Genomic DNA, 144,179 nt, shown 5'->3' with positions numbered 1-144,179 from the left:
ATCTCACATGCAAGGATACACAAAGGCTCAAAATAAAGGGATGGAGGAAGATTTACCAAGCAAATGGAGAGCAAAAAAAAAGCAGAAGTTGCAATTCTCATCTCTGATAAAATAGACTTTAAAGCAACAAAGATCAAAAGAGACAAAGAAGGCCATTACATAATGGTAAAAGGATCGATACAACAAGAAGAGCTAACGATCCTAAACATATATGGACCCAATGCAGGAACACCCAGATACATAAGGCAAGTTCTTAATGACTTACAAAGAGACTTAGACTCCCCCACGATAATAGGGGGAGACTTTAACACTCCACTGTCAATATTAGACAGATCAACCAGACAGAAAATCAACAAGGATATCCAGGGCTTGAACTCAGACCTGGAGCAAGCAAACCTGATAGACATTTACAGAACTCTCCACCCCAAATCCACAGAATACACATTCTTCTCAGCACCACATCACACCTACTCTAAAATTGACCACATAATTGGAAGTAAAGCACTGCTCAACAAATGCAAAACAACTGAAATCATAACAAACAGCCTCTCAGACCATAGTGCAATCAAGTTAGAACTCAGAATACAGAAACCAATCCAGAACCGCACAGCTTCATGGAAACTGAACAACTGGCTCCTGAATGTTGACTGGGTAAACAATGAAATGAAGTCAGAAATAAAGAAGTTCTTTGAAACCAATGAGAACGAAGACACAAGATGCCAGAACCTCTGGGACACATTTAAAGCAGTCTCTAGAGGAAAGTATATAGCAATAAGTGCCCATCTGAGGAGAATGGAGAGATCCAAAATTGACACCCTATCGTCAAAATTGAAAGCGCTAGAGGAGCAAGATCAAAAAAACTCAAAACCCAGCAGAAGACAAGAAATAACTAAGATCAGAGCTGAACTGAAGGAGATTGAGACACGAAAAACCCTTCAAAAAATCAATAAATCCAAGAGCTGGTTTTTTGAAAAGATCAACAAAATACACAGACCACTAGCCAGACTGATAAAAAAGAAAAGAGAGAACAACCAAAGAGATGCGATAAAAAATGATAAAGGGGAAATCACCACAGATTCCACAGAAATTCAAACCATCATCAGAGAATATTACAAACAACTCTATTCACATAAACTAGTAAACCTGGAAGAAATGGATAAATTCCTGGACTCCTGTGTCCTCCCAAGCCTAAACCAGGAGGAAGCTGAAACTATGAATAGACCAATAACAAGGTCAGAAGTCGAGGCAGCAATTAAGAGCCTACCACACAAAAAAAGTCCAGGTCAAGACGGGTTCACAGCCGAATTCTACCAGACACACAAAGAGGAGCTGGTACCATTCCTTCTAAAACTATTTCAAACAATCCAAAAAGAGGGAATACTTCCCAAATCATTTTACGAGACCAACATCATTCTGATACCAAAACCCAGCAGAGACCCAACAAGAAAAGAAAACTTCAGGCCAATATCCATGATGAATATAGATGCAAAAATCTTCAATAAAATATTGGCAAGCCGAATGCAACAGCAAATCTAAAAACTTATTCACCATGATCAAGTAGGATTCATTCCGGGGATGCAAGGCTGTTTCAACATACACAAGTCTATAAACGTAATTCACCACATAAACAGAACCAAAAAGAAAAACCACATGATTATCTCAATTGACGCAGAGAAGGCATTTGACAAAATTCAACAGCCCTTTATGCTAAAAACCCTCAATAAACTCGGTATCGATGGAACGTGTCTCAAAGTAATAAAAGCTATTTATGACAAACCAACAGCCAATATCATACTGAATGGGCAAAAATTGGAAGCATTCCCTTTGAAATCTGGCACTAGACAAGGATGCCCTCTCTCACCACTCCTATTCAATATAGTTCTGGAAGTTCTAGCCAGAGCAATGAGGCAAGAAAAAGAAATAAAGCGTATTCAAATAGGAAAGGTGGAAGCCAAATTATCTCTATTTGCAGACGACATGATAGTATACCTAGAACACCCCATCACCTCAGCCCAAAAACTCCTGAAACTGATAAGCAACTTCAGCAAAGTCTCAGGATATAAAATCAATGTGCAAAAATCACAAGCATTCGTCTACACCAATAACAGACTTAAAGAAAGCCAAATCAAGAACGAACTGCCATTCACAATTGCTACAAAAAGAATAAAATACCTTGGAATACAACTCACAAGGAACGTAAGGGACCTCTTCAAGGAGAACTACAAACCACTGCTCAACGAAATCAGAGAGGACACAAACAGATGGAGAAACATTCCATGTTCGTGGTTAGGAAGAATTAATATCGCGAAAATGGCTATACTGCCCAAAGTAATTTACAGAATCAACGCTATCCCCATCAAGCTACCATTGACTTTCTTCACAGAACTGGAAAAAAACACCAAGAATTTCATATGGAACCAAAAGAGAGCCCGCATAGCCAAGTCAATTCTAAGCAAAAAGAACACAGCGAGGGGCATCACACTACCGGATTTCAAACTATACTACAAGGCTACAATAATCAAAACAGCATGGTACTGGTACCAAAACAGAGATATAGACCAATGGAACAAAACAGAGGCACCGGAGGCAACACAACATATCTACAACTCTACAATCTTTGATAAACCTGACAAAAACAAGCAAGGGGGTAAGGATTCCCTGTTTAACAAATGGTGTTGGGAAAACTGGCTAGCCATGTGCAGAAATCAGAAACTGGACCCCTTCCTGACACCTTACACTAAAATTAACTCCAGATGGATTAAAGACTTAAACGTAAGACCTGGCACGATAACAACCCTAGAAGGAAATCTAGGCAAGACTATCCAGGACATAGGAGTAGGCAAGGACTTCATGAACAAAACACCAAAAGCATTGGCAACAAAAGCCAAAATAGACAAATGGGACCTAATGAAACTCCACAGCTTCTGCACGGCAAAAGAAACCATCACTAGAGTGGATCGGCAACCAACAGAATGGGAAAAAATTTTTTCAGTTTACCCATCTGACAAAGGGCTGATATCCAGAATTTACAAAGAACTCAAATGGATTTACAGGAAAAAAACAAACAAGCCCACTCAAAAGTGGGCAAAGTATATGAACAGACACTTGATGAAAGAAGACATATATGAGGCCAACAATCATATGAAAAAATGCTCATCGTCACTGGTCATCAGAGAGATGCAAATCAAAACCACATTGAGATACCATCTCACGCCAGTTAGAATGGCGATCATTAAAAAATCTGCAGACAACAGATGCTGGAGAGGATGTGGAGTAAAAGGAACACTTTTACACTGTTGGTGAGAGTGTAAATTAGTTCAACCATTGTGGAAGACAGTGTGGTGATTCCTCAAGGCCTTAGAAATAGAAATTCCATTTGACCCAGCAATCCCATTACTGGGTATATATCCAAAAGACTATAAATTATTCTACTATAAGGACACATGTACACGAATGTTCATTGCAGCACTGTTTACAATAGCAAAGACCTGGAATCAACCAAAATGCCCATTGATAATAGACTGGATTGGAAAAATGTGGCACATATACACCATGGAATATTATGCAGCAATCAGAAATGATGAGTTTGTGTCGTTTGTAGGGACATGGATGAATCTGGAGAACATCATCCTCAGCAAACTGACACAAGAACAGAAAATGAAACACCGCATATTCTCACTCATAGGTGGGTGATGAAAAATGAGAACACATGGACACAGAAAGGGGAGTACTAAACACTGGGGTCTATTGGGGGGAAAAGGGGAGGGCCAGTGGGAGGGGGAGGTGGGGACGGATAGCCTGGGGAGAGATGCCAAATGTGGGTGAAGGGGAGAAGGAAAGAAAAGCACACTGCCGTGTGTGTTCCTACGCAACTGTCTTGCATGCTCTGCTCATGTACCCCAAAACCTAAAATCCAATAAAAAATTAAAAAAAAAAAAGAAGGCATTGTTATCATAGAGGATGACAGCTCCATGTATGTCATTGTCCTTGAAGATCTTTCAGCAGGATGAGATGTGGACATGGAAGACAGAGATATTAATAGTCTTAATCCTATTTAGGCTTAGGCTACCATGTGTGTTTTTGTCTTAGTTTTTAACAAAAAAGTTTGAAGAGTAAAAATAAATTTAAAGCTTACTGAGCCCGGATGAGGTGGCTCACGCTTGTAATCCCAGCACATTGGGAGGCCAAGGTGGGCAGATCACCTAAGGCCAGGAGTTAGAGACCAGCCTGAGCAACTAAAGAAACTCTGTCTCTACTAAAAATACAAAATTAGCCAGGTGTAGTGGTGTGCACCTCTAATCCCAGCTACTCGGGAAGCTGAGGGAGGAGAATCACTTGAACCTGGGAGGCGGAGGTTGTGGTGAGCTGAGATTGCACCATTGCACTGAAGACTGGGTACAAGAGCAAAACTCTGCCTCAAAAAGATAAAAGAACTTTTGGGATCCAAAGATAATATAAGCTACAGACAAAGTCTTTCTGTTCTATAAAAAGTTTTTGATTTATAAATAAATAACTCTGAGGATATCATACTAATACCTATTTACCTTAAAGATTCTTTTAATTTCTGCAAAATATTCCATGGTGTATATGTGCCACATATTCCCAATCCATTCTTGGGAGGGATAGCCTGGGGAGAAATGCCAAATGTGGGTGAAGGGGCGGAAGGCAGCAAAACACACTGCCATGTGTGTACCTATGCAACTGTCTTGCATGTTCTGCACATGTACCCCAAAACCTAATATGCAATAAAAAAGATTCTTTTAAAATATATATATACTCATATATATCTGAAAGTTAGTGATTTTTGGTAGAACTTTTAATAAATTCATCTTCTTAAAGTATTGACATATTTCAAGATTCTTTTAGGAAGTGATTTTACTCACTTTTCATCTTTTTTTAATTTTGGAATTCTTTAAAACTCTTAATTCACTTGTAAAACATTTGTTAGGACAAACATATGGTAAGACATTGACTTAACCAAGTGAGAGATGTTTCTTTTTTGTAAAATTAACCATGGATCAAGACTTGTCTAACTGAACACTTACGATGTGCCAGTTACTATCCTAAGTTGTTTACACACCTTAACTCATCTAATTTTAACAGCGTCTGGGTAGGTGATATCCTCATTTTTCTTTTACAGATGATGTAACTAATGCACAGGAAGATTAAGTAACTAGCCCAGGGGGACACAGCTGGTAAGTGGTAGAGCTGGGATGTAAATTCAAGCAACTTCTGCTGCAACATACTTGCTCCTAATCACTACACTCCACTATCTCTCAAGATAGTTCAAAAACACTCTCTCCTGAACTTTGAAAATCTGAACACATTTTTCCTTTTATACTTAAGAGCATAAAATGGTAACAAAAAATGTGCATCAATTCAATAAAATGCACTATTCAAGATTTGCGTTCTGTTATTTTAATGTTTCATTAAAATATTGCTATATTTACTATTCAGAAGACTTAAGATTCAGAAGTAGCTTAGGTGCTAAAATAATTTTATAACTTTATCATATTTAAACACAATTATGCATAAGTGAAGGACAATGCACCATCTGTGCTTTGGAGATACTTAATCTGTAATAGAGTAATGTTGCAGGAAAAGCCTCAGGGATGCCTTATGCAGTTCCTTTACAGTCATGGAAACAGAGAGTTTGCATTAGTCCAGACAGGGGATAAACCAATTTTTATAACTGTTTAATTGACAGCTAGAAATTACTGAACAAATGATACACTACTTCTTAATTCTATACCAGTAGGCATCTCCAAAGTACTCTAACAAGAGCTTAAAGGAAAATAAGCTTCAAGCACAGCTCTATTTAGTGTATATTAGCTAGCATATTAACTATGTCCTTAGCTAGTATATTAACCAGTAGGGCTTCTCTCCTCTTTCCAGCTACCATTTATTGAGAGCTGTGTGCCAGCACTAATTTATACATAAAAATTGTATGGATTAGGCATTGTTATGTCCTCATTTTAGAAGTGTAAAAATAGAAAAAAGAAAAGGAAGTCTGGAGGGGTAAAATAATTTCCTATCATTTGCCTAAAGTTTCCCTGTTACATGTTGTAGAGGCTTTGTAGAGTAGGATATGAGACACATTCATCCTTGTGTCGAGGTCAGCCTGTTTGCAGTAGCAAGCCCCAGATCTGTGGTGTTATCAACTGCATGAATTATGCCATTGGGTAACTTTAAAGACCTTGCACAACTTTGAAGAACTTGCGTATTACTCCTAATCTGAGGATGAAGTTTTTCTGTTCCAACTCCAGTGTTAGAATCATGGAAAGTAGAATTTAAGAACTGTCTTAGGTTAAATAAGCAGGATCTAGGATGTCTTTATAGACTATCTATGATAGGTTACCAGGTGAGCGTTTGTTTTCTAACTGTCTAAAGAAGGGGTAGGGGACAGAAACAGAGGTAAGGATGATTGGCAGAGACCTTATAGAAAGGTCCTCTGGTATTATGCCTCATATATTCTCAGATTTCCACAGGAGCTTAAAGCTTCTCTATACTCTACAACCATTTTTAGTGGTGAGATTTTCTTTACTATCAATTTCCAAGTGCTTATCACAATAAACTATCAAAATAAACTATCTAGGCAGAGCTTTCTGTTTTCCTCAAGGTACCTCTAAGGGATGGGCAGGGAAACTGACAGTAAGCAAATATCTGCTATACTTCAGGGCCTTCATATGTATTCTTATTAAAAACTCATAAAACCTATGAGGTAGGTTTTGCTGTACCAGCTTCATAAAAGAGGAAGCCTCAGTCTAGAAGTCACACACCTAGAAAGTGATCGATTTGGGGTTAAAATCCAATTCTGTCAGTTTCTTAGTCAAAAATTCTTGTTACAAGTAAAAGATATGAGAAGAGGAGACTTATCATCACATAGAAGTATTTGGTGGAATTCTAGAGTAGAACTACCAGGAACTGGAACATGAATGGAAGAAGGGTAAGTAACTAAAGTCACTATTTCTTCCAATGTTCTGAGGTCACAGGCCTCTTATTTGTACTTCTTTCTTGTCCCATTCCTGTAGCTACATCACTTTAGTTTAAGGGACCAGCAGAACTTGACCAGCGTTTATGAACCCCAAATTTCAAATTTCCTGGAGGGAGGATATGATTGGTTAGGTAAATCCAGGACCCCAAAGATTCAGGGCCCTTTCTGTAGTGGAATTATAGATCTCATCCTCTGCCACCTCTTCAGGGCCTTTGCTCTCTCAGTTACTCCCTCCCCCTTCTATGTTTTTAAATCATTCTTTCCCTTGGTTTCTTTATATCAGTATTCAAATATGGCCATATCTCTTCTTAGCATAAAAACATAAAGCAAACAAATATAGTCTCTTTCTTGAATCCACTTTACTTCTAATGATAGATTAATCTCTGTATTTGTTTCCTAAGGCTGTCATAATGAATTAGCATGAATGTGATGGCTTAAAAATATGTTCATACCCAGTGCCCATCAACAGTGGGTTAGCTAAAGAAAATGTGGTGTATGTACACCATGGGATACTATGAAGCCATAAAATGGACAAAATCATGTTCTTTGCAGCAACATAGATGCGGCCGGAAGCCATTATCCTAAGTGAACAAATGCAGAAGCAAAAAAACAAATATCGCATGTTCCCAATTGTAAGTGGGAGCTAAACATTGGGTACAACATTGTTATAATAATGGGAACAATGAGACTGGGTGAGGTGGCTCACGCTTGTAATCCCAGCACTTTGGGAGGCTGAGGTAGGTGAAGGTCAAGAATTCAAGACCAGCCTAACTGACATGGTGAAACCCAATCTCTACTAAAAATACAAAAATTATGTGGGCATGGTGGCACACACCTGTAATCCCAGCTACTTCAGAAGCAGAGGCAGGAGAATCTCTTGAACCTGGGAGGCAGAAGTTGCAGTGAGTTGAGATTATGCCATTGATTTCACTCCAGCCTGATTGATAGAGTCTCCATCTCAAAAGGAAACAAAGAAAAAGAACAATAGCCACTGAGAAATGCAAGAGTGGGAATGGAAGGAGAAGGGTAAGGGCTGAAAAAACTTACCTATTGGGTACAATGCTTACCATCTGAGTGACAGATTCATTTGTACTCCAAACCTCAGCACCATGCGATATACCTATGTAACAAACTGCACAAGTACCCCTTATTTTATGTTTTTTTAAAATTATACTTAAAGTTCTGGGGTACATGTGTATAATGTGCGGATGGTTACCTAGGTATACACGTGCCATGGTGGTTTGCTCCATCCCCCCATCATCTACTTTAGGTATTTCTCCTAATTTCCCCATTCCATGCTATCCCACCTCTAGCCCCTCCAACCTCTGACAGGCCCCTGTGTGATGTCCCCCCCTGCCCCGTGTCAATGTGTTCTCATTGTTCAACACCCACTTATAAGTGACAATATGTGTTTGGTTTTCTGTTCTTCTGTTTGTTTGCTGAGAATGATGGTTTCTAGCTTCATCCATGTCCCTGCAAAGGACATAAACTCATCCTTTTTTATGGCTGCATAATAATCTATGGTGTATATATACCACATTTTCTTTATCCAATCTATCATTGATGGGCATTTGGGTTGGTTCCAAGTCTTTGCTATTGTGAACAGTGCTGCAATAAACATACAAATGCATATATCTTTATAATAGAATGATTTATAATCCTTTGGGTATATACCCAGTAAAGGAATTGCTGGGTCAAGTGGTATTTCTCTTTCTAGATCTTTGAGGAAGATCACTGTCTTCCACAACAGTTGAACTTACACTCCCCACCAACAATGTAAAAGGGTTGTTTGTTTTTTTCTTATAAATTTAAGTTCTTTGTAGATTCTGAATATTGCCCTTTTGTCAGATGGGTAGATTGCAAAAAAAAATTTCCCATTCTCTTGGTTGCTGATTTACTCTAATGATAGTTAATTTTGCTGTGCAGAAGCTCTGGAGTTTAATTAGGTCTCATTTGTCTATTTTGGCTTTTGTTGCCATTGCTTTTGGTGTTTTAGTCATTAAGTCCTTGCCTATGCCTATATCCTGAATGGTATTGCCTAGGTTTTCTTCTAGGGTTTTTATGGTATTAGTCTTATATTTAAATCTTTAATCTGTCTGGAGTTAATTTTTGTTTAAGGTGTAAGAAGCTTTCTGTGTATGGCTAGCCAGTTTTCCCAAAGACTACTTATTAAGTAGGGATTCCTTTCCCCATTGCCTGTTATTTTCAGGTTTGTCAAAGATCAGGGGGTTGTAGATGTGTGATATTACTTCTGAGGCCTCCTTTCTGTTCCATTGGTCTATATGTCTGTTTTGATACCAGTACCATGCTGTTTTGATTACTGTAGCCTTGTAGTATAGTTTGAAGTCAGGTAGTATTATGTCCCAGCTTTTCTTTGCTTAGATTGTCTGGGCTTTGTGAGCTCTTTTTTGGTTCCATATGAGGTTTAAGGTGGTTTTTTTCCCCAATTCTGTGAAGAAATTCAATGGTGGCTTGATAGGGATAGTATTAAGTCTATAAATTACTTTTGGCAGTATGGCCATTTTCACAATATTGATTTTTTCTAGCCATGATCAGGGAATGCTTTTCCATTTGTTTGTGCCCTCTCTTATTTCCTTGATCAGTGGTTTGTAGTTCTCCTTGAAAAGGTCCTTTACATCCTTGTTAGTTGTATTCCTAGGTATTTTATTTTCTTTGTAGCAACTGTGGATGGAAGTTCACTCAGGATTTTGCTCTCCATTTGTCTGTGTTTGGTGTATAGGAATGCTTGTGATTTCTGCGCATTGATTTTATATCCTGAGACTTTGCTTAAGTTGCTTATTATCTTAAGGAGATTTTGAGCTGAGATGATGGGGTCCTCTAAATATACAATCATGTCATCTGCAAATAGAGACAATTTGACTTCCTCTTTTTCTAATTAAATACAGTTTATTACTTTTTCTTGCCTGATTGTCCTGGCCAGAAATTCCAATACTATGTTGAATAGGAGTGGTGAGAGAGGGCATCCTTGTCTTGTGCCAGTTTTCAAAGGGAATTCTTCCAGTTTTTGCACATTCAGTATGATATTGGCTGTGGGTTTGTCATAAATAGTTCTTATTATTTTGAGACACATTCCATCAATATCTAGTTTATTGAGAGTTATTAGTATAAAGCACTGTTGAATTTTGTCAAAGGCCTTCTCTGCATCTATTGAGATAATCATGTGGTTTTTGTCTTTGGTTCTGTTTTTGTGATGGATTACCTTTGTAGATTTGTGAATGTTGAACCAGTCTTGCATCCCATGGATGTAGCCGACTTGATCATGATAAATAAGGTTTTTGATGTTCTGTTGAATTCTGTTTGCCAGTTTTTTATTGAGGGTTTTCACATCAATGTTCATGATGGGTATTGGCCTGAAATTTTTTTTTAGTTGTGTCTCCACCAGATTTTGATATCCAAATGATATTGATCTCTTTAAATGAGTTAGGGAGGATTCCCTCTTTTCGTATTGTTTGAAATAGTTTTGAAGGAATGGTACCAGCTCCTCTTTGTACCTCTGGTAGAATTCGGCTGTGCTGTCTGATCCTGTACTGATTTTGGTAGGCTAATTCTGCCTCAATTTCAGACCTTGTTATTGGTCTACTCAGGGATTTAACTTCTTCCTGATTTAGTTGTTGGAGGATGTAATTGTCCAGGAATTTATCCAGTTATCCTAGATTTACTGGTTTATTTGCACAGAGAGGTTGGTAGTAATCTCTGATGGTAGTTTGCATTTCTGTGGGATGGGTGGTGATATCCTGTTTATCATTTATTATTGCATCTACTTGATTCTTCTATCTTTTCTTGTTCATTAGTCTGGATAGTGGTCTATTTTCTTGATCTTTGCAAAACACCTAGATTTATTTATTTATTTAGATTTATTTATTTTATGCTAGATTTATTTATTTTTTGAAGGATTTTTTGTGTGTCTATGTCTCCTTCATTTCTGCTCTGATCTTAGTTATATCTTGTCTTTTGCTAGATTTTGAATTTGTTTGATCTTTGTCCTCTAGCTCTTTTAATTGTGACATTAAAGTTTCAATTTTAGATCTTTCCTCGCTTCTCATATTGACATTTAGTGCTATAAATTTCCCTTTAGACACCAGGCCTTGCTGCTTAGTCTGGCCTATTCTGCTAGATATCTTTTGCTTTTGTAATGATTTTATTTGACATGCATCAGACTGCCCTCCTTTGGACAACTCAGGTTCATCAAATCATTCTATATATACCTGATCTCATTTGTTGATGGTGAAAAGTTTTTTTTTTACAGGGCCCCTAGACTTCCCATAAAATAGTGTGACTGTGCCTCTACCTCTACCTCAGTGTTCCTGAACCTTCATTGACAAGCAGGAGGTTGGACTGTCCTTGGTGCTAAAGTCTTTGGAAGGTCATGTGACTTAACTGAGTTTTGTATCAGGATATAAATTCATTAAGAAAATAACAATAAAAATTACTTATTACAAATCTGTTGAATCTAAGACAAAACTAGGGGTGGGAGAGAGCTGATGTTCCTTTGAGTTAGTCAAAGTTGGAGTAATAGCACCTTCGAACCCTGGATAGGTCATGTATCAAGTGCCTATATTAAAAATATTTCTAAATGAGACTTAGTCAATCAATACAACTCAAAATGGTTAGTTATGGAGTATCTAGTGGATTAAAAAGCATGGCTACCATATTTTGTAGCTCCTCCTGTAAAGAGGTGGAGTCTGTTTCCCCACCTTCAATCTGGTTTGGAGTTATGCTTGCTTTGATGAGTGAAATGTGGCAAAATTTATGTTGCATGAGTTCCAGAACTTAGGCATAGGATTCTTTGCAGTTTCTCCCTTTGCCTTCTCATAGAACCTCCCACCACAATTAAGGAAGCTTGGGCAAGACTAATAAATAACAAAAGACCCCGTGAGAGGGAGACCCAGCCCTATAGCCAGCATTAAGCTTCAGACAGGCAAGTAATGCCATGATAGACCCTCCAACCCCAGTCAAGCTGCCAGATAACTAACATCTCATGAGAAAGCTTAGGAGAGACAAGCAGAAGATCTGCCAAGCTGAGCTTAGCCTGAATTGCAGACACATGAGCAAGTAAAATATTATTGATTTCAGCTACTTTGTTATGCAGCAATAGATAACTGATATAGTATAGTCTATATAATTAAAGATTCTCAGTGGCCCTTTCATTGACCCTGCATATTTTTGACATAAAGAAATAAAATATATTTTTGGGAGGATCCAAGATAGCTGAATAGGAACAGCTCCAGTGTGCAGTTCCCAGCAAGAACAATGCAGAGGGTGAGTGCTCACTGAATTTCCAAACAAGTTTTCACTCCCCACAGACCAGGAGATCCCAGGCCAAAAAGTGCCAAGAGTTTTCAGCACAGTGGTTTCAGCTGGTGCTGTCTTGGCACATAGAAACTCACACAAATCTGGGCAGCCATTTCAACTGGTGCCTGGAATGCCTGGGAGACAAAGCAGCCCATTCAACTGAAAGGGATGGGGCTGAGACAGGGAGTCAGGCAATCTGGTTCAGTGGGTACCATCCTCACAAAATGAGCAATCTAAAACACTCTGGATTTTAACAGCAAGTGAAGCTGGACCTGGGATGGTCCAGCTCAGTGGGGAAAAGGGTGTCCGCCACTACCAAGGCAGTCCACCAATACTGAGGCAGTTCACACAGCAGCAGGGCAGAGCCTGCAGCAGCTCAGCAACACCTCTGCTGGCAAACTGTGACTAGACTACTCTGTGTGGGGCAGGGCATCTCTGAAAAAAGGCAGCAGCACATCAGGAACTTATAAATAAAGCTGATCTTCCTGGGACAGAGCACCTGGGAAACGCAGTTATGAATTCTGCTGCAGCACATTTAAAGGTACCTGTCCAGCAGCTCTTCATGGAAGAATAAAGTTCCCCGCAGAGCACTTGAGCTCCTATAAGGGACAGACTGTCTCCTGCAGAGCACTTGAGCTCCTATAAGGGACAGACTCTCCTTAAGCAGCTCACTGACCCCATATACCAAAGAAACACCTCATAAATGAGAGCTCAGGCAAAAACCTGGCGGGCACTCTTCTGGGATGAAGATAACAAAAGAAGAAACCAGCAGCAACTGTTATTGTTCTGCAGCCCCCCCCGGGTGATCCTCAGGCAAGTGGGGTCTGGAGTGGACCTCCAGCAGTCCTGAAGCAGAGGGGTCTGTTAGAAGGAAGAATAAGAAACAGAAAGAAAATGCTTCAACATCAACAAAAAGGACATTCACTCAGAGACCCCATCTGAAAGTCACCAACTACAAAGACCACAGGTAGATAAAGCCACTAAGATTGGAAGAAACCAGTGTGAAAGGTTGAAAAGCAAAAACCAGAATGCTTCGCCTCCACCAAGGGATCATAACTCCTCACCAGCTAGGGATCAAAGATGGATGGAGAATGAATCCGATGAATTGACAGAAACAGGCTTCAGAAGGTGGATAATAACAAACTTATTGGAGCTAAAAGAACATGTGCCAACCCAATGCAAAGAAACTAAGAACCTTGAGAAAAGGTTAGATGAGATGCTAATTAGAATAAAAAGCTTAGAGAAAAATATAAACAACTTGATGGAGCAGAAAAACACAGCATGAGAACTTCGCAAAACATACACAAATTTCAATAGCCAAATTGACCAAGCAGAAGAAAGACTATCAGAGATAGAAGATCAACTCAATGAAATAAAATGAGAAGGCAAGAATAGAGAAAAAATAGTGAAAAGAAATAAACAAGGCCTCCAAGACATATGAGATTATGTGAAAAGACCTAATATACATTGGACAGGTGTACCTGAATGCGACAGGGAGAATTAATCAAAGCTGGAAAACACTCTTCAGGATATTATCCAGGAGAACTTCCCCAACCTAGCAAGGCAGGCCAACATTCAAATGCATAAAATACAGAGGATACCACAAAGATATTTCTCAAGAAGAGCAACCCCAAGGCACATAAATCATCATCTCACCAGGGTTGAAATGAAGGAAGAAATGCTAAAGGCAGCCAGTGAGAAATATGGGATTACTCACAAAGGGAAGCCCATCAGACCTTCAGCAGATCTCCTGGCAGAAACCCTACAAGCCAGAAGAGAGTGGGGGCTAATATTCATTGTCCTTAAAGAAAAGAACTTTCAACCTAGAATTTCATATCCAGCCAAACTAAGTTTCATAAGTGGAGAAATAAAATCTTTATGGATAAGCAATTGCTGAGAGATTTTGTCACCACCAGGGCTGCCTTACAAGAGCTCCTGAAAAAAGCACTAAACAAGGAAAGGAACAACCAGTACCAGCCACTCCAAAAACATACCAAATGGAAAGATCATTGACACAATGAAGAAAATGCATCAACTAATGGGCAAAACATCCAGCCAGCGTCAAAATGACAGGAACAAATTCACACATAACAATATCAACCTTAAATGTAAATGGGCTAAATGCCTCAATCAAAAGACACAGACTGGCAAATTGGATAAAAAATCAGGACCTATTGGTGTGCAGTATTCAGAAAACCCCTCTCATGTGCAAGGACACACATAGGCTCAAAATAAAGAAATGGAAGAAGATTTATCAAGCAAACGGAGAGCAAAAAAAAAAAAGCATGAGTTGCAGTTCTCATCTCTGATAAAAATGGACTTTAAACAAAGATCAAAAGAGAAAAAGAAGGTCATTACATAATCGTAAAAGGATCAATGCAACGAGAAGAACTAACAACCCTAAATATATACAAAACCAATACAGGAGCACCCAGGTACATAAAGCAAGTTCTTAACAGCATACAAAAAGACTTAGGCTCCTACACAATAATAGTGGGAAACTTTAACATTCCACTGTCAATATTAGACAAATCAACAAGACAAAAAATTCACAAGGTATCCAGAACTTAAACTCAGACCTGGAAAAAGTGGAATTAATACACGTCTACAGAAATCTCCTCCCCAAATCCACAGAATATACATTCTTCTCAGCATTACATTGCACCTACGCTAAAATGGACCACATAATTGGAAGTAAATCACTCCTCAGCAGATGCAAAAGAATGGAAATTATTTTTTTTTATTTTTTTATTGCATTTTAGGTTTTAAGGTACATGAGCAGAACATGCAAGAGAGTTGCATAGGTACACACATGGCAGTGTGTTTTTCTTCCTTTCTCCCCTTCACCCACATTTGGCATTTCTCCCCAGGCAATCCCTCCCCACCTCCCCCTCTCACTGGCCCTCCCCTTTTCCCCCAATAGACCCCAGTGTTTAGTACTCCCCTCCCTGTGTCCATGTGTTCTCATTTTTCATCACCCGCCTATGAGTGAGAATATGCAGTGTTTCATTTTCTGTTCTTGTGTCAGTTTGCTGAGGATGATGTTCTCCAGATTCATCCATGTCCCTACAAACGACACAAATTCATCATTTCTGATTGCCACATAATATTCCATGGTGTATATGTGCCACATTTTTCCAATCCAGTCTATTATCAATGGGCATTTGGGTTAATTCCAGGCCTTTGCTATTGTAAACAGTGCTGCAATGAACATTCGTGTACATGTGTCCTTATAGTAGAACGATTTATAGTCTTTTGGATATATACACAGTAATGAGATTGCTGGGTCAAATGGAATTTCTATTTCTAAGGCCTTGAGGAATCACCACACTGTCTTCCACAATGGTTGGACTAATTTACACTCCCACCAACAGTGTAAAAGTGTTCCTTTTTCTCCACATCCTCTCCAGCATCTGTTGTCTCCAGATTTTGTAATGATCGCCATTCTAACTGGCGTGAGATGGTATCTCAATGTGGTTTTGATTTGCATCTCTCTGATGACCAGTGACAATGAGCATTTTTTCATATGATTGTTGGCCTAATATATGTCTTCTTTTTTTTTTTTTAATTTTTTATTGGATTATACGTTTTGGGGTACCTGAGCAGAGCATGCAAGACAGTTGCGTAGGTACACACATGGCAGTGTGCTTTGCTTTTCTTCTCCCCTTCACCCACATTTGGCATTTCTCCCCAGGCTATCCCTCCCCACCTCCCCCTCCCACTGGCCCTCCCCTTTTCCCCCCAATAGACCCCAGTGTTTAGTACTCCCCTTTCTGTGTCCATGTGTTCTCATTTTTCATCACCCACCTATGAGTGAGAATATGCGGTGTTTCATTTTCTGTTCTTGTGTCAGTTTGCTGAGGATGATGTTCTCCAGATTCATCCATGTCCCTACAAACGACACAAAATCATCATTTCTGATTGCTGCATAATATTCCATGGTGTATATGTGCCATATTTTTCCAATCCAGTCTATTATCAATGGGCATATGGGTTGATTCCAGGTCTTTGGTATTGGAAACAGTGCTGCAATGAACATTCGTGTACATGTGTCCTTATAGTAGAACGATTTATAGTCTTTTGGATATATACCCAGTAATGGGATTGCTGGGTCAAATGGAATTTCTATTTCTAAGGCCTTGAGGAATCACCACACTGTCTTCCACAATGGTTAAACTAATTTACACTCCCACCAACAGTGTAAAAGTGTTCCTTTTTCTCCACATCCTCTCCAGCATCTGTTGTCTGCAGATTTTTTAATGATCGCCATTCTAACTGGCATGAGATGGTATCTCAACGTGGTTTTGATTTGCATCTCTCTGATGACCAGTGACGATGAGCATTTTTTCATATGATTGTTGGCCTCATATATGTCTTCTTTCGTAAAGTATCTGTTCATATCCTTTGCCCACTTTTGAATGGGCTTGTTTGTTTTATCCTGTAAATCCATTTGAGTTCTTTGTAAATTCTGGATATCAGCCCTTTGTCAGATGGGTAAACTGCAAAAATTTTTTCCCATTCTGTTGGTTGCCAATCCACTCTAGTGACTGTTTCTTTTGCCGTGCAGAAGCTGTGGAGTTTCATTAGGTCCCATTTGTCTATTTTGGCTTTTGTTGCCAATGCTTTTGGTGTTTTGTTCATGAAATCCTTGCCTACTCCTATGTCCTGGATAGTTTTGCCTAGATTTCCTTCTAGGGTTTTTATGGTGCCAGGTCTTATGTTTAAGTCTTTAATCCATCTGGAGTTAATTTTAGTGTAAGGTGTCAGGAAGGGGTCCAGTTTCTGCTTTCTGCACATGGCTAGCCAGTTTTCCCAACACCATTTGTTAAACATGGAATCCTGTCCCCATTGCTTGTTTTTGTCAGGTTTATCAAAGATTGTATAGTTGTATGTATGTTGTGTTGCCTCCGGTGCCTCTGTTTTGTTCCATTGGTCTATATCTCTGTTTTGGTACCAGTACCATGCTGTTTTGATTACTGTAGCCTTGTAGTATAGTTGGAAATCCGGTAGTGTGATGCCCCCCGCTGTGTTCTTTTTGCTTAGAATTGACTTGGCTATGCGGGCTCTCTTTTGGTTCCATATGAAGTTCATGGTGGTTTTTTCCAGTTCTGTGAAGAAAGTCAATGGTAGCTTGATGGGGATAGCGTTGATTCTGTAAATTACTTTGGGCTGTATAGCCATTTTCACGATATTAATTCTTCCTAACCATGAACATGGAATGTTTCTCCATCTGTTTGTGTCCTCTCTGATTTCGTTGAGCAGTGGTTTGTAGTTCTCCTTGAAGAGGTCCCTTATGTTCCTTGTGAGTTGTATTCCAAGGTATTTTATTCTTTTTGTAGCAATTGCGAATGGCAGTTCGCTCTTGATTTGGCTTTCTTTAAGTCTGTTATTGGTGTAGACGAATGTTTGTGATTTTTTCACATTGATTTTATATCCTGAGACTTTGCTGAAGTTGTTTATCAGTTTCAGGAGTTTTTGGGCTGAGGCAATGGGGTCTTCTAGGTATACTATCATGTCGTCTGCAAATAGAGACAATTTGGCTTCCACCTTTCCTATTTGAATACCCTTTATTTCTTTTTCTTGCCTGATTGCTCTGGCTAGAACTTCCAGTACTATATTGAATAGGAGTGGTGAGAGAGGGCATCCTTGTCTAGTGCCAGATTTCAAAGGGAATGCTTCCAGTTTTTGCCCATTCAGTATGATATTGGCTGTTGGTTTGTCATAAATAGCTTTTATTACTTTGAGATACGTTCCATCGATACCGAGTTTATTGAGGGTTTTTAGCATAAAGGACTGTTGAATTTTGTCAAATGTCTTCTCTGCGTCAATTAAGATAATCATGTGGTTTTTGTTTTTGGTTCTGTTTATGTGGTGAATTACGTTGATAGACTTGCGTATGTTGAACCAGCCTTGCATCCCCGGGATGAATCCTACTTGATCTTGATGAATAAGTTTTTTGATTTGCTGTTGCAATCGGCTTGCCAATATTTTATTGAAGATTTTTGCATCTATGTTCATCATGGATATTGGCCTGAAGTTTTCTTTTCTCGTTGGGTCTCTGCCGGGTTTTGGTATCAGGATGATGTTGGTCTCATAAAATGATTTGGGAAGGATTCCCTGTTTTTGGATTGCTTGAAATAGTTTTAGAAGGAATGGCACCAGCTCCTCCTTGTGTGTCTGGTAGAATTCGGCTGTGAAAACGTCTGGACCTGGGCTTTTTTTGTGAGGTAGGCTCTTAATTGCTGCCTCGACTTCAGACCTTGTTATTGGTCTATTCATAGTTTCAGCTTCCTCCTGGTTTAGGCTTGGGAGGACACAGGAGTTCAGGAATTTATCCATATCTTCCTGGTTTACTAGTTTAGGTGCCTAGAGTTGTTTGTAATATTCTCTGATGATGGTTTGAATTTCTGTGGAATCTGTGGTGATTTCCCCTTTATCATTTTTTATTGCATCTATTTGGTTGTTCTCTCTTTTCTTTTTAATCAGTCTGGCTAGTGTTCTGTCTATTTTGTTGATCTTTTCAGAAAACCAGCTCTTGGATTTATTGATTTTTTGAAGGGTTTTTCATGTCTCAATCTCCTTCAGTTCAGCTCTGACCTTAGTTATTTCTTGTCTTCTGCTGGGTTTTGAGGTTTTTTTTGATCTTGCTCCTCTAGCTCTTTCAATTTTGACGATACAGTGTCAATTTTGGATATGTCTATTCTCCTCATATGGGCACTTATTGCTATATACTTTCCTCTAGAGACTGCTTTAAATGTGTCCCAGAGGTTCTGGCACGTTGTGTCTTCGTTCTCATTGGTTTCGAAGAACTTCTTTATTTCTGCCTTCATTTCATTGTTTACCCAGTCAACATTCAAGAGCCAGTTGTTCAGTTTCCATGAAACTGTGCGGTTCTTAGTTTGTTTCTGAATTCTGAGTTCTAACTTGATTGCACTATGGTCTGAGAGGCTGTTTGTTATGATTTCGATTGTTTTGCATTTGCTGAGCAGTGCCTTACTTCCAATTATGTGGTCTATTTTTGAGTAGATGTGATGTGGTGCTGAGAAGAATGTATATTCTGTGGATTTGGAGTGGTGAGTTCTGTAAATGTCTATCAGGTTTGCTTGGTCCAGGTCTGAGTTCAAGCCCTGGATATCCTTGTTGATTTTCTGTCTGGTTGATCTGTCTAATATTGACAGTGGAGTGTTAATGTCTCCCACTATTATTGTGTGGGCGTCTAATTCTCTTTATAAGTCATTAAGAACTTGCCTTATGTATCTGGGTGCTCCTGCCTTGGGCCCGTATATGTTTAGGATCATTAGCTCTTTTTGTTGTATCGATCCTTTTACCATTATGTATAGGCCTTCTTTGTCTCTTTTGATCTTTGTTGCTTTAAAGTCTATTTTATCAGAGACGAGGATTGCCACTCCTGCTTTTTTTTTGCTCTCCATTTGCTTTTTAAATCTTCCTTCATCCCTTTATTTTGAGCCTTTGTGTATCCTTGCATGTGAGATGGGTTTCCTGGATACAGCACACTGATGGGTTTTGGATTTTTATCCAATTTGCCAGTCTGTGTCTTTTGATTGGCACATTTAGTCCATTTACATTTAGGATTAATATTGTTATGTGTGAATTTGATACTGCCATTTTGATGCTAAGTGGCTGTTTTGCCCTTTAGTTGTAGATTCTTCATTATGTTTATGCTCTTTAGCATTTAGTGTGATTTTGGAATGGCTGGTACTGGTTGTTCCTTTCTATGTGTAGTGCCTCTTTCAGGAGCTCTAGTAAAGCAGGCCTGGTGGTGACAAAATCTCTGAGTACTTGCTTGTTCGCAAAGGATTTTATTCTTCCTTCACTTCTGAAGCTCAGTTTGGCTGGATATGAAATTCTGGGTTGAAAGTTCTTTTCTTTAAGAATGTTGAATACTGGCCCCCACTCTCTTCTGGCTTGTAGTGTTTCTGCCGAGAGATCTGCTGTGAGTCTGATGGGCTTCCCTTTGTGCGTGATCCGCCCTTTCTCTCTGGCTGCCCTTAGTATTTTCTTCTTTTTTTCAACCTTGTTGAATCTGACGATTATGTGCCTTGGGGTTGCTCTTCTTGCAGAATATCTTTGTGGTGTTCTTTGTATTTCCTGCATTTGAGTGTTGGCCTGTCTTACTAGGTGGCAGAAATTTTCCTGGATGATGTCCTTAAGAGTATTTTCCAGGTTGGATTTATTCTCTACGTCTTCTTCTGGTACACTTATCAAACGTAGGTTAGATCTTTTCCCATAGTCCCACATTTCTTGGAGACTTTGTTTATTTCTTTTTTTTTTTTTTGCACTTTTTCCTATGATCTTGGTTTCTCATTTTATTTCATTGAGTTCGTCTTCGACTTCAGATATTCTTTCTTCTGCTTGGTCAATTCGGGTTTTGAAACTTGTGCATGCTTCACAAAGTTCTCGTATTGTGTGTTTCAGCTCCTTTAATTCATTCATATTCCTCTCTAAGTTATCCATTCTTGTTATCATTTCCTCAAATCTTTTTTCATATCTTTTTTCAAGGTTCTTAGTTTTTTTTCATTGATTTAATACATGTTCTTTTAGCTCACAAAAGTTTCTCATTATCCACCTTCTGAAGTCTAATTCCGTCATTTCATCACAGTCATTCTCCGTCCAGCTTTGTTCCCTTGCTGGTGAGGTGTTTTGGTTCTTTCTAGGAGGCGAGGTGTTCTGGTTTCGGGTGTTTTTTTTTTTTTTTAGCTGGTTTCTTCCCATCTTTGTGGATTTATCCACTTGTCGTCTGCGTAGTTGCTGACTTTTCAGTTTGGTCTCTGAGTAGACACCCAGATTGTTGGTGATGAAGTATTTCTGTTACTTGGTTTTTCTTCTACCAGTTTAGCCCCTTCGCTGTATGACTGCTGAGGTCCCCTCCAGGCCCTGCTTTTCTGGGTGCACCTATAGCAGCTGTGGGAAAGTGAGGGATGCTACCAGTTTCTTTTTGTGCTATCTTTGTTTCAGAATGATGCCTGCCAAATGTCAGTTTTTTGGATATAGAGGGGTCATGGAGCTGCTTGAGGAGACAGTCTGTACTTTGTAAGAGCTCAATTGCTGAGCTGTGAGCTCTGTTATTCATTCAGGGCTGATAGGCTGAAAAAAACCCTTTTTTCTCAGAGGCTCTGTCTGGGGGGGGTCGAGGCTTTCCTTGTGAGTGTCTGCCTCACTGTCTTGCCCAGCTAGGAGGCAGTCAAATCACTATTTGCCTGCCGAGGCTCCGCCCTGCTGGTGTGAGGTTTGCCCGGTTGCTGCAGGCTCTGCCCTTCTGCTGAGGCCTCCGCCCTGTTGCCACGGTCTGCACCCTGTTGCCACGGGCTACGCCCTGTAGCGAAGTCTCTCTGTTGTACCGGGTTGCTTCGGCAAAGGCAGGCTACGTCAGCAATGGGCGTGTACCTCAGTGGGGGCTGATTGCCTCGGTAATGGTGGACGCCCCTCCCCCGCGGAGCTGCACTTTAAGAAAACCTTCTCACAGGGAGGGTTTGGAATCACCATTTTGTTTGTCACACTGCGCTAGCCCAAATGCTCTGTCCCTGGGATTTCCTGGGCTGGCTCACTGCCCAAGTCCCATTCAGTCTTAAGTTGAGCCCTCCCAGGTCTCAGTTTGCCTGTTCAGCCAGGCACCCATAACAGTGCGCTTTTGCATGGAGTGCTGTGGGGCGCCTCTGTGTTCCAGCATGGGCCGGAGCTGCACCGGCTGCCAGCTACACCAGACACACCAGCCGAGACCTCTGCCTGGCCTCCCACCTCTCTTTATACCTGGAAATTTCCCCATTCTACAGGCAACGAAGATCCATCTGGAAATGCGTCCCTGACTCACCCTCTCTGCACATCCAGCGAGAACTTCAATCCTGGGTTGTTCTCACAGCTCCATCTTGAGTCCTCCCCCAAGAATGGAAATTATAACAAACAGTCTTTCGGACCACAGGGCAATCTAATTAGAATTCAGAATTCAGAGAGTAACTCAGAACTGCACAACTTCATGAAAACTGAACAACCTGCTCCTGAATGTCAACTGCATAAACAATGAAATGACAGCAGAAATAAAAATGTCTTTGAAACCAAAGAGAATGAACACACAAAGTACCAGAACCTCTGGAACCCATTTAAAGCAGTGTATAGAGGGAAATTTATAAAAATAAATGCCCACCGGAGAAGCCAGGAAAGATCTAAAATTGATACTTTATCATCCAAAGTGAAAGAAATAGAGGAGCAAGATCAAAAACACTCAAAAGCTAGCAGAATACAAGAAGTAACTAAGACCAGAGCAAAACTGAAGGAGATAGAGACACAAAAAAAAACCTTCAAAAAATCAATATATCCAGGAGCTGGTGTTTTGAAAAGATCAACACAATAGACCACTAGCCAGATTAATAAAAAAGAAAAGGGAGAAGAATCAAATAGATGCAATGAAAAATGAAAAAGGGGATATCACCATCAATTCCACAGAAATACAAACTACCATCAGAGATTACTACAAACAACTCTATGCACATAAACCAGTAAACCTGGAAGAAATGGATAAATTTCTGGATACTTGCACCCTCCCAAGCCTGAACCAAGAAGAAGTCGAAACCTTGAGCAGACCAATAGCAAGGGCTGAAGTTGAGGCAGCAATTAATAGCCTATCAATCAAAAAAAGTCCAGGTCTAGATGGGTTTACAGCTGAATTCTAACCAATAGCAAGGGCTGAAGTTGAGGCAGCAATTAATAGCCTATCAATCAAAAAAAGTCCAGGTCTAGATGGGTTTACAGCTGAATTCTATCAGATGTACAAAAAGGAGCTGGTACCATTTCTTTTAGAACTATTCCAAACAATACAAAAAGAGGGAATCCTTCCCAAATCATTTTATGAGACTAACATCATACTGATACCTAAACTTGGCAGAGACTCAACAAAAAGCCAAAAACTTCAGGCCAATATCCATGATGAACAGAGATGAAAAAATCTTCAAGAAAATGCTGGCAAACTGATTGCAACAGCACATCAAAAACCTTATCCATCACGATCAAGTAGGCTTCATCCCAGGGATGCAAGCCTGGTTCAACATACACAAATCAATAAATGTAATCCACCACATAAACAGAACCAAAGACAAAAACTACATAATTATCTCAATAGATGCAGAGAATGCCCTCGACAAAAGAGACAAAATTCAACAGCCCCTTATGCTAAAAACTCTCAATAAACTAGGTATCAAAGGAACATATCTCAAACTAATAAGAGCTATTTATGACAAACCCACAGCCAATATCATATTGAATGGGCAAAAACTGGAAGTATTCTCTTTGAAATCCAGCACTAGACAAAGATGCCCTCTCTCACCACTCCTATTCAATACAGTATTGGAAGTTCTATCCAGGGCAAATAGGCAAGAAAATAAAATAAAGGGTATTCAATTAGGAAAGAAAAAAGTCAAATTGTCTCTATTTGGCAGATAATATGATTGTATATTTAGAAGACCCTGTCATCACAGCCCAAAATCTCCTGAAATGAAAGCAACTTCAGCAAACTCTCAGGATACAACATCAATATGCAGAAATTACAAGCATTCCTGTACACAAATAACAGACTAAAAGAGAGCCAAATCAAGCATGAACTTCCATTCACAATTGCTACAAAGAGAATAAAATACCTAGGAATAAAACTAACAAAATATGTAAAAGACCTCTTCAAGGAGAACTACAAACCACTGATCAAGGAAATAAGAGAGAACACAAACAGATGGAGAAACATTCCATACATATGGTTAGGAAGAATCAATATCAGGAAAATGGACATACTACCCAAACTAATGTATAGATTCAATGCTGTCCCCATCAAGCTACTAATGGCCTTCTTCACAGAACTGGAAAAAAACAACTTAAACTTCATATGGAACCAAAAGAGAGCCCGCATAGCCAAGACAATCCTAATAAAAAAGAACAAAGCCGGAAGCATCACACTACCTGATTTCAAACTATACTACAAGGCTACAGTAATCAAAACAGCATGGTACTGGTACAAAAACAGAGATATAGACCAATGGAACAGAACAGAGGCCTCAGAGACAATGCCACACATTTACAACCATCTGATCTTTGACAAAACTGACAAAATCAAGCAATGGGGAAAGGATTCCCTGTTTAATGAATGGTGTTGCGAAAATTGGGTAGCCATGTGCCAAAAGCTGAAACTGGACCCCTTTGTGACACCTTTCACTAAAATTAACTCCAGATGAATTAAAGACTTAAAAATAAGACCTAACACCATAAAAAGCCTAAACCATTGAGGACATAGGCATAGGCAAGGACTTCATGACTAAACCACCAAAAGTACTGGCAACAAAAGCCAAAACAGAGAAATGGGACCTAATTAAACTCCAGAGCTTCTGCACAGCAAAAGCAACAATCATTAGAGTGAACCAGCAATGAACAGAATGGGAAAAAATTTTTGCAATCTACCCATCTGACAAAGGGCTAATATCCAGAATCTACAAAGAACTAAAGCAGATATCCAAGAAAAAAAACGAACAATCCCATTCAAAAATGGGCAAGGCATATGAACAGTTTACAAAGAAGACATATATGAGGCCAACAGATATATGAAAAAATGCTCATCATCATTGATTATTAGAGAAATGCAAATCAAAACCACATTGAGATACCATCTCATGCCGGTTAGAATGGTGATCATTAAAAAATCTGGAGACAACAGATGCTGGAGAGGATGTGGAGAAATAGGAACTCTTTTACCCTGTTGGTGGAAGTGTAAACTAGTTCAAACATTGTGGAAGACAGTGTGGTGATTCCTCAAGGACCTAGAAACAGAAATTCCATTTGATCCAGCAATCCCATTTCTGGGTATATACCCAAAGAATTATAAATTGTTCTATTATAAAGACACATGCACATGTATGTTTATATTGGCTCTGTTTCCAATAACAAAGACCTGTAACCAACCCAAATGCCCATCGATGATAGACTGGACAAGGAAAATGTGGCACATATACATCATGGAATACTATGCAGCCATAAAAAAATGATGAGTTCGTGTCCTTTGCAGGGAAATGGATGAATCTGGAAACCATAATTCTCAGCAAACTAACACAAGAACAGAAAATCAAACACTGCATGTTGTCACTCCTAGATGGATGTTTAACAATGAGAACACAGGGACACAGGGAAGGGAACATCACACACTGGGGTCTTTTGCAAGGGTCCAAGGGAGGGAGAGTGGGGTGGCAGGGAGGTCAGGAAGGGATAACACATGGAGAAATGCCAGATGTAGGTGACGGGGATGGAGGCAGCAAACCATATTGCCATGTGTGTACCTATGCAACAATCCTGCATGATCTGCACATGTACCCTAGAACCTAAAGTACAAATTTAAAAAAGAAATAAAATATAACCAGAAATATTCTGTCTTGTTGATTTTTAAAAAAAATAAAACGTCTTGATCTATGAGAGCGTAAATCCATTACTGATTTTCCTTTTTTCAGCTGCACTAGCATTTTGAATTAATCCTCATGTGCTGCTTTTATAGCACTTTATTTATCTCTCCATTTCACACACACAATTAAGAACTAACCAAATGTTGACTACGCAACTGTTCATATTATTACCTCTAATTTAGTTATCCTTTCTAGTGGGGCATAAATTACATTTTCTATGCCACATTGGAGACCTCTTTTTCTCCCTTTTCCCCTCCCTCCCTCCCTCCCTCCCTTCCTTCCTTCTTTCCTTCCTTCCTTCCTTCCTTCTGCAATGATAAACTTGATTTCACTTTTTAGAAAGTATATATTTTCATCCTTATAGAGTTTCTTCCCTCACAAATAAGGAAAACAAGCAGGTATAAAGATTTTTTAAAATCTGTGATTTTTACACACAAAAGGTCCCTACTTTCTCTTCTTTTCCCTCAACTGACCCATTAGCTTTTTCCTTTAATTGCTGTGGCCAAATTTCTGTGGTCCCAGGAAACAACTCCCTTGGCCAAGGATGGCAATCCAGGTCTCCACAGCAACATTTGAGTAACTTTTCTGTGCTGCCAATAAGCTTCCTTTTCCATATGGAGGTATTACACCTGACGTTTTTTACCAAGTGATGGTAACATCAATGAGCTCTGCATTTTGTGATCCTCTGTTTCAACATTAGTCCAGGCAGGTTAGATGGATAGAAAGTGGACGGATAGAGATCAGAACTTTAAGTAGAAACACACAGAGCAGTGAGAGGGAGAATTTAATCAAGCAGGAGTGATGAATTAACTGTTATTCAACAGGAAAATTGCAGCAGATTAACTAACGATCGAAATATAGAAGGCAACAGAATGAGTGGAGTCAAGTCATGATTTCGTGTTCAATATTGGAAAGCTTATTCCAGTGACATTTGCACAGATGTGTTGTGTGCAAAGAATAAAGTCAGAGTAGAAGATTTGGGTCCAGTGCAAGTAAAATGTGAAGCATTTTAGACAATGCTAAAGAAACTAGTTTTGGTATGTTATAGTTTCCTAAACCACAGACAGAACACAAAGATAATCACAGCAGAAGAAACACGATGTAGTGGAAATAAGATGGATTAAGGAAACCAAAAGTCAAACACATTCTGGATTTGCCACCAATTTGTTCTGTAGCTTTAGCAGAGTCATTTACCCTCATTGTTCCTTGGTTTTCTCAACTCTAAAATGAAAGAATTTTACAATGACTAACAAAGTTTGATTCAGGCCATAACTACTGACTTCTGTGAGGCTTGCTGTATTGTTGACAGCATTAATAACAATTTTGGGAGCCTGAGCTCCAGTGTCCATTCCTGTCCATCTTTCTCATATTTCGAGTGGTATCCTGAGGTCTTTCTATCCATCTTTATCTGAGTGACTTCAAACATTGATCTACTTTAAAAAAACAACCTAGAATTATCATCCTTATTTGGATTGGTGATAAGCTCACGTGACTTTAATTCATTTCCTATTTATGTTGGTCAGCACAGGGATGAGTAAACTGAGCAGAGGAGAGAGTAAGTTGATCAGTAGAAATCTCTGAAGTATTTTTCTTTTCTTACATTCTAGGCTTTGTGGTAGGAGTGTAGGCAGAGGTTGGTGGTCTGTGCTAAACACAATTATGAGATTCAGAACACTACAAAGGCAGACTGAGATTTAGTTGCTTATCACAACTAATAATGTATTTTTCTTTTGTAGGAGTGAACTAAGTGGAGAGCTCAACTCTGTCTTTATGAAAAAGATCAGATTTAAACAACTATTCCGGCTCAAGCCTGTAATCCCAGCATTTTGGGAGGCCGAGGTGGGTGGATCACAAGGTCAAGAGATCAAGACCATCCTGTTCAACATGGTGAAACCCCGTCTCTACTAAAAATACAAAAAATTAGCTGGGCAAGGTGGCGCCTACCTGTAATCCCAGCTACTCGGGAGGCTGAGGCAGGAGAATTGCCTGAACCCAGGAGGCGGTGGTCCCGGTGAGCCAAGATCGCGCCATTGCACTCCAGCCTGGGTAACAAGAGTGAAACTCCATGTCAAATAAATAAATAAATAAATAAACAACTATTCCCTGTTTTCCAAATTTTTAGCAACACTAGGAATTATTGAATATAAATCTTTGCTAACCTTACATATAAAAATCAACAAGTATCGTTTTAAAGATCAAACAAAAGTCTTATGTAGGCCAGGCACGGTGGCTCACGCCTGTAATCCCAGCACTTTGGGAGGCCGAGGCGAGTGGATCACGAGGTCAAGAGATCGAGACCATCCTGGTCAACATGCTGAAACCCTGTCTCTACTAAAAATACAAAAAATTAGCTGGGCATGGTGGTGTGTGCCTGTAATCCCAGCTACTCAGGAGGCTGAGGCAGGAGAATTGCCTGAACCCAGGAGGTGGAGGTTGCAGTGAGCCGACATCGTGCCGTTGCACTCCAGCCTGGGTAACAAATGCGAAACTCCATCTCAAAAAAAAAAAATCTTATGTAAAAATTAAAAATGTTTTAGGAGTGAGTGGAAATTGGAGACATTGATAGAATAACTTACAGTTTCTAGGGGAGCAATTTAGAATTTAAACATTCACTTAAATAAATTGCTTTAGTGGGAAGGTTGCTGATGATAATCACTGTGAAAGAAACTTAATTTATTCCAAGCTGAGTTGCCCTTTATAAGTGTAAATGCTATTTATACTATTGTGATGCAAAAGTCTAAACAGGATAATTTGAAGACATGTTGAAGAAACATGATTTACAATGTCGGGAAATTCTATAGTGTTCATTGTTAGATCACTCTTAGAACACTATTAGTATGAAGGTTTTCAGTTTGGTTACCACAGTATAAATAAAATTTGTTTTCATTTAGTGTAAAGAGGACTTCATTGAGAAAGGAATTAGACAGAGTGGGTACTGACCAAAATAGGAAGAATTAGATGTAATGAGTACAAGGACAGGTAGGCCAATTGAAGAATGTGGAGGGAAGACATGAGCTAAAGTGCATGCATACATGTGTGTGTGTGCATGTGCGTGTATGTGTGAAGAGTAAATGCCTTTTGGGAACATGTCCAGAAAAAAAAATAGTATAGCTTAGAGTATAAGGTGTAGGGAGAAGTGAAGTAACAACGGTAGTGAATATTTTGGGAGTAGCTTTGATTCTTAATTTGAGAGTTACATTTTGATAATATTCTTAATTTGAGAGTTACATTTGATAAAATTAGTCTGAAGACACCAATTGTGTAATTTTCTGAAAACATTTACCTTATCGTAAGATTAAAATTGATATGTGCTCACTGAAAAAAACCTAAGATAGTAAGAGCACAAAGTGAAACATAAAAGTTCTTTTCCTTCATTACTTTCTCAATTCCAGCCCTTGGAGATCATTATTAACAGGCTTTTGTGTATCAATTTAGACATTTTCTATCTACTTTTTATTTTATTTGACTAATTTTATTTTTAAACCCAGACGGAATGATATAGTGCAGGCAACTGACAACCTCTCCTCTATCCTAAGTACATTTAGATCTACCTGAGTAGATCTAAATAGTATTTCACGCAAATGATCTAAGACAAGTCTTTTAACTAGCCTCTTATTCTATGCATTGAACTTTTAACTAGCTTCTTATTCTATGCATTGAAGTTATTGTCAGGATTTTGCTCTTAGAACAATGCTTTAGCAAAAAAGAGCAAATGAATGCTATTTCTTTGTTCACTTAGTCCATATGCACACATAGGTATATTCAGGAGTTCCCCTCCCTACCTCAAATGTAGAACTGAGTCAAAGTATGTGATGACATAAAAATTCAGAAGTTATTTCCAAACTGGCAAATGTTTTCTCAGTTTACGTTCCCACCACCAGTTATGAGACAGCCTTTTTTTCCGTTTTCTACCAAGCTCTGACTTTTCTTAAATGTTTACATATCTGCCAAACTGGTAAAACAACTGGTATCTTGCTATTTTCGTATGTGTTCATTATGAACGAGGTTAAATATCTCATTTAAAGGTACACAGAGACTTTAACAGGCAGACTTTAAAGTAGAAAGAAAATTTCTAAATTTTCTGGTATTTTTACTCTTTCTTGTTCCCCTTAAGGTTTACAATTCATCACTTTCAATCTGGTTGCCTTTTTTAATGTTTCGCATTCTTTCCTCCCTTAGGAAATAATCTCTCTTAGTCAGAATCTCCTTAACAACACCCATAATTGTGTCACTTTTTCTAACACTCATGGTGAGTGCCATGATCTGGCATCCTGTACTCCTGTAGTTCTTGTCTTCTTCTGGATAACTCACCTTATCTTCCCCAAATCCATTAAAGTAAGCAAATGAGTTCTTATTCTGTGCAATGTATTTTTTTGGTGACAAAACATACAACAGAGGAATATGAGTTGCTTTGTAACCGAAATTGTTTCCAACTGCTTATATTAGCCCTTGTCTAGTTTTCTGATATTTGAATTGCTTGTGATTTTGCCAACATCAGCGCTTTTTGTCCTAAGTAAAAGTTCCCCTTTCAGGTAGCATGAAAGCTATCATAGCTGACAGAGGCAATGGATGAAGCCAATCACTGTGGTCTCTGAGTTTGTGTTCCTCAGACTGTCTGATTCATGGAAGATCCAACTCCTCCTCTTCCTCTTTTCCTCAGTGTTCTATGTGTCAAGACCTATGGGAAACCTGTTCATTGTGCTAACCGTGACCTCTGACCCTCGTTTACAGTCCCCTATGTACTTCTTGCTGCCCAATATTCCATCATTGATTTGGTATTTTGCTCCTCCACAGTTCCCAAGATGATTTATGACCTTTTCAGGAAGAACAAAACCATCTCTTTTTGGGGCTGTGTAACTCAGATCTTCTTTATCCACTCAGCAGGGGGCACTGAGATTGTGCTGCTCATAGCCCTGGCTTTTGACCGATATGTGGCTATATGTAAGCCTCTCCACTACCTGACCATCATGAGCCCACAAAGGTGCATTTTGTTTTTAGTCATTTCCTGGATTATAGGTACTATTCACTCAGTGATTCAGTTGGCTTTTGTTGTAGACCTGCCTTTCTGTGGCCCTAATAAATTAGATAGTTTCTTTTGTAATCTTCCTCGATTTATCAAACTGGCTTGCATAGAGACCTACACATTGGGATTCATGGTTACGGCCAATAGTGGATTTATTTCTCTGGCTTCCTTTTTAATTCTCATAATCTCTTACATCTTTATTTTGGTGACTGTTCAGAAAAAATCTTCAGGTGGTATATTCAAGGCTCTCTCTACACTGTCAGCTCATGTCATTGTGGTGATTTTGTTCTCTGGGCCATTAATCTTTTTCTATATTTTTCCATTTTCCACATCACATCTGGATAAATTTCTTGCCATCTTTGATGCAATTATCACTCCTGTTTTGAATCCAGTTATCTATACTTTTAGGAATAAAGAGATGAAGGTGGCAATGAGAAGACTATGCTCTCAATTTAAATATATTTATATTATAAATATATAAATATATTATATTTATAATATTAATATATTTATATTATACAAAAAGGCAGATTATACTAGGATTTTAGACAGAAATGTGCTAAGTAAGCTATATTTACTTTAACTGGAATATCACCTTCTACTAACATTTGTTGTGTCTTTTTTTTCTTCCCAAATTGAATCGTGATACCAATCTCTCGACTACTTACATAAGAAATTTAAACATTAAAGAGTGCGGCTACTTTATCTCACCAACATCTTACCATATATAGGCAAGAATTAACCCATGTGTTAAGGGAAGAACCTGATGGGAGGTGATTGGATTATGAGAACAACCTGTTTTCCCCCTTGCTGTTCTCGTGATCGTGAGTGAGTCTCACGAGGTCTGATGGTTTTATAAGCTACTGGCGTTTCCCCTGCTTGTGCTTACTCCTTCCTGCTGTCTCATGAAGGAAGTGCTTGCTTCTGCTTTGTCTTCCATCATGATTGTAAGTTTCCTGAGGCCTTGCCAGCCATGCAGAACTGTGAGTCAATTAAATCTCTTTCCTTTATAAATTATCCAGTCATGGGTATTTCTTTATAGCAGTGTAGAACAAACTAATACAGCAGGCAAACCAGAATAGAGTCACTTGTGCTAGATGCCATGTAATCAAATTGAACTTCAAAATGAGTCACTTTTAAAACCCACCCCCAAAACCAACATTACAATTAGCCTGAGTCAGTAAAATATTAAAATCTCTTCTGTTTTAAGTTTATAAGGGAAGTATCTTTGAAAAGGCCAATCCATTTTTTGTCTCTGATTCTGCTTTCTTTGGCCTTTTTCTGCCTGCAAGTCCAAGCTCTTCTGCTCAGCTCATTGGGAACACTTGCTCTATTTGATAGACTGAAGTATTGCCCAATTATAGAATCACCAATAAAAGCCAATTAGATCTTCAAATTGTAACTTTGTAATTTTGACAGTTATTAACTAGTTGTTTGGGGGGGAAAAGAACTTTAAGATAAAAATGTAGCATTTGTAAGAAGCAGCTTTCACTCCTAGAAAAGAGGAAATAAAGGAAAGAGGTTAGAACTACTAAGACTTAAATTAAAACAAAAAACTATTAAAGCTTAAAGAAAAACCTGTGCAGGAGAAACTCAAATACCTGAGTGGGGTGGATGCTGCCTGGCTGGTGCTAGTGTTTCTGAGCTTAGATGAGGGCCTATGGGTCAAAACACACCCTTGAGGAAGAGGCACCACTGGCTGGTGCAGGTGTTCCTGAGGAGGGTGTGATGAGCAGAGCTCCTGTAGCATCATAAAAACTAACTGGATTCAGCTGCTGCTTTGGAAAACAACCAAAGTTGCTGAGTTGATGAGTGTGTTTGGGTAATGCTGATAGGCACAGTAAGCAGAGAGAGGGGAAACAGGAAGAAGCAAGTCCCTTTTTCCACATCCAGTCTTGCAACTTCCCTCTAGTATCCCTAATGGTGAGTCAAAGCAAGGAAAAGCTAAAAAGAAAAAGTTGGCAGAGCCCCAGCTCCTGCATCATACAGAGTGTAGACAGATATGTTGGCACTGCAAGCACATGCAGTTACTTAGTAGGATCATAGAGTTTTTGAACTTTAAATTATAAATAATTTCAGCCCTTCCTCATTTTAAACTCTCAGCTACTAGAAAAGAAAATAAGCCCATGATGATAAAATGTGAAAGATCCAAATCTAGAACCTAGAACCCAGGCTGACAGACTCCTGGTCTTCTGCTGTTTTCTATCATTTTAGGTCACATTTCCTGAGTTGATAAATCTGGTATTCCATTGGACTGTTAATGTTTCACTTACATAAGATATTCACCTTGTATCTTGAGTGACTGTCAAATAGAGTTTCAACAAATGTTCAGACATAATTTTCACCTAATCTATTCAGTCCTTTACATTTCTTTTTCTAATCCTGTGGGTTATTTTAAAATAAGGTTTTTATTTTGGAATAACTTTAGTATTACAGAAAAGTTAAAGAGCTAGTCCAGACAGTGACCATATGCCCCTTACCAAGTTTCAGTTTCCCCTAATGTTATTACCTTACATTTCCATGGTGCATTTTCCAAAACTGAGAAGTCATCACTGGTATAATATGTTACTATGACCTAAACTCTAGATTTTATTCAAGTTTCACCGTTTTTTTCCATTAATGACTTATGTTTCAGAATCCAATCCTAGATGTCACATTACATTATGTCTCTTTTATTTTTAATGTTTTTTAATATCCTCTAAGATTTGTGACAATTTCTCAGTCTTACCTTGCTTTCATGGTGTCACAGCTTTGAGGAATACTGGTCAGATATTTTGTAGAATGTCCCTCAATTTGAGTTTGACATTTTTTATTATAGTTATACATGGGTTCTGTATTTTTTAAAATAATATCCAAAAGATGAAAAGATCTAATCACATGGTATTAGGGAATACATAATATCCACACAGCATCACTAGTGATGTTAAATTTGCTCATGGTTTATTATTTGATCTTGATAAAACAGAAGTGACTTCTTAGATATTACATATGGCATCTGCATTCTTTCTACTTAAGCCCCCTAGTTATCTATGGGATTGATTATGGTTCAATATAATTTTTCAATATATAACAGATTTTTCTTGGGGATATGATTGGGGTATAGATTTTCTTGGCATATAGATTTTCCTTGGGGTTTAGTTCAAATCCATCCCACCATGGTTGGATTGTAAAGGCAAGCTGTGTCATGATTGCTCCATGTTGTCTCTCTTGATCTTACTTTGATTCAGTTGCTTTTTCCTTCTATGCAGATGGAATTATTGGCCTCTCTTTTTGAGTTTCCTAGTCTTATGACTTCAGAACTGATTTCGTGTTTCATATCTCTAGTTATGGATAGTTTTCCCTAGGAGTTCTTACTGGAGTGTCTTTGGCAGTATAACTACCTTAGCCAACTTCTAGTGCTGCTATATCTCACCCTCTGGCCTAATTTTGTATGAGTGGGCATTTGAATATTTTGTCATGAATCTTTGATGTATAATAAGCGAAGGAGAAATAATTGCTAGCATAGCAACATGGATGAATTAATGACTGGTCTTTAAACCCAAAGCCTAGGGTTCAAGACTATGGAGAAGAACATGATCTTCGCGCCTACCTCTTGGATATTATTTCCAGGGTGGGAAATATTAATTAGATCAGTCATTTGCTTTATTTGTATTTTTTCTATGCCATGAAACAGTGATGAATAAAATAATGCTGACAAGTTCAAAGGGCTGATGCCTCATAATGCTTTAAAAGACATGATCATTGTCATTATTGATCTTCAGGGATACAATGTAGAGGATGTCTATGGCAGTGTTGGTTTTAGTATAGGGAAGGTATAATCTTCAAAATATGAAACTGCATTGATAAGAACAGATGCTGGCCACAGAGTTGGAGAAAGATCCCGGAGACTCCTGCTGTTCCAGGAATTAACTTTTAGTAGCTGATTCATAAGTAGTTCTGGGGAAGCAACTCGGAAGCAGATGGAACCTCAAAAGCCTTGTGACAGTGGCTATATTCTAACCAATGTGAAAGTATTTACAATTTTTAACAACTGGTATTACACCTGTGTCTCCTAGGTAAATATTAACAATATCAGTATGTGAGGGTTGGAGAAATTAAAAGCAAGGTCCAATACTTACATAATCCAGTCAGCAACCCTGAAAAACTTGGGGGTAATCTGCCTACTCAAAGGCAGAAAGCGGTGCATAGCCACCATGGAATGCTCTGCAGTATTTATTTATTTATTTATTTATTTTAATTTTTTATTGGATTATAGGTTTTGGGGTACATGAGCAGAGCATGCACGACAGTTGCGTAGGTACACACATGGCAGTGTGCTTTGCTTTTCTTCTCCCCTTCACCCACATTTGGCATTTCTCCCCAGGCTATCCCTCCCCACCTCCCCCTCCCACTGGCCCTCCCCTTTTCCCGCCAATAGACCCCAATGTTTAGTACTCCCCTTTCTGTGTCCATGTGTTCTCATTTTTCATCACCCACCTATGAGTGAGAATATGCGGTGTTTCATTTTCTGTTCTTGTGTCAGTTTGCTGAGGATGATGTTTTCCAGATTCATCCATGTCCCTACAAACGACACGAACTCATCATTTCTGATTGCTGCATAATATTCCATGGTGTATATGTGCCACATTTTTCCAATCCAGTCTATTATCAATGGGCATTTGGGTTGATTCCAGGTCTTTGCTATTGTAAACAGTGCTGCAATGAACATTCGTGTACATGTGTCCTTATAGTAGAACGATTTATAGTCTTTTGGATATATACCCAGTAATGGGATTGCTGGGTCGAATGGAATTTCTATTTCTAAGGCCTTGAGGAATCGCCACACTGTCTTCCACAATGGTTGAACTAATTTACACTCCCACCAACAGTGTAAAAGTGTTCCTTTTTCTCCACATCCTCTCCAGCATCTGTTGTCTCCAGATTTTTTAATGATCGCCATTCTAACTGGCGTGAGATGGTATCTCAATGTGGTTTTGATTTGCATCTCTCTGATGACAAGTGACGATGAGCATTTTTTCATATGATTGTTGGCCTCATATATGTCTTCTTTCGTAAAGTATCTGTTCATATCCTTTGCCCACTTTTGAATGGGCTTGTTTGTTTTTTTTCTGTAAATCTGCTTGAGTTGTTTGTAAATTCTGGATATCAGCCCTTTGTCAAACGGGTAGACTGCGAAAATTTTTTCCCATTCTGTTGGTTGCCGATCCACTCTAGTGACTGTTTCTTTTGCCGTGCAGAAGCTGTGGAGTTTCATTAGGTCCCATTTGTCTATTTTGGCTTTTGTTGCCAATGCTCTTGGTGTTTTGTTCATGAAGTCCTTGCCTACTCCTATGTCCTGGATAGTTTTGCCTAGATTTCCTTCTAGGGTTTTTATGGTGCCAGGTCTTATGTTTAAGTCTTTTATCCATCTGGAGTTAATTTTAGTGTAAGGTGTCAGGAAGGGGTCCAGTTTCTGCTTTCTGCACATGGCTATCCAGTTTTCCCAACACCATTTGTTAAACATGGAATCCTTTCCCCATTGCTTGTTTTTGTCAGGTTTATCAAAGATTGTATAGTTGTATGTATGTTGTGTTGCCTCCGGTGCCTCTGTTTTGTTCCATTGGTCTATATCTCTGTTTTGGTACCAGTACCATGCTGTTTTGATTACTGTAGCCTTGTAGTATAGTTTGAAATCCGGTAGTGTGATGCCCCCCGCTGTGTTCTTTTTGCTTAGAATTGACTTGGCTATGCGGGCTCTCTTTTGGTTCCATATGAAGTTCATGGTGGTTTTTTCCAGTTCTGTGAAGAAAGTCAATGGTAGCTTGATGGGGATAGCGTTGATTCTGTAAATTACTTTGGGCAGTATAGCCATTTTCACGATATTAATTCTTCCTAACCATGACCATGGAATGTTTCTCCATCTGTTTGTGTCCTCTCTGATTTCGTTGAGCAGTGGTTTGTAGTTCTCCTTGAAGAGGTCCCTTGCGTTCCTTGTGAGTTGTATTCCAAGGTATTTTATTCTTTTTGTAGCAATTGCGAATGGCAGTTCGCTCTTGATTTGGCTTTCTTTAAGTCTGTTATTGGTGTAGACGAATTTCTGTGATTTTTGCACATTGATTTTATATCCTGAGACTTTGCTGAAGTTGTTTATCAGTTTCAGGAGTTTTTGGGCTGAGGCGATGGGGTCTTCTAGGTATACTATCATGTCGTCTGCAAATAGAGACAATTTGGCTTCCACCTTTCCTATTTGAATACCCTTTATTTCTTTTTCTTGCCTGATTGCTCTGGCTAGAACTTCCAGTACTATATTGAATAGGAGTGGTGAGAGAGGGCATCCTTGTCTAGTACCAGATTTCAAAGGGAATGCTTCCAGTTTTTGCCCATTCAGTATGATATTGGCTGTTGGTTTGTCATAAATAGCTTTTATTACTTTGAGATACGTTCCATCGATACCGAGTTTATTGAGGGTTTTTAGCATAAAGGGCTGTTGAATTTTGTCAAATGCCTTCTCTGCATCAATTGAGATAATCATGTGGTTTTTGTTTTTGGTTCTGTTTCTGTGGTGAATTACGTTGATAGACTTGCGTATGTTGAACCAGCCTTGCATCCCTGGGATGAATCCTACTTGATCATGATGAATAAGTTTTTTGATTTGCTGTTGCAATCAGCTTGCCAATATTTTATTGAAGATTTTTGCATCTATGTTCATCATGGATATTGGCCTGAAGTTTTCTTTTCTCGTTGGGTCTCTGCCGGGTTTTGGTATCAGGATGATGTTGGTCTCATAAAATGATTTGGGAAGGATTCCCTCTTTTTGGATAGTTTGAAATAGTTTTAGAAGGAATGGTACCAGCTCCTCCTTGTGTGTCTGGTAGAATTCGGCTGTGAACCCCTCTGGACCTGGGCTTTTTTTGTGAGGTAGGCTCTTAATTGCTGCCTCAACTTCAGACCTTGTTATTGGTCTATTCATAGTTTCAGCTTCCTCCTGGTTTAGGCTTGGGAGGACACAGGAGTCCAGGAATTTATCCATTTCTTCCAGGTTTACTAGTTTATGTGCATAGAGTTGTTTGTAATATTCTCTGATGATGGTTTGAATTTCTGTGGAATCTGTGGTGATTTCCCCTTTATCATTTTTTATTGCATCTATTTGGTTGTTCTCTCTTTTCTTTTTAATCAATCTGGCTAGTGGTCTGTCTATTTTGTTGATCTTTTCAAAAAACCAGCTCTTGGATTTATTGATTTTTTGAAGGGTTTTTCGTGTCTCAATCTCCTTCAGCTCAGCTCTGATCTTAATAATTTCTTGTCTTCTGCTGGGTTTTGAGTTTTTTTGATCTTGCTCCTCTAGCTCTTTCAATTTTGACGATAGGGTGTCAATTTTGGATCTCTCCATTCTCCTCATATGGGCACTTATTGCTATATACTTTCCTCTAGAGACTGCTTTAAATGTGTCCCAGAGGTTCTGGCACGTTGTGTCTTCATTCTCATTGGTTTCGAAGAACTTCTTTATTTCTGCCTTCATTTCGTTGTTTACCCAGTCAACATTCAAGAGCCAGTTGTTCAGTTTCCATGAAGCTGTGCGGTTCTGGGTCGGTTTCTGAATTCTGAGTTCTAACTTGATTGCACTATGGTCTGAGAGGCTGTTTGTTATGATTTCAGTTGTTTTGCATTTGTTGAGCAGTGCTTTACTTCCAATTATGTGGTCAATTTTAGAGTAGGTGTGATGTGGTGCTGAGAAGAATGTGTATTCTGTGGATTTGGGCTGGAGAGTTCTGTAAATGTCCACCAGGTTTGCTTGCTCCAGGTCTGAGTTCAAGCCCTGGGTATCCTTGTTGATTTTCTGTCTGGTTGATCTGTCTAGTATTGACAGTGGAGTGTTAAAGTCTCCCACTATTATTGTGTGGGAGTCTAAGTCCTTCTGTAAGTCATTAAGAACTTGCCTTATGTATCTGGGTGCTCCTGTGTTGGGTCCATATATGTTTAGGATCGTTAGCTCTTCTTGTTGTATCGATCCTTTTACCTTTATGTAATGGCCTTCTTTGTCTCTTTTGATCTTTGTTGCTTTAAAGTCTATTTTATCAGAGATGAGAATTGCCACTCCTGCTTTTTTTTGCTTTCCATTAGCTTGGTAAATCTTCCTCCATCCCTTTATTTTGAGCCTTTGTGTATCCTTGCATGTGAGATGGGTTTCCTGGATACAGCACACTGATGGGTTTTGGATTTTTATCCAATTTGCCAGTCTGTGTCTTTTGATTGGTGCATTTAGTCCATTTACATTTAGGGTTAATATTGTTATGTGTGAATTTGATACTGCCATTTTGATTCTAAGTGGCTGTTTTGCCTGTTAGTTGTTGTAGATTCTTCATTATGTTGAAGCTCTTTAGCATTCAGTGTGATTTTGGAATGGCTGGTACTGATTGATCCTTTCTATGTGTAGTGCCTCTTTCAGGAGCTCTTGTAAAGCAGGCCTGGTGGTGACAAAATCTCTGAGTACTTGCTTGTTCGCAAAGGATTTTATTTTTCCTTCACTTCTGAAGCTCAGTTTGGCTGGATATGAAATTCTGGGTTGAAAGTTCTTTTCTTTAAGAATGTTGAATATTGGCCCCCACTCTCTTCTGGCTTGTAGTGTTTCTGCCGAGAGATCTGCTGTGAGTCTGATGGGCTTCCCTTTGTGGGTGACCCGACCTTTCTCTCTGGCTGCTCTTAGTATTCTCTCCTTTATTTCAACCCTGTTGAATCTGACGATTATGTGCCTTGGGGTTGCTCTTCTTGCGGAATATCTTTGTGGTGTTCTCTGTATTTCCTGCATTTGAGTGTTGGCTTGTCTTGCTAGGTGGGCGAAATTTTCCTGGATGATGTCCTGAAGAGTATTTTCCAGCTGGGATTCATTCTCTTCGTCCCCTTCTGGTACACCTATCAAACGTAGGTTAGGTCTTTTCACATAGTCCCACATTTCTTGGAGACTTTGTTCATTCCTTTTTGCGCTTTTTTCTCTGATCTTGGTTTCTCGTTTTATTTCATTGAGTTGGTCTTCGACTTCAGATATTCTTTCTTCTGCTTGGTCAATTCGGCTATTGAAACTTGCGTTTGCTTCGCGAAGTTCTCGTATTGTGTTTTTCAGCTCCTTTAATTCTTTCATATTCCTCTCTAAGGTATCCATTCTTGTTATCATTTCCTCGAATCTTTTTTCAAATCTTTTTTTAAGGTTCTTAGTTTCTTTGCATTGATTTAATACATGATCTTTTAGCTCACAAAAGTTTCTCATTATCCATCTTCTGAAGTCTAATTCCGTCATTTCGTCACAGTCATTCTCCATCCAGCTTTGTTCCCTTGCTGGTGAGGAGTTTTGGTCCTTTCTAGGAGGCGATGTGTTCTGGTTTCGGGTGTTTTCCTTCTTTTTGCGCTGGTTTCTTCCCATCTTTGTGGATTTGTCCGCTGGTCGTCTGCGTAGTTGCTGACTTTTTGTTTGGGTCTCTGAGTGGACACCCAGAATGTTGATGATGAAGTATTTCTGTTACTTGGTTTTCCTTCTACCAGTCTAGCCCCTTCGCTGTATAACTGTTGAGGTCCGCTCCAGACCCTGCTTGTCTGGGGTGCACCTCTAGTAGCCGTGGCACAGCAAGGGATGCTACCAGTTTCTTTTTCTGCTCTCTTTGTCCCAGGATGATGCCTGCCTAATGACAGTCTTTTGGATATAGAGGGGTCAGGGAGCTGCTTGAGGAGACAGTTTGTACTTTATAGGGGTTTAATTGCTGAGCTGTGCACTCTGTTGTTCATTCAGGGCTGTTAGGCTGCTATGTTTGATTCTGCTGCAACACAGCTCATTAAACAACCCTTTTTTTTTCTCAAATGCTCTGTGTTGAGGGGTTTGGGCTTTATTTTTGGATGTCCGATCAGGTGTCCTGCCCAGCTCAAAGGCAGACTAGCCACTGTTTGGCTGCTGAGGCTCCGCCCTGCTGTTGTGTGATTAGCCCTTTTCCTGCCGGCTCTGCTGTGGTCTCCGCCACGCCCTGCGGTGGAGTCTCTTTGTTGTAGCGTGTTGCCTCAGCAACGGCAGGCTGCGTCAGCAGTGGGCATGTATCTCAGTAGGGACGGGTTGCCTCGGCAACGGCTGGCTGTGTCAGCAGTGGGCGTGTATCTCAGTTGGGGCGGGTTGCCTCGGCAACGGCTGGCTGCCTCAGCAGTGGGCGTGTATATCAGTTGGGGTAGGTTGCCTCTGTAGTGGTGGACGCCCCTCCCCCACAGAGCGTCTCGGACCGTCTGCCCGGGATAGTTTGAAATCGCGGTTTTGTTCGTCCCACTGGGTATCCCAAGCGATCTGTCCCTGCAATCCCCTGGGCTGGGCTACTGTGCAAGTCTCGTTCAGTCTCAAGTCCAGCCCTCTCAAGTCTCAGGTTGCCGGTTCAACAAGGCACCCGGACAAGCGCACCCTGTGGGGATTGCTGGGTAGGGCCGGCCGCCGACGCCCCGGCTGCCGGCTTCACCAGGCAGACCTACTGCCTGGCGTCCTGTGTCTTTTTATACTTGGGAGTTTCCCCGTTCTGTGGGCAACAAAGATCAGTCTGGAAATGCAGCACTGACTCACCGTTTGCGAATTCAACGCGGGCTCCAATCCTGGGTTGTTCTCACAGCGCCATCTTGAGTCCCCTCCCGCTCTGCAGTATTTAGAAGTGATACACTAGATGTACATATAGCAACATGTACTAAGTGGAAAAAAATAGAATTAGATGTAGAATACTATTTTATATGTATACACATACAAACAATCCTACATGTTTCATAATAACACACAAAATGGCAAGACACACTTCAAAACACCAGAATGGTGGTCTTTGAAGGAAAGGGATTGGGAATGGGGAATGGGGAATGGAAATTAAAGGGGATAAGCAAGTAAAACAAGAGTGCCTGTTGTAAGCCAATGATCATTGCTTGTTGGTCAATTGATAAACACTTGCTATAAACCAATCATTAAGCACCATGGACAGAGACATGATTACACTGAAGGTTGCAAAACCACATAAGTCCTGTTCCTTCTTCTTAATATTTTCAAATCAACTTGTATTCATATTATTCCTGCTTCCTAATGACAGACTCAGTAAAAATAATAGAATTACTTCAACAACTGAATTCTTTTATTAAAGTCAGTGAATATAAGTTAAGCTTCTTTTATTATAGGAAACTGGAAAAGTTGCTTTAAAAAAAAGGTGAATTAAATAAAGCCTATATCTTCAAAGTGCTTGGTACGATATATTAAATTTATAACTCGTAAAAGTCACATGAAATATTAAAAACATTTTGTACTCTTTTACTTAGTTTATTCATGTATAAATGAAATCAGTATTTATAAGGATTTGCATTATTTTTATGAATCTCTTGGGAAATGGATATTATTAGATTATCTAGAGATACTTTTATTTATCATGATAGGATTTAAATTGTCAAAGATTGTGTCCTCTGCAGAGACATGGATGGAGCCGAGGCCATTATCTTTAGCAACCTAACTCAGGAATAGAAAACCAAAAACCACATGTTCTCACTTCCAAGTGAGAGCTAAATGATAACACATGGAGACATAGAGGGAAAAAACACACACTGGAGCTTATTGGAGGGTGGATGGGGGTGGAAGGAGGAAGAGGGTCAGGAAAAATAACTAATGGGTACTAGGCTTAATACCTGGATGATTAAATCTGTGCAACAAACTCACATTTGTTACATTTACCTATGTAACAAACTGCACATGCCCTGACCTTAAAATAAAACTTGGAAAAATAATCCAAAAAAATATAAAGTTGTAGAGATTTATTTTTCTTAAAGTTTCCAGAGTCATTCCTCTCTCCTGTGACTCATTATCAACATTTCTCCTTTGTTGCTTTGAATATATTTCTAAGAGACAATTTCTTGGCTCATTGATTTTAGAGTTGCAATCCCAGGTCACTATAGCTTTATTTGGCCACTGTTTTTCAGTGCAGTTAATTAGCCATTTTTTCCACTTATATAAATATTTTAAGTATGTGTGTGCTTGAGATAATAGTCTGTAAATAGCTACAAGGGGAAGATGGCATGAAATTCACAATAGGAGCAAGATAAACTAGATAAACTTCAGCTGCAAGAAAGACTCAGGTAATAGTTTGCTAGCCTGGGGCAGAAAGAAACATGGTTGTGGTGGGGAAATGATCACAGCAAAAGAGTAAATATGAATTATGGATATGGAGAGCAAGAATTAACCTTAGTTTTTAACTAAAACTTAGAAATGACTTGGAGATCCAAAGGTGCAACAGAGTACACTAGAGTCTGGAGTCTGCACTGTGGCTTGGTTCAGGGCAGAACTAAGATGCACATAAAGTTGTTTATGGTACCCAGAGACCTTTGGGGAAATCTATTAGCCTTGAAAAGGAAGACGAATGTGCTTGTTGTTTTCCTAACAAGCTTGTTGTTTGCTTTACTTCTATTTCTAAAGAAGGCCCAAGATATAGAAAGGAGAAAATTCATTGGTTACTAGTCATAAGTAAAGTTTTAAAAAAATAAAATCCCAGTTTCATGGAATCAAGATGTTGAAAGAATAATTGAAAACTTACTGGGAAGAAAACACCTAGAGTTCTAACTCATCCTGAATGGAAATAAAAATGTAGTGTCTGTTAAAATTAGTTGATTGAAGAATGGAGGGGAAAAAGTAAGAAACTAAATGTATAGAGTTTACAGTGGCTGCAATAAATCCTCCTATACTTGTTATGTTTTCAAAACATTTATGATAATTTTCAGGTCTATACAATGAAAAGTTTAGGTAGTGAAGTTGAGTGATTAGACAAAGAATGACAAAGATAAAGGGATAGAAGATGGATCCTTTGAGGAAGACTAAAGAAATTGAGGTGAATAAAACTAGAGGGTACAGATGAGTGATCTTTATTTGCTTTTACTATCATCAAGGATATTAAGCACTTATCTGGCAGAGTAGCTGACACCTTCATATCCACAGAGGATGAATTAAGTGGCTATAAGCTTAATTAAAAGGATGAGAGATTTCCTTTTTGCAAAAGAACATTTGGACTTTTATGTTAATGGAAAGCAGGACACAGCCAAGCATGGTGGCCTACACCTGTAATCCCAGCACTTTGGGAGGTGGAGGTGGATGGATTACTTGAGTCCAAGAGTTCAAGATAAGCCTGGTCAACATGGTGAAACCTCTTCTCTATTAAAAATACAAAAATTAGCTGGATGTGGTGGTGAATGACTGTAATACCAGCTACTCGGGAGGCTGAGGATAAAGAATCACTCAAACCTGGGAGGCTGAGGTTGCAGTGAACTGAGATTGGGCCACTGCACTCCGGCCTAGGAGACAGAGTGAGAATCTGTCTCAAAAAAAAAAATGACAAGATACCTTTTCACAATAGCTAAGAAATATATTTTTAAACCTGAAAAACTGACATTTCCTGGATGGGTAAATAAAAGAAAAGCCAGATACAGGTGATGGGGAGGAAGGCAGCAAACCACATTGCCATGTATGTACCTATGCAACAATCTTGCATGTTCTTCACATGTACCCCAAAACCTAAAAACACAATCATATATATATATGTGTGTGTATACATATATATATATAATGGAACTGGTTTAGATCATATTTTCAGTTTTTTCTAGGTCATTAGATTTATTAAATGAGAATAATGAATATCTTTTATTTTCAAAATTTTAAAATGCAGTGATTATAAATCTAAGAAGTTGCCCAATTCCAATCCCATGCAATTCCATGTAGGTGAATTTAAATTTAAATTATTCCATCAAATGCTAGAGTATCTGTATTTGTCACATTACCGTAAGTTGTTTAAGTAGTATAAATAGATAATGATTATAATTTGTGTCATTATAAGTATTGAGAGCAGTAGCCAGGCAAGAACTAGGAAACTCAAAACAGAGTATCTCCTAATGGCAATGGTCTTAGGACATGGAGGGTCTTGGATGCATCAAAACAATCAAGCACTTATAACCCAGCCAGTCATCCTGGAAGCTATTCGGCGACCCAAAGATGAATAGATACTCAAAAAATGTGAAGACAAGAAAACGAGAGCTGAGTAAGTTTTTAGATCTGCTATTTGCTCTTTGTATTATTTTCTCATCTTTGCTTCTTAAGGGATTCCGAAGTAGGAAAATTTAGCGTTTAGCTCAATTTCTTCCTTTACTCAGTTCTAACTTTCATACCTGTCACTGTTATTCTCCTACCCAGCCTTTCTGCCCTTACTGTCTCCTGAAGCAACCCATTTTTTGTCATCCCTCTTGTGTAATGACAGCTTAAAAATGGATCACTTATTTCTTCATTATTAAAACTATCATGTTTTGCATGCATAAGATCTCCACTAAGGAAAGCCAGCTGGTAATTTTTTGTTTGCCTGCAACAGCCTAGTGAAGTATCCTTCCTGTAGCCACATAAGCAAAACTAGGGACCTCAGTATGTTAAGCTGAAAGAAACAACTCCAATGCTGAAGTATCTTAACCCGAAAGAAAGCAACTCTAGTGCTAAAAGAAAATATTTTGGGGCACTGGAGCTTTTAATATTGCACACCTAGACAAACTCCTACTCTGCCATCTCTTCCCCTTTATCATAATTTTCCACTTAATAAACCATCTTGGTTTCCTGTTGAATTCAATAATTCAATTTCCCCTTTTCTTTTTTCTCATCTATTTCCTTTCTGATTTTAAAAATGTATTTAAATTAGTGTGTAGGCTCTGTCTTTGAGTAAACTTTACACAGAATCTCATATTTTTTGAATGATGTAACAAATCATCTTTTAGTTTTGTTCTTTTCCTTGTAAAGTTATAAGTGAAGTTTACCATTATTTCTTTTGCTCTTCTGAGTTGTCAGGTTTTGCTATTCAAATTTCAGTTTGGAGGAAGTACCACATATATTTCCAGTTCATAACATATTCTTATTCCTACTTCCTGGAAGTCTTAATAGCATTTTTGCTAGAAGGAAATTTTTTCTCTTAGTGATCAGAAGGATTTATTTTTGTCTTTGTTGCCCATTTCTAGACACGTTTTGGTTAGTGTATAGTTCAGGTCATTAGAATTTAGATGTAAATCATAAAATGGTTTGTACAACTCTTAAAATTGTTCTGATAACCTTAGATTCTCATTTATGTTCAATTTCTTAATTTATTTGACATAATTAATGATTATTTCACATTTACATCATCTCTAAGGTATAGCATATTGTTAGGCACTTGATAGTTACAGCATATATACTTGTTGAATGAATGAGTGAATAAGCCAAAAAATCTTACCAGCATTGTTTTTGAGTTGCTTTACAGTCAGTACAAAGAATCACGGTATGTGAAACCTGACCCCATGTGTTATATCTATTTGTTTGTGGAGATAAAGACCAATGCACATTTACTGGATAAAATCCACTGGAAAATTAAATAGTACAAAAGACATTATAATTGTAAGAGTTCAGATAAAAGAAGAAGCCAGAAAACTGACACCTCCTGAAAGTGGAAATTGAATTAGAAATAAACAGAGTGGTTGAGACTCCCAGGTAGTTGATAAATTATAGACTTTCTTCAAATGTTCTTATGCTTTCTGTGGAATGAAAATCTGTATGTGACACCAAAATTGCATTTACTTTGGTGAATATGGATTCCACAAAACCAAGAATTCTTGTCAATGGTATAGTCTCAACCTCTGGAATCATGTCTGGAATCCTGAGCACTCAAGATACTTTTTGGAATTAGTGAACAAAAATCATTCAGAGAACCATTCAGGAGTTAATTGTATACCTAGCATAACTATTTTTCTAAGAAAACACTGCTTGACTAGTGATCATCGTTTTCTTATCATTGATAGTCATTAGTGGTCCATGCTTGGTCCTACATGTAACTGGAGTCAGAAGTCACTAATGTGTAGTTACAGGGCAAAAGTCAGGATGTCCTATCTCTCCCTGTGACCTCAATATCTCTTCCACCTTCCTGACAGACTACTTGAAATCCCTCTGTCAGATTCATTGATTTGTTAAGATTTTCCTTTTTCTCCTAAAACACTTGTTTACAGCAAAAAACAAAAAGCCCTGTTTTGTATAGAATAATGGCTTTGAAAAATGTTTATGTCCTAGTTCCTAGATCTGGCAAAAAGGTACATGTATGATTCATCTAAGAATCTTGATTTACTTGGATTATCGAGACCTTCCCAATGTAATTACAAGGGTCCTTGTAAGAGGAAGAGTCTGGGAGGAGATATAATGACAGAAATACAGGTTGGAGTGATGCGCTTCTAAGAGGCAGAAAGTCATGCGCCAAGGAATGTAGGCAACCTCTAGAAGCTTGAAAGGGCAAGGAAATGAATTATTTTCCAGAACCTCTAGGAGGAATGCAGCTCTGTTGACACCTTGATTTTTAGCTCTGAAAACTCCTTTTAGGCTTCTTTCCTTTAGAACAGTAAGAATATAACCAGTGTGTATGTGTGTTGTAAGCCACTAGATTTGTAGTAGCTTGTTACAACAGCAATAGTAAACTAATGTAACAAGTATTTACTGTAAAGAACTTTGAATGGGAGTCCAAAGTTCTTGGTCCCATTATACATTTTCCCACCAATTACCCTTGTGAGGCTGAGTAGATCACTCCCTGTATTTCTTCCTTTATGAATTATTTATGAAATGTAAATGTTGGACTAAACAAGAAACACTCCAGTGAACAGTGAAACTCTAATGGTTTATTTCTGGCAGTTCTTCATCCTTAAATAACTGTAATATTGTCACATCTCCCCATGCTAGGAGCTGGCCACCATTCTTTAGTTTATTTTCTGGACTTAATTTAAATCATCATCTTCTTTCAGAGTGCAGATATAGACACTATCTGGCTCTTTTCACTCAGTGTTTTATTTCTGTCACTTTTATTCACTCCAAGTGTATTTTGATAAAGAGACTGCCTTTATGTGACATGGTTTTTGTCTTAGGATATCCACTGGGTGTGTATATCTACAGTAGAGGAGATTATTTGTTTCAGATCATATATTTTATATAAAAATTGAGATTAAAAAATCACTTATGATTTCTTCTGTTTTGAACCATATTAGAAGGCTTTTATTTATGATTTAAAATGAATAATAAGACCCCATATTTATTTTTATGATATCTTATGTAAATGTTCCTTGATTAAATAAGTATAGGATTGAAATAGGGATACTGTGATAATTTCTGATGGGCAAACTGTTAATATACTATTAATAAAAACGTTACTGAATTCGGATGTCCTCTCCTGACTCCAGTGTCATTCTTCAGTCCCTTTAATTTATGCCTTCATTCAACAAGTGTGATACACTTATTATGTGCCTGATTATGTTGGTCAAAATTGGTGAATGTGATGGTGGTGGGAGCTACTCTTATGGATCAGTCAAGGCTTCTATAACCAAGAGTCTACATTTTAATTGGAGAAATGGACATTTACATAACCATAAGAAGCAGAGAACAATAAATGCTGATGGTGCAATGAGAATATAGAAACTTGAGCAGATTGGGAAGATTTCACACATAAGAGATATGTTGGCTGGGATTTTGAGAATTAGATTTTGTGTATTGGAGAATAGGAGAAATTTTGAAATTTTAAAACAGAATTGAAACTTCTAAAATCTAATCAAGCAATATAAATAACAGAAAAGAGACTTTGAAAGCTGTATTCTGTGCACAAGTAATTGTTAAGTAGCTCACATGACTGGCTGAAATCATATCCATTCATAAAAACATCATAGTGAAAAGTATTAAAGGTGTCCTTATATCTCACCCAAATAGAACATCTTGGGAAGGGTCAAATCAAAACTATTTATCTAACACAAGAGCAGAGGAGAAATAGGTCCAAGGATGGAAGTAATTTAGTAGTAGTTTTGAAATGCCAAATAGCAGCCAGCTCACCCCTTTAAGTAGAAGTCCAGCATGCATGTGATGAGGATTATTTGGCTGTGTGAGATGTTAATATGATGATACTTATTTTCATGGCTAGAGGCTTTATTGAACATGAATACCTGCCTAGGTAATTCTTTCTCATTTTCTTTCTTCCTTTAGGTAAATAAATGAAAACTGATCCTGGAGTCTGAGGCAATGAATGTAATGAATCACTCTGTAGTATCAGAATTTGTGTTCACAGGACTCACCAACTCATGGGCGATTCAGCTTCTACTTTTTGTTTTCTCTTTGTTGTTTTACTTTGCAAGCATGATGGGAAACCTTGTCATTGTATTCACTGTAACCACGGATGCTCATCTGCACTCCCCCATGTATTTCCTCCTGGCTAACCTCTCAGTCATTGATATGGCATTTTGCTCAATTACAGCCCCTAAGATGATTTGTGATATTTTCCAGAAGCACAAAGCCATCTCCTTTTGTGGATGTATTACTCAGATCTTCTTTAGCCATGCTGTTGGGGGCACTGAGATGGTGCTGCTCATTGCCATGGCCTTTGACAGATACATGGCCATATGTAAGCCTCTTCACTACCTAACTGTCATGAGCCCAAGAACATGTCTATACTTTTTAGCCACTTCCTTGATCATTGGCCTTATTCACTCATTGGTCCAGTTAGTTTTTGTGGTAGATTTACCTTTCTGTGGCCCTAATATCTTCGACAGTTTTTACTGTGATCTCCCTCGGCTCCTCAGACTTGCCTGCACAAATACCCAAGAGTTGGAGTTCATGGTCACTGTCAATAGTGGACTCATTTCTGTGGGCTCCTTTGTCTTGCTGATAATTTCCTACATCATCCTGTTCACTGTTTGGAAACATTCTTCAGGTGGTTTATCCAAGGCCATCTCCACCCTGTCAGCTCACGTCACTGTGGTCATCTTGTTCTTTGGACCACTGATGTTTTTCTACACATGGCCTTCTCCCACATCACACCTGGATAAATATCTTGCTATTTTTGATGCATTTGTTACTCCTTTTCTGAATCCAGTCATCTACACATTCAGGAACAAGGACATGAAAGTGGCAATGAGGAGACTCTGCAATCGTCTTGTGCATTTTACAAAGATTTTGTAAATGGGTTGACTGTGAAGATGTGTAACTAAGGATTATTTCCCATGCTTGTTGCATAAAAGATACTCTGCAATTTCAGACAAATACTGAAGAAGACTCAGGCCATATTATATGCCTGAAAATCTACTAAATTATGGTAACAATTTCACCACTAAATTAGAAGTGATGTTACTGGGCACAGTGTGCATCAAAGTGCTAAATATTAAATCTTACATCTTTTGTAACCAGTACTTTGAAAGACCTTGTTCTAGGAGTGCCACATAATTGAACAAATAACAATACTACATCTTTTTTTCTATTAGATTATTCTATTGATAAACTACACATTCAATTAATCTGTTTACTATCTCTATTCCCCATCTCGCTCTTTTTTTTTTTGAGACAGGGTCTCACTATGTTGCCCAGGCTAGAGGGCAATGGCACCATTGTGGTTCACTGCAATCTCTGCTCTCTGGCTCAGGGATTCAACCAATTCTCCTGCCTCAGCTTCCTGAGGGCTGGGATTACAGGTGCCCATCACAATGACTGGCTAATTTTTATATTTTTAGTAGAGATGGAGTTTAACCATGTTGGCCAAGCTGATCTTGAACTCCTGACCTCAAGTGATCCACCTGCCTAAGCCACCAAAAATGCTGGTATTACAGGCATAAGCCACTGCAACTGGCCTGTTTAGTACCTAACACTCTCTATTTTAATTACTTTTGTTCCTAAACTGTTTGCTTTCTATTGCTCCAGTCTCTATATATTTTGCCTCCTTATCAGGCTTCTCTCTCTGGCCATCTGGAAAATTGTTAGTCCTATATTTAGAATATTCAAATTTAAAGCTAGAGTGTATTACCAACACTGTTCGTTCTAATCCCCTGAAATTACACATCGTAAAATCTAAGAACCGAGCAGTGACTAGTCTGCCCAAAGGCACACAGCTGGAAATCATCAAAGAGAACCAGGCATCAGAAACCATAACTCTGGTTCCTAGTTCAGTGCCCTTTCACTTTCAGATTAATTGTGTTTTTGATTTGATGCTCATTTTCCAATCTTCCAGCTTTTCCTGTAGGCCTAATTTTGAGTCTATTTGAAAAGAGAGCATTAAAATGATCATTTGTATTCCTTCCTACCAGTAAATCATCAGCATTTAGTATTTTATCATTTCTGAATCCTCCTCTAATGTCTACCACCACCACACATTTCCTTGTTCAAGTCCTACCAAAGCTGAATTTTTAAATCATTCCTCTAATTATGAAAAAAAGCTTGAACTTATAACAGTATTCTTTTGTCTGTGGTAGTAGTCACAGAGACCCTTGATTCAATTTTATAGGTTTGAAGTTCATTCCATTACTTATAGTTGATGATGTTTCTTCTTTTGGGAAACAAAAATGCAATTGGTGAATTACATAAGTTACACTAAGATATTTATGCCTCTTTTTTAGGAGGATAAACTTCAAATATTTCAGCAAAAATTAAAATATTTATAAAATACGTATGAAAATTCTTTACTCCAAAATTCTGTGGCTTTCAATCTAATATTGTTACTAAAATATAGAAACAAAACTATTAATTGATGTTTCCATCATGAGGTAATGACACTCTGATTATCTTTCAGCATTTGTGTCCTAGGGGAGCTGATAACTGATTTTACTCATAGAGTGCTTCTAATGGTCCAGGTACTGTTCTAAGTGCTTTATTTGAATCCTATGAAGTGGCTTCTCTCATTCCCATTTTAGAGAGGAGGTGTCTGAGGCACAAAGTTGCTAAATATCCTCAAGGTTATGAAGTAGTAAGTCTTGATTCAAAGTCTGCTAGTTTGAATTCAGAGTTTGTTCTCACAACCTGTGTGGTATAATGTGTCTCTGGGAATAAAATGTATCAAAATATCTCTTTTACTTAAAAGCAATCTCTATTTGTGGGCCCTCCACTGGTTGACTCCATCATCACCACCAAACCCAGCATTTATGGGGTTAATTAATTTTCAAAATTTTATTATATATATATATACCCATTTAGCTGTTTCATTGTAGGTGCTCACTAAAATCAGGGAAGTTGAAATGCCAGAATTTCTCTGATACAGAAGAAAATGTCTAAAGTCTCCAGAAGATATTAAATAACTCCTAACCCTACCTTTCTGGGAGGGGTGGGGAGGACATAGCATCACCATGGCTGCTTTAATAAATGATACAAGGGAGGACTGTGCAACAACTCTAAGTGCTCACGCACATGGTAATGATCTACCAATACTTTGCTCAAACTTACCTTTGACCATTTAATTCCACAAACACCAGGAAAAAGGAATATCACAGTATTTAAAGTACTGTTGGATACAGAGTTGGCATTTACTCCCAGATTCCTGAAGGGTCGTCCCTGCTCTTTTGAGTGAAGACATTTGGAAGGTGGGTAGTATGTGGAGTCCTAGTTCAGATCAGGTGCATGTTGGGTTCACCAAATGACAACCTCCCAGTGACTATTACATCACTTCCTGAATGAATAATTGGAAAAGATATACTTGGTAGTTGGTACAACTCCATACTTGTTCCTTGTCCTGTGGGTTACAGCTATTATAGTAAGGAGTAAATGTCCTATCCCCCAGTATAAAATAGTATTTTTTTTGAGACAGGGTCTCACTGTGTTGCCCAGGCTGGAGTGCAAGGGCACGACCTCCAACCTTCACCTCCTGTGTTCAAGCAATTCTCCTGCCTCAGCCCCACACCCCCACCCCACCAGTAGCTGGAATTATAGGTGCATATCACCACGCCAAGCTAATTTTTGTATTTTATTAGAGACAGGGTTTCACCATGTTGGGGAGGCTGGTCTTGAACCCCTGGCCCCAAATGATCCACCTGCCTTGGCCTCCCAAAGTGTGGTGATTACAATTGTGAACTACCACACTTGATCTAAAATAGTATTTCAAAAATTATACTGCATTATGTAGGATAAAAAATACCCCAAAGAGGGAGGACTCAAGATGGCGCTGTGAGAACAACCCAGGATTGGAGTTCTCGTTGTGTCTGCGGAGAGGTGAGTCTGAGCTGCATTTCCAGACTGATCTTTGTTGCTCACGGAACGGGGAAATTCCCAAGTGAAGAGGAGACGTGGGACGCCAGGCAGATATTCCGCCTGGCGAAGCCGGCAGCCGGGTTGGCGGCGGCCGGCCCTACCCAGCGCTCCCCACAGGGCGCACTTGTCCGGGTGCCCTGTTGAACCGGCAACTGGAGATGTGAGAGGGCTGGACTTGAGACTGATCTAGACTTGAACAGTGGGCCAGCCCAGGGGATTGCAGGAACAGAGCGTTAGGATTGGCCCAGTGGGACGAACAAAACCGCGATTTCAAACAAGCCCTGTGCAGATGGCCCGAGACGCTCTGAGGGGGAGGGGCGGCCACCATTACTGAGGCAACCCGCCCCAACTGAGATACACGCCCATTGCTGACGCAGCCAGCCGTTGCCGAGGCAACCCGCCCCAACTGAGATACACGCCCATTGCTGACGCAGCCAGCAATTGCCCAGGCAACCCGTCCCTACTGAGATACACGCCCACTGCTGACACAGCCTGCTGTCGCCGAGGCAACCCGCTACAACAGAGAGACTCCGCCACAGGGCGTGGCGAAGAACAGCAGAACAGCGGAGCCAGGGTGAGCCTCACAACAGCAGGGCGGAGCCTCGGCAGGCAAACAGTGGCTAGTCTGCATCCTAGCTGGGCAGGACCTCAACGGACATCCAAAAATAAAGCCCAAACCCCTCAACACAGAGCATTTGAGAAAAAAAAGGGTTTTTTTAATGAGCTCTGTTGCAGCAGAATCAAACATAGCAGCCTAACAGCCCTGAATGAACAACACAGCTCACAGCTCAGCAATTAAACCCCTATAAAGTACAAACTGTCTCCTCAAGCAGCTCCCTGACCCCTCTATATCCAAAAGACTGACATTAGGCAGGCACCATCCTGGGACAAAGATAGCAGAAAAAGAAACTGGTAGCATCCCTCGCTGTGCCACAGCTGCTAGAGGTGCACCCCAGACAAGCAGGGTCTGGAGCGGACCTCAGCACTCGTACAGCGAAGGGGCTAGACTGATAGAAGGAAAACCAAGCAACAGAAATACTTCATCATCAACATTCAGGGTGTCCACTCAGAGACCCAATCGAAAAGTCAGCAACTACGCAGACGACCAGCGGACAAATCCACAAAGATGGGAAGAAACCAGCGCAAAAAGGAGAAAAACACCCGAAACCAGAACACCTCGCCTCCTAGAAAGGACCAAAACTCCTCACCAGCAACGGAACAAAGCTGGATGGAGAATGACTGTGACGAAATGACGGAATTAGACTTCAGAAGATGGATAATGAGAAACTTGTGTGAGCTAAAAGATCATGTATTAAATCAATGCAAAGAAACTAAGAACCTTGAGAAAAGATTTGAAAAAAGATTTGAGGAAATGATAACAAGAATGGATAACTTAGAGAGGAATATGAATGAATTAAAGGAGCTGAGAAACACAATACGAGAACTTCACGAAGCATGCACAAGTTTCAATAGCCGAATTGACCAAGCAGAAGAAAGAATATCTGAAGTCGAAGACCAACTCAATGAAATAAAACGAGAAACCAAGATCAGAGAAAAAAGCGCAAAAAGGAATGAACAAAGTCTCCAAGAAATGTGGGACTATGTGAAAAGACCTAACCTACGTTTGATAGGTGTACCAGAAGGGGACGAAGAGAATGAATCCCAGCTGGAAAATACTCTTCAGGACATCATCCAGGAAAATTTCCCCCACCTAGCAAGACAGGCCAACACTCAATTGCAGGAAATTCAGAGAACACCACAAAGATATTGCGCAAGAAGAGCAACCCCAAGGCACATAATCGTCAGATTCAATAGGGTTGAAATAAAGGAGAGAATACTAAGGGCAGCCAGAGAGAAAGGTCAGGTCACCCACAAAGGGAAGCCCATCAGACTCACAGCAGATCTCTCGGCAGAAACACTGCAAGCCAGAAGAGAGTGGGGGCCAATATTCAACATTCTTAAAGAAAAGAACTTTCAACCCAGAATTTCATATCCAGCCAAACTGAGCTTCAGAAGTTAAGGAAAAATAAAATCCTTTGCGAACAAGGAAGTACTCAGAGATTTTGTCACCACCAGGCCTGCTTTACAAGAGCTCCTAAAAGAGGCACTACACATAGAAAGGATCAACCAGTACCAGCCATTCCAAAATCACACTGAATGCTAAAGAGCATCAATATAATGAAGAATCTACAACAACTAACAGGCAAAACAGCCACTTAGCATCAAAATGGCAGTATCAAATTCACACATAACAATATTAACCCTAAATGTAAATGGACTAAATGCACCAATCAAAAGACACAGACTGGCAAATTGGATAAAAAGCCAAAACCCATCAGTGTGCTGTATCCAGGAAACCCATCTCACATGCAAGGATACACAAAGGCTCAAAATAAAGGGATGGAGGAAGATTTACCAAGCAAATGGAAAGCAAAAAACAGCAGGAGTTGCAATTCTCATCTCTGATAAAATAGACTTTAAAGCAACAAAGATCAAAAGAGACAAAGAAGGCCATTACATAATGGTAAAAGGATCGATACAACAAGAAGAGCTAACGATCCTAAACATATATGGACCCAATGCAGGAGCACCCAGATACATAAGGCAAGTTCTTAAGGACTTACAAAAGGACTTAGAATCCCACACAATAATAGTGGGAGACTTTAACACTCCACTGTCAATACTAGACAGATCTACCGGACAGAAAATCAACAAGGATATCCAGGGCTTGAACTCAGACCTGGAGCAAGCAAACCTGATAGACATTTACAGAACTCTCCACCCCAAATCCACAGAATACACATTCTTCTCAGCACCACATCACACCTGCTCTAAAATTGACCACATAATTGGAAGTAAAGCACTGCTCAACAAATGCAAAACAACTGAAATCATAACAAACAGCCTCTCAGACCATAGTGCAATCAAGTTAGAACTCAGAATTCAGAAACAGACCCAGAACCGCACAGCTTCATGGAAACTGAACAACTGGCTCTTGAATGTTGACTGGGTAAACAACGAAATGAAGGCAGAAATAAAGAAGTTCTTCGAAACCAATGAGAACGAAGACACAACGTGCCAGAACCTCTGGGACACATTTAAAGCAGTCTCTAGAGGAAAGTATATAGCAATAAGTGCCCATATGAGGAGAATGGAGAGATCCAAAATTGACACCCTATCGTCAAAATTGAAAGAGCTAGAGGAACAAGACCAAAAAAACTCAAAACCCAGCAGAAGACAAGAAATAACTAAGATCAGAGCTGAGCTGAAGGAGATTGAGACACGAAAAACCCTTCAAAAAACCAATAAATCCAAGAGCTGGTTTTCTGAAAAGATCAACAAAATAGACAGACCACTAGCCAGATTGATTAAAAATAAAAGAGAGAACAACCAAATAGATGCAATAAAAAATGATAAAGGGGAAATCACCACAGATTCCACAGAAATTCAAACCATCATCAGAGAATATTACAAACAACTCTATGCGCATAAACTAGTAAACCTGGAAGACATGGACAAATTCCTGGATTCCTGTGTCCTCCCAAGCCTAAACCAGGAGGAAGCTGAAACTATGAATAGACCAATAACAAGGTCTGAAGTTGAGGCAGCAATTAAGAGCCTACCTCACAAAAAAAGCCCAGGTCCAGACGGGTTCACAGCCGAATTCTACCAGACACACAAGGAAGAGCTGGCACCATTCCTTCTAAAACTATTTCAAACAATCCAAAAAGAGGGAATCCTTCCCAAATCATTTTATGAGACCAACATCATTCTGATACCAAAACCCGGCAGAGACCCAACAAGAAAAGAAAACTTCAGGCCAATATCCATGATGAACATAGGTGCAAAAATCTTCAATAAAATATTGACAAGCCGATTGCAACAGCAAATCAAAAAACTTATTCATCATGATCAAGTAGGATTGATCCCGGGGATGCAAGGCTGGTTCAACATACGCAAGTCTATAAATGTAATTCACCACATAAACAGAACCAAAAACAAAAACCACATGATTATCTCAATTGACGCAGAGAAGGCATTTGACAAAATTCAACAGCCCTTTATGCTAAAAACCCTCAATAAACTCGGTATTGATGGAACGTATCTCAAAGTAATAAAAGCTATTTATGACAAACCAACAGCCAATATCATACTGAATGGGCAAAAACTGGAAGCATTCCCTTTGAATTCTGGCACTAGACAAGGATGCCCTCTCTCACCACTCCTATTCAATATAGTACTGGAAGTTCTAGCCAGAGCAATCAGGCAAGAAAAAGAAATAAATGGTATTCAAATAGGAAAGGTGGAAGCCAAATTGTCTCTATTTGCAGACGACATGATCGTATACCTAGAAGACCCAATTGCCTCAGCCCCAAAACTCCTGAAACTGATAAGCAACTTCAGCAAAGTCTCAGGATATAAAATCAATGTGAAAAAATCACAAGCATTCGTCTACACCAATAACAGACTTAAAGAAAGCCAAATCAAGAGCGAACTGCCATTCGCAATTGCTACAAAAAGAATAAATACCTTGGAATACAACTCACAAGGAACGTAAGAGACCTCTTCAAGGAGAACTACAAACCACTGCTCAACGAAATCAGAGAGGACACAAACAGATGGAGAAACATTCCATGTTCATGGTTAGGAAGAATTAATATCGTGAAAATGGCTATACAGCCCAAAGTAATTTACAGAATCAACGCTATCCCCATCAAGCTACCATTGACTTTCTTCACAGAACTGGAAAAAACCACCATGAACTTCATATGGAACCAAAAGAGAGCCCGCATAGCCAAGTCAATTCTAAGCAAAAAGAACACAGCGGGGGGCATCACACTACCAGATTTCAAACTATACTACAAGGCTACAGTAATCAAAACAGCATGGTACTGGTACCAAAACAGAGATATAGACCAATGGAACAAAACAGAGGCACCGGAGGCAACACAACATACATACAACTATACAATCTTTGATAAACCTGACAAAAACAAGCAATGGGGAAAGGATTCCATGTTTAACAAATGGTGTTGGGAAAACTGGCTAGCCATGTGCAGAAAGCAGAAACTGGACCCCTTCCTGACACCTTACACTAAAATTAACTCCAGATGGATTAAAGACTTAAACATAAGACCTGGCACCATAAAAACCCTAGAAGAAAATCTAGGCAAAACTATCCAGGACATAGGTGTAGGCAAGGACTTCATGAACAAAACACCAAAAGCATTGGCAACAAAAGCCAAAATAGACAAATGGGACCTAATGAAACTCCACAGCTTCTGCACGGCAAAAGAAACAGTCACTAGAGTGGATCGGCAACCAACAGAATGGGAAAAAATGTTTGCAGTTTACCCATCTGACAAAGGGCTGATATCCAGAATTTACAAAGAACTCAAACAGATTTACAGGAAAAAAACAAACAAGCCCATTCAAAAGTGGGCAAAGGATATGAACAGATACTTTACGAAAGAAGACATATATGAGGCCAACAATCATATGAAGAAATGCTCATCGTCACTGATCATCAGAGAGATGCAAATCAAAACCACATTGAGATACCATCTCACGCCAGTTAGAATGGCGATCATTAAAAAATCTGGAGACAAGAGATGCTGGAGAGGATGTGGAGAAAAAGGAACACTTTTACACTGTTGGTGGGAGTGTAAATTAGTTCAACCATTGTGGAAGACAGTGTGGCGATTCCTCAAGGCCTTAGAAATAGAAATTCCATTTTACCCAGCAATCCCATTACTCGGTATATATCCAAAAGACTATAAATCCTTCTACTATAAGGACACATGTACACGAATGTTCATTGCAGCACTGTTTACAATAGCAAAGACCTGGAATCAACCCAAATGCCCATTGATAATAGACTGGATTGGAAAAATGTGGCACATATACACCATGGAATATTATGCAGCAATCAGAAATGATGAGTTTGTGTCGTTTGTAGGGACATGGATGAATCTGGAGAACATCATCCTCAGCAAACTGACACAAGAACAGAAAATGAAACACCGCATATTCTCACTCATAGGTGGGTGATGAAAAATGAGAACACATGGACACAGAAAGGGGAGTACTAAACACTGGGGTCTATTGGGGGGAAAAGGGGAGTGCCAGTGGGAGGGGGAGGTGGGGAGGGATAGCCTGGGGAGAAAAGCCAAATGTGGGTGAAGGGGAGAAGAAAAGAAAGCACACTGCCATGTGTGTACCTACGCAACTGTCTTGCATGCTCTGCTCATGTACCCCAAGACCTATAATCCAATAAAAAATTAAAAAAAAAATACCCCAAAGATACAGAAGTAGTTCCCATTCTATGTCCATTTAAGTGACCAGTGTATCACCTGTAAAATCTAGTCACTTCATGGAGAATGCCAATGGACTATTGTAAACTTATCCCAGTAGTAGTCTATATTGCAGCTGTTTTGCCAAAGGTGGTATCTTTGCTAGAGCAGATTAATATAGACATGGGTATATAATATGTGATCATTGATATTTCCTTTTCCATCTTTTTCAGAAAGGAGAATTAGGAACAGCTAGCATTCACCTGGAATGGACATTGTATAAATTTGTTGTGTTACTCTTTGTCATAATATAGCCGGAAGAGGCCTGGACCACTTGGACATTTTATAGATGGTCTTAATGGTCTATTAATAATACTATGCTGTCAAACCAGATGAAGAAGTGGCAAGCATTACTTTATTAGTACACATATGCTCTCAAGAAAAGGAATAGACACTATAGAGAACCATGAGATTGTCACATAATTAAAATTTTGAGAGTTCAATGGTCCAGTCTATGCTAGGAAGTCCTTTTAAAAGCAAAGAAAAATGTTTTTTCTTCTTTAAAAATTTTTTATTTCAGTAGTTTTTGTGGTACAAATGTTTTTTGTTGTTGTTGTTGTTGTTACATGGATGAATCCTACAGTGGTGTATTCTGAGATCGTGGTGTACCTGTCACCTGAGTAGTGTGCATTGTACCTAATGTGTACTTTTTGTTACCCCTAGCCTCCCTCCCACCCTCCCACTTCTGATTCTCTAAAGTCTGTTATATCACTCTGTCTGACTTTTACTCACAGCTTAGTTCCCACTTATAAGTGAGAACATAGAGATTTTGATTTCTCACTCCTGTGTTACTTCACTTGGAATAATGACCTCTAGCTTCATCCAAGTTGCTGCAAAAGACATAATTTCATTCCTTTTAATGGCTCAGTACCATTCCATGGTATATGTTTTCCTTATCCACTCATTAGTTGATGGGAACTTAGGTTGGTTTTCTACATCTTTGAAATTACAAACTGTGCTGCTATAAATTTATGTGTGCAACTCTCTTTTTCATGTAATGACTTCTTTTCCTGTGGGTAGATACCCAGTAACAGGATTGCTGGATCAAATGTTACTTTTAGCTTTTCAAGGGATCTCCATACTGTTTTCCATAGAGGTTGTATTGATTTACGTTCCCACCAGCAGTGTACAAGTGTTCCCTTTCCTCCACATCCATGCCAACATCTTTTGTTTTTTGACTTTTTAATAAAGGCCATTCTTGCAGGAGTAAGGTGGTGTCTCATAGTTTTGATTTTCATTCCCCTCATGATTAGTAGTGTTGAGCATTTTTTCGTATTTTTTGTCCATTTGTATATTTTTTTGAGAAATGTCTATTCATATGATTTGCCCACTTTTTGATGGGATTATTTATGATTTTTCTTTCTTACTGATTTGAGTTCCTTGTAGATTTTGGATACTAGTCCTTTGTTGGATGCATAGATTGCAAATACTTTCTCCCATTCTGTAGGTTGTCAGTTTTCTCTGATTATTATTATTTTTGCTGTGCAGAAACTTTTTAGTTTAATTAGGTTCGATTTATTTTTGTTCTTGTTGCATTAGATTTTGAGGTCTGAGTCATGAATTCTTTGCCTAGGCTGATGTCTAGAAGAGTTTTTCTGATGTTGTCTTCTAGAATTTTTGTAGCTGCAGGTCTTATATTTTAGTCTTTGATTCACCTTGAGTTGATTTTTATATAAGGTGAGAGACACTAATCCAGTTTCATTCACCTACATGTGGCTTGCAGTTTTCTCAGCACTGTTTATTGAATAGGGTGTCCACTCCCTAATTTATATTTTTGTATGGTTTGTCAAAGATGAGTTGGCTATATGTATCTGACTTCATTTCTGGGTTCTTTATTCAGTTTCATTGGTCTATGTGCCTCCTTTTATACAAGCACTATACTGTTTTGGTAACTACTGCCTTGTAATATAATTTGAAGTCCTATAATATGATACCTCCAGGTTTGTTCTTTAATCAAAGAAAAATTATCACATCTTTTACCTTCTGTCACTAATAGGAAAGAACTATACCTGGTAGATTTCTTCCATTTCTGGAGGAAGCATAGGCTATAACAGGGAATACTACTACAACCCATATACTGAAAGACATGAAAGTCTGTCATCTTTGATTAAGGGGAAAATCTGGGAAAGATTTTTCTGCAAAAGATACACACTTTGTGCAAATAGCCCTACTTCTTGGGCCATACTCCTGGCATAACCAGGTAGTAGAAAAATTGGTGGTGAAAAGAGAAAACTTGAGTTTTACAGCAATCACTAGTTGGATAATTACAACACAAACCTTTATGGGCTTAAGCAATCATTTTTCTAAAAATTACAGAGTAATTAACACATAGACAAGTAATTCCACAAGATGTTACATTATACCACATTAAAGATATGGAGGTATGAGAGTTAGCACATAACAATTAGATCTAGTGGCCCTGTCACATACTGCACCACCCAGAATCCACTCATCTAATGGAACAATGAAATGGCCATTATCAAAATAGTCCTCATGGTGAGCTACAAGAAAGAGGATTTCAACAGCGATGTTTTATATTAATTAACTTTTGCTTCCCCTCCTTTCCCACTAACTAATGAAAAACACTGGCAGAGGCTACCATTTGGGGTTTAGATTGCTCTGAAAAGACATAACTTATTTCTTCTATTTTACCAACTTTCTTCTGCCCTGATATTATTTGCCCTGCTCCGTTTGTCCCCTGGAGAAAAAAAGACTAGATTAAGAGAATAACAGCACAGCTTCCATTTGTCTATCCAATTTCACTCTTAACCCTTCTCCACCCAGTTTTGTGCCTTTATTCAGCTCTTCAGTTATCTGAGTGTGCCATCTCTTGTCCTGGCAGGATCCTGATTGACACAAGTGTACAAAATCAAAAGTAAAAATACCTTGTTTTCCTGCACAATAAATCTCATTGTCAGAAGTACTTATTGCAAAAAGTTTGTCTATTTATTCAGCTGTATGTATTTATATGCACAGCAGTAGTATGTGCTGTATTTGCTATCTACTGTTTCACTCAGTGGTGTGTTGTGATTGTCTGTAACTGTATAGATATCAAACTTACTTTACAGTGGCTTTAGAGAATTTGATTATATGGATATAGCATACGTTTTAAAATTTATCATCAACTGGTGGATATTGTAGTTGTTTTATTTACTATTAACCTCTAAACATTGGAATAAATTTCTGTACAGCTAAATCTTGGTAATCCTGGTACATATCCATAAGTACTCGGTATATGATATAAAAATATAGTGTTACATACATTCTTCTGCCATTTAAACTGTACTAAATATTTGGCACAGTGGCTTTTCTGGAGATAATAAAATAATTAAAGTTAATGTTTTGAGTTAACATTTTCAGGAATTAAACAATGAGTGGTTATCACTATTACCAGAAAAATAGAACAAATATATTAAAAACAATGTTTTGTTTAATAACACTAGAAAAAACACTTTAGTGTCATCTTATGAACTTTTCTATCTTTTGGTTGCACTGGTCAAAGCAAATAGTTCTTTAGTGGCAAAGCCCATGACCCATAAGCTCCTTTAAACTATCATGTTTTTGCATTATCACTTAGTCACTGTCCTCCTGAGGTATATGTAATTAGCTTTATATTTCTTATGGCAGGATATTGTATGGCACTTTATGTGAGAAGAACACAGGCAACTCTCAGAGTGCCGGAACCTGTTCTCTCTATACAGGTAAAGTGGAGGATGCAAATAAATTTAACAACAGGGATATTGGCTTTAGTTTCAGATAAGGTTCTGTTGTTGGAATTACTATCCACATGAGTCATATTCTAAAGTGCATGAGTGTTATTCTAAAGCAAAGTAGATAGGGTCCAGGATAAGGAATAACACGCGAGAATAATTGTGAAAAAGGTTGTTGGCATATTGGAAGAAGCTAACTGGCATTGGCTTTGAGCTAGGATATTGTGCCTAGGGAAAGGTGAAAGGCATTAGAAAAAGTCTGATTTTTCAGTATTTTAAATTGAGCATAGGTTGCAATTAATCACTCTCTTCTCAGTGATTATAGGAATGGTTCTCATCCATTGTCCTGTGATCAACAGGCAAGAAAAATTGACACATGAAAATAGGAAAAAATAGTTATTATATTTTTCTATCAATTTTCTTTTCAAAAGAGATGGGTATAAACTGATCAATTTCCATAACAAGGGAAGCAAATTTCTTATGAATTTGTCAAGTTTGCAAGATAGAATAGTCTCATAGACACTTTATTAGAAATAAAAGATATATAAACCAATAGACCCAAAGCTTAGTAAATTTCAATGTAATGTCATTTAAAAATGTGATTTGAAAATTTTTAAAATAAAATAATACATAAATCACCAGGAGCTTGATTTAGTTTTCCTGGTCTCTTACATGATTTAGAATTACACTGTCTGTTCTACTTGTATCTTTGAACTGTACATAGAATGAAGAAGGATTTAGAGAATACTTATGAATAAAACATTTTTAAGGGATCAGGGCAAGTGAGAAAGCATTCTGAAAGCAAATATAAAAGGTATTGAGTTGGTTGATATTGGGAACAGAAAGGGTAACTTTGTTGTATTTATGTATAGAAATTTAATTTGACTGAATAAGTGATTATAAAACTTTATTTAATCCTTACAATTTACCCTATAAAGTTAGTATTATTAATTGCAATTTGGTAGACAAACTGAGACTCAGAAATTTCAATAACTTGCCCACTACCAACTTGTAAGTGGCTGAAAATTGTATAAATCTTGGTTCCTGAAGCCCATATTCTTTCTAACATGCTATGTCACTTCTCTAAATAAAACTGAAATTACAATAAAATGTGATACATCTTTGCATAGAGGTTTGACCAAAAAGCTTTCCACTGCACCAAAATACTCTTTATAGGTTAACTTTTCAGTTTATGTACTAAATAGTCTAGAGCAGTGATTCTCAACTTATCTTCTCAAATTATTTTAGTTACACTTTAGTAGAATACAAAATTAAACACTTGGATTTTGCTGTCTTGTCAAATTATTAGAGATGTTTCTAAACATTCTCAATTTCAGTATCTAACACAATGCAAACCAGTACAGTTCGTGTACTTCCTCTTTTCTGTGGACCACTTTTTTGTTGCTTCAGAGAATCCAAATGTGAGTAAGTACTAATCCCTGCCTATGAGACACTTAGGTCAACTTGGTGAGTTGTACCAAGTTTACTACAATATAAGGGGTAGTAAAATAAGTGCTAGTAATATAAAGCAAGACCTTACAGCTATGATAAACATTTTTTCTTTATTATAACACTTTAAGTTCTGGAGTACATGTGCAGATCATGCAGGATTGTTACATAGGTATATACATGTCATGGTGGTTTGCTGCATCCATCCCCCCAACATCTACATGGGGTATTTCTCCTAATGTTACCCCTCTCCAATCACTCCAACCCCTGCTATCCCTCCCCTAGCCCCCCATCCCAACAGGCCTTGGTGTGTGATGTTCTCCCTGTGTCCATGTGTTCTCATTGTTCAACACCCACTTAAGAGTGAGAACACATGGTGTTTGGTTTTCTGGTAAACATTTCTTAAACCTTGAAATACTTTCCAGATGTGGGGAGTGGGGAAGAATGGTTTTGCCAGAATATGGCTGTAGTCTTATGGATACGATAGTTGAAATGGATACAATAGTTGACAAAATGTCAATAGTTATGTGACACTAGATACAGGCTATATTAGTCTTGAAGCAAAAATTAAAAGAATTTGCAACCAAATTCCTGTTAACCATGTTGACTAGTCTTGTATTTCAAGAGGAACATCACAGCCACTACTTTGGGAGAGTAGAGGAGTGTTAAAGCAGAGAAGGTTTTCTCTTTCACACTTGGTTATCACACTGTGTTAACACAGTTTCATCACCTGTGAGCATATTATATTCTTCTCTCAACTCCCTGCAAGTTTTACTAAAGTGTAGTTAACAAATAAAAATTATATATATTTATGGTGAACAATGTGATGCTTTGACACATGTATACATATGAAATCATTAAATCAAGCTAATTAACATATCAACTGTACTTATTTCTTTGGGGTGAAAACATTGAATATCTATTCTAGAAATTTTAAGTATGAAGTACATTATTATTACCTATAAGTTACCATGCTTCACAACAAACCTCCAGAATGTATATGTCTTGTTTAGCTGAAACACTGTACTGACACACCACATCTCATTCTCTACCCACTTCACCAACCCTTGTCAGCTGCTAATTCTAATCTCTAGTTCTATGAGTTTGATTTACTTAGATTCCACATATAAGTGAGATTTTACAGCATTTGTCTTTCTATCTTATTTCACTTAGCATAATGTCCTCAGGTTCATCCATGTTGTTTGCAAATGACAGAATTTCCCTATTTTTTATAAGGCTGAAGAGTGTTTTTATAGTACACACACACACACTCTTTTTCATCCACTTATGTGTCATTGAACACTATTTTTTGGCTATTGTGAATAATACTGTGATGAACATAGCAGTACAGATATTTCCTGGAGGTATGTATTTCCATTCCTTTGAATATATACCTAGAATGGGATTTCTAGATTATATGGTAGTCCTTTTTTTTTTTTTTTTTTGAGGAAACTCCATAGTGTGTTTCATAATAGCTATCCAAATTACATTCCCACCAACAATGAACAAGGATTGTACATTGTAACAGCCTTGTCAAGACTTGTTACCTATTGCCTTTTTGGTAATAGCTATTCTGACAAGTCTGAAATAATATCTCATTGTCATTTTAATCTGTATCCTTAATGATTAGTGAAAATAGACTTTTATAACTTTTATAAATTGAAAATAGACTTTTATAACTTTGACTTCTTTCCCTCTAGTTTATTAAGATAATTATTATAACTTACATCTTCTGCTATTGTACTATTCTCTTCAGGAACCACTGCTAACAAAGCCAATGGTTGGGGCAAATCTGTGGTGTCAGAGTTTGTGTTCCTGGGACTCACCAATTCCTGGAAGGTTCGACTTCTCCTCCTTGTGTTCTCCTCCATGTTTTAAATGGCCAGTATGATGGGAAACTGTCTCATTTTGCTCACTATGTCGTCTGACCCTCGCTTGCCCTCTTCCATGTATTTTCTGTTGGCCAACTTCTCCTTCATTGACCTGGGTGTTTCCTCTGTCACTTCTCCCAAAATGATTTATGACCTATTCAGAAAGCACAAAGTCATCTCCTTTGGAGGCTGCATTGCTCAGATTTTCTTCATCCATGTCGGTCATGGTGTGGAGATGGTGTTGCTCATAGCTGTGGCCTTTGACAGATATGTGGACATATGTAAGCCCCTCTACTACCTGACCATTATGAGCCCGAAAATGTGCATGTTCTTCTCAGCGGCTGCCTGGATGATGAACCTTATTCACTCTGTAGTTCAACTGGTTTTTGTAGTAAACTTGCCCGTCTGTAGTCCTAATGTATAGGATCACTTTTACTGTGAACTTCTGCGTTCATCAAACCTGCCTGCACAGACACCTACTGACTGGAGTTCGTGGTTACAGCCAACAGTGGATTCATCTCCTTGGGCTCCTCCTTCATACTGATCATTTCCTATGTTGTCTTCATTCTCACTGTTCAGAAATGCTCCTCAGTTGGTTTATCTAAGGCTCTGTCCACACTTTCAGCTCACATAAGTGCAGTAGTTTTGTTCTTTGGTCCTCTGATTTACGTCTATACATGGCCATCTCCCTCTACACACCTGGATAAGTTTCTGGTCGTCTTTGATGCAGTTCTCACTCCCATTTTAAATCCTATTATCTACACATTCAGGAATCAAGAAATGAGAATGACAATGAGGAAAGTATGCATATGGCTAGTAAATTACAGGAAAAGCTCCAAAGTGATTGTGTTTTCATTGACAACTGAAGTTTATTGCTGATAGTCAGACTCAGAAACTGCATTTTGTCCTAACTGGATTGATTATCCACACTGATATTGGGCCTATTTTGTATTTTACTTAGCTGGAAACACATAAACTAGTAAAAATAGAGGAGTTACATAAAATATTCATAAATCAAAGATTGTGACTTTGACCCACAATTCCTCAATAATATTTATATAAAACAATTCTTAGAAATATAAGAGGGTAGGCTTCTTTTTTTCTCTTTTTTTATTGCATTTTAGGTTTTGGGGTACATGTGCAGAACATGCAAGACAGTTGCATAGGTACACACATGGCAGTGTGTTCTGCTGCCTTCCTCCCCTTCACCCACATTTGGCAGTTCTCCCCAGGCTATCCCTCCCCAGCTCCCCCCGTGGCTGTCCCTCCACTATTACCTCCAATAGACCCCAGTGTGTAGTAACCCCTTCCCTGTGTCCATGTGTTCTCATTGTTCATCACCCACCTATGAGTGAGAATATGCGGTATTTCATTTTCTGTTCCTGTGTCAGTTTGCTGAGAATGATGTTCTCCAGATTCATCCATGTCACTACAAATAACAAGAACTCATCATTTTTGATTGCTGCATAATATTCCAGGGTGTATATGTGTCACATTTTCCCAGTCCAGTCTGTCATCGACGGGCATTTGGGTTGGTTCCAGGACTTTGCTATTGTAAACAGTGCTGCAATGAACATTCGTGTGCATGTGTCCTTATAGTAGAATGATTTATAGTCCTTTGAATATATATACCCAGTAATGGGATTGCTGGGTCAAATGGAATTTCTATTTCTAGGTCTTGAGGAATTGCCACAGTCTTCCACAATGGTTGAACTAATTTACACTCCCACCAACAGTGTAAAAGTGTTCCTTTTTCTCCACATCCTCTCCAGCATCTGTTGTCTCCAGATTTTGTAATGATCGCCATTCTAACTGGCGTGAGATGGTATCTCAATGTGGTTTTGATTTGCATCTCTCTGATGACCAGTGACGATGAGTATTTTTTCATATGATTGTTGGCCTTATATATGTCTTCTTTCGTAAAGTGTCTGTTATATCCTTCGCCCACTTTTGAATGGGCTTGTTTTTTTCCTGTAAATCTGTTCAAAGAACTTCTTTATTTCTGCTTTCATTTCATTGTTTATCCAATAAACATTCAAGAGTCCGTTGTTCAGTTTCCATAAAGCTGTGCAGTTCTGAGTTAGTTTCTGAATTCTGAGTTCTAACTTGATTGCAATATGGTCTGAAAGACTGTTATGATTTCAGTTGTTTTGCATTTGCTGAGGAGTGCTTTACTTTCAATTATGTGGTCAATTTTAGAGTAGCTGTCATGTAGTGCTGAGAGGAATGTATATCCTGTGGATTTGGGGTGGAGAGTTCTGTAAATGTCTATCAGGTTTGCTTGTTCCAGGTCTGAGTTCAAGCCCTGAATATCCTTGTTGATTTTCTGTCTGGTTGATCTGTCTAATATTGACAGTGGAGTGTTAAAGTCCCCACAATTATTGTGTGGGAGTCTAAGTCTCTTTGTAAGTCATTAAGAACTTGTATTATATATCTGGGTACTCATGTATTGGGTTCATATATATTTAGGATCATTAGCTCTTTTTGTTGTATTGATCCTTTTACCATTATGTAATGACTTTCTTTGTCTCTTTTGATCTTTATTGCTTTAATGTCTATTTTATCAGAGATGAGAATTGCAACTCCTGCTTTTTTTTGCTCTCCATTTGCTTGATAAATCTTCCTCCATCCCTTTATTTTGAGGCCTTGTGTATCCTTGCATGTGAGATGGGTTTCCTGGATACAGCACACCGATGGGTTTTGGCTTTTTATCCAATTTGCCAGTCAGTGTCTTTTGATTGGTACATTTAGCCCATTTACATTTAGGGTTAATATTGTTATGTGTGAATTTGATGCTACCATTTTTATGCTAGCTGGCTGCTTTGCCCATTAGTTGATGCAGATTCTTCATTTGGTTGATGCTCTTTAGCATTTGGTATGTTTTTGGCGAGGCTGGTACTGGTTGTTCCTTTCTATGTGTAGTGCCTTAGGAGCTCTTGTAAAGGAGGCCTGGTGGTGACAAAATCTCTGAGTACTTGCTTGTTTGCAAAGGATTTTATTTTTCCTTCACTTCTGAAGCTCAGTTTGGCTGGATATGAAATTCTGGGTTGAAATTTCTTTTCTTTAAGAATGTTGAATATTGGCCCCCACTCTCTTCTGGCTTGTTGAGTTTCTGCCGAGAGATCTGCTGTGAGTCTGATGGGCTTCCCTTTGTGGGTGACCTGACCTTTCTCTCTGGCTGTCCTTAGTATTTTCTCCTTCATTTTATCCCTGGCGAATCTGATGATTATGTGCCTTGGCGTTGCTCTTCTTGCAGAATATCTTTGTGGTGTTCTCTGTATTTCCTGGACTTGAATATTGGTTGAGGAAATTTTCCTGGATAATATCCTGAAGAGTATTTTCCAGCTTGGATTCATTCTCTTCGTCACATTCTTGTACACCTATCACACGTAGTGTAGGTCTCTTGACACAGTCCCACATTTCTTGGAGACTTTGTTCATTCTTTTTTGCGCTTTTTTCTCTAATCTTGGTTTCTCATTTTATTCCATTGAGCTCATCTTCGACTTCTGATATTCTTTCTTCTGCTTGGTCAATTCAGCTGTTGAAACTTGTGCATGCTTCATGAAGTTCTCTTGTTGTGTTTTTCAGCTCCTTCAATTCATTCATATTCCTCTCTTTGTTATCAATTTTTGTTATCATTTCCTTGAATCTTTTTTTCAAATCTTTTTCCAAGGTTCTTGGTTTCTTTGCATTGATTTAGAACATGTTCTTTTAGCTCACAGAAGTTTCTCATTACCCACCTTCTGAAGTCTGATTCTGTCATTTTGTCACACTCATTCTCTGTCCAGTTTTGTTCCCTTGCTGGGAGGAGTTTTGCTTCTTTGTAGGAGGTGAGATGTTCTGGTTTCGGGTGTTTTCCTCCTTTTTGTGCTGGTTTCTTCCCATCTTTGTGGATTTATCCACCTGTTGTCTGAGTAGTTGCTGACTTTTCGATTGTATCTCTGAGTGGACATCCAGATTGTTGATGAAGTATTTCTGTTTCTTATTTTTTCTTCTAACAGTCTAACACCTCTGTTGTAGGACTGCTGAGGTCCATTTCAGGCCCTGCTTGTCTGGGGTACAACTGTAGCAACTGCAGAACAGCGAGGGATGCTACCAGTTTCTTTTTCTGCTCTCTTTGTCCCAGAGTAATGCCTGCCAAATGTCAGTCTGATCAGTCCTTTTTGAGGTGACTCTTTGGATATACGGGGGTCACGGAGCTACTTGAGGAGACAGTCTGTACTTTATAGGAGCTCAAGTGTGGAGCTGTGAGCTCCATTGTTCATTCAGGGCTGTTAGGCAGATGCGTTTAAGTCTCCTGCAGCAGAACTCATAAACCCCCTTTTTTCCTCAGATGCTCTGTCTTGGGGAGTTAAGGCTTTATTTATGAGTATCCATTGCACTGTCCTGCCCAGGTAGGAGGCAGCCTAGTCACTATTTGCCTGCTGAGGCTCCACTCTGCTGCCATGGGGTTCACCCTGTTGCTGTGGACTCCACCCTGCGGCCATGGACTCTACCTTGCAGCCATGGGCTCCACCCTGGTGTCATGGGCTCTGCCCTGTTTTTGTGGGCTCTGCCCTGCTGTCGTGGGCTCCACCCTTTTGCTGTGGGCTCTGCTCTGCTGCTGTGGGCTTACCCTGTTGCCATGGGCTCCACCTTTCTGTCATAAGCTCTGCCCTGTTGCTGTGGGCTCCACCCTGCTGTGGAGTATAATTCCCTGTAGTCCTGTTTATATGGTTGTGGTTAAAACTGCTGTTGTGATGGTGGCCTGCCTTTGTATTGGTGGACTCTCTGTTATGGAGGGTTGCCTCGGCAACGGCAGGCTGCATCAGCTATGGGATTGTACCTCAGTAAGGGCTGTATGCCTCGGTAATGGCGGACACCCCTCCCCCACTGAGCTGTACCATCCTCGGTTCAGCTGTGCCCACAGTGAAACTCTCAACCCTGAATGTTTTGAATTGCCATTTTGTTTGTTCCTGTTGGGGTGGGACCCGCCGAGCCTGATCACCTGTCTCCCTGTCTCAGAGCCCTCTTTTTTTTTTTAAGTTGAACAGTTGACTCGCTCCCAGGTATTTCAGTCACCTGCTGATAGGGCACTGGGATCTGTGTGATTTCCTGTGCAGTGACCCACTGCGCCGGCTCAAACATTGCTTCTTGGGAATCTCCTGGCCTGGCTCACTGTTCAAGTCGTTTAATCAGACGGATATGCTAATCTGCCCTCCCAAATCTCAAATTGCTGGTTTAACAGGGCACCCAGACCATTGCGTTTTGTGTGGAGTGCCGCTGTGCTGCAACGCCGGCCAAAACAGCCTCGCCAGTTGAAACAGCTGCGCTGGCATTCTGTGTCTCTCCTACACCTGAGAAATTCCCCGTTCTGTGGGCAACAAAGATCCGTCTGGAAATGCAGCTTACACTCACCATCTGCACCTTCAGTGAGAGTTGCAATCCTGAGTTGCTCCTACTGCGCCATCTTCCCCCGCTCCCCCCATATAAATTTTAATGTAGTTTTTTCCAATTTTGTGAAGAATGTCAGTGGTAATTTGATGGGAATAGTGTTAAATTAATAAATCACTTTGGCCAGTATGGCCATTTTCATGATACTGTGTTTTTCTATCCACAAAAATGGAATATTTTTCCATTTGTTTGTGCCCTTTTTTCTTTCCCTGAGCAGTGGTTTGTAGTTCTCCATGAAGAGAATTATACTTCCTTTGTTAGCTGTATTTCTAGGTATTTTATTTTCTTGGTAGTAATTGTAAATGGAAGTATATTCATGAATTGGCTCTCTGTTAGTCTATTATTGCTGTATAGAAATGCAAGGAGCTTTTTCACACTGATTTTGTATCCTGAGACTTTGCTGAGGTTACTTATCAGCTTAAGGAGATTTTGGGCTGAGATGATCGGGTTTTCTAGATATAGGGTCATTTTATCTGCAAACAGACAATTTGACTTCTCTTTCTATTTGAATACTTTTATTTCTTTCTCTTGCCTGGTTGTCCTTGTAAGACTGTTGAATAGGGGTGGTGAGAGAGGACATCCTTAATTTGTGCCAGTTTTCAAACTTGTGCCAGTTTCAAATGCTTCCATCTTTTGCCCATTCAGTATAATTTCAGCTGTGGATTTGTGATAAATAGCTCTTGTTATTTTGAGATATGTTCTATCAGTACCTAGTTTATTGAGAGTTTTTAACTTGAAAAGATGTTGAATTTTATTGAAGGCCTATTCTGCATCTGTTGAGATAATCATGTAATTTTGTCATTGGTTCTGCTTATGTGATCGATTACCTTTATTGATTTGTGTATTGGACTAGCCTTGCATCCTAGTAATGAAGCTGACTTGATTGTGGTGGATAAATTTTTTGATGTGCTGCTGGATTCTGTTTGGCAGTATTTTATTGAGTATTTTCCCATTAACATTTATCAAGAATATTGGCCTGAAATTTTCTTTTTTTGTTTTATGTCTGTCGGGTTTTGGTATCAGGATGATGCTGGCTTCATAAAATGAGTTAGAGAGGCATCCCCCTTTTTCAATTGTTTGGAATAATTTCAGAAGGAATGGTACCAGCTTTTCTTTGTACCTCTGGTAGAATTTGGCTGCAAATCTGTCTGGTCCTGGACTTTTTTGGTTGGTAGGATATTTATTAGTGCTTCAATATCAGAACTTGTTATTGGTTTATTTAAGGATTCAACCATTTCCTGGTTTAGTCTTGGAAGGTTGTATGTGTCCAAGAATTGATCCATTTCTTTTAGATTTTTAGTTTATTTGCATAGAGGTATTTATAGTATTATCTGATATTAGTTTGTATTTCCGTGAGGTTAGTGGTGATATCCCCTTTATCGCTTTTATTGTGTCTATTTGATTCTCTTTTCTTCTTTATTAGTGGAGCTAGTGGCATCTATTTTATTAATTCAAAAAAGAACAGCTCCTGGATTCATTGACTTTTTGAAGGATTTTTCATGCCTCTATCTTCTTGACCTCTACTCTTATCTTAGTTTTTTTGTTGTCTTCTGCTATTCTTTGTATTCATTTGCTCTTGCTTCTCTAGTTCTTTAAGTTGTAGTGTTAGGGTGTGGATTTGAGATTCTAGCTTTCTGATTTTTAACATTTTGTGCTATCAACTTCCCTCTTAGTACTGCTTTAGCTGTGTCCCACTGTCTCTTTATTCTCAATGGTTTCAAAAAACTTTTTTCTACCTTAATTTCATTATTTACCCAGGTATCATTCAGGAACAGGTTGTTCAGTTTCCATGTAGTGTGCAGTTGTGAGCAAGTTTCTTAATTTTGAGTTCTAACTTGATTGCACTATGGTCTGAAAGACTGTTATGGTTTTAGTTATTTTGCGTTTGCTGAGGAGTGTTTTACTTTCAGTTATGTGATCAAATTTAGAGGAAGTGCCATGTGGCACTGAGAAGAATGTATATTGTGTTGCTTTGGGGTGGAGAGTTATATAGATATTTATCAGGTCCACTGATCCAGAGCTGAGTTCAAGTACTGAATATCCTTGTTAAATTTCTACCTCAATGATTTGTCTAACACTGAAAGTGAAGTGTTAATATCTCCCACTATTGTTGTGTTTGCATCTAAGTCTCTTTGTAGGTCTCTAAGTACTTGTTTTATGAATGTGGGTTTCCCTGTATTGGTGCATATATATTTAGGATCGTTAGCTCTTCTTGTTAACTTTGATCCCTTTACCATCATGTAATACCCTTCTTTGTCTTTTTTTATCTTTGTTGGTTTAAAGTCTGTTTTTTAAGGGACTAGGATTACAACCCCTGCTTTTTTCTGCTTTCCATTTGCTTGGTAAATTTTTCTCCATCTTTTTATTTTGGGCTTATGTGTGTCTTTGCACGTGAGATGGATCTCTTGAATACAGCACACTGATGTGTGTCAACTCTATCCCATTTGGCAGACTGTGTCTTTTAATTGGGGCATTTAGCCCACTTGCATTTAAGGTGAATATTGTTAAGTATGAATTTGATTCTGTCAGCATGATGCTATCTGGTTATTTTGCACAGTCGTTGATGCAGATTCTTCATAATGTCATTGGTCACTGTACTTCAGTGTGCTTTTGCAGTGACTGGTACCAGTTTTTTGTTTTTTATTTTTCCCCAATATTTAGTGCTTCCTTCAGAAGCTCTTGCAAGGTAGGCCTGGTGGTGACAAATTTTGTCAGCATTTGCTTATTCGAAAAGAATTCTATTTCTCCTTAACTTATAAAGCTTAGTTTGGTCAAATATGAAATTCTGGGTTGAAAATTATTTTCTTTAAGAATGTTGAATACTACTTCCCATTGTCTTCTGGTTTGTAGGTTTTCCATTTAGAAGTCTGCTGTTAGTATGATGTGCTTCCCTGTGTAGATAACCTGACATTCCTCTCTGGCTGCCCTTAACATTTTTTACTTCATTTAGACCTTGGAGAATCTGATGATTACATATCTTGGGGTTGACCTTCTCATGGAGTATCTTATTGGAGTTGTCTGTATTTTCTGAATTTGAATCTTGGCTGTCTTGTTAGGTTGTGGAAGTTCTCCTGAATGATATCCTAAAGTGTGTTTTCCAACTTTGTTTCATTCTTCACATCTCTTTCACCTACTCTTAGTCATAGGCTTGATCTTTTTACATAGTCCCATAGTTCTCAGAGGTTTTGTTTGCTTCTCTTTATTCTTTTTCTCTAATCTTCTCTGCCTGCTATGAATCAGTCAGATAGTCTTCAAACTCTGATATTCTTTCTTCCACTTGATTGATTCAGCTGTTGGTACTTACATATGCATCACAATGTTCTAATGCTGTGTTGTTCAGCTCCATCAGGTCATTTACCTTCCTCTCTAAACTGACTGTTCTAGTTAGCTGCTCCTGTAACCTTTTATCATGGTTCTTAGTTTTATTGCATTGCATAAGAACATGCTTCTTTAGCACAGAGAAGTTTGTTGTTACCCACCTTCTGCAGCCTGTTTCTATCATTTTGTCCAGCTCATCCACTATCCAGTTCTGTGCCCTTCCTGGAGAGGTGTTGTAATAATTTGGAGGTGAAGAGGCACTCTGGCCTCTTAAGTTTTCAGCATTTTTTAGTTGATTCTTTCTCATCTTTATGAGTTTGTATAGTTTTGATCTTTGAGGCTGCTGACCCTTGGATGAGGTTTTTGTGGAAACATTTTGTTGATGCTGTTGTTGTTGCTTTCTGCTTCTTTCTTTTGTTTTTCAGCAGTCACGTTTCTCTTCTGCAGGGCTGCTGCAGTTTGGTGGGGGTTCACTTCAGACCCTATTTATCTGGGGCACTCTGTACCAGGAGATGGCACCTGAGGAGGCTAGAGAACAGCAAAAATGGGTGGATGCACTTTACACTGGGATATCTGACCTCAAGGAACACTGACCTAATGTCAATAGGAATGTTCCTCTATAGGGTATCTGGTGACCCCTGTTGTGATGTCTCACCCTGTTTTGGGGTATGGGAACCAGGATGCTCTTAACAAAGCACTTTAGCTGTTCTTTGGTAGAGGGGGTATGCATTGCTTGGGGGAAACCCACTTGTCTGGGCTGCCTAGATTCCTCAGCTCTAGCAGAGAGAAAGACTAAACCTACTGGTCTACAAAGACTGTGGCCACCCCTCTCCCTAGGTGCTTAGGCCCATGGAGATCAGAATTCTGTCCCTAAGATCCTGGCTGGAGTTGCTCGAGTTCCTGCAAGAGGCCTCCCCCAGTAAGGAGGAATAGGTCAGGGTCCATCACAAAAAGGCAGTCTGGCCACTGTCTGCCACAGCCCTGGGCTGTGAGAAATACCTCTATGGACCAAGATGGCTGGAAATTCTTTTCTTTAAGAATGTTTAATATTGGCCCCTACTATCTTCTGTCTTGTATGTAGGGTTTCCACTGAGAATTCCTCTATTACTCTGATTGGTTTCCCATTGTAGATGGTGTACCTGGCCTTTCTCTCTGGCTTCCCATAAAATCTTTTCTTTTATTTTGACCTTGGAAAATCTGATAATTATGTGTCATGGGGTTAATGTTCTCATGCAGTATCTCATTTATGTTCTCTGCATTTTTTTAATTTGAGAGTTGGCCTGTCTTGCTAGGTTGGGGAATTTCTCCTCGATAATATTCTGAAGTATGCTTTCCAACTTGGTTCCATTCTTCCATTTGTTTCAGGTACCCCTGTCAGTAGTTGGTTTGGTTTCTGTCTTTTTTTAAATTTTTTATTGCATTTTAGGTTCTGGGGTACATGTGCAGAACATGCAAGACAGTTGCATAGGTACACACATGGCAGTGTGTTTTGCTTCCTTTCTCCCCTTCATCCACATTTGACATTTCTCCCCAGGCTATCCCTCCCCACCTCTCCCCCCGCTGACCCTCCCCTTTTCCCCCAATTGACCCCAGTGTTTAGTACTCCCCTCCCTGTGTCCTTGTGTTCTCATTTTTCATCACCCACCTATGAGTGAGAATATGCGGTATTTCATTTTCTGTTCTTGTGTCAGTTTGCTGAGAATGATGTTGTCCAGATTCATCCATGTCCCTACAAACAACACGAACTCATCATTTCTGATTGCTGCATAATATTTCATGGTGTATATGTGCCACATTTTCCCAATCCAGTCTATCATCGATGGGCATTTGGGTCGATTCCAGGTCTTTGCTATTGTAAACAGTGCTGCAATGAACATTCGTGTACATGTGTCCTTATAGTAGAACAATTTATAGTCCTTTGGATATATACCCAGTAATGGGATTGCTGGGTCAAATGGAATTTCTATTTCTAAGGCCTTGAGGAATCGCCACACTGTCTTCCACAATGGTTGAACTAGTTTACACTTCCACCAACAGTGTAAAAGTGTTCCTTTTTCTCCACATCCTCTCCAGCATCTGTTGTCTCCAGATTTTTTAATGATCACCATTCTAACTGGTGTGAGATGGTATCCCAATGTGGTTTTGATTTGCATCTCTCTGATGACCAGTGATGATGAGCATTTTTTCATATGACTGTTGGCCTCATATATGTCTTCTTTTATAAAGTGTCTGTTCATATCCTTTGCCCATTTTTGAATGGGCTTGTTTGTTTTTTTTCTGTAAATCTGTTTGAGTTCTTTGTAAATTCTGGATATCAACCCTTTGTCAGACGGGTAGACTGCAAAAATTTTTTCCCATTCTGTTGGTTGCCGATTCACTCTAGTGACTGTTTTTTTTGCAGTGCAGAAGCTGTGGAGTTTGATTAGGTCCCATTTGTCTATTTTGACTTTTGTTGCCAATGCTTTTGGTGTTTTGTTCATGAAGTCCTTGCCTACTCCTATGTCCTGGATAGTTTTGCCTAGATTTCCTTCTAGGGTTTTTATGGTGCCGGGTCCTACATTTAAGTCTTTAATCCATCTGGAGTTAATTTTAGTGTAAGGTGTCAGGAAGGGGTCCAGTTTCTGCTTTCTGCACGTAGCTAGCCAGTTTTCCCAACACCATTTATTAAACAGGAAATCCTTTCCCCATGCTTGTTTTTGTCAGGTTTATCAAAGATTGTATGCTTGTAGATATGTTGTGTTGCCTCCGATGCCTTTGTTTTGTTCCATTGGTCTATATCTCTGTTTTGGTACCAGTACCATGCTGTTTTGATTACTGTAGCCTTGTAGTATAGTTTGAAATTTGTTAGTGTAAGCCCCCTGCTGTGTTCTTTTTGCTTAGAATTGACTTGGCTATGCGGGCTCTCTTTTGGTTTCATATGAAGTTCCTGGTGGATTTTTCCAGTTCTGTGAAGAAAGTCAATGGTAGCTTGATGGGGATAGCATTGATTCTGTAAATTACTTTGGGCCGTATATCCATTTTCATGATATTATTCTTCCTAACCATGAACATGGAATGTTTTTTTATCTGTTTGTGTCCTCTCTTATTTCATTGAGCAGTGGTTTGTAGTTTTCCTTGAAGAGGTCTCTTAAATTTCTTGTGAGTTGTATTCCTAGGTATTTTATTCTTAACATATCCCATATTTCTCAGATATTTTGTTCATTCCTTTTTATTCTTTTTTCTCTTTTTTTTTTCTAGATAGAATCTTTTTCTGTCACCCAGGCTGTAGTACAGTGGTGTGATCTCATCTCACTGTAACCTCCACCTCTTGAGTTCAAGCAATATTTCTGCCTCAGCCTCATGTGTAGCTGAAACTACAGGCACCTGCCACCACACATGGCTAATTTTTTTATTTTTAGTAGAGATGGGGTTTGACCATATTGGCCAGGCTGGTCTCGAACATCTTACCTCAGGTGATCCACCTGCCTTGGCCTCTTAAAGTGCTGAGATTAGAGGTTTAAGCCACCATGCCTGGCCTCTTTTTTCTCTATTCTTGTCTACCCACCTTATTTCAGAAAAATAGTCTTCCAGCTCTGAGATTTTTCTCTCTTCTTGGTCTATTCTGCTATTTACACTTGTAGTTGCAATGTGAAGTTCTTGTGTTTTTCACCTCCATCAGGTCCGTTATGTTCCTCTCAAAATGGGCTGTTCTGTCTATCAGCTTCTATGTTGTTTTATCATGACTCTCAGCTTTTTTGCATTGGGTTACAACATGCTTCTTTAGCTCAGTGTGAAGTTCATTATTACTCACCATCTGAAGCCTACTTCTGTTTTCTGGCAGTTCAGCCATCTCAGTCTCAGCCCAATTCTGTGCCCTTGATGAAGAGGTGATGTTGTCATTTGGAGAAGAGGAACTCTCGCTTTTTCACTTTTCAGTGTTTTTGCATTGATTATTTCTTATTTTTATGGGCTTATTAACTTGTAATCTTTGAGGTTATTGACCTTTGAATGGGTTTTCTTTGTGGGGCCTTTTATGTTGATTTTGTTTTCTCTTTGTTTGTTTTTCTTTTAACAGTCAGGCAACTCTACTGTAGGGCTGCTGTTTTTTCTAAGGGTCTGTTCCAGACCCCTGTTGCCTCAGCTTCTCCTGTACCCTGAAGTATCACCACTGAAGGCTGGGAAACAGCATAGATGGCAGCCACTTTCTTCCTCTGGACCCGCCATCCCAGAGTGTCACTGGTCTCTTGCCAGACTGAATGCACCTAGGAGGTGGCTGGGGATCCCCACTAGGAGGTTTCACCAGTCAGCAGAAATGGGATCAGGGACCTGCCCAGAGATGGAGTCTGGCTGCTGCTTTGTAGAGCAAGTGTGCTACACTAGGGGAGACCCTTCCTTGTTTGTCCCAGGAAAAGATCAGAACTCTATCTGTAGAATTGAGGTTCCACCCAGAGAGGAGGAATAGGTTGAGGCCCCACTTAAAGAAGCAGTCTGACCGCCATCTGGCAAGGCAGCTTCACTGTGTTGTCGGGGGGCCCTTTCTTGTCTGGACCATCTGTATTCTCCACAGCCAGTAGGTTGAAATGGCTGACTCTACTAAATCTCAGAAATGGTGGCTTCCCCACCCCCTAGGAACTTGGTCCCATCTCACTTAGGTGGATTTCAGCCCACTACTATTGGCTGGCTGGGATTCCAGGCCAATAGGTCTTAACTTGTGAGGTGCTGTGAAAGTGGGGCCCATGGAATAATACTGCTTGGCTCCCTCAATTCAACCCCCTTTCTTTCTAGAGATATGTATGGATGGATTTTCTGCCTTGCTGGAGATCCTGGGGCTGAAGTATATAAAACTCCTGGGTCTCTGTGTGTGCCTGAGTGGCTACCCTGCTGAGACTCCACACAGCTCTGTCAGATTCCAGGCACTGGTGGCGTGGGATCATAAGGGGATCTCATGATCCAGAGTTTCCAAAGATCTGTGAGAGAAGCATAATTTCCTGGGTGGGGTCACAAGTGCTCACTACTTCCCTTGGCTAGGGATGACAGTTCCTTTGGCTCTGTGCTATTTCCAGGTGGGCTGCTGCACCCCTCTCCCCTACATTTCCTCATTCTCTGTGAGTTGTTTGCCTAGTCTGTCCCAATGCAAGAACCTTGATATTTCAGTTGAAGATGCTGAAATCACTTGCCACCTTTTTTCCCCCTCTGTGAGTGCCATGGACTGCAGATGCTTCTAATCAGACATCTTGCCTCAAGTCTATTGATATAAGGTGATGATTATAACCAACCTTAATTATTGCCAGCAAGGTTGATCTACTGGACAGACATAGAACAGTTGTGGAACAAACATTCAATGATCATCGAATACACATTTATTTTAAGCATAAGTAGAACATTTATAAAATATGGCCATATATTGACTTATATTACAAGTTCCAACAAATTTCAATGTATTGGTAATATACAAACAATGCTTTTTGCCCACAGTATATTTAAGCTGAAGAATTATATAAAAAGACAGATTTCTGCTACTTGGTACTCTTTGCTTCTTGTAGAAGAGCAAAATACTATCATTCTTGGTATAAATAATGGGAAAGCAACAAATTATGTACAAAATATTCTTATAAATGCATAAGAAAACAGGATAGAAAAATTTTACCAAAGAAACTTTAGGAAGTGATGGGCTTTTTATAAGTAAGCAGAAGCAGAAGCTGGTGCTGCTTTCACCCCTGGGGCCATGCATAAAAAGAAGAATGAAACTGCAACACATTTGAGGGAAGCCTTTACTGGGCTAAGTAGAAACCATCTAATGTCTTAACAACCTTATGGGCTGACATGATGGGTTAAAATCAAAAGGAGACCCAGAGGGGGAAGAGATTCAAGATGGCACAGTAAGAACAACTCAGGATCACAGCTCTCAGTGAACGTGCAAAGGGTGAGTCAAAGCCACATTTCCAGATAGATCATTGTTGCCCACAGAACGAAAAAATTCCCAGGTGTAGGAGAGACACGGGATGCAAGCACAGCTGTTTTGGCTGTTGCAGCCACTTCAGCTGGTGCCACAGTGCAGCGACACTCTGCAACACTCTGCACAAAACACACTGGTCCGGGTGCCCTGATAAACTGGCAATCTGAGATTTGGGAGGGCAGATTAGCATATCCATCTGATTAAACGGGACTTGGACAGTGAGCCAGACCAGGAGATTCCTGGGAAGTGGCGATTGAACCAGCACAGTGGCTAGTTGCACAAGAAATCACACAGATCCCCATGCCCTAAGAGCAAGTGATGAAAACACCTGGGAGAGAGACATTCATTCAACTTAAAAAAAAAAAAAAAAAGAAAGGCACTCTGAGGAAGGGAGCCAGGCGAGCAGGTTCGGTGGGTTTCACCCACACAGGGACAAACAAAATGGCAATTCAAAATGCTCCAGGTGGAGAGTTTCACTGCAGGTGTAGCTGAACCCAGGATGCTGCAGCTCCATGAAGGAGGGGCATCCGCCATTACTGCGGCAATCCACCCCTACTGAGGTACACTCCCATTGCTGATGCAGCCTGGTGTTGCTGAGGCAACCCACCATAACAGAGAGACTCCACCACATGGTGGAGCCCATGGCAGCAGGGCGAAGCCTGTGGCGAAGCTGGCAGCTGCAGGGCAGAGCCTGCAGCAACAGGGCAGACCCCACATCAGCAGGGCGGAGCCTCAGCAGGCAGATAGTGACTCGACTGCCTCCTAGCTGGGCAGGATAGTGCAACAGAAACTCATAAAGAAAGCCCCAACTTCCCGAGAAAGAGCATCTGAGGGAAAAATAAAAGAGTTTTAAGAGGTCTGCTGCAGCAGACATAAATGTAGCACCCTAACAGCCCTGAATAAACAATGGAGCTCACAGCTCAGCACGTGAGTTCCTATAAAGTACAGACCATATCCTCAAGCAGCTCCCTGAACCCAGTATATCCAGAGTCACCTCAAAAAGGACTGATCAGACTTACATTAGGCAGGCATCATTCTGGGACAAAGAAAGCAGAAGAAGTAACTGGTAGCATCACTCACTGTTCTGCAGCTGCTACAGGTGTGCCCCAGACAAGCAGGGCCTGGAGTGGACCTCAGCAGTTGTACAGTGAAGGGGATAGACTGGTAGAAAAAAAATAAGTAATAGAAATACCTCATCATCAACAATCTGGGCGTCCACTCAAAGACCCAATTCAAAAGTCAGCAACTACTCAGACGACAGGTGGATAAACCCGCAAAGATGGGAAGAATCCAGCACAAAAATAAGGAAAACACCCAAAAGCAGAACACCTCACCTCTGACAAAGGACCAAAACTCCTCACCAGCAAGGGACCAAAGCTGGACGGAGATTCACTGTGATGAAATGATGAAATCAAAATTCAGAAGGTGGGTAATGAGAAACTTCTGTGAGCTAAAATACCATGTTCTAAATCAATGCAAAGAAACAAAGAACCTTGAAAAAAGATTTGAAAACACATTTGAGGAAATGATAAGAAGAATGGATAACGTAGAGAAAAATATAAATAAATTGAAGGAGCTGAAAAATGAAACAAGAGGATTTCATGAACCATGCACAAATTTCAACAGCCGAATTGAACAAGCAGAAAAAAGAATATCAGAAGTCGAAGATCAACTCAATGAAATAAAATGAGAAACAAAGATTCCAGAAAAAAAGGCAAAAAGGAATGAACAAAGTCTCCAAGAAATGTGGGACTATGTGAAGAGACCTAACCTACGTCTAATAGGTGTACCAGAAGAAAACGAAGAGAATGAATTCAATCTGGAAAATACTCTTCAGGATATTATCCAGGAAAATTTCCCCAACCTAGCAAGGCAGGCCAACACTCAAATCCAGGAAATACAGAGAACACCACAAAGATACTCCGCAAGAAGAGCAAACCCGAGGCACATAATCATCAGATTCACAAGGGTTGAAATGAAGAAGAAAATACTAAGGACAGCCAGAGAAAAAGGTCGGGTCACCCACAAAAAGAAGCCCATCAGACTCACAGCAGATCCTTTGGCAGAAACTCTACAAGCAAAAAGAGAGTGGGGCAAATATTCAACATCCTTAAAGAAAAGAATTTTCAAACCAGAATTCAATATTCAGCCAAACTGAGGTTCATAACTGAAGGAAAAATAAAATTCTTTGCAAACAAGCAAGTACTCAGAGATTTTGCCACCACTAGACCTGCTTTACAAGAGCTCCTGAAAGAGGCAATACACATAGAAAGAAACAACCAGTACCAGCCATTCCAAAATCACACTAAATGCTAAAGAGCATTTAAAAAATGAAGAATCTTCATCAAATAACAGGGAAAACAGACAGCTAGCATCAAAATGGCAGTATCAAATTCACACATAACAATATTAAACATAAATATAAATGGGCTAAATGCACCAATCAAAAGACACAAACTGGCAAACTGGATAAGATACCAAGACCCATCAGTGTGCTGTATCCAGGAAACCCATCTCACATGCAAGGATACAAAAAGCCTCAAAATAAAGGGATGGAGGAAGATTTACCAAGCAAATGGAGAGCAAAAGAAAGCAGAAGTTGCAATTCTTCTATCTGATATAATAAACTTTAAAGCAACAAAGATCAAAAGAGATGAAGAAGAATATTATATAATGGTTAAAAAAATCAATACAATAAGAAGAGCTAACAATCCTAAATATATATGGACCCAATACAGGAGTACCCAGCTGCATAAGGCAAGTTCTTATTACGTACAAAGAGACTTAGACTCCCACACGATAATAGTGGGAGACTGTAATACTCCACTGTCAATATTAGACAAATCAACCAGACAGAAAATCAACAAGGATGTCCAGGGCTTGAACTCAGACCTGGAGCAAGCAAACCTGATAGACATTTACAGAACTCTCCACCCCAAATCCACAGAATATACATTCTTGTCAGCACCACATCATACCTACTCTATAATTGATCACATAACTGGACGTAAAGCACTCCTCAGCAAATGCAAAACAATGGAAATTATAACAAACAGTCTCACAAGCCATAGTGCAATCAAACTAGAACTCAGAATTCAGAAACTAACCCAGAACCGCACAGCTTTATGGAAACTGAACAACTGGCTCTTGAATGTTGACTGGATAAACAATGAAATGAAGGCAAAAATAAATATGTTCTTCAAAACCAACGAGAACGAAGACACAACATACCAGAATCTCTGAGACACATTTAAAGCAGTCTCTAGAGGAAAATATATAGCAATAAGTGCCGATATGAGAAGAGTGGAGAGAACCAAAATTGACATTCTATCATCAAAATTGAAAGAATTAGAGGAACAAGATCAAAAAAACTCAAAACCTAGCAGAAGACAAGAAATAACTAAGATCAAAGCTGAAGTGAAGGAGATAGAAACACGAAAAACCCTTCCAAAAATTAATAAATACAAGAGCTGGATTTTGAAAAGATCAACAAAATAGACAGACAACTAGCCAGATTGATTAAAAAGAAAAGAGAGAACAACCAAATAGATGCAATAAAAAATGATACAGGGGAACTCACTACAGATTCCACAGAAATTCAAACCATCATCAGAGAATATTACAAACAACTCTATGCACATCAACTAGTAAACCTGGAAGAAATGAATTAATTCCTGGACTCCTGTGTCCTCCCAAGCCTAAACCAGGGGGAAGCTGAAACTATGAATAGACCAATAACAAGGTCAAAAGTTGAGGCAGCAATTAAAAGCCTACCACACAAAAACAGCCCAGGTCCAGATGGGTTCACAGCCAAATTCTACCAGACACACAAAGAAAAGCTGGTACCATTCCTTTTGAAACTATTCCAAATAATCCAAAAAGAGGCAATCCTTCCCAATTCATTTTATGAGACCAACATCATCCTGTTACTAAAACCCAGCAGAGACCGAACTAGAAAAGAAAACTTCAGGCCAATATCCATGATGAACATAGATGCAAAAATCTTCAATAAAATATTGGCAAGCCAATTGCAAAAGCAAATCAAAAAACGTATCCATCATGATCATGTAGGATTCATCTTGGGGATGCAAGGCTGGCTCAACATATGCAAGTCTATAAACGTAATTCACCACATAAACTGAACCAAAACCTAAAACCAATTATCTGAATTGACACAGAGAAGCCATTTGGCAAAATACAACACCCCTTTATGCTAAAAACGCTCAATAAACTCAGTATCAATGGAAAGTATCTCAAAGTAATCAAAGCTAATTATGACAAACCAACAGCCAATATCATACTGAATGGGCAAAAACTGGAAGCATTCCCTTTGAAATCTGGAACTAGAGAAGAATACCCTCTTTCACCACTCCTATTCAATATAGTACTGGAAGTTCTAGCCAGAGCAATCAGGCAAAAAGAAGAAATAAAGGATATTCAAATAGGAAAGTTAGAAGCCAAATTGTCATTATATGCAGACGACATGATAATATACCTAAAAGACCCCATCGCCTCCGCCCAAAAACTCCTGAAACTGATAAGTAACTTCAGCAAAGTCTCAGAATATAAAATCAATGTGCAAAAATCACAAGCCTTCCTCTACACCAATAACAGACTTAAAGGAGCCAAATCAAGAACGAACTGCCAATCACAATTGCTATAAAAAGAATAAAATTCCTAGAAATACAACTCACAGGAAACGTAAGAAACCTCTTCAAGGAACACTACAAGCCACTGCTCAACGAAATAAGAAAGGGCACAAACAGATGGAGAAACATTCCATGTTCATGGTTAGGAAGAATTAATATCATGAAAATGACTATATGGCCCAAAGTAATTTACAGAATCAACGCTATCCCCATCAAGCTACCATTAACTTTCATCACAGAACTGGAAAAATCCACCATGAACTTCATATGGAACCAAAAGAGAGCCCGCATAGCCAAGTCAATTCTAAGCAAAAAGAACACAGCGGGGGGCATCATACTACCGGATTTCAAACTATACTACAAGGCTACAGTAATCAAAACAGCATGGTACTGGTACCAAAACAGAGATATAGACCAGTGGAACAGAACAGAGGCATCGGAGGCAACACAACATATCTACACGCATACAATCTTTGATAAACCTGACAAAAACAAGCAATGGGGAAACGATTTCCTGTTTAATAAATGGTGTTGGGAAAACTGGCTAGCTATGTGCAGAAAGCAGAAACTGGACCCCTTCCTGACACCTTACACTAAAATTAACTCCAGATGGATTAAAGACTTAACCATAAGACCTGACACCATAAAAACCCTAGAAGAAAATCTAGGCAAAACCATCCAGGACATAGGAGTCCATGATAGGCAAGGACTTCATGAACAAAACACCAAAAACATTCGCAACAAAAGACAAAATAGACAAATGGAACCTAATCAAACTCCATAGCTTCTGCACGGCAAAAGAAACAGTCACTAGAGTGAATTGGCAACCAACAGAATGGGAAAAAATTTTTTCAGTATACCCATCTGATATCCAGAATTTACAAAGAACTCAAACAGATTTACAGGAAACAAACAAACAAGCACATTCAAAAATGAACAAAAAATATGAAGACACTTTACAAAAGAAGACATACATGAGGCCAACAATCATATGAAAAAATGCTCATCGTCACTGGTCATCAGAGTGATGCAAATCAAAACCACATTGGGATACCATCTCACACCAGTTAGAATGGTGATCATTACAAAATTTGGAGACAACAGATGCTGGAGAGGATGTGGAGAAATAGGAACACTTTTACACTGTTGGTGGGAGTGTAAACTAGTTCAACCATTGTGGAAGACAGTGTGGCGATTCCTCAAGGCCTTAGAAATAGAAATTCCATTTGACCCAGCAATCCCATTACTGGGTATATATCCAAAGGACTATAAATCGTTCTACTATAAGGACACATGCATGCAAATGTTCATTGCAGCAGTGTTTACAATTACAAAGACCTAGAACCAACCAAAATGCCCATCGATGATAGACTGGACTGGGAAAATGCGGCACATATGCACGATGGAATATTATGCAGCAATCAAAAATGATGTGTTTGTGTCCTTTGTAGGACCATGGATGAATCTGGAGAACATCATTCTCAGTAAACTGACACAAGAACAGAAAATGAAATATGGCATATTCTCACTCATAGGTGGGTGATTAAAAATGGGAACAAGTGGGCACAGGGAAGGGAGTACTAAACACTGGGGTCTATTGGGGGGAAGAAAGGAGTGACAGTGGGGGGGGAGCTGGGGAGGAATAGCCTGGGGAGAAATGCCAAATGTGGGTGAAGGGGAGGAAGGCAGCAAAACACACTGCCATGTATGTACCTATGCAAATGTCTTGAATGTTCTCCACATGTACCCCAAAACCTAAAATGCAATTTAAAAAAAACGGTTTTAGGGGGACTGCCAAGATGGCTTGGTAGGAGCAAATCAGGATTGCAGCTCTCAGTGAAGACGAAGAGGGTGAATGCAATCCACATTTTCAGACGGATATTTGTTGCCCACAGAATGGGGAAATTCCCAGGTGTAGGAGAGACATCAGCTGTTAAGGCTCGCGCTGCCGCTTTGGCCAGTGCTGCAGCGCATTGGCACTCTGCACAGAATGCACTGGTCTGGATGCCCTGTTAAACCAGCAGTCTGAGATGTGGGAGGGCAGATTAGCATATCCATCTGATTAAACGGTACATGGACAGCGAGCCAGGCCAGAAGACTACTGGGAAGAGACGTTTGAGCCAGCGCGGTGGGTTGCTGCATGGGAAATCACACAGATCCTGGTGCCGTATCACCAGCCGACTGAAACACCTGTGAGAGAGTCAACCGAACTACTTAAAAAAAAAAAAAAGTGGGCTCTGAGGTAGGGAGCCAGGTGAACAGGCTCGGCGGGTCCCATTCTCACAGGGACAAAATGGCAATTTGAAACGCTCAGGGTTGAGTTTCACTGCAGGCACAGCTGAACCGAGGATGGTGCAGCTCGGGACAGTGCAGCTCGGTGGGGGAGAAGCGTCCACCATTACCGAGGCATACCACTCCTACTAAGATACACTCGCATTACTGATGCAGCCTGCCATTGCCGAGGCAACCCGCCATAACAGAGACTTTGCCAACAAGGCAGAGCCTGTGGCAGCAGGGCAGAGCCTCGACAGGCGAATAGTGACTAGACTGCCTCCGAGCTGGGCAGGAAGGTGCAATGGATACTCACAAATAAAGACTTAACTCCCCGAGGCAGAGCATCTGAGGGAAAAAAGGGGTTTTATGAGTTCTGCTGCAGCATACTTAAACATACAGGCCTAACCGCCCTGAATGATCAACAGAGCTCATAGCTCAGCATGTGAGCTCCTATGAAGTATAGACCACCTCCTCAAGCAGCTCCCTGACCCCTGTATATCCAAAGAGTCACCTCAAAGAAAACTAATCACACTGATATTTGGTGGGGATCATTCTGGGACAAAAATAGCAGAAGAAGAAACTGGTAGCACCCCTCACTGTTCCTCAGCTACTAAAGATGTACCCCAGACAAGCAGGGCCTGGAGTGGACCTCAGCAGCTTTACAGAAGAGGGGCTAGACTGTTAGAAGGAAAACTAAGTAACAGAAATACTTCATCATCAACAATCTGGATGTCCACTCAGAGACCCAATCGAAAAGTCAGCAACTACTCAGACGACAGGTGGATAAACCCACAAAGATGGGAAGAAACCAGTGCAAAGAGGAGAAGAACACCCGAAACCAAAACACCTCGCCTCCTACAGAGGATCAAAACTTATCACCAGCAAGGGAACAAAACTGGACAGAGAATGAGTGTGATGAAATGACGGAATCAGACTTCAGAAGGTGAGTAATGAGAAACTTCCATGAGTGAAAAGAACATATTCTAAATCAATGCAAAGAAACTAAGAACCTTGAAAAAAGATTCGAGGAAATGATAACAAGAATGGATAACGTAGAAAGGAATATGAATGAATTAAAGGAGCTGAAAAACACAACACGAGAACGTTGTGAGGCATGCACAAGTTTCACCAGCCGAATAGACCAAGCAGAAGAAAGAATATCAGAAGTTGAAGATCAACTCAATGAAATAAAATGAGAAACCAAGATTAGAGAAAAAAGCGCAAAAAGGAATGAACGAAGTCTCCAAGAAATGTGGGACCTTCGTTTGATAGGTGTACCAGAATGTGACAAATAGAATGAATCAAAGCTGGAAAATGCTCTTCAGGATATTATTCAGGAAAGTTTCCCCAACCTAGCAAGGGAGGCCAACACTCAAATCCAGAAAATACAGAGTACACCATAAAGATATTCCACAAGAAGAACAACCCCAAGGCACATAATCGTCAAATTCACCAGGGTTGAAATGAAGGAGAAAATACTAAGGGAAGCCAGAGAGAAAGGTCGGGTCACCCACAAAGGGAAGCCCATTAGACTCACAGCAGATCTCTCAGCAGAAACACTACAAGCCAGAAGAGAGTGGGAGCCAATATTCAACATCCTTAAATAAAATAACTTTCAACCCAGAATTTTATATTTAGCAAAACTGAGCTTCATAAGTGAAGGAAAATTAAAAACCTTTGCAAACAAGCAAGTACTCAAAGATTTTGTCACCACCAGGCCTGCTTTACAAGAGCTCCTGAAAGGGGCGCTACACATAGAAAAAACAATCAGTTCCAGCCATTCCAAAAACATACCAAATGCTAAAGAGCATCAACCAAATGAAGAATCTGCATCAACTAATGGACAAAACAGCCAGCTAGCATCAAAATGGTAGTGTCAAATTCACACATGACAATATAAACCATAAATGTAAACGGGCTAAATGCACCAATCAAAATACACAAACTGGCAAATTGGATAAAAAAACAAAATCCATTGATGTGCTATATCCAGGAAACCCATCTCACAGGGAAGGATACACAAAGTCTCAAAATAAAGGGATGGAGGAAGATCTACCAAGCAAATGGAGAGCAAAAAAAATTCAGGAGTTGCAATTCTCATCTCTGATAAAATAGACTTTAAAGCAACGAAGATCAAAAGAGACACAGAAGGTCATTACATAATGATAAAAGGATTGATACAAGAAGAGCTAACGACCCTAAATATATATGGACCCAATACAGGAGCACCCAGATATATAAGGCAAGTTCTTAACAACTTACAAAAAGACTTAGACTCCCACAAAATAATAGTCGGAGACTTTAACACTCCACTGCCAATATTGGACAGATCAACCAGACAGAAAATCAACAAGGATATCCAGGGATTGAACTCAGACCTGGAACAAGCAAATTTGATAGACATTTACAGAACTCTTCACCCTAAATCCACAGAATATACATTCCTCTCAGTGCCACATCACACCTACTCTAAAATTTACCACATAATAGGAAGTAAGGCACTCCTCAGCAAATGCAAACTAATGGGAATCATAACAAACAGTCTCTCAGACCATAGTGCAATAAAACTAGAACTCAGAATTCAGAAACTAACTCAGAACTGCACATCTTCATGGAAACTGAACAACTGGCACATGAATGTTGACTGGATAAACAATGGAATGAAGGCAGAAATAAAGTTATTCGAAACCAATGAGAACAAAGACACAACATACCAGAATCTCTGGGACACATTTAAAGCAGTCTCCAGAGGAAAATATATAGCAATAAGTGCCCATATGAGAAGAGTGGAGAGAACCAAAATTGACACCCTATCATGAAAATTGAAAGAACTAGAGGAGCAAGATCAAAAAAACTCAAAACCTAGCAGAAGACAAGAAATAACTAAGATCAGAGCAGAACTGAAGGAGATAGAGACACGAAAAACCCTTCCAAAAATCAATAAATTTAAGAGCTGTTTTTTTGAAAAGATCAACAAAATAGACAGACCACTAGCCAGACTGATAGAAAAGAGAGAACAACCAAATAGATGCAATAAAAAATGATAAAGGGGAAATCACCACAGATTCCACAGAAATTCAAACCATCATCAGAGAATATTACAAACAACTCTATGCACATAAAATAGCAAACCTGGAAAAAATGGATAAATTCCTGGACACCTGTGTCCTCCCAAGCCTAAACCAGGAGGAAGCCGAAAATATGAATAGACCAATAACAAGGTCTGAAGTCGAGGCAGCAATTAAGAGCCTACCACACAAAAAAGCCCAGGTCCAGATGGGTTCACAGCCGAATTCTACCAGACACACAAAGAGGAGCTTGTACCATTCCGTCTGAAACTATTCCAAATAATCCAAAAAGAGGGAATTTTTCCCAAATCATTTTATGAGACCAACATCATCCTGATACGAAACCCAGCAGAGACTCAACAAGAAAACAAAACCTCAGGCAAATTTCTATGATGAACATAGATGCAAAAATCTTCAATAAAATACTGACAAACCGATTGCAACAGCACATCAAAAAACTTATCCATCATGATCAAGTAGGATTCATCCCGGGGATGCAAGACTGGTTCAACATACACAAGTCTATAAATGTAATTCACCACATAAACTGAACCAAAAACAAAAACAACATAATTATCTCAATTGACACAGAGAAGGCATTTGACAATATTCAACAGCCCTTTATGCTAAAAACCCTCAATAAACTCAGTATTGATGGAACATATCTCAAAGTAATAAAAGCTATTTATGACAAACCAACAGCCAATATCATACAGAATGGGCAAAGACTGGAAGCATTCCCTTTGAAATCTGGCACTAGACAAGGATGCCCTCTTTCACCACTCCTATTCAATATAGTGCTGGAAGATCTTGCCAGAGCAATCAGGCAAGAAAAAGAAATTAAGGGTATTCAAATAGAAAAGGTGGAAGCCAAATTGTCTCTATTTGCAGACGACATGATAGTATACCTAGAAGACCCCTTCATCTAAGCACAAAAACTCCTGAAACTGATAAGCAACTTCAGCAAAGTCTCAGGATATAAAATCACAAGCATTCCTATACACCAATAACAGACTGAAAGAAAGCCAAATCAAGGACGAACTGCCATTCACAATTGCTACAAAAAGAATAAAATACCTAGGAATACAATTCACAAGGAACGTAAGGGACCTCTTCAAGGCAAACTACAAACCCCTGCTCAACGAAATCAGAGAGGACACAAACAGATGGAGAAACATTCCATGTTCATGGTTAGGAAGAATTAATATCGTGAAAATGGCTATACTGCCCAAAGTAATTTACAGAATCAATGCTATCCCCATCGAGTTACCATTGACTTTCTTCACAGAACTGGAAAAAACCACCATGAACTTCATATGGAACCAAAAGAGAGCCCACATAGCCAAGTCAATTCTAAGCAAAAAGAACACAGTGGGAGGCATCACACTACCGAACTTCAAACTATACTACAAGGCTACAGTAATCAAAACAGCATGGTACTGGTACCAAAACAGAGATATAGACCAATGGAACAGAACAGAAGCATCAAAGGCAACACAACATATATACAACCCTACAATCTTTGATAAACCTGACAAAAAAAGCAATGGGGAAAGGATTCCCCGTTTAATAAATGGTGTTGGGAAAACAGGCTAGCTATGTGCAGAATGCAGAAACTGGACCCCTTCTTAACACCTTACACTAAAATTAACTCCAGATGGATTAAAGACTTAAACATAAGACCTGACACCATGAAAATCCTAGAAGAAAATCTAGGCAAAACCATTCAGGACATAAGAGTAGGCAAGGACTTCATGACGAAAACACCAAAGGCATTGGCAACAAAAGCCAAAATAGACAAATGGGACCTAATCGAACTCCACAGCTTCTGCATGGCAAAAGAACCAGTCATTAGAGTGAATTGGCAATCAACAGAATGGGAAAAAAATTTTGCAGTTTACCCATCTGACAAAGGGCTGATATCCAGAATTTACAAAAAACTCAAACAGATTTACAGGAAAAAAACAAGCCTATTCAAAAGTAGGCAAAGGATATGAATAGACATTTTACAAAAGAAGACATACATGAGGCCAACAAACATGAAAAAATGCTCATCATTACTGGTCATTAGAGAGATGCAAATCAAAACCACATTGAGATACCATCTCACGCCAGTTAGAATGGTGATCATTAAAAAATCTGGAGACAACAGATGCTGGAGAGGATGTGGAGAAATAGGAACACTTTTACACTGCTGTTGGGAATGTAAATTGGTTCAACTATTGTGGAAGACAGTGTGGCGATTCCTCAAGAACCTAGAAATAGAAATTCCATTTGACCCAGCAATCCCATTACTGGGTATATATCCAGAGGATTATAAATTTTTCTACTATAAAGACACATGCACAACGATGTTCACTGCAGCACTGTTAACAATAGCAAAGACCTGGAACCAACCGACATGCCCATCGGTGACAGACTGGACAGAGAAAATGTGTCACATATACACCATGGAATATTATGCAGCCATCAAAAACGATGAGTTCATGTCCTTTGTAGGGACATAGATGAACCTGGAGACCATCATTCTTAGCAAACTGACACAAGAACAGAAAATGAAATACGGCATGTTCTCACTAAGAGGTGGGTGTTTAACAATGAGAACACATGGACACAGGGAGGGGAGCACTACACACTGGGGTCTGTTGGGGGGAATAGGGGAGGGACAGCGGGGTGGGGAGTTGGGGAGTGATAGCTTGGGGAGAAATGCCAGATGTAGGTGAAGGGGAGGTAGGCAGCAAATCACACTGCCACGTGTGTACCTATGCAACTATCTTCCATGTTCTTGACATGTACCCCAAAACCTAAAATGCAATTTAATAAAATCACACACACGCAATATAATGGAAGGATAGTGGTTTTGTCCAGTAGGAAATAAAAAAGAACACAGTTGGCAGGGACCACCCAAGTGTCTAAGGCACTAGTAATTTTCTTTTTCCAATCTTCCAAGATATCTCATGTTTTTATTTTATTTTTTTTTATTATTTTTGTTTTGCCTTTTATGTATTTATTCAATAATTCAATACATATACATTTAGCACAAAATATGTCAAATAAAGTTCTACATACTGTGTACACAGCAGTAAAATAGATAAATGGCATTTATATTGTCATAATTGGCATTAAAATCATCTTCATCAGAGGGTAGTAATATTGTGTCTGCTGGAAAAACTGTTGAGATATTTTTCTTTTTTTAAGTTTTTTAAATTGCATTTTAGGTTTTGGGATACATGTGCAGAACATGCAGGATTGCTGCATAGGTACGCACATGGCAATTTGGTTTATTGCCTCTACTTCTCCATCACCTATATCTGGTATTTCTTCCCATGTTACCCTCCACAACCTCCCTATGTCCCTCTGTCCGTCCTCTATTTCCCCCCAACATACCCCAGTGTGTGATGCTCCCCTCCCTGTGTCCATGTATTTTCATTGTTCAACACCTGCCTATGGGTGAGAACATGCAGTGTTTGATTTTCAGTTCTTGTGTCAGTTTGCTGAGAATGATGGTTTCCAGATTCATCCATGCCCCTACAAAGGACACAAACTCATCATTTTTTATGGTTGCATGGTATTTCATGTTGTATATGTGCCACATTTTTCTTGTCCAGTCTGTCATTGATGGGCATTTGCGTTGGTTTTTACATTTTGAGATATGTCTCATTCTGTGGCCAAGGCTGTGAGCCTAGATCACAGTGTCACAGTGGTGTGATCTAGGCTCACTGCAACCACTTCATCTCAGGCTTAAGTGATCCTCTCACATTGGCCCCCCAAAGTGCTAGGATTACAGGTGTGAGCCACCACACCCAGCCAGTGTTCTATTTCATATCCTGTATGGTGTCCTATGTGTCCACTTTGTTATTATTCTTTGAACACTGAGTGTATGTTTTTATATTCTCTGTGGAATACCTTCTTCTTTCTTAGTCAGTTCAGGATACTTTCTTATCCCCATCCTTTTTTAGGTTTTTCTCATGTCATATAGGTTCTGAAAGATAGGAAAGCTTACATATTATCCTGTCATCAGAGCAGCATGGAGGCATTTGGTAGAATAAATATTATTTATTGATTATTCATTTTTTCCTTCACTTTACAAACACCAAGTCATGTTAATTACATTTTACACACATTTCTTGAATTTGCCTTCTTATCTCCATTTCCACTATTCAGTTCAGACCTTGATCATCATTCGTCTGCTTCTTTCTATTTATTCTCTTTGTTTCTAGTCTAATTCTTAAATCTTTTTTTCCTCCACAATGCAGCTAGAGTGGTCAATTTAAAGCATCATCTTTACTAAAACATGTCATGGTCTTCTTATTCCTTGTGGTATAAATTGCTTATATTTAATTAGTATTTTCCATAATCTTGGCTCTTTTCTCTAGCTCTTGTTGCTCCCAATATTCTTCTAATTATCAGGGTGTAGTACACAGCTGCTTACATCTCTTTACACATCCCTTTATTTTAGACTTCCTTGTAGTTACTCATGCTTTCCTTTTTTGTTTGGAAAACTTAAACATTTCTTCATTTGGTTAATCCTTGCTTACTTTCAAAAATCATCGGAAGCCTCATTGCCTTTGGAAACCTTCCCTGTAATCTTGTATTATTAATTTATCTTGGTTTTTACTTATTAGCTCTTGTTAGATTACCGTCTTTACATATATAACCTTCCCACTACATAGTAAGCTTTTGGATGGCAGAGATGAAGTCTCATCTATCTTTGCATCTTTAGCACCCAGCCCACTTTCTGTTTCCTGTAGTCACTTAATAAGTATTTATTAAGCTAAATCATATTTTTGGAGCAATGAATTTAGAATGCAATATCATGATGGAATATCACAGATGGATAGAACCAGTCTCTTGATTCTTAAATTTATTTTTCTGTTTGATATAGATGATTTACAAAGAAACCTCTGTTCATTATATAATTATGTAGTTACCCAGGCATAATATCAAACTCCATAAACTACTTTTACACACTTTCTATGTCTGCCTCTCTTTCTGTGTATATAACATACATATGTTACAAAAATGCACAGGGAATAATATGAGCAAAATGGTAAGAAGTACAGGCTCTAGGTCAGATTTTCTGCATTCACATGCAGGCTACATCAACTTTATAGTTTAAAGAAAAGATTTAGTGAAAAATAAAAATGAATCATTCATACACTGATTGACACAGACAAATATTCCAGTAAATGTTAACACTACATTTGCATTTATTTTTAACCATGGGCATCAGTAATTATCCAGTAATGTCTCTCTCTCTTTGCCTATGTTCGAATATTAGATATTTGCTGCTTCTTAATTTGTGTTTGCTCTGAATTTGTGGGGTTTTTTTTCACTCATTGTATTCACATGGACCATTTTAGGTGTTTTAGGAAGTGATATTTAAAAATTGTTACTATAGAAAATTAACTTTTGGATAGTCCTGTTCAGACTGAAACTATCATTTTTAAGATCTGTATTTCTGCAATTATTGATGTTAATATTTTGCATTATTGCTAATTAAGATTTTTATGGACAAATGTCATAAATATTTCTCCCACTTAGATTTTTGTGGCTTTCATTTTATTCATTCCATCTTTTTTTCCTTCCAATTTGCCATGAAGGAGTTGATAAGTAGATAGGCAAAACAATAGATTGTTTTGGCAGCTTCAGTGTATTTAAGTGCCTGTGATGAGGCTATGGTTTATATTTCTAATGTAGAATTCATAATGTAGAACGAATTTTAAAAGTTTAAATTCCTCTGCACAGCCTTTTCTTTCTGCTGTTTTTATTCAATGATTATTTGCTTCCCTTGTTATTCAGGAGCTGCCTTTTTACTTCATGGCCCAAAATAAAATTCTTAGTAGGAAACAGTAAATTTAATTTACTGATAAAGATGCCACCCCCAAGTGACCCATTAACCATTTTTCCCCTAAGTTACCCTGGGAAAACCAAAGTGATTCCAGCAGGCAATTCCCATAACAAGTGATTTCTGGCTGGCAATGCCAGGTCTCTGAAGTTCTACTTGGTCACTACCCAAGCACAATTAGTGCTGTGAGATAACTACCTTTGCTATGGCAGTATTTTGTGTAACTCTTTGCACAGGGGAGTATTATGCAAGAGACAGAAACTTTATGAGTTGTTCTGACTCCCTGAAGATGCCCTGTTTTAGAGGAGCAAAATTTCCCTTGTTTATTGTGTTTCAGTGTTAAAAGTATGACTGTACTGTCAGGATTAGCTCTGGCAATGCTAGTTACATGCAGGTTTCCAGACAAAGGTGGTTATAGATTGCAGACTTTGTCCTACCACTTGATTAATAAAGCCTTGATTTTTATTTTATTTATTTTTAATTTAAAAATACACACACAGTATAAAATATGGCACAAAACAAACTTATATGTTAATTGATTTTTGTAAACTTCCCTGTAATCATTACTCAAGTTAAGATATAGAACTTTGCCAGCCCTGAAGTCCTCGATGTGACTCTCCTCAATTGTGGCCACCTTTCTCCTGAAAAGTAACTATAATCATGATTATTACAATAGAGACTTCCTTACATTTTCACAGCTTTATCTTTCATGTGTGCATTACAAGACATTATGAGTTAGGCTTGCCCATTTTTTTCATTTGTCATGTTTTTAAAATCTCTTCTAATATCCATGTTTCTTTTCCAAATTTTGTTTTTCATAAAATACATTTTTTTGAAAAATTTGGGATTTTTGTTACTTGATTTTCACACTCTGAATTTTGCTGATTAGAGTCTCAGTGAAGATCACATTTCCACTACCATTTGCATTTTATCCAAATGACAGTTGAATCCCGAGGTTTGACTAGGCCATATCTTTGATTCTATTTTTTGTAAGATGGAATGAACACACCATCACCTATAATCCTGGATATTTAATTATGACTTTTATCCTAGCACCTACTACTACTTTCTACTAATACCTGTTAATACAAGGAAAGTTAATATTTTTACTAGCACCTGTTAATCCTCAATAGGTATATATATATTTATGTATATGTATAGACACACATGTATATGCATATAACATATATAATATGCACACATTATATATATTTTTTAAGAGAGAGAAAGAGTAGATGAGAGAAAACATTGCACATTTATATTGATAATATTGATCTAATGTAACTCAGTGGGCTTCTTCTTTTCTTATGTTATTCCATAAGTGTATCTGTCCTTTCAGAGTGAGTACCTGGGGTTCTAGCAATATAAATATATTCGTATTTACTCATTGGCTTAATCTTACAATACACATACATTTGTTTCAGAATTGTTATATTCATCCTAATATAAAAAGAAAAAAACCTATCATGAAGATTTAACAATTTTTGCAGATATTTTAGTTTTTCAAGGGATAGTATGTAGTCAAAGTATGTTCAAAAGTCAACTAGAAATAAAACAGAGTCAAAAATAAATCAGATTATTATTTTCCCCTTAAGTTTGATTAAGTCATTCATTCATTTGAAATATATTTAGATTCACTTATTTCTCATTGCATTCAGTTTTAGACTCTTGTAATAACTTATCTTTGTTTGCTTAATATCACACTTTCAAAATATAAAAGATTAACTTAATTAAAAATGTACAATTAGGCAGGAAAGCATTCACAGAGGAATGTCTCATTCTCCTATATTTCTTGGACCAAATTCCCCTCCAATCCCCCATAACATATCATCTGTGTTGGGGAATGTTCCATGCTTACTTGAAAAGAACGTGCATTCTGCAGTTTTTGAGAGAAGTATTCTCTATAGTTTTTGCTTATAGTTGTGTTCAAATCCACTGTTTCCTCCCTTGATATTTTCAGTAGATGTTTTATTGTTTATTTAAAGTTGGGTTTTAAAATAACCAAACTATTTTTGTGGAATTGTCTATTTCTCCCTTTAATTCTCTCAATGATTGCTGCATATATTTTAGACCTCTGTTGTTTGGTGTACATATATTTATAATTGTTATATATTCTTGTTTAATTTTTTGATCAGCATATACTGTTCTTTGTATTTTTTAACAGTTTTTACTTAAAGTCTATTTTGTCTGATATATTTACCTCATATCTCCTTTGGTTATTACTTACATAGTATATTTTCTCCCATCCTTTCACTTTTAACCCATTTGTGTATTTTGATCTAAAGCGAGTGTCTTGTAGACAATATAGTTGGATCACTTTAAAAAAATCCATTCCATCAATCTCTTTCTTTGAACTGGAAAGTTTAATTCATTTGTATTTAATGTAATTACTGATAAGAAGTGGCTTTCTCCTACCATTTTGCTTTTGTTTTCTGTATGACTTATACATTCTTTGTACCTAATTTCCATAATTATCAACTTCTTTCGTGTTTAGTTGCTATTTTGTGGCATATCATTGTGTTTACCCTCTTTTTTCCTTTTCTGTATATTTAAAAGATATTTACTTAGTGGTTACCATGAGGATTTACAATTAACATTCTTAATTTAAAACAACTTAGTGTAAATTAAAACTAAAACTTCAGTAGTATACAAAATCTCTGTTATTAGTTTCCTATGAATTTCTTTATGTTGTTAATTTCACAAATCACATCTTTATACATTGTGCCCCATTAACATAGATTTACAGTCTTTATTTTACCCATTTGTTTTTGAAATTATATAGAATACTAAAAAAGACACAAAAAAGCTCATACTTGCTTTTATATTTACCTATGTGGATACCTTTACTGGAGTTGTTTATTTGTTTATGTGGCTTTGAGTTACTTTCTAGTGTTTTTTAGTTTGTACTGGAAAGAGTATTTTTTAAAGCATATCTTGAAGTAGAGCATACCAAACATGAACTCTTAAAGCTTTTTTTTTAATCTGGGAATATGTAATTTATCCTTAATATTTTATGGGGCATATTCCAAGATATGCAGTTTTTGGTTGACAGGTTTTTTTTTTCTTTCAGTCCTTTAAAATGTCATTTGAAGCTCTTATGGCATCCATGGTTTATAATGAGATAGCTGCTGTCAAGCTTATCGAGGATCTTTTGTAAATGATGAATTGCCTTTCTCTTGTTGCTTCAAATACTCACTTTGCCTTTTGACAATTTGAATCATAGTGTGTCTTTGTGTGAATATATTTTTATTTATTCTTGTTTGAGTTCATTGACCTTTTTGAATGTGTATATTTGTATTTAGTCAGATTTGGGAAGTTTTCAAACATATTTCTTCAAATAGTCTTCCTGCCCTTCACTCCCTGCCAGGATTTTGTATGTGGGCATTCTTGAAGTTGTTACATGGGTCTTTAGGCTCTATTTTTTTAATGTATGTAAATCAAGTTTATTCATTTAGACTGTTGGTAATATTCAATTTTATTATTATCATTTATTCATTCTCTGATTGTTGGTTTTTTAGGTTGTTTCCAATGTTTTGTAATCCAGATAATGCTGTCCTAAGCATCCTTTTGTGCAGGTGTCAGAGTTTCTATAAAGTATGTTCTAGAGATGAATTCTTATGTAGCAGGGTCTGAACATCTTCAAGGCACCAGCTATTGCCAATTTGCTCTTTCAGGTCACCAGCAGGATATGAGAGTTTCCATTTTCTCTCACCCTCTTGACAACCCTTGGTATTTTAAGAATTTTAAACTTCTTTCAATATCTGTTGCAAAACATCTCACTTTTATTTTAATTTACCTAATTCCTAGTGAAGAGAAACATCTTTTGCACATGCTTATTCTTTGGATTTCCTTTTCTGCAATTGTCTACTCACAACCTTTACCCATTTTCATTTTCTCTTTAGATGTTTATCTTTTTTATCGCATTTTAGGTTTTGGGGTACATGTGCAGAACATGCAAGATAGTTGCATAAGTACACACGTGGTAGTGTGATTTGCCTTCCTCCCCTTCACCCATATCTGGCATTTTTCCCCAAGCTATCTCTCCCCAACTCCCCCCACCCGCTGTCTCTCCCCTATTCCCCCCAATACACCCCAGTGTGTAATGCTCTTCTCCCTGTGTCCATGTGTTCTCATTGTTCATCACCCGCTGCAATCCTGAGCTGCTCCTACAGCGCTATCTTGAATCTTCTCCCCGATTTTTTTTTTGGTTACTCTTTTGTTTTCCTGCTTCTCAGACTGAATCATTTCATTTGATCTATCAAGTTGACTGATTCTTTATTCCACCTGCTCAAATCTTCTATTAAAACTCTATAGTAACTTTATAGTTACTGTACTTTTCAGCCTCAGAATTTGGCTCTTTTGCACCTTTCTAAAAATTCATATTTCATATTTATGTATATGTCATTCTTCTGGGTTTCTTCAGCTCTTTCAGTTTGTTTAAGACAGTTAATACAAAAGTTTTGTCCAATATTTTCAGTATTAATGCTTACTCATGAGTATTTCTTTTCTTCTGTAAATGGGCCATACTTTTGTGTTTATATTTGCATGCTTCTTAATTTTTGTTGAAAATGGGACATATTGGATATTATAATGGGTTTATTATAAAAACCAAATGTTCCCCCTCTTCAAGGTTATTTTTGTTACCATGGGATGTATTTTACTTCTAGTATCTTTTGTAAACTGTTTTTGTAATGTCTGCATTCCTTTTTATGTTTGATTTTTAAAAGCTTAATTCCTTTATATTCTGTTCATTTAGCATTGGGTGATTTAAAAAAGATTTCCTTGACTGCAAGGAGCCAAAAAAGAAAAAGAATATGAAAAACCTCTCCCAGACTTTGCTGACTTACTCTGTATTGGGCTCTTCCAACACTTAGCCAAGCCATACGTAATTCTGCCTTAGCTTTCCTCTTTTCTTGCCATGACCCTATAAATTACTAAAGGTGAGTTTTAAGTGTCTTCTTGGGCCTTTTCTGAATATGTGTACCCCTTGGCAGTGCTCACGAATTTCCAAATTTTTCCTTAGATGTAAGCACTTTTGAATAATCAGATTTCCCAAAGGAACTTTCTCCAGTTTTTTCCTCAAGCTTTCAGTACAATGTATCTTGTCTCAATTGTAATGTTTTGCCTCAAATAGCTAAGGGTTTGGTTTGGTTTAGTTAGGTTTTTCCTCAAAACTCTTCTGTATTCGGGATGTTTCTGTGGCTGTTTGGTACATGGAATAAATCTCAATCTGTGGTCACACGAGGGACATTTTCCTCCTTGTAAGTGTAGTTCAAGCCAGTGGGAAGAATTGAGATAAAAGTGCCAAAACCAGCAAGAACTCGGGCACTGTGGATACTACAGTGAACAGCTGAACAAGGACCAAGGAGAACGTCTAAGGGCCTCCAGCCCTGCGCTTGGTGAAGACGGGACAGAAACAACAGAGTATACCTTGGAATTGTATGTTCTGACATACTCATATGTAAAGTTCTGACAGGTTCTTTTTCTCTGTGAAGTACAGCACATGCCCCAAGACGCCAGCTCTGGCCAGCATGCCAATCCCAGATGTGCTTGCTCTGTGCACACCCATACCCAACCCCCTGCCCTCCGATATGCTTGCTCTTCTGTATGCCCAGGTGGGCCCTGCCCTCAGGCAGCAGCCTCTGCACACATTCCTCTTGGTGCAGACAAAAGAAAGTACTTCTGCGGAATTCAAGGCTGAGCCCTGCATTCTAGCACAAGAAGACCACTGTGGTCCAGAGATAAGAAAACTGGACCAGAGGGAATCATGAACAGAACTTTGGGAATAAAGAGAAAGGGTTTCCAAGACGGAGAAAGGGCATGGACCAAGAGGGATGTGGCTTCCCCAGGTGTAACCCTAAGGAAGTCTCTGGAAGCAGCACCAGTTCTGATGGGGGAGCAGAAGAGCCACCATCCTCAGTCAGGGTCCCAGTCAGGGTCCAAGGAGAGCTGCTTCTCCATAGTCTCCCCCATGGCATTCTGCAGGGATGTAAGAATACCCAGAGAACTCATCCCCATTGGCTAGATGACTCTGTTCCTAGAGAGCTTGTCAAACATAGTCACCAGCTTCATGGCCTCATGCTCCTCTGTCATGCCCTCCATAGGGTTAGGTGGCTTCTCCTTCACCCTCCCTGTCATGGGGTTTATGCTGGCTTTGGCTTCCTTGTACTCATCTGTGTCTATGTCCTCATCCTCCAAGTACTGGCCCTCTGGCCAGCCTCCCACCATGAGACCCCTGGCAGACAGAAGGTTTTAATTCGCCTTTGGACTATCCGATTTCTAAAGATTTGATGGAATTCGCTATGAAAACATCTAAACCTAGTGTTGGTGTGTGTGTGTGTTACATAATTCCATGAAAACTGTCTTTTTCTATGGAAGTTGGTCACATAAGTGCTGTACTTTTTTTTTTTTTGAAGTCAGTTGCGGTGAATTTTATTTTTTTTCTAGAAAATTACCCGATTCCCTCTAGTTTTCAATGTTTTTCATGGATGTGAACATTGTTCTTAATAATTTTTTATTTGCTGATTATCGAGTTATTTCTCTTACTGTTCCTTATTTTTCTGCTTTCTCTTTTATTCATGATTGAAATATCTAATTGTTTGTCTACTTTGTTGATTTGTTTAAAGAACAAGATTTTTCATTTACTGATTTGATCTACTGTTTTTTGGCTTCTCATTTTATTAATTTTCACTTTTATTTAGTTCAGGTTCTTTCTTATACATTCTGTTTACTCTTTTAGATAATTTTCACATTTTGAGCTGATAATTTAATTCCTGCACTTTTATTAATAAATATATTAAAGCTACGGATTTTCCTCTGAAGACTGCTTCAGCTATATCCCATATACAGATGCTCTGATGAATAATGAAGTATGTATCAACAAACCCCTGCAAACTGAAAATATTCTAAGTTAAAAATGCATTTAAGACACCAAAATTATAAGCTAGCTTAGCTTACCTTTAACATGCTCAGAACATTTAGATTAGACTTCAGTTGATAAAAATCATCTGACAAAAAGTCTATTGCATAATAAAGTATTGAATAACTGATATTTATTAAATAGGGCATTGAAAATAAAAAACAGAATGGTTGTGTGGGTACTCACCATTAATGGACATAGATGAAATCACATGGGGCCTGAAAAAATTTTGAAGCACTTAGCTAAAGTTAATTGTTGGATAATGGGACTAATACCTTGACACAGTCAATTTCTCTCTCTTCTGATGATGAGACTTGAGAATAGCTGATAGAAAATATTGATACTTGCTGATGGTTAACAGGCCTTATTTTATTCAGGAAGATATCAAGATGGGTTATCTACCTTGATTATTATTTGTCTGACTGGAAACTATAGCTCACTGTTGCTGCTCAGCATAGTGAGAGAGTGTTATGCCATATACTGATAGTCTAGGAAAATCTCAAAATTCAAAATTTGGGGTATGGTTTCCAATGGATGCATATCACTTTTATATCATCATAAAATTGAAAAATAGTTGAACTGTTGTAACTTGGGAACAGTTTGTATTCTGTTATGCTGTTTTATTCTCACGTTTTGGAATGCTTATGTTTTGTTATTGTATTTCCACTATCATCCTAGTGTTACTTAAGAGCAAGATGAAAATTTTCCAGATGAAAGGGCTCTATGTTTCTTAGTCCCCTTTCTTTTTTTAATTGCATTTTAGGTTTTGGGGTACATGTGAAGAACATGCAATATAGTTGCATAGGTACACACATGGCAGTGTGATTTGCTGCCTTCCTCCCCTTCATCAATATCTGGCATTTCTCCCCATGCTATCTCTCCCCAGCTCCCCACCACCTTCATCCCTCCCCTATTCCCCCCAACAAACCCCGGTGCATAGTGCTCCCCTTCCTGTGCCCATGTGTTCTTATTGTTCAACCCCCGCCTATGAGTGGGTATTTCATTTTCTGTTCTTGTGTCAGTTTGCTAAGAATGATGACCTCCAGGTTCATCCATGTCCCTACAAAGGACATGAACTCATCGTTTTTGATGGCTAGATAATATTCCATGGTGTATATGGACCACATTTTCCCTGTCCAGTCTATCATCGATGGGCATTTGGGTTGGTTCCAGGTCTTTGCTATTGTAAACAGTTCTGCAATGAACATCGGTGTGCATGTGTCCTTATAGTAGAATGATTTATAATTCTTCCTTCTTCCTGAAGAAAACAATGTCAGTTAACCATCAACAAGTATCAACAAGTAATGGGATTGCTGGGTCAAATGGAATTTCTATTTTTAGGTCCTTAAGGAATCATCACACTGTCTTCCACAATAGTTGAACTAATTTACATTCCCACCAGCAGTGTAAAAGTGTTCCTATTTCTCCACATCCTCTTCAGCATCTGTTGTCTCCAGATTTTTTAATGATCACCATTCTAACTGGCGTGAGATGGTATCTCAATGTGGTTTTGATTTGCATCTCTCTAATGACCAGTGATGATGAGCACTTTTTCAAATGTTTGTTGTCCTCATGTGTGTCTTCTTTTGTAAAGTGTCTGTTCATATTTTTTGTCCATTTTTAAATGGGCTTGTTTGGTTTTTTTCTTATAAATCAGTTTGAGTTCTTTGTAAATTCTGGATATCAGCCCTTTGTCAGATGGGTAAACTGCAAAGATTTTTTCCCATTCTGTTGGTTGCCGATCCACTCTAGTGACTGTTTCTTTTGCCGTGCAGAAGCTGTGGAGTTTGATTAGGTCCCATTTGTCTATTTTGGCTTTTGTTGCCAATGCTTTTGGTGTTTTGTTCATGAAGTCCTTGCCTACTCCTATGTCCTGAATGATTTTGCCTAGATTTTCTTCTGGAATTTTTATGGTGCCAGGTCTTATGTTTAGGTCTTTAATCCATCTGGAGTTAATTTTAGTGTAATGTGTCAGGAAGGGGTCCAGTTTCTGCTTTCTGCACATGGCTAATAACACAATTTATTAAACAGGGAGTCCTTTCCCCATTGCTTGTTTTTGTCACGTTTATCAAAGATTGTATGGTTGTAGATATCTTGTGTTGGCTCTGATACCTCTGTTCTGTTCCATTGGTCTATATCTCTGTTTTGGTACCAGTACCATGCTGTTTTGATTACTGTAGCCTTGTAGTATAGTTTGAAATCTGGTAGTGTGATGCCTCCTGCTGTGTTCTTTTTGCTACCAGATTCTTCTTCTGCTATCTTTGTCCCTGAATGATGCCGGCCAAATGTCAGTCTGATCAGTCCTTTGTGAGTTGACTCTTTGGTTATACGGGCATCAGGGAGCTGCTTGAGGAGACTGTCTGTACTTTATAGGACCTCAAGTGCTGAGCTGTGAGCTCCATTGTTTATTCAGGGCTGCTAGGCAGGAACGTTTTAGTCTGCTGCAGCAGAACTCATAAAAGCTCTTTTTTTTTCTCAGGTGCCCTGTCCTGGGGAGTTAGGGTTGCATTTATGAGTATCTGTTGCACTCTCCTGCCCAGAAAGGGGGCAGTCTAATCACTGCTTGCCTGCAGTGGCTATGCTGAGCTGCCACGGGCTTCACCCTTTTGCCGTGCACTCCACCCTGCTGCCGTGGGCTCCACCCTGCTGTCGTGGGCTGCGCCCTGTTGCTGTGGGCTCCACCCTGCTTCTGTGTGTAATTCCCTGTAGTCCTGTTTATATGGGTGTCCTCGCCTCTGTAGTGGCGGACTCTCTCTGTTATTGCGGGTTGCCCCGGCAATGGCAGGTTGTGTCAGCAATGGCAGTGTGGCTCCATAGGGGTTGAGTTCCTTGGTAATGGCGGACGCCCCTCCCCCTCCAAGCTGCACCATCCTGGGTCCCACTGTGCTTGTCATGAAACTCTCAACCCTGAGTGTTTCCAATTGCTGTTTTGTTTGTTTTTGTGGGGGTGGGACCCGCCGAGCCTGATCACCTGGCTCCCTGCCTCAGAGCCTTTTTTTTTTTTTAAGTTGAGCAGTTGACTCTTTCCCAGGTGTTCCGGTCACCTGCTGCAAGGGCGCAGGGATCTGTGTGATTTCTCATGCAGCGATCCACTGCGCCAGTTCAAACCATGTTGCTGCCCGGGAATCTCCTGGGCTGGCTTTCTGTTTAAGTCTTGTTTAATCAGATGAATGTGCTAATCTGCCTACCGAAATCTCCAATTGCCGGTTTAACAGGGCAACCAAAACCAGCGTATTTTGTATGGAGTGTCGCTGCACCGCAGCCTTGGCCCAAACAGCTGCGCTGGCCCAAACAGCTGTGCCACCCCAAACAGCCGTGCCACCCCAAACAGCCGCACTGGCCCAAACTGCCCCATGTGGGGCTCTTACACCAATTCACTCTAATGACTTTTTCTTTTGCCGTGCAAAAGCTGTGGAGTTTGATTACGTCCCATTTGTCTATTTTGACTTTGTTGCCAATGCTTTTGGTGTTTTGGTCATGAAGTCCTTGCCTACTCCTACGTCCTGAATGGTTTTGCCCAGATTTTCTTCTAGGGTTTTATATTGTTAGGTCTTACGTTTAAGGTTTTAATCCATCTGGAGTTAATTTTAGTGTAAGGCATCAGGAAGTGGTCCAGTTTTTGCTTTCTGCACATAGCCAGTTTTCCCAATATTATTGATTAAACAAGGAATTTTTTCCCCATTGCTTGTTTTTGTCAGGTTTTTCAAAAATCAGATGGTTGTAGATATGTTGTGTTGCCTCCAAGGCCTCTGTTCGGTTCCATTGATCTATATCTCTGTTTTGGTACCATGCTGTCTTGATTACTATAGCCTTGTAGTATAGTTTGAAGTCTGTTCGTATGATGTCTTCTACTGTGTTCTTTTTGCTTAGAGTTGACTTGGCTATGTGGGTTCTCTTTTGGTTCCATATGAAGTTTAAGGTGGTTTTTTTACAGTTCTGTAAAGAAGGTCATTGGTGGCTTGATGGGGATAGCATTGAATCTGTAAAGTACTTTGGGCAGTATGGTCATTTCCATATTGATTCTTCCTAACCATGAACATGGAATGTTTCTCCATCTGTTTGTGTCCTCTCTTTTTTTGTTGAGAAGTAGTTTGTAGTTCTCTTTGAAGAGGTCCTTTACATTCCTTGTTAGTTGTATTCCTAGGTATTTTATTCTTTTTGTAGCAATTGTGAATGGCAGTTAATTCCTGATTTGGCTCTCTTTAAGTCTGTTATTGGTGTATAGGAATGCTTGTGATTTTTGATTTTGTATCCTGAGACTTTGCTGAAGTTCCTTATCAGTTTCAGGAGGTTTTGGGCTGAGACAATGGGGTCTTCTAGATATACAATCACGTTGTCTGCAAACAGAGACAATTTGACTTCCTCCTTTCCTATTTGAATATCCTTTATTTCTTTTACTTGCCTGATTGCTCTGGCTAGAACTTCCAGTACTATATTGAATAGGAGTGGTGAGAGAGGGCATCCTTGTCTAGTGCCAGTTTTCAAAGGGAACGCTTCCCGGTTTTGCTCATTCAGTATGATATTGACTGTTGGTTTGTCATAAATAGCTTTTATTATTTTGAGATATGTTCCTTTAATACCTAGTTTATTGAGGGTTTTTAGCATAAAGGGCTGTTGAATTTCGTCAAAGGCCTTATCTCCATCAATTGAGATAATCATGTGGTTTTTGTCTTTGGTTCTGTTTATGTGGTGAAATACATTTATTGACTTGTGTATGTTGAACCAGCCTTTCATCCCCAGAATGACTCCTACTTGATCACAGTGGATAAGCCTTTTGATGTGCTGTTGCAATCGGCTTGCCAGTATTTTATTGAAGATTTTTGCGTCTATGTTCATCATGGATATTGGCCTGAAGTTTTTTTTCTTGCTGAGTCTCTGCTGAGTTTTGGTATCAGCATGATGTTGGTCTCATAAAATGATTTGGGAAAGATTCCCTCTTTTTGGATAATTTGGAATAGTTTTAGAAGGAATGATACCAGCTCCTCTTTGTGTGTCTGGTAGAACTTGGCTGTGAACCCATCTGGACCTGGGTTTTTTGTGTGTGGTAGGCTCTTAATTGCTGCCTCTACTTCAGATCTTGTTATTAATCAATTCAGGGTTTCGACTTCTTCCTGGTTTAGGCTACGGAGGAGGCAAGTGTCCAAGAATTAATCTATTTCTTCCAGGATTACTAGTTTAGGTGCTTATAGTTGTTTGTAATAATTTGTGATGATGGTTTGAATTTCTGTGGAATCTATGGTGATTTCCCCTTTATCATTTTTTATTGCATCTATTTGGTTGTTCTCTGTTTTCTTTTTTATTAATCTGGCTAGTGGTCTGTCTGTTTTGTTGATCTTTTTGAAAAACCAGCTCCTGGATTTATTGATTTTTTTGAAGGAATTTTGTTTCTCTATCTCCTTCAGTTCTGCTCTGATCTTAGTTATTTTTTGTCTTCTGCTAGGTTTTGAGTTTTTTTTATCTTGCTCCTCTAGCTCTTTCAATATTGACAATAGGGTATCAATTTTGAATCTCTCCACCCTTCTCATGTGCATACTTATTTCTATATATTTTCCTCTAGAGACTGCTTTAAATGTGTCCCAGAGATTCTGGTATGTTGTGTATGAAATTCTGGGCTGAAAGTTCTTTTCTGTAAGGATGTTGAATATTGGCCCCCACTCTCTTCTGGCTTGTAGTGTTTCTGCTGAGAGATCTGCTGTGAGTCTGATGGGCTTCCCTTTGTCAGTGACCCGACCTTTCTCTCTGGCTGCCCTTAGCATTTTCTCCTTCATTTTAGCCCTGGTGAATCTGACGATTATGTGCCTTGGGGTTGTTCTTCCTGAGGAATATCTTTGTGGTGGTCTCTGTATTTCCTGGACTTGAATATTGGCCTGCCTTGCTAGGTTGGAAAAGTTCTCCTGGATAAAATCCTGAAGAGTATTTTCCAGCTTGGATTCATTCTCTTTGTTACATTCAGGTACACCAATCAAACGTAGATTAGGTCTTTTCACATAGTCCCATATTTCTTGGAGACTTTGTTCATTCCTTTTTATGCTTTTTTCTCTAATCTTGCCTTCTCATTTTATTTCATTGAGTTGATCTTCAACCTCTGATATCCTTTCTTCTGCTTGGTCAATTCGGCTGTTGAAACTTGTGCATGCTTCGTGAAGTTCTCGTGTTTTTCAGCTCCATTAATTCACTTATATTCCTTTCTAAGTTGTCCATTCTCGTTAGCATTTCATCAAATCCTTTTTTCAAGGTTATTAGCTTATTTGCATTGGGTTAAAACATGTTCTTTTAGCTCATTACCGACCTTCTGAAGTCTGATTCTGTCATTTCATCACACTTATTCTCCATCCAGCCTTGTTCCCTTGCTGGTGAGGAGTTGTGATCCCTTGTAGGAGGAGAGGTATTCTGGTTTTGGATGTTCTTATCCTTTTTGCACTGATTTCTTCCCATCTTTGTGGATTTATCCACCTGTCATCTTTGTAATTGCTGATTTTCAGATTGGGTCTCTGGATGTCCAGATGGTTGATGATGAAGTTATTTCTGTTTCTTAGTTTTTCTTCTAACAGTCTGGTCCCTCTGCTTTAGGACTACTGATGTCCACTTCAGGCTCTGCTTGCCTGGGGAACACCTGCAGCAGCTGCAGAACAGTAAGGGTTGCTACCAGTTTCTTCTTCTACCTTCTTTGTTCCAGAATGATGCCCGCCAAATGTCAGTCTGATTAGTCCTTTGTGAGGTGACTCTTTGTTTATACGGTGGTCAGGGACCTGCTTGAGTAGACAGTCTGTCCTTTATAGGAGCTCAAGTGCTGAGCTCTGAGCTCCATTGTTCATTCAGAGCTGCTTGGCAGGTACGTTTAAGTCTGCTCCAGCCAAACTCATAAACTCCTTTTTTTTCCCAGGTGCTCTGTCCCGGGGAGTTAGGACTTTATTTATGAGTTTCCATTGTGCTGCTGCCTTTTTTGTTCAGGGCTGCCCTGCCCAGCAAAGAGTCAGCCTAGTCACTGTCTGCCTGCAGAGGCTTTGCTGATCTGCTTTGGGCTCCACCCTGTTGCCATTGAGCTTCCCTGTAGTCCTGTTTGTATGGGTGTGGTTAGAACTGCCTCAGGAATGGTGGCCCACCTCTGGAATGGCAGACTCTCTCTGTAATGGTGTGTTGCCTTGGCAATGGCAGCTGCCTCAGAAATGGCGGACTACCTCCAGGGGTGGAGTGCCTTGGAAATGGTGAATGCCCCTCCCCCACTGAGCTGGACCATCCCAGGTTCAGCTGTGCTTGCCATGAAACTCTCAACCCAGAGCATTTCCAATTGCTGTTTGTTTTTTGTTTTGTTTTGTTTTGTTTTTGTGGGGGTGGGACCTGCCAAGCCTGATCACCTGGCTCCCTGCCTCAGAGCCTTTTTTTAATTTAATTTGAATGGTTGAATCTCTCCCAGGTGTTCCAGTCACCTGCTGAAAAGCCACCATGATCTGTGTGATTTTCTGTACGGCGACCCACTGCACTGGCTGAAACAACAGCACTGAGATTCATGGCACTTTTTTGCCTGGGAATCTCCTGGCCTGGTTTCCTGTTTCTGTCCCCTGTTTAATCAGATGAATGGTGACTCTGCCTTTCCAGAGCTCCAATCGCCAGCTTAAAAAGGCAACCAGACTAGTGTATTTTGTATGGAGAACCACCGTGCCCGGGCACTGGCAAAACAGCCATACTGGCAACCCATGGGGCTCCTCTGCCTAAGAATCTCCTGGTCTGTTTGCAATAAAGATCTGTCTGGAAATGTGGCATCCACTCACCCTCTGTGTTTTCACTGGGAGCTGCAATCCTGAGCTGCTCCTATATGGCCATCTTGGATCTTCCTTTTCTTTTAAATTCTATTATCATTGCCTTATAAAAGTGTACTTTTTGTAACAGTTCTACTTTCTGATACTAGTATTTTTTAAAGAACAATTATATGATGAAATTTTGTGAATGTTTTATATGCACTTGAAAAGGAGAGAGATTCTCTATTATCAGGATAGTGTTAGAAAATATCCATAAAATTTAGATTATTGGTTATATTGTTTAGATAATCTATATCTTATTATCTTACTCAGTTTTCATCCCCTGAACCATCTTACACTGACTGTGATGTGTTAAAATCTCCTTTTATGAGTGTGTTTTTTACTACTTCTACCTCTGCTTTTTGTTTTATACAAGTGGTTTCTATATTATTTTCCATGTACATGGAGAAATATCAGTTTTATCTTCTTTTTGTTTTGTGTCTTTTAATATCCTAGATGGTCTCATTTAATAAAAACTTTTGTCTTCAATTAATATTTTCTACTATCCAGATTGTAGTCTCTTCTTTCCTTTTAAATTTGCATGGTAAATCTTTGTCAATTCTTAAAGACTTTTTCAACTACTTTGACTTGTACCTCTTGTATATAGTTGTCATTCTGTTTTTTTATGAAACTCATTGCTTTTAATATGTGAGTTAAACCCATTGATGTATACTGATGAATATACATATAAGTATATCAATATAAACGGATATGTTTATCTGTACTCTGTCACATTTTATTATTTCTGGTTATATTATGCTATATTTACTGGCTTTTTCCACCTAACACATCTTTTTTCTTAAATTTTTCTTTTATTATTTAAGAGGATACATTTTTATTATTGTGAGTAACATAATAGAAAAGGGAATACTGAGGCACTATAGAATTTATTTTTAAATTTATATTAAAATTTATTAAAACTTTATATAAAAATTTATTTAAAAATTATAAATTCTCTAGTGCCTTGGTAGTCCCTTTTCTAATTTAATCTCTTACTAAATGTTTTGCCAGTTTTAAATGGCATCCTTGACTCTTTCTATTTTCTATACCACAATTAATGATCTTATTCTGCTTTCCCTTTTCTGCCTTCTCTTTCCATTTCGTTTAGGTTGTATTATTCCTGCTTTGTCAGAACATACAGAATATTTGCATTCTTTTATTCCACCAATGTTCTTACCTTTATTTTAATCTTAGATATACAATTAAATGTATAGATTGCTCACTCTGAATCTTTTCACAAGAAAGTTTTTTGACTGGGCACTTTGGGACACCAAGGCAGGCAGATCACAAGGTCAAGAGATCAAGACCACCGTGGCCAACATGGTGAAACCCCATCTCTACTAAAAATACAAAAAAATTAGCTGGATGTGGTGGCATGTGCCTGAAGTCCCAGCTACTCAGTAGGTTTAGGCAGGAGAATTACTTGAACCCAGGAAGCCGAGGTTGCAGTGAGCCAAGATCATGCCACTGCACTCCAGCCTGGCAACATTGTGGGGTGCCATCTTAAAAAAAAAAGTTTTTCCTGTATGTCCTTGCTGAAGTTTGTTCTCTAGTTGATTCCTCGGGGAAGGATTTGTGATTACAATATTCCCTGATTTCTTGCACGTCTAAAACTTTTTCCAATAGCATTAATACTTTAAGATCTGCTTCATAGGATATAAATTTCACTCTATTTCTTGTGTATTAATTGCACAGTTATGTATTAGTCACACTAAATTATTGCTAAAAGTGCTCAAGGGAATCAAATTATTCTCCTAGAATAGTTTCATTACAAGTGAAGGATACAATACAGTGGCAGCAGGAAGGTAATTTGAATTCAAAAGACATATCAGGTACAGTTCTTTGTTCTCCCCCAGCTGGATCACACGGGATGCAATTTGTGTCCAGGTTTCAAACCACCATTTTTATGTGTGTAACATGCCCCGGATTCAGCAAGTTCAAAGCTGGCTTGTGCTGGGTTTCACTTATAATAAGTTGTCACATAGACACATTACAGTTTTAACTATTGCATTTCTCCTCTCCCTACACACCTGGCTCCACCATAACCAATTTATAATTCTAATTATTGTTGCTAAGTAATGCTAATAGGGTGGTAGATTTCTTCCCTGAAATAATTCACAGAACCATAATTACAGAATATCATTTATCTTACTTATTGTTTTAATAGGTTTTTGGGGAAGAGGTGGTGTTTTGTTACATGAATAAGTTCTCTAGTGGTGATTTCTGATATTTTGGTGTACTTGTCACCCGAGCAGTGTACACTACCTAATATGTAGTCTTTTATCCCTCACCCCCTCCCACTTTTTCCCCTAGTTCCCAAAGTTCATTGTGTCATTCTTTTGCCTTTGCATTCTCACAGCTTAGCTCCCACTTATTAGTGAGAACATACATGGTTTGGTTTTTTATTCCTGAGTTACCTGACTAAGAATAATGGTCTCCAGCTCCATTTAGATTTCTACAAATGCCATTATTTCATTCCTTCTTATAACAGAGTCGTATTTTATGGTATATATATATATATATAGCATTAATAAAATGTGATTATATATATATAATCACATTTTTTTATCCATTTGTTGATTGATGGGCATTTGGACTGTTTCCATATTTTTGCAATTGTAAATTATGCTGTTATTAACATGCATGCTCAAGGATCTTTTTCATATAATGTCTTCTTTTTCTCTGAGTAGATACCCAGTAGTCAGATTACTGGATCAAATGGTAGTTCTACTTTTCAGTTCTTTAATGAATCTTCATCCTGTTTTCCATGTGGTTACACTAGTTTACATTCCCACCAAAAGTGTAAACGTGTTCGCTTTTCACCACATTCACACCAATATCTTTTTTGATTTTTTTGATTATGGCCATTCTTGCAGGAGTAAGGTGGTATCATCGTGTGGTTTTGATTTGCATTTTCCTGATTGTTAGTGATATTGAGCATTTTAAATATACTTTTTGGATATCTGTATATTTTCTTTAGAGAATTGTCTATTCATGTTTTTAGCCCACTTTTTGATAGGATTGTTTGTTTCTTTCTTGTTGATTTCTTCAATTCTTTGTAGTTTCTGGATATTAGTCCTTTGTTGGATGCATAGTTTGTGTAGATTTTCTCCTATTCTGGATTGTCTGTTTATTCTGATTATTTCTTTTGCTATACAGAACCTTTTTAGTTTAATTAAATCCTATCTATTTATCTTTGTTTTGCTGCATTTGCTTTTGGATTCTTGATTGTGAAGTCTTTGGCTAAGCCAACGTCTAGAAGGGCTTTTCCAATGTTGTCATCTAGATTTTTATGGTTTGTGGTCTTAGGTTTAAGTCTATGATTCATCTTGAGTTGATTTCTGCGTAAGGTGAGAGATGAGGATTCAGTTTGTTGCTTTCTACATGTGGCTTGCGAATTATCCCAGCACCATTTGTTGAATAAGGTGTACTTTCCCCACTTTATATTTTGTCAAAGATTGATTTATCAAAGATTAGATGATTGTAAGTATTTGGCTTTATTTCTGGGTTCTCTGTTCTGTTCCATTGGTCTATATGACTATTTTTATGCCAGTACCATGCTCTTTTGATGACTGTAGCCTTATAGTATAGTTTGAAGTTGAGTAAAGTGATACCTCTAGATTTGTTCTTTTTGCTTAGTCTTGCTGTGGCTTTGCAGGCTCTTTTTTGGTTCCATGTAAATTTTAGGACTTTTTTTTTCTAGTTCTGTGAAGAATGATGATGGTATTTTGATGGGAATTATATTGAATTAGTATATTGCTTTTGACAGTATGGTCGTTTTCACACTATTGATTCTATCATCCGTGGTTAACAGCAGGGAGCATGGGTGGGACCCATGGGAGACAAACTGGCCTCTTCTTTGTGGTTGACTGCAGCTTGTTTGAGGTGTGGATAAGGCACTTAGAGTCTCTGCTCCTTTGTTAGTCAAAGGGTAGCAGGGGTAGTATTACTGCAAGGGCAGTGGCAGAGAGGCTTTTGGTTGACCCTGGGGGTTCCATCTCCAGGTGGAGCTGCTATTCAGCCTGTGGGGTAGGTCAGCTATACTGCTGGTATGAGGTTAGGGGTCTGCTTGTAGGGGATCAGCAGGTTTAGGGCTCACTGGGAGGAGAGACTGGTCTCCTTTCCATATAAAGACTGTGGCATGCTGTAAGTTCAGGTGTAGCCTTGAGTCTCTTTGTTTCTTTTCAAGATGAAGGAGAGGAGGAATAGAACTGCTGCTGTGACAGGGGCGGAAAGGCTGCCAGTTGCCTCTGGGAGCCTCTCCCTGGGGAAAGTCTGGGCCACTGCCAGTAGGTGAGCTCAGCTGTGGGTGGAGCAATTGATCTGCAGTCATGAGCTGGGGGACATGCCTGGTGATATGGGAGTTGCCAGGGGAGGGAGTAGGACTCCTCTTTGTATGGTGTCTGTGGCATGCTAAAGGTGCCACCATAGTGACTCAGGTCTTTGTTTCTTCCCCAGCCCAGTGGTTGTTAACGGTGGTACCACTGCAATTGCAGTGGTGGAGGAGTTGTGAGTTGATTCTGGTATTTCCTTATTGGAGAAATGCTGGGCTACTTATGATTGAAGTGGTCAGGTGGGGCAGTGTGGTTGTACAGGTATCCCAGGCTAGGCAGCCCTGCTCAGTCAGGAGAAGTGAGGACTGATAACTGCATAGAGAACAATGCCACCACTTTACCATGAAGTGGGTGAAATGTACTGAGGGTTCAGACCAACCCTGGGTCCCTGTGGACTCTCCAGAGCTTGGAGACAGCAAGGTCAAGGACTGCGAGATTCATTTTGTTATTAGATGATCTCTTTAATGCTGAGAGTGGAGTGTTGAAGTCTTTCACTGTCAGTGTCTGAACTGCAGACCCTGACCCAGCAACAGATAAACAAATTCACTCAGACACAAAATACAGTAAAGAGCAGTCTAGGGGTGCCCATGTCCACTCACAGACCTTCCTACGAAAGATAGCAGCCATGGCCCTGACCAGCTGGCACTCGGGATATTTATTCAACATAGATTTAATAACAGAGGTTCTGATTCAACACACTTATGGATAGCGATTAAAAACCAAGTGCCAAGGCCTAAAGCAAACATCATTTATGAGTGATAAATCTGGTTGCCCTCGCCCTGAGAATCCCATTTGGTCCATGAAAGATTAATGGTTAGTTTTAGGACCAAATGAGTAAGCAAGTAATTCAGATAAACTCCCCTACATTCCCTAGTTATTTGCCCTTCTTTATCAATTGAAGGTAAAAGGGATTCGGCTGCCTTCAGCAGAAACTTCTACTGAAACTGTGCAAACCTCTCGACCTTCCAAAGTTTGTGACCAATTATAATTTTACAATCTTTCCAACCATTTGCCTGATATCCCACATTCCCCGTTTTTGTTTTCTGCATCAGATGCTGCTGATTGAAGATTACAGATGTATGCAGCAGTAGTTTTGTCAGGTGAGGGGGTCATTGCTCTTATTCTGGCTTTGCATGCTAGAATTAGTAAATAAGACAATTATGAGTATAATTAGCAACATTCTTTTCTAGTCAAAGAGTGACCTATAGTGCTACATGGCATCTCAGCTCACTGTCTGCCATCAATGAGGAATTCCACTGGAGGTATGTTAATTCCTTTTAGCCAAGAAGTTGCATTGTTAGAAACTGGGAAGAAGGTGTTTGTCTAAGTAACAGGACAGAAAAAAAGGGCTGATTTAGAAGAGTAAATGGTATTCGTGTCTGAAGCAGGATTCATTCAGCCTTCTGCATTGTCTTCTTCAGCATCTCCAAGATGATGTCTGGGGCCTGTTTTGTCCATGGAAGCTGCATCATCCAGGATGCAGGTTTTGTAGGATCTTTCCTAAGCCAGCTTGAGTTTTTTCTTCTTTCTATCCTTCGATGGGGACACAGTCTCCAAGCTGGTGCTGGTGTACTGGAAGTTCTAGGGGTGGTGTCTGTGCTAAGAGACCTTTTATAATCTTTGTTAAAGAGGAGGTTAGTTTAGTTATTATTTTGTTTTGTTTTGTTTTGTTTTTTCAGATGGAGTCTTGCTCTGTTGCCTTGACTGGAGTGCAGAGGCATGATCTGAGCTCACTGAGACCTCTGACTCCCAGGTTCAAGTGATCCTCCTGCCTCAGCCTCTCAAGTAGCTTGAAATGCAAGTGTGCACCACCATGCCTGGCTAATTTTTGTATTTGTGGAGATCCAGCCTCCACAAATGCACTCCCAAAGTGCTGGATTCGGGCATGAGCTACTGCGCCTGGCCTTTTTTTCATTCTTTACTATTAAAAACAATGCTTCATTGAATAGACTTGTACATTAATTATTTTATATTTTTGTCAATATATCTTTAGGATAGAAGTAGGTCTGCTAGACCAAAAGTCAGTAACATGTTAAATTGTTTTAGATATTGAAAAAAGGTTGTACCATTTTATATTCTCACCAACAGTGCTTAAGAGTGCTTCTCTCTCTACAGCTTCACCAACAGGTTGTATTATCAAATACTGAGGTCAGATATTTGATATTTTACAGGTGAGAACTGATATTTAAACATGATTTTTCTTTGCATGTATCTTAATCTGAGAGACTTGAACATTTTTTCATATATTTAAAGATTGTTTAACAGATGCTGGTGAGACTACAGGGAATGGGGAACACTTCTACACTGCTGGTGGGAATATAACTTAGTCCAGCCACTGTTGAAAGCAGTACGGAGATTTTTCAAAGAACTAAGAGTTGAACTACCACTCAACCCAGCAATTCCATTACTGCATATATACCCAAAAGAAAATAAGAGTTTTGTTTTCTTTTCTTTTCTTTTCTTTTACCAAAAAGACACATGCACTCATGTGATCTTCACAATGCTATTCACAATCGCAAATACATGGAATTCACCTACCTGGGAGCCCATCAACTTTGGGCTGGATAAAAAAAAATATGTGGTACATATACACCACAAAATATGTGCAGCCAGTAAGAAGAAAATCATAACCTTTGCAGAAGCATGAATGCAGCTGGAGGCCATTATCCCAAGTGAATTAACACTGAAACAGAAAACCAAATACTGCATTTTCTCACCTAAAAGGGGGAGCTAAACACCAAGTACACATGGACATAAAGATGAGAACAATAGACACCATAGACTACCAGATGGAGGAAGAGGGGAAAAAGCTAAAAAACTACCTTTTGGCTATTATGCTTGCTACCTGGGAGGTGGAATCATTTGTACTCTAAACCTTAGTATTATGCAATATATCTTTGTCTCAAACCTGCACATGTATTTTCTGAACCTATAATAAAATTTGAAAAAAGAAAAAAACCTGAACATGGTTACTGTAGGCCAGAAGCTAAGGTGTGCTATAACTGAATGGCTTATCAATTAGGAACAGATGTAAAAGTAACAATCTCTTTGTTTTATTTCTAAGACCAAGACTAATTCAGATAAGCATTTTGCAAATATTTTATATAATTTGTTCTAATTATATTTTCCCTTTCACTACTGTTAATTTAAATAGAGATTTAAAAAACTATCAGATGGGAAGTGTCAAATCATTCATTTCTTTCTCTCTCTCTTTCTCTCTCGCTCTTGCTCTCACTATATAGCTTTCATAAAGCTTATGAAAGTGAGTAATAGTGAGAGCGAGAGCAAGAGAGAGAGAGAAGGAAATTAATGGTGATTTGACACTTCCCACTATTACTTAGCTTTCATAAGCTTTATGAAAGCTATGTAGTGAGAGAGAGAGAGAGAGAGAGAGAAAGAGAGACAGGTTATATATATTACTGTAACATACTTTGTTATATATGAGATATATATATTAGATGTTATATATATTACAGTAATGTACTTTGTTATATTAGATATCTATCTATATATAAGAGAGATGTTATATATATTACAGTAACATACTTTACTGTATAGATTCAAAACTTTTCTACCTGCTTGTTTCCCAGGGTAGGGGTGCACATGACTTCTGGTCAAATTTCAAGAGAAATTTTGAATATATTCGTTCCTCCCGTGCATTGTACACATTAGTGTACTTACTAGTTAAATGAATTATGAATAAGGAGTGAGTAAATTTTACAAATAAGAAATAAAAGTTTTTTCCTACAACTGTAAAAAATAGACTATTCATAGCAGCACTTTGTACAGTAGCAAAGACCTGGAACCAAACCTAATTCCCATCTACAATATACTGAAAAAGAAAATTTGGCACATGTACACCATGGAATGCTATGCAGCCATAAAAAATGATGAGTTTGTGTCCTTTGTAGGGACATGGATGAATCTGGAAACCATGCATAATTTGTATTACCACCTATTTATAAATGTAGAAATGAAAGTTTATGAAAGCTAAGTAATGTGTCCAAAATCATGATTAATAAGAGTCAGTAGAGTTGAACCCAGCTTTTTTTGTTGTTACTTTAAAATCTGTGTTTTTAAAAGTTAACCCTGGAAAAATGACATAGATGGATACTAGTAAGACACTTTGTGCCAACATGATGAGAGACTGGATTCCTCTAAACTCGTTCTGCTGCTTATGAGCAGTTTTCATATACCACAGATGTCAAGTGCCTAAAAGACACATTTTACATTGGCAAATTTGCTCTTCCTACTACGCCTGATAATGCCCTCATGAATTGGGGTTGTTATAGTGGTGGGAGGTGAAGTATAAACTCTTATAATGGGAGGCATTTTTTTCAAACCTCTTAAAAGTTGACATATATCTCCTTATCACTAAGCATATTTTTAAAAATTAAGCATGTGGCAGTTCTTTTTTATGTTTTTCACAAATGAGCCAAATAAAAATTTTAAAACGTTTATAAGCTAAGGCTATTTACTCTCCTTTGTTGTACTAAACTTAGGCTTATACAGGAAGGAACAGGTGTATACAAATTGTAATATGTTTGTGCCTTTCTTTTTTCTAAAAATTAGTAAAAAAATATTTGAAAGCATAATAACTTTACATGTGTATTCTAAAATATAACACTCAAGTTGTTGAAAGATAAATTGAGGCAATGTATGTGAAAGTTCCTAGGCTATTATTAAATTATTAAGTACTAATAGGGAATAGAAGGCACAGTTTTCATCAGCTTTACTAACTTACCAACTTCACTACATTTTATGTCATCTGAGATGAATCTCACAGTTATGTAAAATCTAAGACTTTATACTAGAATGTACATCCCATTTTCTCAGCCGTCTTATTGCAGTCTTCATGTCTTTGTTCCTCAGTGTGTATATAATTGGGTTCAAGAGAGGGGTGATCACAGAACAAAATACAGCAAGGAATTTATCTAATGACTTGTTGGGGAGTGGCCAGGCATAAATAAAGATACATGGTCCAAAGAACAAAAGAACTACTGTGATGTGAGCAGTCAAAGTGGACAGAGCCTTGGATGACATATCTGAAGGGCGGCGCTGGATGGTCATTAGGATGATAGTGTATGAGATGATCAGAAGAACAAAAGAACACACAGTGAGCACACCACTGTTAGCAATGACCATAATATCTAGCCTGTAGGTATCTGTACAGGCAAGTTTGATTATCCTAGGAAGGTCACAATAAAAACTATCGACCTCATTGGGACCACAGAAGGGTAAGTGCACTGCAAAGGCCAGCTGGCTCACTGAATGGAGAAAGCCAATTCCCCATGCAACAGCCACAATACCGACACATGTGTTGCCAGACATAATTGTGGTATAGTATAGAGGTTTGCATATTGCTACATATCTGTCAAAGGCCATGGCTATAAGGATCACCAACTCACTCCCACCAAAGAAGTGAACAAGAAATATCTGAACAAGGCAGCCTTTGAAAGAGATGACTTTGCACTCACTGAAAAAATCGGTAATCATCCTGGGGGCTGTGACAGAAGACAACGACAGATCAATGAGTGAAAGATTGGCTAGCAGGAAGTACATGGGAGAGTGAAGGTGGGAGTCAGAAACCACTGTTATGACAATAAGAAGGTTTCCAAACACGATTCCTCCATAGAATACAAAAAACAACACAAATAGGAAAATCTGGAGTTCCCGAGAATCAGAGAGACCCAGAAAAATGAATTCAGTCACCATGGAGTTATTTGTTTCACTTGTTGATTCATTCCAGGAAATAGATCCTTCAGTTACCTTGAAGAAGAAAATGAGAAGGAAGTCAGAATTATATATTCAGATTTAAAGCCTCATTTTGTATCATTCTGCTCACTCTTACACTGACTTCCTATAATTTATTACTTACAGGCTTTCAGAATTCAACAACCAAAGCTCATAATTTTTTTTTTTTGAGCTAGCTGAGATTTTATTTTGGACCAAAAAAAAAAAAGAAGTTGAATTGTCTTGCAGCTGGAGGCATGCATAATTTTATCTCACACTACTTCCCTGGCTATGCCTTATAATTCAGTGTGTCAGTCTTCTCAGTGTCTCCATTAATGTTAGGTTTATTACTAATATCAAATACTATTATTTATGTTTCTCTCTCTGCCAGATTAAGCCTGTGCCATAACTTTATGTTTATCTTTTTTTTTTGTTTGAACTATCAAACAGCTTATATTCTGTAGCACACATCTTAGGTTTTATGGTGAGATTAAAGTACTTAATAAGAAAAAAAATAGGCCAAAATGAAATGAAAGAGAAAAAATAGAAAAAATAATACCATAAATACAATACTTAAAAAATAATCGAATCAAAAAAAAAAAATAAGAGAGGATAAAAGAATAGGGAATTCAAAAGTGAAGTCAGAAACCATGAGGAAAATGCAGTAAAGTTTAAATGAGAGAAAGGGTAAAGGACTTCCATAGGAGATAAAATTGGTAAGAGGTTTTGGAATGCTTTCTAAAGAATTTCTGTTTTACTATAGAGACAGGAAAAAACTATTAAAGAATTTTGATGATTGTTTAATAAATTAACTCTGGACTAAATGTGAATTGGAATGGAGGGAGCTTGGAAATGAACCCAAATGATTATTTCACGCCTAACAATAGATAATAATTGCAGGTTGTGGTAGTGTGGGCAGGAAAGGGGTGAATGAAGACCTGTAAAATCCCAGCAAGCATCATATTAAGATAATTAAGATGTGAGCTTGTTGCTAGGAGGCCTGTGCTCAAAACCTGGTTTATCTACTATGTATCTGAATGCCTTAGACAAAATATGTAAGTGATTTGAGTCTTTTTACCACATCTGGAAAAGACAGGTGATAATAGTACAACTTTATAGAAGTTCTGTGAGGATTGGATATAACCAGGTATATAAATTTTCTATTAAATAGTAATGGTTAATACATAGTAGCCAGTATTAAGGTACTGATAACAAAATATTTTTCAGCAAGATGTGAAAAATAAAAATATGTTATTCCGGTGTCTTTATTCTAAGTGACTGGGGACATTGTGATCACTTTAACTCTGATAATAATTAAAACAACAACTAGTATAACAATATTTTACATAGAGACCCCTTTTAGGAGAAGAAATAAATTCAGAAAAACTAAAGGATAATGATAACTGTCTAGAGATGAGAAGGTATATTGGGGGCATCTTTCTAAGTTGCTATCTGCTAGGTGACAGACTTTTGGACCTGAGTTGAGAGAGCCTTTCAATTGTGTAGGGAGGAGAGAAAATAAGTCCTGTTTCAAGAAGTTTTGCAGTGAAGAGAAGTAGCAAATAAAAAGGTATCCTAAAGGTGAGGCATAGTCACATTAACAATTTTGGATGAGGTGTAAGAGTTAATGGGCAAGTAAGATGTAAAGGAGAGAAGTGGAAGTTGATGGCTAACATTCCAGGGGAGACAGGAAGGTATAGAGTTTACACTCGCCAATTTTTTTGGAGGAATACTGTTATTTGTTTTTTGCTATTTTTTAATCACAGTAATTCATTGTGCTTAGAAATTCCACTTTTCTCTTTATTACTCTGAATCCCATTTCTTAGTCCTACACACTCAAGCAACACATTACTGTTTTTAAAGTCCTATAAGAATTAGGTGATTCTAAATATTTTTTAAGAATAAAGAGAAGTCCAAGAGTGGAATAAACCATGAACATTCACTTCAGTTCTCTTCTGCTTAAATATACTAATCATTAACAGTACAAAGTATAGGATTTTTATTGTGAGATAATTTCTGATATCACTGGTTGGAATGTTTCTTTTGCATCAAAGTGTGCAACTTAGAATAGACCTTAGATATACATTGATATAAAATTATTTTATTTCATTGATAGACAAGGACAAACTTGAATTTATATCTCCACATGAAATATGCCAAGGATGATGGTTGGCCCAAGGGTTCTCATCTGTAGCAAAAGACCTTCTATCATGGTTGTTAGTAAGAATTCAGGAATTTTCTATTCTTTAGAAAAGAAATTTCTTGCTCATGTAATTAAGACATCTCTCTTCTGAATTTATGCTGCGGAGGGCATTCTTCACCACTAGAATTCTTTCAAAAGAATTCTCACTCATTTCTGACTTTTCAAAAATTATTCAAAAAATTTTAGAAGAATTGTATTTATTCTGAGTTGAACATTAGGTTTAGGCTCATTGAAGAAGTTCTTTAAAAATCTTATACATTCATTGTAGCAACCATGAGGAGCCAGCCACTGTTGAAAGGTAAAATCCTTCATGTCTTAGATTATTCCTGGAATGCAACCATTAGATTTTTATATGTTTTTTTTAAATATTATTTACCTATGTTAAAAGGAAAATGCCTTGTGTTCTTATAATAAGTGTCACTGAGATGGAAGTAGACATTTGGGTCCTAGCATAAATTTACAGTGTGATCATGGGAATATCATTTTAAAATCGCTGGGCCTTAGCTTTCATGTTTTTAAAATGAGTTTATTCTATCAAAAGCTCTAAAAATCCTCACAACTTCAACAGTATGATTTTAGTCTTTATGTGAAAGAAATCCCCCAAAGCAGGTTTCATTAGTATTATAAAAAGGAAGGAAAGGAGTGGGCAAGAAAACACTGGATATGGGAAAGGTAGGCAAAACAACCAATAAATGGAGAGAAAAGGACACATTAACCCAGAAGAGTCAGGAGGAGGACTCGATAATTGTTGCCAGCATAATACTTATAACAAGGGTTATTCTTGCTAACATTGTTTATATTAATTTCTCTAAGTATTTAAGTCAACCCTATAGAATGCTTTCATTTTCCCAGAAGATAAACACAAAATGGAATTATGCAGAATGGATTCCTACTAATAGAACCATCTTGTTGTCAATAAGATATTACAATTTTTTTCATTCTTCTAAGATAGGTTTTCTCTTTGTTTGCACCTACCTTCTTCATAACTGCAAGAGACAACAGAAATTTTCAGAGAATGAGGAGTACAGATTTTCTTCTATTTGCACTCCCTTGAAGCATAAAATTTCTAAGAGAATAATACGTGTGTGAATTGTCCTTTTTAGGAAACCAGTTGGCTGATTAAGAGCCCTTTATGAATGGACCGGATGTACCTGAAGAGATCTGGGAATAGCTAGTCTGAGCTTTGAGTACTGAGCCTAACTTTTATAGTTTCACAAGCATTCCCTTGGCCTTTGGAGGAAACACACAGAATTTTCCTGAGTTAGAGAACATTGCCACAATTTTTTGGCCTATTTGGATATTTTTGCTTTCCCACTAAGTCTAAAGGTACAGATATAGGTGACAGGGGATGGAGGCAGCAAACCACATTGCCATATATGTACCTATGCAACAATCCTGCCTGGTCTGCACATGTACCCAGAACCTAAAGTACAATTTATATATATCTCTCTCAGAAAAAAAAATAAAATAACAAAATTAAAATTCAGGTAGGTTAACAAGACAGTAATAATGCTTAGATATCATAAAAAGAGGAATGCTTTGAACTTTTATGACTAACTTGTGGAGAAAATATAAAAAAATTGCCTTGACCAATAAAAAATATCTAACTTCTTGTAACTTATCACTTTATTTGGCACTTTAATTACCATACAGTAGTTAAAATAGAGCAGAGTGAGTCAGCACAATTAACGTTTCTTAAAACAGTCATAGAAATATATCCAAGTGATGTCTCAGTTGTATTCCTTGACCACCAGGCTTATCAGGTTTTATCTGAAAGATGTCAATCATTTTCTTTGTCCTAAGTACCTTAAGAGAAGGCAGGTTAAATGAGCTTTTAAGATCTCAGTGTAGTCTCTCCTGTAGAAAATAAGTCTCTTCAAATACTTTTAGGTTGTAGATGCTTTTAAAGAGTGAATTGGGAAATGCTATAAAGATTCCAAGGGCAAAAGGATTATGTTGTTAAAACAGTGTAATATAGACAAATTTTGCATAATGCAGAGTACTAAAGTCTCTTTCTAAAATAATATTGTACAGAACGTATGGACAATCAAACTTAAAATAATACTGGAGTTGTAACATGCGGTTGACCTTTCCATTTATCTAACTTATATTACAATTAAAAAGTGTTTCTTCCTTGATTTTGGCATTTATTCATTTATAGAAACCCATATTTTATCCACTGGATCTACATAATTTCCATAAGAAATATTAATTTGCAGTGATGCTTATTATCAGTATGAAGATACTGATAATAACCCTAAGTCATATATATGTGCATGTGCTTATATACAGATATAAAATAACTATATGAAAAACAGAGTCATTGCTAGTAACCATAATTTGGGTATACACATTAGATAGAAATATATAATACTTTATTTTTTATGATTAACAAAAATTGCTGCAACTTTATCTGAAATGAAATTCTTAGATTTAATACATTTTTTCATAGATTTCTGTTTTTTAAGGCAATATTAAAAATGGGCACATTCCATAGTGTTCATGATGATCATAGGAGTCTCAGTGATCCATGACATTTATCCTATGTTCTCATCAAGCAAATCTGTTACATCATCTCTCTAGAACTTAAAATCTGTCGACTCAGTCTTCTCATTGCAACCTTCATATCTTTGTTCCTTAAAGTATAGATGGCAGGATTTAAGACAGGGGTGACAACAAAGTTCACAATGGCAAAAAAATTATCCAATGACTTAGTAGGGAACGGCCACACATAGAGAAATATGCATGGAGCAAAAAACAAAACCACTACAGTGATGTGAGCTGACAAAGTGAAGAATGCTTTGGATAAATCTTTTGAAGAATATTGTCGGACAGTGACCAGAATAAATATGTATGATACAATTAAGAAAAAGAAGGTACCCATAGCTATGAATCCACTGTTGCCAGTGACCACAAATTCTAGTCTGTAAGTGTCCATGCATGCAAGTTTAATAAGCCTAGGGAAATCACAATAAAAACTCCCCACATGATTAGGACCACAGAAGGGTAAATTTATGACAAAAACAAACTGAGTCACAGCATGAATCACCCCAATGACCCAAGCTGCTACTATTAAAAGCATACACATTTTGGGACTCATAATATTTAGATAGTGGAGAGGCTTGCAGATTGCAGTGTACCTATCATATGCCATGACTATCAGCAGCACCATTTCAACTCCTCCCATAACATGGATAAAGAACATTTGTATCATACAGTTGTGGAAGAAAATAACTTTAGAATCAGTAAAAAGATCATAGATCAACCTAGGAACTGTGGTGGATGAAAGGCCCAAGTCCATGAGTGATAGGTTGGCCAGCAGAATATACATGGGGGAGTGTAAGTGAGGATCAAAGATCACTGTGAACACAATGAAGAGGTTTCCCAGGATAATTCCCACATAGAATAAAGAGAAGAAGAGAAAAAGGAAAAACTGCATTTCTAAGGATTGTGCAAATTCAAGTAATACAAATTCAGTTATCACAGAGTCATTTACTTGGTCCATTTAATCAAAAGGGAAGACTCTGAAGAGACCTGAAAGAAAAGAAGAAAGGAATCCACTTAGTGAGCCAAGATCATGCCACTGCACCCCATCCTAGGTGACTGAGCAAGACTCTGTCTCAAAAAAAAAAAAAAGAATGCATAAAAACTCAACAAAGTCAGGCAAATAAAAAAATGAAATTCCAGAAATAGCAAGAGTATGTACAAATATATAAAATATATGAATGGTTTTAAAAAAAACAATCTTTAAAAAATGTGATCACTAATAACATTAAATAAAAATTAGAAATGATAATATAAATACAAAAACACTTGACTTACAGACAAGGCAGCTCTGAAAGCTATTGCTTATATGTGCCTAAAATGATCTACCCCAAACTATCACATGAATCATACTTGAATTGGAAATGCTGTAGAGACAAAAGGTTGATAACTTCATAATATAGAGAATTTAAACAGTTTCACAAAATCTCGAAGGCCTAATAGATAAATGATCAAATGTATGTAAGCTATACATGTATTTGTATGTATAGATATCTGTATGTATGTCTTACAAATCAAAGAAATAAGAAAAATGTAATACTATTATTTGTTAAATTAGAAAAAAAGTTTTACAATTTTTATTACCCAAACTGGCTAAAGCTCAGTGAAATTGGCATTTTTAAACAATGCTGGAGGGAATATAGACTGATTCAAACCTTAAAGAAAACATTTTGAATCATGTATCAAGAATTGTAAGTGCATGCCTTTTGGTGCAATAATATTGTTGGAATTCTATTTTTGTGGAAGTTTTCAGCATAAAAATATTCATCATACTTTTCAGTAGTAGATTTTTTTACAAGAGCTACTACTGAAATGTTGAAACAATTTAAATACCAAACATAAGGTTTAAGTATAATGTATGTACATGATAGACTGTAATAACAGTTATTAAAATAAATATCAATAGAAGCGTTTATAATAACATTGGGAAAACTTTTCTTAAAAATACTAAGTGCAATAATGGTAAACAAATTGCATAGTACAACATTATATATAACAGTAGTTGTTTTTGATTTTTAAAAGAGTTTTAAAAAGCTCTAAATTTTGAAGTACATTATGTTACACATATTATATATGTTTTTGATAAAACATCAAATGGCATAGAAAGTTGAAGAAATAAATTATTAAAATTTTTGAAACCTAGCATTGACTCATAAGAGGGCAACTAAAGAAATAAAGAATTCTAATACTTCCCTTATCTAATCACTCATTTTTATAAATAACTCGAATTTTTTCATAGATGTGATTCTCAAGGAGGTATAGTTAAGTAAGTGAAGGGTCTTTATTAAATTTCTTGGACTATGTATAATGCTATCATGAATTGGAAACTTCCTGGACATTCCATCCAGACAATTGACAACGCATCTTGCCTGCTTCACTTTCATCAGGGCTGGCCATACTGATTGAATTCTGGTAATCATGAAATAACTATAAGAAAAATTAATGCTCTGGTGCTCTCATCAAGTTTAGAGTGAGTGAGGTTGGTAATGATGAAGTAGGAAATATTAAGAGATACACAATAAATGGTCAAAGAAATAGAAGCAATATAGTACAATGGGATATGAAGAGAGAATATTTTGGGAAGATTACAGCAGATGGAGACAAATAGAGTTGATTTCTATTTCCACATATGCACATTTTTTTAACTTCTCAGTCCATTTCTGCATGGCTTTCTACCTTGTCTCATCTAGATAGTCTCCTAAATACTCTTTCCAGCTTTTTCTGAATCAAATGCATATGGATGGTCCCTGGCTTGTGATAGTTTGACTTATAACTGTTTGACTTTATGTTAGTGAGAAAGTGATACGCATTCAGAAGAAACTGTACTTGAGTACAGTAATCAATATATTATATGAGCTTTTCAGTACTTTATTATAAAATAAGCTTTGCATTATGTGATTTTACTATAAGCTAATAAAAGTGTTCTGAGCACATTTAAGGTAGGCTAGGCTAAGCTATGATGTAAGGTAAATTAGGAATATTAAATGTATTTTTGGTTTATAATGAATTTATCAGGACATATTCCTATTATAAGTTAGAGAGCATCTGCACATTTTTAAACTGTGTTTTACTATTTTCACTTCATTCATACTGCCATTCCTGGGCTTCTTACCCATGTTTAGATCACCCAGATCACAGGTGCTTAAGAACAAAGAATTTTAGGAGAGGAGTTGAATCTGGGAAGCATTATAAAGTAAATATGATTATCTCTGGGAGGTTTTATAGAAATGTCCTTTATGCTTCTGAGAAGAAGGTGTTTGGTGACTTACTAAGCTCAACATCAATTCATAAATCTTTATTTATAAAGAAAGTTGAAGCTGAAGAATGATGTTTACTGCTTAGGATCAAGTGTTTTATCCTGTTAAAACTAAGACATAGTATATAAGCCAAGCAATCTAGGACTCTCATGAAAGTGGCATTTCACCTTTTAAGAGAAATTATAAAACAATTAAAAGCAATTAATGTCTCTGAACTACTTTGTCAGATTTGAAGATTCCTATTACTACTGAAATTCCTATTGCTACTGAAATGGTGTTTGTATTGGACTGTGAGTGATAATTAATTTTTCTAAAGAGGCAAATCCCAAACTACATGAACCTATTAAAGACTGAAAAATCATCTCTATAACATGAACATTTGCCATTTTTAAATAAAGCAATCACAATCCAAAATATGGAAGTATGGGTGTTCAGTATCAGTGTGGAGGATTGATTCCTCCACACTGATACTGAACACCCTTAAAGAGGGTAAAAGGGAAACTGAAGAATAAAGATGAATGGGAAAGAAAGTTGAAGAATAGAAGAAGGGTCAGGTGAAGGAGTAAGAATCCTAAAGAAAAACTGAGGAGAATGAAATAATGATTAAAAGAAGCATTGGTGGAGCGTGGTACTTCTTTACTTAGGTTACCTTCATGGCTTAAAGCAACACACACTGATGCATTATGAAGACCTGAGAGAGTAGATTTTACTTGAGTTTTTATATATTGTAACTGCAAACATACAAAGTAAAAGAAAAGCTGTAGGAAATAGTCACTGATATGGTGAAAAGTTAAGAGTTTAAGCATGTGAGTAAATGGGTGTGGCAGTGAAGTATAGTGAGTTGGAATGTACAGTTGGATTTCACTGGTAGTGATTCAGCTAACTGACAGATAAGTCCTCTCCTAAAAGAATTAGGAAATAAGTGATCAAAATATGCCCTTAGCCTCCATTTTACCTCTTCTTATTTTAATACTTGTAAGCTTTTCATAGATGTAAAATTAAAGCCTATGAGAGCAGGGAAACTTTTTGCTTTGTCTAGTGTTGTATTACGTGACTAAAACAGTGCCTATCTCATAGAAAAAGTTCAAGAAATATTTGATGAATGAACTTTCTAAAAATAGATAGTAAATTGTTCATATGAGAAACAAATGGTAGCCTTCACAAATAGAGAAAATGCATTTTAAGGTATTTCTCCATAAGCTTGTACTTCTTAATGAAAACCCAGTTATATAAAAAAGGGGGGTATTTCAATAAGTGATGAAAGTCCCACCCATTCTGTAACAAACATTTGGAATTATTACATATTATTGTTGAAGAATTCCTGATGACCCAAAGGAGCTTGTTTGGAGGAAAAGACCATGTGTTTGATTTCTCTGCCTTCTTAGGAAATACTGATGACTTTGGGAAGCTTGTGGGAGTTCTTCAGAAGCCAAGTTTCCATAGAGTTTGTCATTTGGAAGATTCAAAATTTGTCAATCATTTAGGGTTGGGGACACATATTTTCAAACAGGAAATGCAGCCATATATTAAGCAAAAAAGGGTGATTAGAATTATAGTTTTATATAGAAGCAGGAAAGAACTTTGAGATTTTACAGGTAGAATGAGAAAGACAGTGAAGTTGTGACTAACAATACATTCAAGAAGTCAGAATCAGAAGTCAGACTTCCTAAATTCTAGTTTAATGGCCTTTCTCAATAGTGTTCTACACTTTCTTAGTAGAAACAGTTTTTTTAAAAACCTGGAAGTATATATGTTTCACAGGATCACTCTAACCTATTGGAAGAACTCTCTTATTCCTTAAGTTCTTATTTTAAAATAAAATTAGCCTTCCCTTCATAAAAGATTGTTTCTTCTTTTTTCACTGGGTTTTGCTCTTCCCAATTCCCTTTCTTATTTCTTCAAAAAACCTTGAACAGTTCAATTTCAGAATTCATAGCCATCAGCACCTCTGTACCATCCCCTGGAATAAGGCCAGAATCTTTCTGAAACTGAGATAGTCTCTCAGCCTAGGCATCGGCTGGAGTGTTAAAATGTGGAGGAATGTAGTACCAAAAAAGAGAGAATCACACCAGAATATGGAAGGTAAAGACTTCAGATTCCCTTTCTCTGGTTTGAAACTAAAGCTGGCTTTCAAATAAAATGGGAATATCTGAGACCAGATGTCTACTTTTCATGGTGGAAAATGAAGTTTGTAATAAATTGGAGAGCATGAAACTCAGAAACCTATGTATCTTAAAATAAACTTCACACTAGGGACAAATTGAAAATATCAAAGGGATGTGGATATGGGATTCATTTATAAGACATAATACAATTTAATGATTGAAATTTGAAAATGGGAGAGAGTGGAAGAAAAAGATAAAATACTTCAGAAAGAAGATATTAGGCAGAAGTATTTTACATAAGAGAAGAAATTGAAAGGGAGTTTAGAAGGATAGAGAGATAGATACAACTATGACAGGGAAAGTTTTGTAATTAAAAGCTTCTCTTTACCTGTCTTTTTGGTCATATGATGTGCATTTTTAGGAGAAGGAGAAATTCAGATAGCTTAATCTTCATTTATGTAAATCATACCCCAAAGATAAAGCTATATATAAAATTCTTCCTAATGGAAAGGAAACTAATTGGCTGCACAGGAGAGTGATCCACTGATGCTGCTGAGACAGACAATACCCACCCCATTATTCGTTTCTCTTGGGGACTAGATCTCTGAGTCACACTATTTCCCCAAGAGAAAAGTATCAAAAGAATTGCCTGCTGATGAAATAGAGGGAAAGAAGGAAGGATTTGAGGTACTCTCTAGGCTAGTAAAAAAAATCCCCATTTAACATGGCTAATCTTAGGGTATGAATTGTTTGGGATGACTGGGATAATGGAGTGAAATATATTCAGGGTGGACAGACATACCTTCACTTATGGCACCATGAATGAAATTTGAAGAAATAAACCTAAAATCACTGATCTTTAAATATAGTCCCTATAATTGATAACAGATGAATAAATGGATCTTTCTCCTGTCTATCAACCATAGCAAATGTTTACCTCTGGATGCCTACATATGCTCCCATACATTAGGGTATTGGGGTGAAACTTTTCTTGAATACTTTTGGCCTTTAACCTTCTTGAATTGACTGGATACAATTAAAACTTGTATTTTTTAGATCAGTTTTTTCATAGTTATTGGAAAAAAAATACTAATGGAAAAAAAAGAGTTACTCTGAGTTGTCTGTAACAGGAATATGTTTCCATGAGGGTGAGATGATCATTCAAAAAAGGACCTGTGTTGAGCTATCAACACCAGCCTAGTGGATCTTACTGGAGAAAGCTGGCTTTGTTATTGATGTACAGCCACAGAAAAATCTAATCTCCAGGTTATCAAGGAGGCCTGAAAGTGCAAAGGCTTTACCTTGGTTTACAGTGCCATTTGTTTAGAGCTGTATTTCATTTTCTCTTGTTCAGAAATGAAGAAAATGATTTTCTCTAGAATAGCAGCAGAATGAGAAATGTTGGTTGATCCCAAATTAATTTTTGAATAATAGAAACATTAAAAATATATAAGCAAGATAAAAACTGCAGAATAAGATAAACAGAAATACTTTTTAAAATTAAGATACACAGTTATATGAATAATTGTCTACATAAGATGAGGTAAAACAGTTTAGGTGCTTAGAGAAAACACAACTACAGTGACATGAGAGGAAAATCTATTCTATTGCCCCCACAGAGGTTTCTTCTGCAACGCATTGGGCAGTACATAGATAATTTTATTATTTTAATGTGCTCCTGGCCTGATGTGCCTTTGTTATAAGTGGAAAACTGGGGTACCAGGCAGAACAGTGTACTAAAATGAATGAGGGAGAACCTAAGCAGAAATAAGTTGTAGCGAGTTGGCCAGCCAGATACAGAACATGTTGTGATTTAAAGGCCATCTCCTGAGGCATGGGTTTTCTTGGCAGCAGAAGGCTTTTGGGCTAACAGGGAAGCCGGAGTTGTTAATGAAGAGTTCATGAGACCTCGAAGTACAAGAGAGGACAGAGACTAATAATTTACAGGCTTCTTCACATAAGTTTGGCTCAAGATTGGAATGGCCTAAGTGCAAAAGGAACTCATTAGTGGATTTCATCCCAGAGACTGAGGGGAGGGAGACAGAGAAAATTAATTGAGAATAGAAAAGGAGAATAATAGAGAAGGAAGTTATTTAGTCATATGACCTGTGATTGAGCATAAGAAGAAAGCTGAAATATCATTCAATACATTAGTCACATTGCAAAATTTTTACTCTTTGTTATATTTATGATGTGATAGAAGTGAACAGGACAAAATCCTTTTCATGTGAAACTTGAAATATAATGAGGGAGACATACATTGAATGAAAAATTCTGAGGGCTGTTAATGTTACAAAAGTGGAACTACGTAGTGCTAGAGGAATATACAATGGAAGGAACTCTTCTGGACTCAGGTTCTGAGAGGCCTCCCTGGTAAAATGAGTCAAATGAAAGCTGAAGAATGAACAGATGTTAAGAGGCAAAACATGAAGGACAAATACTGTATACAAAGTGATTAGCTGGTGGAAACCTTCAGTTTTCACTGTAAAAGAAAATCAAATTGGCTCGGAAATTGCAGGGAGAGAGTATGTTATTATCTGAGGCTGAAGAAAAGGAAGGAAGCCAGATCTTGGATGGCCTAATATACCCTGAAAATAAGCTTGTGTTTTAATTTAAGAGCAGGGAACCCTGTGAAGTGTCTTAAGGAAGAGTAGGTTTGAGAAGAGGAAGGCTAGTTTAGTTGCAGACCTGTTGAGTAAAACATCTTACGTGGCATCCGGGAAAGCAAGAGGTTAGATTTGTGGATTAGGAACTCAAGAAATAGTACCAGGGCCAGGTGTAATGGCCTGTCCCTGTATTCTCAGCTATTTGGGAGGCTGAGGCAGGAAGATTGCTTGAGGCCAGGAGTTTGAGACCAGCCTCAGCAATATAATGAGAGCTAGTCCCTTAAAAAAAATGAATGAATGGAAAAAGGAAAAGAAAAGAGAAAGAGGAAGGGAGGGAGGGAGGAAGGGAGGGAGGCAAATAACAATACAAGGTTTGAGAGCCTCTGGTGTTTAGATGGTAATTAAAGCCATGGGAATGGGTGATACTTAGGGATAGAATCTAAGTGAGAACAGGCCAAAGATGAAATTATGGGCAATGGGGTGATTGGTGGTTAAGCAAATGAGGAACACTCAATAGAAGACACAAAAAAACACTTGCCCAAGAGGTAGGAATAAAGCCAGGAAGCTGTGGTGTTCCAGAAGCCTGGTAGAGCATTTGAAGAAGTGAGAGATTAGCAGGGATTAAGAGAGAAAATTCCCATTCTTGTGAATGATAAAACAGTTATTCTTAGTAGAATAACTTAGGAAGGTTCTTGGAGAATCACAGGACAAAATAACATAGGCACCAGTGTCTCTTAATTGAGCAGTTTTAATTTGCAATGCAGTAGAAACAAACACTTGAAAAGAGAATGTTTAACTTAAATAGAGATTTAATTTCAAAAGTAGAAATCTTCAGTGAAATAGGATATGCCTCACCATTTCTAAATTTATTCTTATTTCTTTTTTTTTTTTTTAATTTTTTATTGGATTATAGGTTTTGGGGTACATGAGCAGAGCATGCAAGACAGTTGCGTAGGTACACACATGGCAGTGTGCTTTGCTTTTCTTCTTATTTCAACATACCAACCACAGATGCATAAGCTCCAGGGAATTTTTTGCCTGACTAGGAAATCATATTTAAGAAACCAATACATTTGTCGGATGGGTAGATTACAAAAATTTTTTCCCATTCTGTTGGTTGCCAGTTCACTCTAATGATTGTTTCTTCTGCTATACAGGAGTTCTGGAGTTTAATTAGGTCCCAATTGTCTATTTTGGCTTTTGTTCCCAATGCTTTCGATGTTTTAGTCATGAAGTCCTTGCCTATGCCTATGTCTTGAATGGTTTTTCCTAGGCTATCTTCTAGGGTTTTTTTGGCGTTAGGTCTTATGTTTAAGTCTTTAATCCATCTGGAGTTAATTTTAGTGTAAGCTATCAGAAAGAGATCCAGTTTTGCTTCCTGCACACTGCTAGCCAATTTTCCCAACACCATTTATTAAACAGGGAATCCTTTTCCCATTGCTTGTTTTTGTCGGGTTTATCAAAGATCAGATGGTTGTAGATGTGTGGCATTGCCTCCAGGGCCTCTGCTCTGATCCATTTGTCTACATCTCTGTTCTGGTACCAGTACCATGCTGTTTTGATTACTGTAGGCTTGTAGTATAGTTTGAAGTCCAGTCGTGTGATGCCTCCCACTGTGTTCTTTTTACTTAGAATTGACTTGGCTATGCGGGCTCTCTTTTGGTTCCATATGAAGTTTAAGGTGGTTTTTTCCAGTTCTGTGAAGAAGGTCATTGGTAGCTTGATGGGGATAGTATTCAATCAGTAAAGTACTTTGGGCAGTATGGCCATTTTCATAATATTGATTCTTCCTAATCATGAACATGGAATGTTTCTCCATCTGTTTGTGCCCTCTCTTATTTCATTGAGCACTGGTTTGTAGTTCTCCTTGAAGAGGTCCTTTACGTTCCTTGTTAGTTGTATTCCAAGGTATTTTATTCTCCTCGGAGCAATTGTGAATGGCAGTTTGTTATAGATTTGGCTCTCTTTAAGTCTATTATTGGTATAGAGGCATGCTTGTGATTTTTGCACATTGATTTTGTATCTGAAGACTTTGCTAAAGTTGCTTATCAGTTTCAGGAGTTTTTGGGCTGAGACGATGGGGTCTTCTAGATACACTATCATACCATCTGCAAATAAAGACAATTTGCCTCCCCCTTTCCTATTTGAATGCCCTTTATTTTTTTTACTTGCCTGATTGCTCTGACTAGAAATTCCAGTACTACATTGAATAGGAGTGGTGAGAGGGGAGGACTCAAGATGGCGCTGTGAGAACAACCCAGGATTGGAGCTCTTGTTGAATCCGCAAATAGTGAGTTGGCGCTGCATTTCCAGACTGATCTTTGTTGCCCACAGAACGGGGAAACTCCCAAGTATAAAAAAGACACAGGATGCCAGGCAGTAGGTCTGCCTGGCGAAGCCGGCAGCCGGGGTGGCGGTGGCCAGCCCTACCCAGCAATCCCCACAGGGTGCGCTTGTCCGGGTGCCCTGTTGAACCAGCAACCTGAGACTTGACAGGGCTGGACTTGAGACTGAACAAGACTTGGACAGTAGGCCAGCCCAGGGAATTGCAGGGACAGATCGTTTGGGATACCCAGTGGGACGAACAAAACCGCGATTTGAAACTATCCCGAGAAGAGGGTCCAAGATGCTCTGTGGGGGAGGGGCGTCCACCACTACCGAGGCAACCCGCCCAAACTGAGATACACGCCCACTGCTGACACAGCCAGCCATTGCCAAGGCAACTCGTCCCTACTGAGATACACGCCCACTGCTGACACAGCCTGCCGTTGCTAAGGCAACACGCAAACAACGAAGAGACTCCACCGCAGGGCATGGCAGAGACCACAGCAGAGCCTGCAGGAACAGGGCAAATCACACAACAGCAGGGCGGAGCCTCGGCAGCCAAACAGTGGCTAGTCTGCCTTCTAGCTGGGCAGGACACCTCATCGGACATCGAAAAATAAACCCCAAACCCCCCAACACAGAGCATTTTAGAAAAAAAAGGGTTTTTTTAATGAGCTCTGTTGCAGCAGAATCAAACATAGCAGCCTAACAGCCCTGAATGAACAACAGAGCTCACAGCTCAGCAATTGAGCTCCAAAAAAGTACAGACTGTCTCCTCAAGCAGCTCCCTGACCCCTCTATATCCAAAAGACTGACATTTGGCAGGCATCATCCTGGGACAAAGATAGCAGAAAAAGAAACGGGTAGCATCCCTCACTGTGCCACAGCTACTAGAGGTGCACTACAGACAAGCAGGGCCTGGAGTGGACTTCAGCAGTTGTACAGCAAAGGGGCTAGGCTGGTAGAAGGAAAACAAGTAACAGAAATACTTCATCATCAACAATCTGGGTGTCCACTGAGAGACCCAATCGAAAAGTCAGCAACTACGCAGACGACAAGCGGATAAACCCACAAAGATGGGAAGAAACCAGCGAAAAAAGGAGAAAAACACCCGAAACCAGAACACCTCGCCTCCTAGAAAGGACCAAAACTCCTCACCAGCAAGGGAGCAAAGCTGGACGGAGAATGACTGTGACAAAATGACGGAATTAGACTTCAGAAGGTGGATAATGAGAAACTTTTGTGAGCTAAAAGAACATGTATTAAATCAATGCAAAGAAACTAAGGAACTTAAAAAAAGATATGAGGAAATGATAACAAGAATGGATAACTTAGAGAGGAATATGAATGAATTAAAGGAGCTGAAAAACACAATACGAGAACTTCGCGAAGCATGCACAAGTTTCAATGGCCGAATTGACCAAGCAGAAGAAAGAATATCTGAAGTTGAAGACCAACTCAATGATATAAAATGAGAAACCAAGATTAGAAAAAAAAGCACAAAAAGGAATAAACAAAGTCTCCAAGAAATGTGGGACTATGTGAAAAGACCTAATCTACGTTTGATAGGTGTACCAGAAGGGGAAGAAGAGAATGACTCCAAGCTGAAAAATACTCTTCAGAACATTATCCAGGAAAACTTCCCCCACCTAGCAAGACAGGCCAACACTCAAATGCAGGAAATACAAAGAACACCACAAAGATATTCTGCAAGAAGAGCAACCCCAAGGCACATAATCGTCAGATTCAACAAGGTTGAAATAAAGGAGAAAATACTAAGGGCAGCCAGAGAGAAAGGTCGAGTTACCCACAAAGAGAAGCCCATCTGACTCACAGCAGATCTCTCGGCAGAAACACTACAAGCCAGAAGAGAGTGGGGACCAATATTCAACATCCTTAAAGAAAAGAACTTTCAACCCAGAATTTCATATCCAGCCAAACTGAGCTTCAGAAGTGAAGGAAGAATAAAATCCTTTGCGAACAAGCAAGTACTCAGAGATTTTGTCACCACCAGGCCAGCTTTACAAGAGCTCCTAAAAGAGGCACTACACATAGAAAGGAACAACCAGTACCAGCCATTCCAAAATCACACTAAAAGTTCAAGAGCATCAACATAATGAATATTCTACAACTAACAGGCAAAACAGACACTTAGCATCAAAATGGCAGTATCAAATTCACACATAACAATATTAACCATAAATGTAAATGGACTAAATGCACCAAACAAAAGACACAAACTGGAAAATTGGATAAAATGCCAAAACCCATCAGTGTGCTGTATCAAGGAAACCCATCTCACATGCAAGGATACACAAAGGCTCAAAATAAAGGGATGGAGGGAAATTTACCAAGCAAATGGAGAGCAAAAAAAAGCAGGAGTTGCAATTCTCATCTCTGATAAAATAGACTTTAAAGCAACAAAGATCAAAAGAGACAAAGAAGGCCATTACATAATGGTAAAAGGATTGATAAAACAAGAAGAGCTAACGATCCTAAACATATACGGACCCAATGCAGGAGCACCCAGATACATAAGGCAAGTTCTTAATGACTTGCAAAGAGACTTAGACTCCCACACAATAATACTGGCAGACTTTAACACTCCACTGTAAATATTAGACAGATCAACCAGACAGAAAATCAACAAGGATATCCAGGGCTTGAACTCAGACCTGGAGCAAGCAAACCTGATAGACATTTACAGAACTCTCCACCCCAAATCCACAGAATATACATTCTTCTCAGCACCACATCACACCTACTCAAAAATTGACCACATAATTGGAAGTAAAGCACTGCTCAGCAAAGGCAAAATAACCGACATCATAGCAAACAGCCTCTCAGACCATAGTGCAATCAAGTTAGAACTCAGAATTCAGAAACCGACCCAGAACCGCACAGCTTCATGGAAACTGAACAACTGGCTCTTGAATGTTGACTGGGTAAACAATGAAATGAAGGCAGAAATAAAGTTCTTCAAAACCAAGGAGAACGAAGACACAACATGCCAGAACCACTGGGACACATTTAAAGCAGTCTCTAGAGGAAAGTATATAGCAATAAGTGCCCATATGAGGAGAATGGAGAGATCCAAAATTGACACCCTATCGTCAAAATTGAAAGAGCTAGAGGAGCAAGATCAAAAAAACTCAAAACCCAGCAGAAGACAAGAAATAACTAAGATCAGAGCTGAACTGAAGGAGATTGAGATACGAAAAACCCTTCAAAAAATCAATAAATCCAAGAGCTGGTTTTTTGAAAAGATCAACAAAATAGACAGACCACTAGCCAGATTATTAAAAAGAAAAGAGAGAACAATCAAATAGATGCAATAAAAAATGATAAAGGGGAAATCACCACAGATTCCACAGAAATTCAAACCATCATCAGAGAATATTACAAACAACTCTATGCACATCAACTAGTAAACCTGGAAGAAATGGATAAATTCCTAAACTCCTGTGTCCTCCCAAGCCTAAACCAGGTGGAAGCTGAAACCATGAATATACCAATAAAAGGGTCAGAAGTCGAGGCAGCAATTAAGAGCCTACCACACAAAAAAAGCCCAGGTCCAGACGGTTTCACAGCCGAATTCTATCAGACACACAAAGAGGAGCTGGTACCATTCCTTCTAAAACTATTTCAAACAATCCAAAAAGAGGGAATCCTTCCCAAATCATTTTATGAGACCAACATCATCCTGATACCAAAACCCGGCAGAGACCCAACGAGAAAAAAAAACTTCAGGCCAATATCCATGATGAACATAGATGCAAAAATCTTCAATAAAATATTGGCAAGCCGATTGCAACAGCAAATCAAAAAACTTATTCACCATGATCAAGTAGGATTCATCCTGGGGATGCAAGGCTGGTTCAACATACGCAAATCTATAAACGTAATTCACCACATAAACAGAACCAAAAACAAAAACCACATGATTATCTCAATTGACACGGAGAAGGCATTTGACAAAATTCAGCCCTTTATGCTAAAAACCCTCAATAAACTCGGTATCGATGGAACGTATCTCAAAGTAATAAAAGCTATTTATGACAAACCAACAGCCAATATCATACTGAATGGCCAAAAACTGGAAGCATTTCCTTTGAAATCTGGCACTAGACAAAGTTGCCCTCTTTCATCACTCCTATTCAATATAGTTCTGGAATTTCTAGCCAGAGCAATCAGACAAGAAAAAGAAATAAAGGGTATTCAAATAGGAAAGGTGGAAGCCAAATTGTCTCTATTTCCAGAGGACATGATGGTATACCAAGAAGACCCCATCACCTCAGCCCAAAAACTCCTGAAACTGATAAGCAACTTCAGCAAAGTCTCAAGATATAAAATCAATGTGCAAAAACCACAAGCATTCGTCAACACCAATAACAGACTTAAAGAAAGCCAAATCAAGAATGAACTGCCATTCACAATTGCTACAAAAAGAATAAAACACCTTGGAATACAACTCACAAGGAACGTAAGGGACCTCTTCAAGGAGAACTACAAACCACTGCTCAACGAAATCAGAGAGGACACAAACAGATGGAGAAACATTCCATGTTCATGGTTAGGAAGAATTAATATCGTGAAAATGGCTATACTGCCCAAAGTAATTTACAGAATCAACGCTATCCCCATCAAGCTACCATTGACTTTCTTCACAGAACTGGAAAAAACCACCATGAACTTCATATGGAACCAAAAGAGAGCCCGCATAGCCAAGTCAATTCTAAGCAAAAAGAACACAGCGGGGGGCATCACACTACCGGATTTCAAACTATACTACAAGGCTACAATAATCAAAACAGCATGGTACTGGTACCAAAACAGAGATATAGACCAATGGAACAAAACAGAGGCACCGGAGGCAACACAACATATCTACAACTATACAATCTTTGATAAACCTGACAAAAACAAGCAAGGGGGAAAGGATTCCCTGTTTAACAAATGGTGTTGGGAAAACTGGCTAGCCATGTGCAGAAAGCAGAAACTGGACCCCTTCCTGACACCTTACACTAAAATTAACTCCAGATGGATTAAAGACTTAAACAGAAGACCTGGCACCATAAAAACCCTAGAAGGAAATCTAGGCAAAACTATCCAGGACATAGGAGTAGGCAAGGACTTCATGAACAAAACACCAAAAGCATTGGCAACAAAAGCCAAAATAGACAAATGGGACCTAATGAAACTCCACAGCTTCTGCACGGCAAAAGAAACAGTCACTAGAGTGGATTGGCAACCAACAGAATGGGAAAAAAAAATGTTTGCAGTTTACCCATCTGACAAAGGGCTGATATCCAGAATTTAAAAGAACTCAAACGGATTTACAGGAAAAAAACAAACAAGCCCATTCAAAAGTGGGCAAAGGATATGAACAGATACTTTATGAAAGAAGACATATATGGGGCCAACAATCATATGAAAAAATGCTCATCGTCACTGGTCATCAGAAAGATGCAAATCAAAACCACATTGAGATACCATCTCACGCCAGTTAGAATGGCGATCATTAAAAAATCTGGAGACAACAGATGCTGGAGAGGATGTGGAGAAAAAGGAACACTTTTACACTGTTGGTGGGAGTGTAAATTAGTTCAACCATTGTGGAAGACAGTGTGGCGATTCCTCAAGGCCTTAGAAATAGAAATTCCATTTGACCCAGCAATCCCATTACTGGGTATATATCCAAAAGACTATAAATCGTTCTACTATAAAGATACATGTACACGAATGTTCATTGCAGCACTGTTTACAATAGCAAAGACCTGGAATCAACCCAAATGCCCATTGATAATAGACTGGATTGGAAAAATGTGGCACATATACACCATGGAATATTATGCAGCAATCAGAAATGATGAGTTTGTGTCGTTTGTAGGGACATGGATGAATCTGGGGAACGTCATCCTCAGCAAACTGACACAAGAACAGAAAATGAAACACCGCATATTCTCACTCATAGGTGGGTGATGAAAAATGAGAATACATGGACACAGAAAGGGGAGTACTAAACACTGGGATCTATTGGGGGGAAAAGAGGAGGGCCAGTGGGAGGGGGAGGTGGGGAGGGATAGCCTGGGGAGAAATGCCAAATGTGGGTGAAGGGGAGAAGGGAAGAAAAGCACACTGCCATGTGTGTTCCTACACAACTGCCTTGCATGCTCTGCTCATGTACCCCAAAACCTAAAATCCAATAAAAAATTAAAAAAAAAAAAAAAAGGAGTGGTGAGAGTGGGCATCCTTGTCTAGTGCCAGATTTCAAAGGGAATGCTTCCAGGTTTTGCCCATTCAGTATGATATTGGCTGTTGGTTTGTTGTAAATAGCTTTTATTATTTTGAGTTACGTTCCATCAATACCGAGTTTATTGAGGGCTTTTAGCATAAAGGGCTGTTGAATTTTGTCAAAGGCCTTCTGTGCATCAATTGAGATAACCATGTGGTTTTTGTTTTTGGTTCTGTTTATGGGGTCAATTATGTTTATAGACTCGCATATGTTGAACCAGCCTTGCAACCCCAGGATAAATTCTACTTGATCATGGTGGATACGCTTTTTGATGTGCTGTTGCAATCGGCTAGCCAGTATTTTATTGAAGTTTTTACTTCTATGTTCATCATGGATATCGGCCTGAGGTTTTCTTTTCTTGTTGAGTCTCTGCCGGGTTTTGGTATAAGGATGATGTTGGTCTCATAAAATGATTTGGGAAAAATTCCCTCTTTTTGGATTGTTTGAATAGTTTCAGAAGGAATGGTACCAGCTCCTCTTTGTGTGTCTGGTAGAATTCGGCTGTGAACCCATCTGGACCTGGTCTTTTTGTGTGTGTGGTAGGCTCTTAATTGCTGCCTCAGCTTCAGAGCTTCTTATTGGTCTATTTGTGGTTTTGACTTCTTCCTGGTTTAGGCTTGGGAGGACACAAGTGTCCAGGAATTTATCCATTTCATCCAGGTTTTCTAGTTTATGTGCATAGAGTTGTTTGTAATATTCTCTGATGATGGTTTGAATTTCTGTGGGATCTGTGGTGATTTCCCCTTTATCATTTTTTATTGCATCTATTTGGTTATTCTCTCTCTTCTTTTTTTATTAATCTGGCTAGTGGTCTATTTTGTTTAGCTTTTCAAAAAACCAGCTCCTGGATTTATTGATTTTTTGAAAGGTTTTTCGTGTCTCTATCTCCTTCAGTTCTGCTGTGATCTTAGTTATTTCTTGTCTTCTGCTAGGTTTTGAGTTTTTTTTATCTTGCTCCTCTAGCTCTTTCAATTTTTTTTTTTTTTTTGAGATAAAGTTTCGCTTGTTACCCAGGCTGGAGTGCGATCTCAGCTCACTGCAACCTCCACCTCCTGGGTTCAGGTAATTCTCCTGCCTCAGCCTCCTGAGTAGCTGGGATTACAGGCATGCACCACCATGCCCAGCTAATTTTTTGTATTTTTAGTAGATACAGGCTTTCACCATGTTGACCAGGATGGTCTCGATGTCTTGACTTCATGATCCACCCACCTCGGCCTCCCAGAGTGCTGGAATTACAGGCATGAGCCACTGCACCTGGCCCTAGCTCTTTCACTTTTGATGATAGGGTGTCAATTTTGGATCTCTCCACTCTTCTCATGTGGGCACTTATTGCTATATATTTTCCTCTA

The 144,179-nt window shown here is 38.5% G+C and overlaps 3 protein-coding genes and 1 pseudogene across 3 annotated transcripts; 3 read left to right on the top strand and 1 right to left on the bottom strand.

The window, feature by feature from the left end:
• Positions 1–30,314: 30,314 nt before the first annotated feature.
• Positions 30,315–31,253, top strand: LOC100399311 (olfactory receptor 4F6-like). Its single transcript, XM_008990401.5, is given in 3 exon segments — positions 30,315–30,331; positions 30,333–30,505; positions 30,508–31,253. Coding segments are annotated over 3 exon segments (936 nt in total).
• An 11,549-nt stretch (positions 31,254–42,802) lies between these two features.
• On the top strand, positions 42,803–51,629 carry OR4F15 (olfactory receptor family 4 subfamily F member 15). Its single transcript, XM_054240684.2, has 2 exons — positions 42,803–42,868; positions 48,789–51,629. The coding sequence occupies exon 2, from the start codon at positions 48,825–48,827 to the stop codon at positions 49,758–49,760; it is 936 nt and encodes a 311-aa protein (XP_054096659.2). The 5' UTR covers positions 42,803–42,868; positions 48,789–48,824; the 3' UTR covers positions 49,761–51,629.
• Positions 51,630–65,650: 14,021 nt separating this feature from the next.
• On the top strand, positions 65,651–102,484 carry LOC144577231 (olfactory receptor 4F3/4F16/4F29-like; annotated as a pseudogene).
• A 13,740-nt stretch (positions 102,485–116,224) lies between these two features.
• On the bottom strand, positions 116,225–121,521 carry LOC100896372 (olfactory receptor 4F4). The gene has a single exon (XM_009005632.6). The coding sequence runs from the start codon at positions 121,475–121,477 to the stop codon at positions 120,560–120,562; it is 918 nt and encodes a 305-aa protein (XP_009003880.3). The 5' UTR covers positions 121,478–121,521; the 3' UTR covers positions 116,225–120,559.
• Positions 121,522–144,179: the final 22,658 nt, after the last annotated feature.

This window comes from Callithrix jacchus, chromosome 8, assembly GCF_049354715.1.
Source record: "Callithrix jacchus isolate 240 chromosome 8, calJac240_pri, whole genome shotgun sequence".
Classification (NCBI taxonomy): domain Eukaryota; kingdom Metazoa; phylum Chordata; class Mammalia; order Primates; family Cebidae; genus Callithrix; species Callithrix jacchus.
This window is presented reverse-complemented; position numbering and strand designations above follow the sequence as displayed.

Bases quoted from the DNA above. Each gene is read 5' to 3' on its own strand.
- OR4F15 (XM_054240684.2), top strand. From the start codon at position 48,825: ATGAATGTAATGAATCACTCTGTAGTATCAGAATTTGTGTTCACAGGA.
- LOC100896372 (XM_009005632.6), bottom strand. From the start codon at position 121,477: ATGGTGACTGAATTCATTTTTCTGGGTCTCTCTGATTCTCGGGAACTC.